The sequence below is a fragment of the Urocitellus parryii genome, chromosome 14 (genome assembly GCF_045843805.1).
Source record: "Urocitellus parryii isolate mUroPar1 chromosome 14, mUroPar1.hap1, whole genome shotgun sequence".
NCBI classification, from domain to species: domain Eukaryota; kingdom Metazoa; phylum Chordata; class Mammalia; order Rodentia; family Sciuridae; genus Urocitellus; species Urocitellus parryii.
This window is the reverse complement of record NC_135544.1, coordinates 29290030-29434208: the sequence shown is the minus strand read 5'-3', so window position 1 is coordinate 29434208 and position 144179 is coordinate 29290030. Positions and strand designations below refer to the sequence as shown.

Here is a 144179-nt window from a genome sequence, read left to right as displayed (position 1 = left end):
CACGACGGTGTGTTCACCCGCACAACCATCATATCCAGTTCCACGGGCTGTTCTTAGGAAATGTGTGTGAGGACAGGGGACACGGGTCTCCATTGTTTTTTCAGGGGGAAATTATTGTTTTTACAGTTGCTGGATAAAGGATGCTTGCTTTTTATTTATTTAATGTGTCTCTTTTCTAATGAAAAACATTACAATCTTAAGACAAAGGTAATGTTTGTTTATTCAGATAAATTTAAAAATACAGACAGTTCCAAACTCCTCAAACTTAGACATCAGTCAAAAGCTAGACTTTGATTCTCAGTCCCTTTATTTTTCATCCCAAGAATGATGAAGAAGTTTTCAGAAAGACAGAATTCCCAGATCTAAATCTCACCTCCCAGTTGGTGTTTCTTCCAGGGACCTGACTTCTGGCTTCGTATCAGCCCCACGTGCCAAGAGGCAGCCAACTTTAAGTACACCTATCCCCTGCCTCCCCTGGCAGGCCCTCATGGTTTCAGGTATCCCCTCTTGACTCCAAGATCTGGATTTTCAATCTTGGCTTTCCATGTCATTAATCTTCTATTAAAAATTTCATGTCTATCTCTACTTTTCACTCTCCATCACACTAAAGCAGATCTTATTACCAAAGGCCAAGCCTCTGACAATATCCTCTTCACTACTCTCCCTGATTCTAATTCCTTCTCCTTCTGATCCAGCCTTCATATGGAGTCCAGTTTAATTTTCTGAAGTACTTTTAACATTGGTCTTCTCCTCTGGTAGCTCTGATGCCCATAGGGTAGTGTGCTAACCCTTTAACCTAAAAGTCAAAATGCTTTGCAGTCTTGACCTTATTTACCTGTTCAGTTTACCTTGGCCACTACTGTCCAGGTATGGCAGAGACATTTGGTGTTCATTAAAAGGCAGGTGCATTTTCCGGCTCACTGACTACTAGGCTGGGCTTTGGTGACTGAGTTCCAACTAAAGGGATATAGGTAGAAAGAAAGTTTGTCCCTTTCAGACATGGCCATGAAAAAAGCTTCTTTGGTCTCTCTGGTCTTTATGTTTCATTTAATCTTAAGAGGTCTCTTAAGAGGTCTCATGTGCAGCAGTTTCAGAAAGTACAGCCACAAAGTGGTGGAGCCTTCATTAGCCTGGGTCCCTGAGTGACCATGTGGAATAGACCCCACCACCACCGTGGACTCATGCTGGATGTGTAATACAAATAAGAAGAAATTTATTTTTTTTTTTAATTAAACATTTGAGATTTTAGGCTTAAATTGTTATAGTAGCCGAGTCTAATGTCTTCTGGAATATACCCATGGCTTATCACCATTTTTGAGTGGAGCAGAATCTAGGAAGAGGACTTTGCCCTAGGCTGGTTCTCTGTGAGGAGATGACCACCTGTGTGGCAAAGACACCTCAGTGACCTTCCTCAGAGCTCCCTGCCACCAGCACTTAGCATGAACTCCTTTGGGCGTTCGCTTTCCTTTCTATGGGCATTCATCTACCATCAGTCAGCATCATCTATCCAGAAAAGGGCGCTGAGGGGCAGAGAGAGGCACGAGAACAACCTAGTGTGTGCTCAGTCTCCCCCTTAAGCCTTTTATGTATTGTAGCTCTTCTTTAGTGGTTGGTACAAGAGGCAGAGAAGATTGGGCCAAGGAAGAACTGGCCAGGCAGCCTAGCACAGGCCTTAGTCCCTGCCTGCAGCTCTGGAGATGTTACTAGAAAGGGGCACAAAGATTCCGTTTACTCAGACCAACACAAGAATGAATCTACTCCCAGCTCATCCCATACCCTAGGGCCCTGTTGTCTTGGCGAAAGTGTCTCAAGAAACCAGTGAAAACAGATCGGTGTTGCATTTAAACACACATCACATAGCATGTCTCTCCTGCTGGGTTTTCAAGACCAGAATGATGGGTCAGTTGAGTCCAGCAAATGGAAATCGCCATCCATTACAGGTGACAGTGTAAGGCCCCCTCTCCCCTCTCATGTCCACTCATAACACACAGTGGTCTAGCTAAACTTTTGCTCTAGAACCCTTGGATTTTCTTGCTGTCAGGGCCCATTAGTGCTCGGCCTGGCCCTCTCCTCTCAATTTATAAGTGAACACAGTAATAACTGAGAAACTCTGCTTGTTCATCAAAGGTCTTACATCACCGAGTGACACAGTCCTGGAAACTCTAGTCCAATCACCTGCCCCACTGAGAGATGTTCAGTTTCAAATACGTTGTCCTTGTCAGACTCCTTTTTAAAAAAAAAAAAAAAAAACTAATAGCTTCTTCCTAACTTTTTCCCCTCCGAGATGAAAATGACTTATTTTATTCAGTCATTTATAGTTTAACAATAAATGCTAAATCAACATCCAGAATTCTGACAATAAAAAATAGTAGAGAAAACCAAAGAATCACATGTATCTTATGATGTTTACTATCATTATTCAATTATTTTATTTTAAAAAATCATGAAATTATTTTATTGTCAATTATATTTGACTGTGGCAAAATTTGCATTGCATAAAGTTCAATGTTTTAAAGTGCACAATTCGGTGGCATTTAATACTTTCACAATGTTGCACAACCATTAGGTCTATCTGGTTCAAATCATTTTCATCACCTTCAAAAGAAAACACAAACCCATCAAGTGGTCCCTCACCATTAATTATTCACCCTCATCTCCCCCAGCCCCTGACAACCACTACTCTTTATATATTTTTTTCTTTTTTGAGGTGCTGGGATTGAACACAATGCCTCCCACATGCTAGACAAGTGCTGTACCACTGAGCTACAGCCCCAGCCCTCACTAATCTTCTTTCTGTCTCCACGGGTATCCCTGTTTTGTGTATTTCATAGAAATGAAATCATACAATGTGTGGTTTTTGTGCCTAGCTTCTTTGTGAATTGTGTTAAAGTACTGTTTTATATATCCAGAAGTAAATGAAGTGAAAAACCTGTAAGCTTGGGAAGAGTATTAGCTTCTGCTCCTTAGCTCCCACGGTCAAGGGTGTGGGGGCACTTCTTTTATTCTTAGCATTTCCCTTTGCCTGGTGTGTGCATTAGTGTTACTGTCTTTGCTGTTAGACTATTTTAGAACAGTTTTAGTAAAACTAAGGAGATCATCCAAGGGATTTCCTCTATCGTGCCCTCATGTCCTTCGCACAATTTCTCTTATTATTAATACTTTATATTGGTATGGTACCCTTGCCATAAGTAATAAGCCGATCCTCATACATTATTATTAATAAAAGTTTGTTCAAATTTCCTTAGTTTTCACCTAATGCACTTCTTTTCTAGAATCCCATCTGGGACACCACGTAGCCTTCATTGGAACTCAATGCTTTTCTCATAATTAGACTGAAATTTTTGAAAGAAAGTTTACAGATACAAAGTGGCTTTCCATCATAGCAACTCAAGAGCACACAATCATGATTTCTGACGGTTGGTGTTTGCCTCGATCATCTGGATAAAGAAGAGTTTGGGTTTCTCCATCTAAAGCTACTCTTGTGGTTTGGGTTTTCTCTATTGCAAATTTACCCTTTTACCCTGATCTTTTCAAATTTTATAAAATCTTATCCCTGTGATTATGTCAAGCTGTTTATGTAACCAGGTGGATGCTTTCCATGGGTACCAGCAGCCTTGATGGCCTTGTCATCAAAACAGCCGTCCAACTATAGGCCAAAGTATCCAGAGGCTGTGTGTACTCACAATCTTCCAGAGCCACAGGGGTGCGTATGAGGCCGACAGTTTATAGGAGAACTAAAGTTTCCACTGGAATGTTAAACACTTTCCCATGCATAGCCAGCAGGTCTTCTCTGCTTGAATTCTTATTTAAAACTCTTTCCATTTTTATCAGTCAGGAAGTCACGTGAACAAGGGCACGAATGCAAAAGCAGGTAGCAGAATCAATCTTCATCACTCCAGAATAATTCAACAAACATTTCTTATAATAGGTCAGGTATTCTGCAAGGATGTCTGGATCATAGAGCATGGGCGATCATTCTGGGTGTCATTCGCAATGCATGACAGTCGGAGAGGATCTCTGCCATACCCAGCGGACAATGGAAGCTTTGAAGATACAGCTACAGAAACTATGAAGATGGTTTCCTTGTTGCTCTCATGACAATTCAGGTAAATGAAGGTCTGACCCTAGGCTCTTGGCACTTGGATTTAGAAATAAATTTTTGCCTGGATGTTTTTCAGGAAAACAGGCAAACTTCTTATCAAATAAGACTGAGAGGGAACTGAATAAAGTTAGCTGGGTAATGGTAGACTTTACACAATTATATGGAAAATAACCTGAGCTGAGAGCTTTGAAAGCTTGGGCTACAGCCGCCAGAGAGGTAGGCAGGTAGCAAAAAGGAAGTATGGTCCTTTCTTTGGATCTCAGAGTGCCAGCCTTTCTCTCTCCCCAATCCTCCAGCAAGAGCCCCAGGCATGAAGACAGAAAGGGAGGGGAGGGCAGGTTTTTGAATGCATTTCTTCCCTGCTCTAACAGGGCTGTCTGATGAGGAGGTGGGTTCCAGGCAACAGTTTCACTGGGAAAAGGCTTACCATACCAATGATCAGATATTTTCCAGAAACCCTAGGTAAAACCTTGAAGGCTACTGCTCACATTGATTGATGCAGTAACACTATTTTCCAGAATGCTGGGGAAAAAATAAGAATTAGGACCAGAAAAATATGGTAGAAAGATCGGAAAGCTCCTGAGCTGTGCCTGTGTTGAAAAATTCCCAAAGTTTCTTGGAGAAACTGAATCACTCAAGGGTCCCATTAATGAGGTGTTGATGCTCAGAAAAGGAAGGAACCCCCTTGAAGGAGGAGTCTGTTTCATTTTCTAGGTGAGTTTCATTTGGGACTATCACTGTTCCAATGTTTCTAAATAGCTTTGATCTTCAGGACAGGCCAAATGGTCCCCTTTGATTTTCTCAAAATCGTCATATTTATTTGTGTGGATATCATATCTGCAAACATGTATTAGATGGGTTTCCTCTACTGTGTTTCCTCAGCTGTAGTTTCATAATTTATACTGCCAGGCTCAGCATGTCCTTGACATACCAAGCCATTAACTTGAAATCAGGAAAGTTCTGTGAGGTCTCTAAATTCTTTCCCCTGATGATCAGACCCTATGCTGGCTGAAAATTAAATCGCTGGCTGGAAGAGAAAAAAAAATAATTGGCCTAAGTGATCATGGAAAAGTCTAAACAGAAGATTTTCTTTCTCTCCCCACTTGCAATGATTTATTTTCATGGTTTTATGAGACTTTAATGAGGAAACCTTATCTGTATGCCTGGTAATTATCAACCAAATTCCCATTTCCTGTCAGAAAATCCACAATAAGTAAAACAAAAATGGCGGAATGAGGAGACTCTTTGACCCCTGACCCACATGTCTGAGGAATAACTCAAAGCCACACAAAGTATGTGATTAGGAAGCATATCCTCATGTATTTCTGCTTAACCTAGATTGCCACATTCAATTTAGGAGAACATTTCCATGGAATAAGATGTTGTGGATCCTCCTGGATGCTATCCTGTGAGGTAGATGATTTGAGCAAGGTAAAGTACAATTTCCTTCTTTATAATTTAATATCATTTCTAGACTGATCCAGTTCCTTCTGTTGGATGAATGAGGCCATACTTGAATCAAGGGCTGAATAAGTATGTTATGAACTGTGTGTTTTAAAACACTGGGATTATTTTTTTTCCCTACCATAAATCAAATCTCTTGCCCATATGAATAAAGATGCTACAACTGGGGTCAGTCAACAAAGTTTCCATGGCCACTGATTTAGGGGGTCAATATGGCTGTCTCTGGAACCTCTAGATCAAAAGGCATCAATAAAAGGAACTAGAATGAGCATACCAGGAAGATGGAGGTTGGTAAGTGTTTTAGTCTTTTTAGAATTTTAGGACACCATAGCACCTAGAGCAGCCAAGAAGTCAGAACACATCTGAATCTTTATTTTCGGTTCTAGCTTAGTTAACAAGGTGAGAATCTTCCTTTCTTACACTTTTCTCTAGGTGTGAAATTTGTCACGCTCCCAAATAACCTACAAACTTCTCTCTCCTAGTTCTGTTATTTAAAAAGAAGTTTGCTAATGTTTTAATTGTATCCTTCTTGTTATCTGGGCCAGTGATAAAAGAACCTGAATAATAAAGAAATGACTTGTTTTAAATTTTAAAAAATACTTCTCATAAATGTTTTTTGAAATCAGTGCAGAGAGGATGAGATAGGTTTGTATCAGGCACCAGTTCTTTTCCAAGAGAAAATGATATGACTCAAATTTGTCCTTGCCCTATCTAGAGTATGAGGCACCAATTTCTTTGCTCTCTGTTGCCTCCTGGTTCTTGCTTTCTCCATTGGGAATAGGAGGGACAAGGACACCAGGAAATAGAGGTTATTATTCGTATAGTAACACAAGCTTTGGACACTATTGAGTTTTTATGATCTTTTCAATTATTAACTTCTACCCTGTGATTTTGTCAATTGTAGGAGTGTTTATATTCGGCAATCTTTCTGGAGTAGTGAGTGAATTGGGCCATGCCTGTCTACTCTTCATTTTTTAGTTAAACTTTCAATGAAGAGGGAGTTCTTGGCACACCAGTATCATCCAGATGGAGCACCCTTTGAGATCAAGGGATTCTATAAATTAAGACCCAGAAAGTATATTGGTATAGAATAGTACTGTCCAACAGACATAGAATGAACATCACATAGTAATTTTGAATTTTCTAGTAGCTACATCTGAAAAAGAAAAAAGAAACAGATGAAGTTTCCATTAATTTATCTTATTTTAACACAATACATTCAAGAATTATCATTTCAACATGTAATCAATATAAAAACACGAGTGAAATATTACATACACACGTATTACCCCAAGTTCTTAAAATTCAATGTGCATTTAAATTTACATTGTCTCAATTTCAACTAGACATATTTTTTAAAAATACATTTTTTAGTTGTAGATGGACACGATATATTTGTTTATTTATGTTTATGTGGTGCTGAGGATCGAACCCAGTGCCTCATGAACGAGAGACATGTGCTCTACCACTGAGCTACAACCCCAGCCCTCAATGAGACATATTTTAAGTGCTCCATAGCCACATGCAGCTGGAGGGTAATATATTAGTGTGAATCAAGAACATTACTCCATGACTATATAGCCTCACATAGTTTCCATTTGTTACTTTGGGTATAAAAGTGACTGTATGTAGTAAGAGTTCAGAGCCTGTTTGGAATCTTTGCTTTCCCTACCCTCTGTTATTATATTTTTCTCCACTATCCATCCTGAAAGAAAAGGTAGAATTAGGGTTGGCCCCAAGTTTTCTCTGCTTTCTGAGAGTAAAAACTTAAGACTCTGAAGTGTAATCTATGGATTCTCAGAGCTTGGTACAAATAAGAATTTGCTTATTAAAGTGCAGATTCCTGGGTAGAACTGCAGACCAAATGAAAATAGTTTCTGGAGGTTAGGCCTGGAGATATGTCTTTATCCACATCACCAGATGATCTCACGCATTGACATTTAAGAACACTCCATGGACCCTCAAATGACTTATGGTGGTATCCGTAGGAACTCCTGTTTTTTTCTCATTCAGGCCTTTGTTCAGTTTTCAAGACAGACAACCCACTTTTACACACATGCAAGGTACTGGATCCTTCTCAGAAGGTTGATCATCCCTGTCCTACATTTTATAATTGCCTCAGAGACCTGTATAACACCCACAACTGAGAAACCACTCCATGCTGTATTTTTAAGACTCACACTCTCCTTTTGAGCTCTTTCCCTCTATTTTTGTGTATGCCAAGATAGCTCTCCATGTGCAACACCTCACACTTATACAACCACTTTTCTCTCAGGGACTTTTAGGATATTTATAAACATCTTCTTATTAATCTTCATTGTGCCCCTAAAAAACAAATAACAAGCGAGATTAGCTTCACTTTGTAGGAGGGAAACTGAGGCATCTGGCAGCTGACTTGTGAGGAAAATGTGAGTCTAAAGTGAAGGGTTGAGTTGCTTCTCTTTCTAGTGGCTGACTTGTGCTCTCACATCTCTAACCCCTGACATCTGTTGTCATGGAAACCGGCTTGGAAATACTTCCAGTAAAAAACATTTACCAAAGACACTGGGCACGACCACCCCCTGCCTCAGGTGAAGGGAAGATTATTCTGTGGTTCTGTGAGGTTATGTTCTGAAATGAATACTGCGTCTTCTAGAAAGGAATTATCTATAGCTCCCAATTCTCTGAAGGCAAATAATAAGCCCTTGAAGTTAAAGCTGGTGTCTCACCCCTTCCGTGGGCCCTTTTTTCCAACAGAGCTGACAGAACATTATTCACTCAGGGCCGCAGCAGGCCCAGGGAGGCCTGGAGTCTCGTGGGGGAGGGGGTGCTGGGCTGTAATATCTTAACTTAGTCCCAAGGCCGTTTCTGCCCACAGACTTGAGGAATCTTTCTGCCGAGAGACAACACATGTACATAGTTACCCCAGGGAAGAATTCCTTTTAAAAAAGATTTCAAATCTCTCTTTTGGCTGTCTGATCATCTCTTTCAAAGGATCCACTTTAATACTTTTATTTTTATGTGTGTGTTTTCATAACATAGTTTTATTGTGTTTTTTAATTTTAAAGTTCTCTCTCCCCCTCTCTCTCTCTTTTTTTTTTATCTTGTAATTCATTGTAGGAAGTTTGTAAAGTAGAGAAAAATATAAAGAAGAACATTTAAATAACTTACAATCCTACCGTCCCCAGAGACAATCACTACTGTTTTGTTATTTTCTTTAGTTTTTTTACTTGCTTTAAAAAAAAAAAAACATATTTGAGATGTCTGATGACTTGAAATCAGCTTTTTCTTCAAGAAGGCCTGGTTTCATTTAGAAGGAAGTGATATTTAAAAAGCCACAACCTGAACCCCAGGAATGCTAATGGACGTGTAATTGTTTCTGCATCTCTTTAGCAGACAAAGCTAGAAAATAGATATTTAAAGGTAAAATCTCAAAGAGATTTTATTGATAGTTCCAATTCAAATTCAGCACATATGGGTTTTATTTATCCTCTTCTATCTTACATCTGCATCTCCTTTCTTCCACACTGAGAATCCTGGTACGTAATGACACCGGGATGATAGAATGAGAATATTCCATATTAACTCCTATGCTTTATTCTGTATTACAGAACAGTCTGAGGATAATAGTACAAATATGCACACAACCACTGTGATTATTGAAAACAGGTTCTTAAATTGCCTATTCTCTCTCCTTTTACCCTTTCCCCATTTTAAAACATTTGTACTATGTCTACATTGTCAGCACAACACATAGACACTGCATGCTACACTCTCTCCTTTGTTCTTTAGTAGTTGTATATTTTATAGTCATCATGAGACTTCATGTCAATGCCTCTCTGATCAGTTTTGTTGTTTGAATTTTGTTCTCTAATACAGATTCATCAGGAAGGACTCATGGGTTTTTGATAAATATATATTGGTACCAGGGATTAAACCCAGGGGTATTCAACCACTGAGCCACATCCCCAGCCCTATTTTGTATTTTATGTAGACACAGGGTCTCCCTGAGCTGCTTAGTTTCTCACCTTTGCTGAGGCTGGCTTTGAACTCGAGATCCTCCTGTCTCAGCCTCCCTAGCCACTGGAATTACAGGTGTGCGCCATTGTGCCTGACTCATGAGAACAATATTATCTAAATTCTTTCATACTGAGAGCAGTTTGTGCCTTGCATATTTGAGAAAGTCATTTTTGCTGGATATAAAATCTTTGGCTTACATTTTCTTTCCATTTTTATTTCAAATATGTTACTCTGTTCTCTTCTGCTATTATTTTTAAAAAATAATTATTGTTTAGTTGTAGTTGGACACAATACCTCTGTTTTGTTTATTTTTATGTGGTGCTGAGGATCGAACTCAGGGCCTTGCATGTGTGAGTCGAACGCTCTACTGCTGAGCCACAACCCCAGCCCCTGCTATAAAGTATTGTTTTTTAAAAGTCTTTTCCTTATAAATCACTTCCTCTTTTTGCTTAGGTACCCTGAGGATTTTTTTTCTTTGTCTTAAAATCCAGTATATTTTGGTCTTGGTATAGTTGTTTGGGTTGATATTCTCAAATACATGGAGTGTTCTTCCAATATATCATTTTGGGTTTTTTTTTTCTAATTTTAGGAAAGTTTCCTTGCTTTATTGACTTTCTAGCTCATCTTCTTGCACTAACAATATTTGATCACAATATTTGATTACACCATGGGGTAAGTGGAGAAAATAAAGTATCCTATGAGGCCAGTAATTTCTCTGGGTTATTGCTACTTACTCTAGTTAACAAGTTGTAAGACACCATTGTCTATCATGAATTTACACAGCCATGGGGGGTGGGGGGGAATGGCATGCTTCTTCATGAAGAGTGGGAGATGTGAATCTATCTATGCCTGCAAGAACCACAAATTAAAAATCACTTTCTGAAAGATACTTATTCCTGTCCCAGTGGGTAGAACTCAGAGGTAAATGATGAGAGTGCCAAAGGATCAATGTGACCACAATAACATCAGAGGTCAGTGTTCCTCCTTAAAGGAATTTCTGCTGCATGACCATCCTTCTCTTCTTGCTCTTAGCAACGGAAGCAATCGGTGGCTACTTGAGGTTGCAAAGTTGGCAACATGATAGCATAAAAAGCATGAAATCTGATAATCCTTACTTGAAGACCACTGAAGAGGACTTCTCAATAGACACAGGTAGACACGGTGCTTCTGATGGACACACATACCCAACAATATTAATTGTAAGCACAGATGATGAGGATCTAGCCTGACTTCTGAGACAAGACCTGACCTTTGAGGTCTAAACCAATAACACCCCAATATTCAATTGTAACCATGCTAGAAACTGAAGTCTGTCTGGAAGAGAATCAAAATTGTGCAGATCAATTTTGTGGACGTAACCATTATTCTATTATTTTTGTAAATATTTTTGTCCACATTCTACTTCAATTTTGTGTGTGATTACCAAGTATCTATAACCCTTGAATTTCTGGATATTATTGCCATCTTTGGCCAAATATGCACTTGTCCTAGAAAGCCCTATTCTAGAGATGAAATTTGTGCTATAGTGTATACTACCTGTAAATACATTGTTAGGCCACCTGTAAATATTCCAGAAAATAATCACTATTCTTCAGCACTTAAAAAATATTTCTCTGTAAATTATTATAAACTGTCTCAGTGGTTGGAAAAATGGCAATGACATAAAACAGGCTACTAAAATAAGATTGCCAAAAGAGTTAAAGGGGATAGTGCTGGGGATTGGAGCAAAGTATGATATATGTATTCATGAATATGTCAAAGTGAATCCCACAATTATGGAAAACTACAGGCCACTAATAAAAACACAAATGAAAACTGCAAACTAATTTTGCACATACGGATGAAATCCTTTACCTTCATGGAGGTTCACAAAAATTGAATATTCAAACCACCGCATAAAGTGTTAAAAAAATCAAGGTAGCACTTGAAACAAAGCTAACCCATTTAAAAATAGCTTATTAGCTATTGATCAAAATAGCTTTAGTATTTGCTCTGTTCCTTTGCTTTGGTTTTCTTCTTAGATTTCTAGTATCTCTGTGTTAGATGTTCTTTGCTTATCTTCTGAATGTGTCATTTACTCTTGACTCTTATCTCTGAATTTGTTTTTATTTTCCAAATTGTCCCCTCCTCACACCTTTTATTTCTACTAAAGCATTGTCTGTTGTGATGATTGATTCTCATTTTCCATTTCTGAAAAATTCATTTCTGAAATTCAATTTCTTTTTTTCCTCTCTTTTTGACATTCAATGTTTTACTGAAAGAAGTAGGGGGAAATCTGTGTACATGATCAGGTGGATATAACACAGAAGCTTTCACACACCTTCCTTTGTGGTATAAAACCTTGCCACCTTTAGAGTAATGGCTTAGCCATTCCAGAAATACCTTTTCAGTTAACTTCGTTCCTTTCCCTCTGGGCTTAAAATAAAATCAAACTCTTCTTGGGTCAGGGACTGGAGTGAGAATCTCTGGCGAAAAAAGAGAGCCATATCTTTTAAGTGGCCACCAGTAGCTTTGTGAGATTGGTGATAGGTTTTAAGATCCACCAGGGAGATGAACCGCTTTATCATCTGAATAAACTGTACATCCACCATATACCATTTTTGGATTGTCTTCTTTGCTAGATGGGTCCTAATGGGGACTGTTTTTCTCAAATTGCGTGTGGTCTGGGTAAGCCTTCTTTACAATCTTCATAAGCCCTACGATGTCTGTTTTTTTGCAGTTGCTATGGTAGAAGAAAGCTTCTTCCTCCAGCTTCATGCCTCTAAGGAAGTTTTGTGCCTGGTAGTTACCAACACCACCCCAGCATGCTATCTGCTTGTGCTGAGCTTCGAGATCCTCAGTGCTGAGCTTCACATCCCCACCTTTCTCTAGTTGGCTCTCTGGCTCTGACTTGGTCAGCCAGGGGTTGCTTAAGCTGAAGTCTTCTGAGGGCTGGAGTTCTCCACTGTAGCTGATACCTCACCCGAGTTCTCAGATTTGGTACATTTTTTTTTCTGATCGCCCCTTCTTTTCTGGGCTAGCAGCCCTCAGTTGGTCTCCTCCGGGGTCTCAGCATGGTCTCTCACTGCAGGGGGCTGAAGTGCAGAGGGTTCTAGAATCAACAGGGAGATACAAAAAGGAACTCACTGCCCTTCAAAACTTGTGCAAAGCGAAGAGCTGATAATTGTGCTTACAGGTCTTAAATCCTTCCCTCGGTTAAATGCACCATTTCCATCTTGAACAGCCTGCCCTTAAACTCTTCCCAGGTCTTCCCCTGAGCCCAGTCTTAGCCACTTGATCATTCTCTCACAACACCAGCCCTGTGCTCCGAAAAATGGACCACCAGGTGCCTAAGGCATCTACAGGGCCTAAATTATTTTTCTTTAGCTCTTACTTTTTCTTGAGTTCAGTCCTTTCTGAGTTTCCATGACTTGACATTTGTTGTTCTTTCACATCTTGTAGAGTATTGCTTTCTTATGTATCTTATCTCTTCTTGAAAAGATAGGGGAGAGTTTTGATCTGCTTAGGTCTTTCCGACAGGTTTTCATTGTCTGTGGGATTGTTTCACTACTCTCCGTTTCATTTTAACTTAGGATGGGATTTGATTTCAGATGCTTTTCACATATTTATTTAAAGTTAGCTTTTCTAAATTTAGAAGATGTGGCTCAAGACAGCATTTCTAATTTTATAATGTATCTCCTCTTATTTTCATGTACTGTTCAAAAACATGGTAGCTTGCTCCTAAAAATTCCCAGTTCTCTTTTCTGATATTCTTTTTTTGGGGGGTAGGGGAGGTTCCAGGGCTTGAACTCAGGGGCACTGGACCACTAAGCCACATCCTCAGCCCTATTTTGTGTTTTATTTAGAGACAGAGTCTCACTGAGTTGCTTGGTATCTTGCTTTTGCTGAGGCTGGCTTTGAACTCGTGATCCTCCTGCCTTAGCCTTCTAAGAGCAGCTGGGATTACAGGCCTGTGCCACCCAAACCGGCTTCTTTTCTGATTCTCCTCTCTGGATTTTCTCCTTCCTTCATCTCTATTATTACTCTCTTACTGTATTTTGATCTACCTATTGGCAAACTCTTCTAAACTGGGAGCCTTGCCCCAGCATTGAGCCATGGCTGGTCAGTGTCAAGAGTTCTGAACAACTAGACTGCCCCACTCCTTCAGATGTAACCGTGGGCCTCAGGGACCCGCTCTACTGGGTTGGCCAAAGCCCCCTCAGTTTCATCTGTTATCTTCAAATACATTCTTTCTGCCTCCTGGTGAGCACATGTTGACTGTTTTGAGACTCCTTTGTCCCTAGGTCCATCAAATGCCCCCTAGCTTTTGTCTGCTTCTGTCTGTCCCTCCTGGACACTGGCATGATGCAGGCCTCAGGACCATTGGTACTTTGTTCTAGTACTCACAGAAGATTCACTTGTATCCTGGAGTTCTTGAGGATACTAGTTTTGTTTAAAGTTATTCATATTTTATTGATTTTGCTGACCATTATTTTAAAGGTAGGATTCAAGGATAATAATAATAATTTAAAAATGTATCTCCTGCCATCATCTTGTCTTCCAAAAATCTCTTTCAATTTTATTTTCTGTAGCACTGGGAATCAAGTACAGTACATGCTATGCAAGTATTTCAGCCCTCTCCAAATCTTTTAAAACTTTATTTTAGGAAGAAATTAAATGAGCATCTGAGTTTGAGACTCCCTCCCAACCAGGTACATCCCTAATCTTGCACATCTCTTGGTTTATGGCCAGTTGCTCTTCCTTCTGGTCTCTGAATTCCACTTTCACCTAAATCTCAGTGCCCGTTCATAAGCCACCATTTCATTTTCATGTCCTTAAAGCAAACTCCACTCATTCTGAGCTACCCACTGGTGTTATCCAGTTAATCTCTGAAGGTACCAATCATTACTTTTGTTATTGCTTTGATTACAAAATTGTACCAGTTTTGAGAGTTCTGCTTCAATATTATTTTTCTATAAACTGTTATATTTTAATGTATAGCTTTACAAAATATAAGGTATATATCTTATAAGGCATATCTCAGATTATTACAGAAATAACTGCACATATTCATGTATGATGCATGTGAAGGAGCACTTGGAAGTAACTAAAGATCAATATATAGAAAACTATGAGAATGAATAAAACAGGACAATTTTTAATTTAGGCAAACACAGGGCTGTTGAGAGGAAATAATCGTAGCAAAGTGAACAATATTGACACAATCATAGTATTTGAAGCACTGATTACCACCCTGCTAAAACTTCTGAAATAATCATAGTGAAAGTAAAAGACTGATACAATGGGCATAGAAGTTGGTGGATTCTAAAAATGTAAGAAATAGTGTCATAAGCATATTGAAATATGGACAGAATTTGGAGATAAATATCAGAAAAAAAAACATTAGAAGATTAAGCCCAGAGAACTGAAAGGAATGGAACATAGAATTGCTATTTTTTATTATAAATTTTTCATTGTTGTTTCACTTTTAAATATGCATATGCACAATTTCTTTGTTAATAGGGGAAAACCATTTTAAAAGCCATGCTGGGTAAAAAGTTATTTATACTTTTCTTGTGTAGATTGCCAAATCGTTTTCAGAAAGGATATGCTAATTTAGTATTTTCAGGGTTAGTATTCTCTGATGAGTCTTTCCAGGTTGGATTTCCCCTAGAGCAACAACTCTAGCTTCTCCTGTTATGACTGCTGAAAAAAAAAAACAAAAAACCTTTGCCAATTTTATAGAGTAGTATCTTGTTTATTTATAAGTTTGATTACTGGTGAGTTCATATTATTTTAAAAAATCTGTTTATTAAATATTTACATATATAGTAAACCTATGTCCTTTACTCATTTATTTACTGGGGTCTTTTTTTATGATTTTCTATGTTGCTTCATCTGAATTTTTAAAAAAGTTAAGGAATTTCACCATTTATCATATTTACTATAATTTATTTTTTTTTCATTTTGTTCTTTTGTTGATTAGGGACCAATTTAGCAATGTTTTTAAATTTTTTCACACACAGATGTTCAAACTTTGTATGTTTCCATCATTGCTCTCAAGCTTTAAGAGTATATCTTCTCCCTCCTACCAAAGTCCAGAGACTTGATAAATAACATTTCATTAGCATTCTTGATTTGGGTGACTGCCTTTTGCTATGATAAGAACCTTCCGTATTTACAGGGAAAGAAATAGACAGTGCTTATGTCCTACCACAGCAGGCAGGTGATTCTGTGATTGAGCTCAAAATCCCCTAAAAATAATTGGTGGAAGGGTCTCCCTGACCCTGTCACATAAGCTCTCCAGGCACGACTGGGAAAAGCCCCTCAGCCGCTGGAGAAGCCCAGCAACGGTGGCTCCCTTGTGCACTATCAGTGTTGAGTGCTTCTTACAAAATGGGGGTCTGAGTCTTTTATCCAGCATTTGCTCAGAAAATTTTATTGACTCCAAGTAGGTCTCCCAACATTAAGTTGTCTGGTCCCCGAAGAATTTACTCTTTGCAATGTTAATTTAATTGCTAGGTTGTTGTGGAGTGGGGCCTGGGAATTGGGCCTAGGGTCTCATGCATGCTCAGCATTACCACTGAGCTACACCCCCTGCTCCTAGATTTTATTTAGTTCAAATTGATGAGTAAATTAGGTGAGATAATTTCTCTCAAAGACAAATTTCAGTTCCCATGTAGCTTCACCCCTTGTAGTCTAGAACAAGGCCTATTGACTTTCTAGATCTACTGTCCCAAATATTTTTTTCTGGCTGCACCCCTGGGGCGGTTTCCTGCTTGTCCAATAGATATTTCTGATTAGGTTTAGCAATCCATAGAAGGATCTCCAAGTGACTATGCCTCGCTCTTCACTGCTGCAAAATGTGAGCTGTGTCCTAGTGATTTCTGTTACTTTGATATTATAAAGCTCTAAAGAATCTCCAGCTACCACATGAGATGAGTTTTTGCAACTCAGAATACAAAGAATATTATAATATATTCAAATTCTAATATTAAAATTACATAAACCATAAAGGTTCCCCTTGGATTCTTAGAAGGGCCTAATTTCTACTACTATTTTTCTTCTTTTATTAGTTTTTCTTTCTCTCGAGTGTTTTTGCTCCTAGTTGGACATTAGAATCACCTGGGGAGATTTGAGGAAAATATCAACATCTGGGCCCCTCCAGACTTTTGAGTTAAAATCTCTAGGACATCAATACTTTTAAATAATTTCCTCAGCTAATTTTAGACAGTCAATTTTGAGAATCAATGACCCAAGTTCAAAATTTTTAATTTGGTAGAGCAATTGCCTGACACATGCAAGGCCTCTGGTCTGATCCCCAGCGTCGAAAAATAAACACAAAAAGAAAGAGAAAATTGAATTTGTTATGATTATTACACAATACCATCGATACTCCTCTTTACACAGTGCCACAGTCCTCCTCTTTAGGACCTTATACAGAAACCATGTGATGGGTGGGTGGGGCCTTTGAGGTACCCCAAAATAATGTAGAGATCCATGGAGTGACAGCTTGGACACAGTATGCTAAGAGTCTGAAGCTGTCTGCAAAGCAAGTCCTCTGCTTTGACTTCTTGTTTTGGCCCATTGGGCTGGATAACTTATAAACAATAGAAATTTATTACTCAGTGTTCTGGAGGCCAGGAAGTTCAGGCTCAGGGTGCAGCAGATTTGGTGCCTGGTGAGGTGCCTCTGTTCCTTAGAGATGGCATCTTCTTTGTACACTCACATGGCAGAATATGTCAAAGGAGTTCTTCTCCTGTACCTCCTTTAAAAGGGCACTAGTCCCACTCATGAGGTGAGTGCTCAACACTGGACCACTTCTGGAAGGCTCCACCTCTTAATTCCATCACGTAGATTATTAGGTTCCAACATGTAAATTGGGGCTGACTGGGAGGCACTACCATTCAGACAGCAGCACTTCTCTTGTGTATTTGGGCAGCAACTTGAGGGAGTGTTGGTGGAGGGTGGAGGGGCTGCAGCAGGTTAGGGACCTGCTGCCATGATTCCCTCCACACCCAGAGCCAACACTGACCTGGGTCTCTCTTTCCTAGCTGTGCAACCTTAGGTAGGTCGCTCACTCTCTGGGCTCCTCAGCTGTTTGTGGTGAACAGGAGAAACTGTGTGTAAAGCACGTTTTTTAACACCAGGCACCAGATTGTTCCTAGTTTTAGCATTTCAGAGCAGCCCAGATCCTGGAATGCCCCAATCTTTCACAAACCATCTACCACTTATGCAAATTCTGAGGTCTTCCTGGGAAATACTGCTTAGGATTCACTGGAGTTTTGTATCCAAATCCCTCGTATTGGGGACTGTGTTGTGATGAGCTTCCAGACTCCCTCTTATCCTTGGGTTTAAAGGTAGTGGAATGGCTTTCTTGTCTTTTTTTTTCCTGGACCCACAGCCCCTCTGCTTCCCACCAATTCTGTCCAACTGGGGGAGAGAAGGAGGAGCTCTGAGACTCTTCCCTCAACCATCCAGTGGAAGCTCAGCTCCCTGCTCCTCTTGCTGACACCACCCTGGGGTCAGACTTTCCTAGCCAGCAGAGCGTCAGGGGAGACAGGGGAGGTGCAGAGGCCATCCCTGCTCCCTCCTGCTGCTGAAAGGCATCCAAGGCAAATCCACCCCTGGGGCCTGGGAAGGAAGGAGGCTGTGATCTCCCTTCTCCCCCTCCATATGCTAAGGCTTGGATGTGCAGGACTCTGGGCTCCTTTCCATGGTCTCTTCCCGGGAATCAGGGAAATGACAGTACAGGCTTGTACGGGAGTCTTGTTGAAAAGTTGAATTAAATATGGTGAAGGCAGAGATCATTTATCATTTTTTTTCCTTTTCTCTTCATTGCTCCATTTCCTTTTACATGACTAATGAGAGGGGTTGCTGAAACACCAGAAAAGAAACCCCTGCCCTGTGGATTCTGTGTCACACAGCTAGTCATTTCTCAAATCCTGCTACTTTCTTCAAAACAGTTTCTGCATCTGGTTCTTCCAACGCATTGCTACTATGAGGAAACTCTGTCCAAACTCAGAAGATCTTCTGACCAGAGCAATCCAACATTTTAACTTTATTCAATCATTCATTCATTTACTCAATGGACAATTACCAACTATTTTACATAAACATAAAAAGTGTGCATATTAGTGGGATACCCTGTGATGTTTTGATACATGTACAAACTGCATAATCTTTTAAATCAGGTTAAACATATCTCCCTCCTCAAACATTTCTCATTTCTTTATGGTGAAAACTCTCAAAATCTTTTCTTCTAGCTTTTTGAAATGTACAGTACATTATGACCATCTATAGTCACCCTCTGATGCAATAGCACACCAGAATTTCTTGTGCTAACTATAACTTAGTATCCATTCATTGGTCCCACCCCCCATCTTCCTTGCCCCTCCTCTCACCAGCTTCTGGTAACTTCCATTCTACTCTCAACTCCTATGAGAATAAAATAAAATGACACTATTCTGACATTCTGTTTTGCATACAGCCTAATTGTAAAAAAAATAAATTAATATACTACAGCGTGGCTTGCTTTGTAATAAACACCACAATGAAAAGAATAAGAAAGCACAACATCTTCCCAGAGAATCGAGGGGATGATGGATGGATAAATGTGCTGGACAGAAAGTGGGAAGGAATATCCAGACCTTGGATTGGACATTGCCAGAGAGTCGAGAATGGCGCATGGGGCTGTGGGAGGTGGGGTGAGCTGTGGAATGGGATACAGAGCATGAAGTCATACAGGGAGAAATCAAACCATAGAAATGGGTCACAGGCAGAATTTGGAATCAAATTCTCTACAAATGAAAGAGGCAAGGATGGTTTTTAAGTAAGTGACCCATATGATCATATTTGCTTTTGCAGAGACAGAATTATCCAGGCAAGGCAAAGAGCAGACTGGAGAGGGCAAAACAGCCAGGAGCAAGATCCTAAAGGAGGCAGAGCATGGGGCATCACTGGGCCCTGTGGCTGAGCTTCCCGCCTCGGCCCCTGGGCTTTCGAGTGGTGCTTTCTTACATTGTGCTCCTTCTGCTTTCTCTCAAGTTCTCTGCAGGCATTTCTCTTAGCAAATGGAACATTTAGTCTCACAGAAATGAGAATTCAAGTCTACCAGTTTTAATCAGCTTTTTTTGCCACTGTGACTAAAAGACCTGATGAGCACAGTTGTAGAGGAGGAAAAGTTTTAGGGGCTACAGTTTCAGACCACACCCCACCTGCCTTCACTACCACTCAATTAATCCCACCAGGGGATTGATTCATGGTTGGTTTAAGGCTCTCACAACACAATCATTTCCCCTCTTAACCTTCTCACATTGTTTCACATGTGATTTTTTGGGGGAACACCTCATATTCAAATCATATCACTACCCAAAAATGGAAGAATGCAATGGTCCTAGTGTCATTTCTATGAGGAAATTATACTAGGACCATTTTCTTAGTTTCCCCCTGTCTGTGTATCCCCAGAAGATAGCATGACACTTGGTAGGAAGTTTGGGAACCTCTATTGAGCTGGATCAACTCAAAAAGCCGTTGGAAGACTATGAATTTTCTCTGGCTACTGGGACCAGTCACCACAACAGAAATTTGTCTTCTCATGACTCTGAGGCCAGAAATCTGAAATCAAAGTATTGGAAGGGCCATGATCCCTTTGGCGTCTCCAGTGAAGACTCCTTCCTCTTTCTTTTGTAACTTCTGGTGGGGGTGCTGTTGGTTCATGGCTTTCCTGGGCTTATGGCTGCATCACTCCTACCTGTCTGGCACCTTCCTGCCCTCTTCTCTGTGACTCTGAGACCAAATTCTCCCCTTGCTATAATTATACCTGTTGCTGAATCAGGGTCCACCCTAATCCAGTATGACCATCTTGAATTGATACATCTATACAAACCCTATTTCCAAATAAACTCACATTCATGGGTTGAAAGGACATTTTGGAGGCGGACATACTTTTCAATACATAATGAAGGCATTGCCTTGTGCTTTTTTGTTTGCTTATTTCTAACATTTTGAATTTCTTCTGGATGGACCATTTCTACATGAAGCAAAAAGAAAGTTGCCTGGTATAACCCCCAAATAACTGGAAGTTACTCCACATCCTTCTATGGATTTTCATTTGAATAATGTACCACAACTAAGGAGGGATTCTTGAGGATCCTGCTTCTACTTACAAAATATAAACACAATGGCTAATGTTATGGATACAATAAAAAAATTTTCATCCAGTTTCTCAACTGTCACCCCATCATATCTTTTAGGACTTTGAGACAGTAACTTGCTGGTAAAGTTTGGTATGCCAAAAGATATGCGCCTATTATCTCTGGTTATTATCCAACATACTATAAGCTGGTGTTTTCTACTTGTACGATGAGTAGACTCCCCACTCCCTTTAATAACTCTTGGTCTGAGGTTGTGCACATCACATAACCTTAAAAAAAAATGACTAGATTTCCCGAAAAAACCATCAAAAGTGGTTTCATATTATCTTGCATCAATCTGTACGAGTCTTACATTCATTTGCCTACCATTTTTTTTTAAAAAAAAAATCCTTAATTCTAAGACTTGAGAATGAATTAAAGAAACCCATGGCCAGTGCATTTAAATTTAGGACTCAGGGCAAAGTTCTACACGTGGTCACCATACACATCTCACCAAAAGGCTACATTGAAGAGATATGTGTGAAGGGACAAAAGTCCCCATGAGATGGTTTACTCTACTTACCTTCAATTACTGTGATGTAAGAAGCAGATAAGCACAGTGAATGCAGAAATAAAATACCATGTTTCAATGATCAAATCCAGGTCCCCAGTGATCCTTCATGCCCAGTTGAAACTTTTGCTTGGTAAAGCCCCGGCTGTTACAGCCTGAGAGCATTATGCCGCATTGTTGTTATCCAGAGTGATCCTGTGGTAAACTCTTGGCATTTTCCACATCCATCAGCTTTCTGTGGCTCTCCAGCCTCGTCTAGACCTTACTGTTGCTAATCTCTCCACAGCATGTCTCACAGTGACAGAAGCTACTCCTTGATCATGTACCATCTAGGCCTTTCAGTTGTGTGCTGAGGACAAAGTCCCAGGCTAAAGATGTTCCATCTTTCATTTACAGGGACAATTACTACAGTTCCAACTCTGCCCTTTCTCTTTACCCATCACTTTGTCTCCCCAGAGGAGAAATGATTGATTTGTTTAGTAAAAGCTCCTTCCTTTTCCCTTCTCTTTGAGGGGCTACCTGGGCACCCAAAGCTTTGCTCCTCTGTGCTCTGGGGAAGGGCCTTGGGACAAGCTTGCGCAATTCAGCAGTGTGGAATTACAATCCATATTTTCCAATATTTATCAGCCATATTGAAATAAAGGTGATATTTCACTTCTCATCTAGTAAACCCTGTGTCTACCTCAATGGGTTCCAAAATTAGGGTGCAGAGATATCAACTTTTAGGGTCCTTCAGTCTCAGCATTCTAAAAAGGGAGGGGAGAGAGGGAGAAAAAAAGAGAGTACTTTGTGCTTCTCCAAGGAAACTATAATCTAATGAAACAGAGAAGAAAAATGTAAACGTTTGCATGTTTAGTATGCCAAACAAACCCATGCAAAATAAAATGTTTATGAATACAAAGAAATAGACATAAAGATAATTGTGAGGTATGACATTTCTCAGTACTAAAGGGAAACAAAAGTGAAGTAATTAAGCAAAAATGAGGTTAGATGAGAAAAACTGGAGATTAGATTAAAATGATGAGGCAGAGACTTTGAAAAGTGGAGATGGGGGGTGAGGTGGAGGAGGGGTGAATAAAAGTGGGAGGAAAATGCAATGAATGCAAGTTGCATAGACATGCCTTCCTTCCGCAGGCAGATGAACCATGGGAGGCCTGGCCAACCATGCTGAAAGTGTTAAGACGATGGATGGTCATTGAAGGGTCTGGAGCAGGGGGATGGCCTATCTGACTTGCATTTTAGAAAGTCCCTTTGGAAGAAAGGAAATTGAGCCTAAAGGATCTCTAGAAAATTCAATCGAATGTCGATGCCTAACGGTAAGACAAATCTTGTGGCTCAGTACTATAGAAAAGAGGCACATGGGCCTGGCATTGATTTCTTCGGTGAAACCATAAGGTTACTCTGGGAGAGACTGGGTAAATTTGAGAGGTGAAGTTGGGTAGAGACTAGACTCTGGCAATCCCAGAGATCATGGCTGAAATGGGGTCTCTGATCCAGGCCCAGCTGGAAGACAGCTCAGGCTCCATCTGGTAGGGTATTTGTAGATGCTTCCAGTTGGTATGAGCTGTTTTCAGGAACAACATTGATGTCCACCTTCTATAGAAGATACTTCTCCTTGAATTGATTGGACATTTATTTATTTAAGAGTTGCATAACCAGTGTTGTATAATCAGAAGTAAAAACATTTAAACATCTGAAGTAATTTGGACCTTTTAAGAAAGTAAGAGTATCAGTTCAACAGAATTACTTAAACATTTTTCTAAGACATAAATACGCTTTGCAACAAAATAATATTGGGAGACTGGATATCCACCTAGAAAAGAAAAAAGTTGGTTCCTCACACCTGACACAAAAATGAACTCAAAGTGGGCCACAGACTGAAATGTGAGAGTTAAAATTAAAGCACTCTTAGAAGAGCTACAGGAGGAAATCTTCATGATCTTGGGTTAGGCAAAGACTTCTTAGTTATGAAAACAAAACAAAACAAAAAAACAACACACACACACACACACACACACGTAACCAAAAAAAAAAAAAAAAGAAGAAGTTCGACTTTATCAAAAATTTAAAGCTTTTGTGTCTCAAAGGATGTCATCAAGAAAGTGAAAAGAAAACCCACAAAGTGGGGGGAAAATCATATACCTGATAAGGGACAGCAGTGTTCAGAGGTGGGGATTTGGGAAGTAATTGGATCGTGAGAGCTCTGACCTCCTCAGTGGATGAATAATTTGATGGCATGATTGGAGGTGGTGGGAACTCTAGGAGGTGGAACCTACTTGAAGGAATGGATCTTTGCCTAGCCTCTTCCCCACCCCACCCCCTCTCTGTTTCCTGACCTCATAAGGTGAACAGATTTGTCCCACCATGCCTCCTCTGCCTTGACAGTCAGCCTGACCACAGGCCCACAGCAGTGAAGCCAGCCTCTGAAACCATGAGCCCAAATAAATCTTTCCCCTTTTAAGTAGTTTTTCTCAAGTGACAAAAAGCTGACTGACACACAGCTCAATCATAAAAAGGCAAATAACCCAAGGATAAAACAGGTAAAGGATTTGAATGGACGTTTCTCCAATGAAGGTGTACCAATGACCAATATGCACATGAAAAAAATGTTCAGCACGATTCATCATCAGGGAAACACACATAAAGAAAACCACAGTGAGATACCACTTCACCCTCATTAGGATGGCTATAATCAAGAATGAAAGAAAGATAAGGGGGTAGGCCTGAGTCCATCCCACCGCAAGCAGACCCCCACTGGAGCTCAGGCCCCAGCCCAGATTCACCTTTACTGACCTGCGCGGGAGCCCAGGCCCAGAGTAGGCCCCGGTCCACCCCCTCACACACCTGGGAGCCCAGGCCTAACCCACTTGCATCTTGGGTCACTGCAACCATTGCCATAGACTTTCCCATGCAGTAGCCTCTACCTTGCACCAACAGACAGGGCCTAGAAGCAGCTGAATCTAGGAGCAGGCATCCCAAAGCCAGTGTAAGGCCTACCCTTTCAGCCCCATCTCTGAAAGACGTGGCGTCCATCTTGGGGCACCTCCACTGCTATCTCGAGTTACCTCTGCTATTGCCACCACCAGCTTTAGTCGCAGTAGCATTCATCATGGGACACTGGCAGGGTCTGGAAGCCCAACACCAAGGTGAGGTACAGATAATCTGCACAGATACTACAAGATTATAGGGTAGAAACTGTAATAAATCGGATCCATTCTGCAAGAAAGGAAGACACATAGACAACATGAAAAAACAAGGGAGGAAAGTGCCCCAAACAAACCAGGACACTGTAATAGCAGAATCCATGGACAAGGAAGTTGGTGAAATGTCAGAGAAAGAGTTCAGAATGTTCATAATTAAAATGATCTGTGAATTAAAAAATGACCTGAATGAGCAAATACAGAAAAAAATTGATCATTCCAACAAAGAGATAAAAAGCAAATTTAGGCAACCATTGATGACACCAACAAAGAGATAAGGGAGCAAATACAAGTAGCAAAAAATTACTTCAAGAAAGAGATAGAAATTCTGGAAAAAAAATCAGAAATCCTTGCAATGATGGAAACAATAAACCAAATAAAAAACTTAATAGAAAGCATCACCAACAGACGATATCACTTAGAAGACAAAATGTCAGATAATGAAGACACAGTATGGAAACTGAAAAATAAAGTTGACCACACAGCAAAGATGGTAAGAAGCCATGATCAGAATATCCAGTATCAAAAGACCAAATCTAAGAGTTATTAGCACAGAGGAAGGCACAGAGTTTCAAACCAAAGGAATTCATAATCTCTTCAATGAGATAATATCAGAAAATTTCCCAAACATGAAGAATTAATTGGAAAATCAAATACACCAAATGTACAAAATTACAACAGATCTACACCAAGGCATATTATAATGAAAATCCCTAGCATACAGAATAAGGATAGAATCTTAAAGGCTACCAGAGAGAGGAATCAGATCACAAAAAGGAGGAGACAAATTTTTATCTCAACAGATTTCACAATCCAGACCCTCAAAGCTAGGAGATCCTGGAACAATGTACACCAAGCTCTGAAAGAAAATGGATGCAAACCAAGAATCTTATATCCAGCAAAATTAAGCTTCAGATTTGATGATGAAATAAAAATCTTCCATGATAAACAAAAGTTAAAAGAATTTACAACTAGAAAGCCTGCACTACAGAACATCCTTGGCAAAATATTCCATGAAGAGGAAATGAAAAACAACAATAAAAATCATCAGAGGGAGGTATTTCACTAAAGGAAAAACTAATCAAAGGAGAAACCAACTCAAGGTAAATACCCAAAATACAGAAAATGGCTGGGAATAAAAATCATAACTCAATAATAATCCTGAATGTTAATGGCCTAAACTCACCTATCAAAAGACATAGGCTGCCATATTGGAATTAAAAAAAAAAACCAACAATATGCTGCCTCTAGGAGACTCATCTCATAGGAAAAGACATCCACAGACTGGAGGTGAAAGGTTGGAAAAAATTCATACCACTCACATGGACTGTAGAAGCAAGCAGGGGTTTCCATCCTCATATCAAATAAAGTAGGCTTCAAGTTAAAGTTAATCAAAAGGGATAAAGAAGGACACTTCATACTGCTAAAGGGAACCATACACCAAAAAGACATAACAATTATAAATATATATGCCCCAAACTATGGAGCATCTACATTCATCAAACAAACTCTTCTCAAGTTCAAGAGTCAAACAGACCACAACACGATAATTCTGGGTGACTTTAACACACCTCTTTCACCACTGGATAGTTCATCCAAACAAAAGCTGAACAAAGAAACTATAGAAATCAATAATACAATCAATAACTTAGACTTAACTGACATAGAATATTTCATCTTTCAACAAGCAAATATACTTTCTTCTCAGCAGCACACAGATCCTTCTCTAAATTGGCCATACATTATGCCACAAAGCAACTCTAAGCAAATACAAAAAAGTAGAGATACTACCCTGCATTCTATCAGATCATAATGGAATGAAATTAGAAATCAATGGTAAAATAAGAAATAAAAGCTACTCAAACACCTGGAGACTAAATAATATGCTACTGAATGAACAATGGATTGCAAAACTTCAAGGAGGAGATTAAAAAATTCTTAGAGGTAAATGAGAGCACTGATAGAACACTGATACAACTGGGATACTATGAAGGCAGTAACTAAGAGGAAAGTTCATTGCATGAAGTTCATTCCTTAAAAGAAGAAAAAGTCAACAAATAAATGACCTAACATTACACCAGAAAGCCCTAGAAAAAGAAGACCAAATCAACACCAAAAGCAGTAGGAGACAGGAAATAATTAAAATCAGAGCTGAAATCAATGAAATTGAAGTAAAAGAATGAATTGAAAAAATTGATAAAACAAAAAGTTTGTTCTTTGAAAAAAGAAATAAAATTGACAAACACTTAGCCAGGCTAATGAAGAGGAGAGAGAAAACTCAAATTACTACCATATGTGGTTAAAAAAAGAAAATATCACAACAGACACTACAGAAATACATAGGATAATTAGAAATTATTTTGAAAACTTGTACTTCAATAAAATAGAAAATATTGAAGGCATCCACAAATTTCTAGAGTCATATGATTTGCCCAAATTGAATCAGGTTGATATACACAATTTAAACAGATCGATTTCAAATGATGAAATAGAAGATGCCATCAGAAGCCTACCAACCAAGAAAAGCCCAGGACCAGATGGATACACGGCTGAGTTCTACAAGACCTTTAAAGAACTAATACCAATACTCCTCAAATTATTTCATGAAATAGAAAAAGAGGGGACACTTCCAAACTCATTCTATGAGACCAATATCACCCTAATTCCAAAACCAGGAAAAGACACCTCAAAGAAAGAAAACTTCATACCAATATCTCTAATAATCATAGATGCAAAAATTCTCAATAAAATTCTGGCAAATTGAATACAAAAACATATCAAAAACATCATGCACCCCAACCAAGTGGAGTTCATCCCAGGGATGCAAGGTTGGTTCAACATACGGAAATCAATTAATGTAATTCATCACATCAATAGACTTAAAGAATCATATGATCATCTAAATAGATGCAGAAAAAGCATTTGACAAAATACAGCACCCCTTCATGTTCAGAAAAACTAGGCATAATAGGAACATATATCAACATTGTAAAAGCTATCTATGCTAAGGCCCAGGCCAACATCATTCTAAATGGAGAAAAATTGAAAACATTCGCTCTAAAACTGGGACAAGACAGGGATGTCCTCTTTCACTATTTCTATTTAATATAGTTCTTGAAACACTGGCCAGAGCAATTAGATGAAAGAAATTAAAGGGATACAGATAGGAAAAGAAGAACTCAAAAATAGCATTAGCTGCTGACGATATGATTCTACTCCTAAAAGACCCAAAAAATTCCACCAGAAAACTTCTAGAACAAGTAAATGAATTCAGCAAAGTAGCAGGATATAAAGTCAACACCCATAAATCAAGGGCATTTCTGTACATCAGTGACAAATCCTCTGAAAGGGAAATGAGGAAAACTACCCCATTTACAATACCCTAAAACAAAACAACAACAAAAAAAAAACCTTAGGGATCAACTTAATGAAAGAGGTGAAAGACCTCCACAATGAAAACTACAGAATGCTAAAGAAAGAAAGACAACCTTAGAAGATGAAAAGATCTATCTTGTTCATGGCAGAATTAATATTGTCTAAATGACCATACTACCAAAAGCACTACACATATTTAATGCAATTCCAATAAAAATCCCAATGACTTTCCTCATAGAAATAGAAAAAGCAGTCATGAAATTCACCTGGAAAAATAAGAGACCCAGAATAGTTAAAGCAATCCTTAGCAAGTGAATCAGGTGGGATAACTATTCAAGAACTTAAACTATACTACAGAGCAATGGTAACAAGAACAGCATTGTATTAGTACCAAAATAGACTTGTAGACCAATGATACAGAATAGAGGACACAGAGACAAGCCCATATAACAACAAGTTATCTTATATTAGACAAAGGCACCAAAAACATACATTGGAGAAAAGATAGCCTCTTCAACAAATGGTGCTGGGAAAACTGGAAATCCATATGCAACAAAATGAAATTAAACCCCAATCTCTCACCATGCACAAAACTCAACTCAAAGTGGATCAAGGACCTAGGAATTAAACAGAGACACTGCACTTACTAGAAGAAAAAGTAGGCCCAAATTTCCATCATGTAGGATTAGGCCCCTACTTCCTTAATAAGGCTCCTATAGTGCAAGAATTAAAATTAAGAATCAATAAATGGGATGGATTAAAACTGAAAAGCTTCTTCTCAGCAAAAGAATCAATCAATATGGTGAATAGAAAACCTACATTTTGGGAGAAAATTTTTACTACATGAACATCAGATAGAGCACTAATCTCTAGGATATATAAAGAACTAAAAAATTAACACCAAAAAAACCAAATAACCCAATCAATAAGTGGGCCAAGGAACTAAACAGACACTTCTTAGATGATATACAGTCAATCAAAAAATATATGAAAAAATGTTTAGCATCTCTAGCAATTAGAGAAATGCAAATCACAACTACTCTAAGATTTCATCTCACTCCAGACAGGTTGGCAATTATTAAGAATACAATCAACAGTAATTATTGGCAAGAATGTGGGGGGAAAAGGCACACCCAAACATTTCTGGTAGGACTGCAAAATGGTGCAGCCAAGATGGAAAGCAGTATGGAGTATCCTTGGAAAATTGGGAATGGAAACACCATTTGACCCTGCTATCTCACTCCTCGGTCTATATCCAAAGGACTTAAAAACAGCATATTACAGGGACACAGCCACATCAATGTTTATAGCAGCACAACTCACAATAGCTAAACTGTGGAACCAAACCTAGATGTCCTTCAGTGATGAATGGATAAAGAAAATGTGGTATATATATACAATGGAATATTATTCATCATTAAAAGAGAATAAAATCATGGCATTTGCAGGTAAATTGATGGAGTTGGAGTATATATTGCTAAGTGAAGTTAGCCAGTCCCCCAAAACCAGATGCCTAATATTTTCTCTGATTTAAGGATGCTAATTGATAATGGGATTGGGGGGGACAAGGGAGGATTAGATGGACTCTAGATAGGGCAGAGGAGAAGGAAGGGGAGAGAGGGGACATGGGGGTAGGAAAGATGGTGGAATGAGATGGACATCATTATCCTAAGTACATGTATAAAGACACGAATACTTTGTGTATAGAGATATGAAAAATTGTGCTCTATATGTGTAATATGAATTATAATGCATTCTGTCACGTATAACAAATTAAAATTTAAAAAAAGAACAAAATATAATCAAAAGTATTGACAAGAATGCAGAGACATTGGAATCTTCATCTATTATTGGTGGAATGCATAACGGGGAAGCCAATTTGGAAAACTGTAGTTCCTCAGAAGTTGAACGTGAAGTTGTCATGACTCAGAAATTCCACACCTAAGTGCATTACCAAGAGAAATGAAAATGTGACATAAACACATGCACATGAGTACTCAGAGAAGCGTTATTTGTAATATATAAAAAGTGAGAAAAAAACAAAATGTTCATCCATGGATGCACAGTTAAATAAATTGCAGCATATCTATACAATAAATATTATTTATAAATAGAAGAACTGAAGTATGGATTCAAGCTATAATCTTGAAAAGGTTATGCTGAGTGAAAGAAGTCCTCCATAAAGGACAATATATTATGTTATTTCATTTTTATGAAATATCCAGAATAGGCAAATCTGTTGAGACAGAAAGTAGTTTAGTGGTTGCTTAAGAGGGTGTGGGGAGTGGATGCTAACATATTAATGATTTTAGAGTTGGGATGATAAAAAGTTTCTAAAAGTGTTTATTTGATAGTTGCACAACAGTAAATATGTGAAAATTCATTGAATTGCTCATGTAAATGGATGCATTGTATAATATATGATTTTAGTCTCAAAACTATCACTTTTTTTGGAACTAGGGGCTGAACTCAGGGGCACTCAACCACTGAGTCACAACCCCAGCCCTATTTTGTAATTTATTTAGAGACATGATCTCACTGAGTTGTTCAGCGCCTCATCATTACTGAGGCTGGCTTTGAACTTGTGATACTCCTGTCTCTGCCTCCCAAGCCACTGGGATCATAGGCCTGCTCCACCATGCCCGGCTCAAAGCTATTACATTTTTGTAAAGTTGAGATACTTGATATCAAATCCCCTCTCTCCTTTTCTTCCTTCCATCTAATTTATAATCCTGGGATAAAATATGTTTGGTCTATGAATTAAGGTATGATTATATGTCAGTTGAGTAATAAGAAAAGAAAGCAAGCTAAAGGTGGAAAATTCATTTAATGAAAGGAGCTACAGAAAAAGAGAGAGGAACAGGTCTCCCTAATGACATTTATTATTTTTTTTCATTCAACACGTATTTATGGGACATTTGTTAAACATTTATGGCACTATACTAGGTGCTGCTTCATGATTTCAAAGCAACATAGTTTATTTTTCAATAGCATATACCTGAGACAAAGTTTCAAATGTTTTAAAACCAGTCTGTCAAGGCTATCACCTCCCTCTTTTTTCTAGCAAGCCGTTTACAGAAGCTGACTTTGGTCTTTCACAAATTGCTTAAAAAGAGAAAACACACAATCACATTTGGAAATCTCTTGATATTTACATAAATGCGAAACACTTTGTTGGAAAACGTGTAAGATACCTGTGTGTCTTGAACAATGTCCAAACTTGTTTGATAGCACCGTCAGGAATCTTAGAGCCACAAGGAGTGGGGTGTGGAGAAGCCGAGGTGGTCTTTTGGTTCTTCCCTCCACCTCAGGGGCTGACACATACATCTACTTTGGTTTAGGGGAGGCTGGACACCTGATCAACTGAGGTAAGTGGCCAATGTCAGCCCAATGGTCCTGGAGAAACTCATGAATTATCAAAGAGCTTTGGGGGGACTCAGGTCTGTCTGGATCAAGTCAGAACTCATCTATCTTCAGAGAAAACCCAACCTTGGATCAATGTGATTGAAAAGTGTTGTCTGAGCCCTATTCCAGGTCTTCCGAGCCTGTAGCTGTTATGGTAGGTCAGATGAACCCTGAAAGGCGAGAAAGTTTGCAAAGTACTGTCTGTCACTGATCTCAGCTCTGATATGGATTTCTAAGGTCCCTCTAAAAGTGAAGAGAACTCAGTTTTTATAATTCCGGATTCCTATGTTAGAAGGAATTCCCTAGGCTCTTCTGGTTTACCAATAGGTCTTTAGAACTTGGAATCTTATGGAACTTTAGAACTTATGGAATCAAGTTCTGGAGATCAGATACATGGGTGGAGAAAGTTTCCCTTGATAGCATCTATAGTTTAAGGAAAATTCCTTTCATTTATCCTTGGTGAGTTAACCCAATTATCTTCCTTCTGGAATTAGCAGAAAAGTTGGGAAATAATCCAGGGAGGGAAGCGTCTACACCTATTCCTAGCAGATTTTATGCCAATGGAACAAAGCATATTTAGAAAGGTGAAATTTTCCTGGGGAAAAATAATGCAAACTTAAAACAAAAATAAAGGAAACAAATTTGAACCGATAATTCAGCCATTCAAATGTACACATTATTAGGCAAAAAAAAGTTTTTTTTTAAAAAATTCAGATTCTGAATTTTTAAAATTATTTACCAGTATTCATGATTCCTTTGGTATCTTATTTTCTTTAATTTGTGCAACATTATTTATTGAGAAATTATACTTTTTCAGAAAAATAGCTGAAATTTTGTTACGTGCCTTGAAGTTTTTAAGGGTGAGTACAGGAAAGAAAGGGAAGAACGGAACAGGAAAGGCAAGACTGTGTCCGTGTTTATCCCCTCTTGATTTTGAGGATGCACTTTTATTTAATTGCTTGGATACCTCTGAGAGATCCTTCCTTCCCAGGGCAGGAAGTGGGCTCCACAGAATTCAGCAGACCACCTTCCTTTACAGAGGGAGCCAATTTTGAACAATAGATGTCTGTCTCCACCACCAGTCCCATGTTCTGAGAGTACTATTTGCTTTCAGCCACACAACAAATGCTGATTTGCCTCCTTTCCGACTGAGTCAATGTTTGCTGGAGCTTTAAAAATACCTTTCATAAATCCTTAGAAATCTTTTGTGAGGAGCAATTCAGTATTTCAAAGTAGTGATCCATTGCTTTCATGATTCATGGCATGGAGAAGCCTCCCCATCTTCCTGAATCAGATGAGGCTTGATATTCCTTCCTCAAGATAAATACCTTATAAGGGCTTCCTTGTCCTGAGGAGCCGTGAGGTGTGGGCCTCCTGACAGAGTCTCACGTGCAGATGTGTTTCATCTCAGGGGGGAACATTTTAAAAGCAATACTGGGATTCATACACAGATTCTCCTCTACTTAAGATGGGTCACACTCTGATAAACCCATCATAAGTTAAAAACATCAGTGAGTTTTAAAAAATGCATTTAATACATCAAACCTGCTGAACCTCATGGTATCAGTTATTGACCCCATGACCTCATGGCTGCCTGGAGCTGCCACTCAGCATCATGAGACAGTCTCATATGGCATCTCACTAGCCTGGAAAAGATTCAAGTTCCACATTCTAAGGGAAATTTCTACAGAATATGTACTGCTTCCACGTCATCATCAGGTCAAAAATCATTAAGCCAAACCATCATATATGGGGGCTACATGAGAGTCTAATCATTTAATAATACAGGTATCCTTTGAAGATCTCCTACAGCAAACTTAGACACTAAACTAAAAATATATCCACTCAGGCTCAGGGGCTGGTGCCAAGCATTTCTAAGGAACTTAGGTCTCTGAGGTGACACTTTGACCTTCAGTTTGATGTTTGTTTCTTACTCAAATGGCTAGTTGGTCAGGGACTGGGATCCAGCTCCGTCAGGCTCTCCCGATTCCTGAACCCCACCATTTCCTTTGGGACTCTATGTAATTCAAGGATTTCCTTTTGCAGCTGCTAAGCAAGTGTTGCTTCAGGGCTACTGGTGCATGGAGCTTATGTTTAATGTGTCACCAGTCCAAGCAATGAAGTAAGATTTCTGCTAGCATGTTCATATTCTCATCAGTAAGGCACCCATCTCTTTGCCTGCTCTGAATTTGCATGCCAGATACTGCTGTTCTACACCCCAAATCAGGAGCTAAAGAGTGGTGGTGTTTGAAGAAGTTGTCATATGGGCAGATGGGTGGGCAGACAATCTAACACTCCTTTAACTCGAAGGTCTGCTATTTCCACGGCTTCATACCATGATATTCTGTGTGATAAATCTCACAGAAGTGCATATCTGTTCCTAGCTTTTCTTCTCTTCAAGGGAAGGGAGAAGGTATTGAACACTAAGACTTTGGGAGGTGACCCAGGTCTTTTCACCTTGTTCTATGAGTTCTCCAGTCCTCAGTGGGGTTTTTTTGTTGGTTCATGGATGATCCCTGCTAGGATATATCCTTCCTGGGACTTTGTATAAGATGGCAAAACTATGAGCTGGGTCAGAAACAGCAGACATTGCTTTCATGTAGAACTTCTCCTTTCTGGAGTGGAAGGGTCAGTACAGGATTGTGGTCACAGACCTCAAGGATGGCTCCTGAGTGTGCACAGGGAACAAATAAGGGCCTGGTCTGAGAAGCAATTTTGTGCAAGGCAGGACAGAGAGGGACCCAGAATGAGCACAGACTATCCACTCCAAGTTTGGTTGCTTCAGGACACACCAGTGCTGAGCTACTCAAGTAGCTCATCTTGAGGAATTATTCAAAAATAAAGGATAAAACTGCATAAATCTAGACAAATGAAAATATAGGATTTGCCTACTTTTGGGAAAAACAAAGTTTAGAACTTTTTTTTTTAAAAAAAAAGTATGGACATTTATGGGTAGAAGTATCCTAGAACAATATATTTACAGTGTACATGGCCTTGATTGTGTTAATGAAGCTATTATTCACACAGAAACTGAGAAACATTCCACTTTGGAGGCACACTTTGCTTACAGCATTTTTGGGACGGACAATATGATCAATATGCAAACAGGAAGAAGAGAATCAAGGCCAGTGCACAGCTGTTTGGCTGGACAGAGGAGGCTGAGCTGGCCAGGTCCTTCAGCATGCATACCACCCTGGACCAGGACCCATTGTTGGGCAGTGGGGTGATGCCAGCCATGCTGCACATGACGTTGTAGATGTCCACGGATCTGATTGGAGCAGCTCTGAAATTGGATTTGAAATCTGGAAGGAAAAGGAAAACAAGCAGGTCGTCATGGTCGGTAACCTAACTGAGAGGAGCTAAATCAAATATGGAAAAAATCTACTCAGACTCCAGGCGATTTAGAGACTGCAAAATCCTCTCCATCAATGGGTGTGGCCAAGTGAATGTGAATGGGAAAAGCTCTAGGTCATGAAAAAAAAAAAAGCCATAGCTTTCGGTGGCTCATAGATGAACTCTTTAAAAGACAAGTCAACAGACTTTCTTTGTGCCTAACTGTGCTTCCTTTGTGACAACAGATCTTTCCTGCAGGGGCAGAAGGCCCAGCTGGGAAGCTGCACTGTTTCTACAGAGCCCTGCAGAGCCACTGTGGCCAGAGAAGATAGATTGTCTTCCTGGGCTCCCCTTAAATTGTTCACGTATGTTCTGGAACATCTTTCTGGCTGGACTGAGAGCCAGGGTGCCGGTATCTGCTGCATAGCAACTCAAGAATGTTTCTCCATTTTCCTGCCACATAAAGGTCCCTCTTGATGGAATGAGAAGCTGTATCATGTCCTTGGTGCTGCCAGCTCACCAGGAATGACAAGATTTTTCTAAGTATGTTTACAAGATCTAATTCTGTGCCTCTACTCAGAACCTACCCCACACTTGGGCTGTAATACTAGAGTGTAAAGAGTAAGACCGGTCATTCATAGCATGGTCACTAAGACACACTTAAGGTGACTTGATAAGCCATAAGCCATTGGAGGGATTTTAATGGAAATCACCTTCTTGTTCTCCTCGGGAGGTAAATGAGGTGCTGAATACAAAGCACTTGTCCATCAAAGGAGAATGAAAGGAAGGGAGCAGGATGGGAATAGGAAAGACAGTAGAATGAATCAGACATATATGTGTTCATATATGAATACATGGCCAGGGAAACTCCACATCATGTACCAGCCAAGAACGGGATCCTAGTTAGAATAAGTTATACTCCATGTATGTATAATATATCGAAATACATTCTACTGTCATGTATCTCTAAAAAGAGCAAATTAAAAATTTTTTTTTACCACTTTTCAATTTGAAGAGTGAAAATAAGAGTGTAGTAATAACAAGCAACTTTGTTTCTAGGTCCCTAACAAAATACCCGAAGCTCCGTTAGGGCTAAATTCACAGAAGAGATTTGATTCATGAATACAAGCCAGTGCTTTCGGTTCAAGATTTTTAAAGGAAATGGGTTGTTTTGGTGGGATTACAAAGTCAAGTTTCTATCTCAGAAAATAACCTTTATAATTACTTTGCTAAAATGATCACATTGGCTACTTAAAAATGAAACAAACAACAATTAGCAACATATTCTTGAAGCACCAACACCAACCTCTGCTCCTGGGATTACAAACCTGAAAGAAAGTTATATACAGAAAACTCTGTCACACAGTGTGTCAGATCCAGGGCAACTTCTGATGTGTTGGGTTTTCCTTACTTTGGAGAATTAAGATTGAATTAAGTGTAAAGAGGTGCAAGGGCTCAACAGGAAGTGGTACCCAGATCCTAGGTCTAGACACATTGCAGGTGCTTAATAAATGGCAGCCATTGTTATCAATCAACATGTGTAATAAATTTCCAGCAAGGGAAAACCTTGGATTGAAAATGTTTGCCTTATAAATTATTTAGAAGGCTGGGCATGGTGGTGCATGCCTGTAATCTCAGCGGCTTGGGAGGCTGAAGCAGGAGGATCATGAGGTCAAAACCAGCCTCAGTAATTTAGTGAGGCCCTCAGCAACTTTGCAAGACACTGTCTCAAACAAATAATAATAAAATAAAAAGAGCTGTGGCTCAGTGGTTAAGTGCCCCTAGGTTCAATTGCTGGTACAAAAAGAAAAAAAAAAAGAGAGAGAGAGAGAGAGAGAGAGAGAGAAAGTTATTTAGAGGGTTCAGTTTTTTTTTTTTTTCTTCTTCTTGTTTGTTTGTTGAGTATTTCTGGAGCAGGAAGGATAAGGGTCAGCACTACTTCAAAGTCAAAACTAGTTTCAAAAAAATTAAGAACCCGCCTGAAGGAGAAATGAAGGGGCTACTTCAGCACCCTCTTTAAATAGATAAGGTTGGTGACTGCACTTCCCCATCAGAAGAATCCACTGCAGCTTGAGAAATCAATGGAACATTTGTCCCAGTGGTATGGAAGCCACTCTTCTCTCTCCTTCTGACTCACCATGTGACCTGGATGTGACAATCACACCCCCTATCACTCATGGTATGTCACATGTGGGAGGTAGGGTATGAGAGCTGTCCTTCCCTAGCCTTTCAAAAATCCACTTTTTTTTTTAACACTTCACAGAAAAAAAAAATCAAGCTCAGCCTCTTCTGACAAAAGTGTTAGATTATCTTTTCTATTTTCCCTTCAAAGTACAAAACTAAATCTTGGGCCCATAAGCAGGAAAGAGAATTGGGTTTTCTTTCCCATCTAGTTTATGGTTTCCTTGTTCTTTGGGGATGGAACTTTGGGGCCCAAATGTAGAGATGATCCAAGCTAGATTGAAAGCTTCTAGAAAATTCTTGAATAGCTGAACAATGTCCAGTCCAGTTTGGGAGAACCCCTATAAACTCCACTGGCTCAAGATGGCGTTCTGAACCTAGAATGGGACTCCATGTTATTCCCATGGGTTTACATACTTCTGGATATAAAAGGTATCTCCCGAAGAGAGAAGGATCTGCAAGCTTATGCTGTGCCTGGCCACCTTGAATGAGGCTCGCTGCTCACGGTGGCTGTCTGAATTGCATTCCTGCTGTCTTATCTTGAATGCAGAGTTCTCTAGGGCAAGATTAGGCTGTTCAAATTAGAAACCGGGATTAACCAGAGAAGCTATCTTCAGAATTGCTTCCCTTTCTCTTTGCTGGGCCAGATTTACTCACTTCTAAGGCTGGTTATCGGGGCAGCCGCAGTAATGCCCAGCTCCCTCCCTAAGCCAGAAGCACAGACAATCAGGAGGGATGCACCTTTATCTCCAAGTGCAGCTAGATAGCTATTAAAGGCCTCACTCTTAAATTTCCTTCTGAGTAAACAGTCCATGTGCAAAGCTGTTTAATCTTTCATGAGACTTGGAGCCAGAAACGTGACAGTTTGTGGGAGGCTCTCAAGGCTGTATCAGCCTAGAAGCCTTTTGCAATTAGCTCAGTCCATTTTCATCAGGGGCTTTCTTTCTGTTGGTAAGATCGAGGACTTTTAGTTTTAAAAGAGCCTATAGTGGAGGTCTTGGTTAATGGACAAAATCTCCCCACTGAATTTAATGCAGCTTTGGGTACTTCACGTAGAAATTTGGGTTTGGGGCTAGATTTGGTTCTGCTTTAAAATATGTGTAAGACTCTTGCTCACATACACTCCTTCAATGGACAAGTGTTTTGCATTCACGATATTACTTGCCTCTTCTAGTGAAGGAGGAGGCAACGCTATTGATTGAAAGCCCTGATTACTGGTGTTTCCCCTATGAAGTCAAAAGCCTTGGACCATCTCCTATGACCCCAGTCTTGGATTCTCCATTCTTAATTGCTTTAACCTCAGAGCTCTGCATGACGATCCAGGGCGTGGTTAACAGGGGGCACCTGATAACTTTCACTGGTCAATGGCAAGGTGCTCAGACAACCTGTGAATTCAAAGGTCAACACCAGGGACGCAGCTAGTGCTCTATGTATGTTTGCTGCTGTGGTTCTCATGCCCACTTTGGGACTTGAGAACTTGGATCACATGAGGTAAAGAATTTGGACCAATGTAAACCCCAGACTCAGACTCTCAGAGGCTTTCCTGGAGGTAGCAGAAACTGACACCTCATTGTTCTTGAGACAGATTTTGTGGCAAGTAGAGTGATCCAAGGCAGACCAAGGGACATGGGGAAGTTGACTTGTCCTTGGTTTTGTGACAGTGAAGAGCAGAGTGTACAGATGGGATATTCAACCTATAATTGGAAAGGGACATGTGGACTTTCTTGCATTGAAAGATTTTTAAAATATTTTTTTAGTTGTAGATGGATACGGTATCTTTATTTTATTTATCTACTTTTATGTGGTGCTGAGAATCCAACCCAGTACCTCATGCATGTGAGGCAAACACTCTACCACTAAGCCACAACCCTAGTCCCTACACTGAAACATTTTGATCAACATCTAGAAAAAGGCATCTGGGACCAGATACCAGTGGTTAATTATATATATATATATATAAATATATATATTTATAAGTATATATATATGTATATATATATAATTTTTTTCTTTTTTGTAAATTTGGAGGCAAGGTCTAAGTTTGTTTAGGGCCTCACTAAGTTGCAGAGGCTGGCTTTGAACTTGTGATCCATCTGCCTCAGCCTCCGAAACTGTTAGGATTTCAGGCACACACCACTGTGCCTGGTCCCAGATGCCTTTTTCTAGATGTTGATAAAAAATGTTTCAGTCCAGGAACTGGGGTTGTGGCTCAGAGGTAGAGTGTTTGCCTCACATGCACGAGGTAGTGGGTTAGATTCTCAGCACCATAAAAGTAAATAAATAAAATAAAGAAATTGTATCCATCTACAACTAAAAAATATTTTTAAATATAAATATATATATACATATTATATATAGCATATAATATATATATGTATGTATGTATGTGTGTATATATATATATATATATATATATATATATATATATATGCTGGTATTTGGCTCAGTGCATCCCTGGGTTCAATCCCTGGGACCAAAAAAAGGCATTTGTGATATAAACATTAGGGTAATTATATTTAGAGAGGAGAGATGGACAGTAGTAAGGAAGAAGAGTAGATTATGAACTAATCAACTGATGGTTGGTGACTAGTGAATGCTTTTTTTCCTTTTTCCTTTTGAAAGAATTAGGTGTTCAACAGTAATGTGTAGTTAGAGTATTTGGTAAACTTTTCCAAAGTGTGAATTTACAGTGTCCTATCAATTAAATCAAATGACCAAATAGGCCCTCTCCATCTCCCCTTTCCTCCAGCACTTTGGAATACAATCTGATCAAAGAAGGTTCAGCAAATTTACTTCCATCCAAGACTTCCTTAGTCATTCTGGCTCATTCTCAGAGTCAATCCCAAGGTCATTTCTGAGCCTGCCCTTGCACACATCCCAGCTTCTGGTTGGGCCCTAAACTGAATTAACCCACAGGGGTGGGTGCTCTAGACAGGGAGGGACCATGTAAAGGTCAGAGCACACGAAGCAATTGCATCAACTTGGAAACACAGCTGTCAGCAACATGGTATCCCGTAAGCTTTCCTGGACTTCAGATAGCTGTGAAGCAACGTTTTGATGAATTAAGTAAAAAATGAATCACAAACATGTGGAATACATTTTCTTCATTGCACTCAGGATTTAAAATTTACAAGGAAAAGTATTTGGCCACCACTGCCAAACCCAAGAAGCATTTGAAAGGAAGCCAGCAAAAGATGTTTCATGGAGACCGGCTGGGTTTGCTCAGCTTGGCTCATAAAGAGGGTCCATAAAGAGATCACTCAGTGAAGAGTCCCTGTTAGAGCACCTCTCTAGGAACAGCTAAGAGGATGGGGTCATGTCCTTGCCTACCAGGTCCAAAGGCCAGGAAGATGCCTCTCATGTCCATGAGCTCGTTGTCATATCCGTGCCATCCGCGCTGCCAGCCTTCCCGCCTGCCTGTGCTGTTCATCCAAAACGGAAGCGCCTCTCGACTCTGAAATCGAGCAAGACATTGACGTTATACGATATACCGTGTCACCACAGTTGTGATGACTGGGCATCAGGCCAGACTGCCCCACAGGGTGGACATTCCCTCCTCGGCACCCCAGCTTGGGTCTTCACCCTCAATGCATCACCCCCGGATCCAGGTAGCTCACACCTTTGGCTGCAGCCTCTTAAACTTCTGCAGAACTTCAGCTGGAAGGTATTTTCTTACATGGAACTGAACTGCACCTTGTAATCAGTTTGAGAACTACTAAATCCAGCATGTTAGGGACAGAAGAGAGGTTAAAGTGTATAATAAAATATATATTTGGTTTTTGTCCTAGGTTCCTGACATAGAGCTCCTAAAACCCTTGGAATTTCCTGAATCGTAAGAGTGCTTTATGTTATTCATAATGAAACCCTTCCTCCTATATCAGAGTCTATGCTAGTAAGATGAGTTGTGGGGTTGGGGGACGCTAAATAGCTTTGGGATGAGAACTGATCACCAGAGGAATGAAACTTGTGATGGGAAGGTCAGGACTCTCAGCCTTGTGCCGTCTCACTGGGGAGGGTAACCGTGCTGGAGTCTGGATTGAATCATGTGATCAATGATTTAGCCACTCACTCATGCCTACACATGGCATCCCATACAAAACCCCGGGGTAACGTGTTCCAGGCAGCCTGCAGGGAATGGAAGCTCCATGATCCCCCACTTTTTATGCTTTATTATGGGCATCTCCTCCATCTGATTCTTCCTTTATAATAATACTGTAATTACAAGTGTAACACGTTCCTGAGTCCTGTAATTTATTCTAGTGAATTATCAAACCTGATAAGTAGGGTTGTGAGAACCCTTGAATTTGTTTCTTTTAAACTTTTTTATCACAATATTATTATTACACATAAGAGTGGAATTCCTTGTTACACATTCACGCATGTGCACATGTAATGGTAGAATTGGGTCACTGGATCCCCAATATCTCCCCTCCCTCCCCCAACTTCCTCCCTTGGCCCCTTTCCTTTATGCTACTGGTCTTTCTTCTGTTTTCATGAGATCTCCCCCACCATTCCCCTGCTTATTTCTCTCTATCTTGCTCATATGAGAGAAAACATATGACTTTCTCCACGTAGTTTATTTCATTTAACATCATGCTTTCAGATTATATCCATTTTCCTGCAAATGACATAATTTCATTCTTCCTTATGGCTAAATAGAATCCTTGAATTTGTAGCCAAATCAGACTCAAGTGCCTGCAGCCAGGGAGCCAGGACTTGTATAGAGTGGCTGAAATCCTGTGGGACTGAGCCTCCTCACCTGTGAGGCCTACTGTAACTCTGGGTATTAGTGACAGCACTGAATTGCATGGTAAGATACCCAGGTGAGGCTGAAGTGTTGTTGGAAAACAGTGTATACATTGCTAGCAAAGCCACTGAAACCTGCAGGGGCTCACTCACTACGGTCCCTTTGCCCCTCCACCCAGTCCTTCTTTCCTTCTGGCTCCACCTCAGGAATAGCACAGAGCCCCTTCTCCTGCATTTATTCAAACATCTGGAAATGACGCCCAAGGTCCTCTGAGGCAGGCCTGTGTCCCTTCACTTCCCTCAGCCATTCTTCATTCGGGATAGGTTCCAGAACCATCACTTCCCTGTCACCTTAAGAACCCGATGTTCTTAGACTGCAGGTCCTTACTGTGAATCCTGAGGAGGTGCAGCCTGTTGAATGCAACCCTGGCCATTTTGTTGCAGAGTAACTAACTATTCATTCCTGGTATTCCAATCGTCTTCCTGCTGAGCAGGGTTTAATATTACAAATATTTCAAATGCAGGAGATTGATCAGTTAGTTTTGATGACAAGTTGAATCCAAACAACAAAACCACTAGCAATTTCTAGGCTGACTTATAAGATTAGTATTAGTAGTATCATGTACTGAGTGAGCCATACAGTTCACCAGGAGCCAACCCCAATGTCCACTTAGTTGTCACAATATCTCAGTGTGGATGATAGTATTATCCCCATTGGCAGGAACTATTTGCAGGAACTATGGCACAGAGAGTTTAAGTGACACTCTTAGAGTCACACAGCTAGTGAAGGGGAGTGCTGGGTTTGAACCAGGCTTGTCTCCCAGTCCTGTGTACCTGCCAGAGTTTACAGATAGAAGCCATTGCCCTGCTCCTGCTGGAACTGGACAGTGAGGTGAAGTGTCCCCCTGTCCCCTGTGGATTCATCCACTGTGTGTGACCAGGTACAAAGTATAGAGATGAGATTTTGGAATTGGATTGGCTGTGGGGTTCAATTCCAGTTTCTTCTCTCTAGCTCTGTGACCCTGACAAGCTACTTAACTTCTCTGAGTTTCACTTTGTTTGCTGGATATAGGGATGATAATACCCACCTTACCCGGGTTTTGGAGTATAGCATGATCATGTGCTAAATGCCCGACACACAGTAGGTGCTCAACAAATGGCTGCAATATGGTCACCAGATGCCACTGGCTGCGGCGAGGCACTCTGGTTGCAAAAGCTGAACTCTCCCTTGCTTATTTAGCTGTCATATCACATTGCACACCCATCCGGTCTCACCCCATAAATCGCTCCTTAGCATTTCTGCTTTCCAAATTGCACTATTTCATTGACTCTCCATTTCCTGAATTTCCATCATCCCTTGTCCCTCCTTCTCCAGCTGTAGCTTGTATTTTTCCATGGACATGCTTTATGAACTTACTGCATTTCTAACTTTATACTGTTCTTTATCTATCTATGGAAAGGATCACAACACATCCCAATTTAGCTTTGTCAGCTAACTTAATGTGTTGCTTCCCTCCTCTCAGCCCACAAGGCCACGGCAGTGACTCCCGAAGCACTAAGTAGAACATTTTTGTTATTGATGACCTTACTAATAATGAACCCCATAATAGGTATGTACCCCATAACACAGGGGTTGGTCAAGGGTATGAGGATCGTTTGCCTGATTTAAAGATTACAGTCTACCTGGATGAGGTGGTGCACACCTATAATCCCAGTGGTTTGGGAAGCTGAGGCAGGAGGATCATGAGTTCAGGGCCAGCCTCAGCAACTTAGTGAGGTACTGAGCAACTCAGTGGGACCCTGTCTGTAAATAAAATACCAAAAAAAAAGGGGGGGCTGGAGATGTGGTTCAGTGATTAAGCACTCCTTAGTTCCATCCCTGGTACCAAAAAAAAAAAATTACAGCCTAAAAATTGCAGTTATTCATTACACAAATAAATGCAAAACAACAATGAAAACCTCAGCCCTGAAGGTGATTGGAGATCTGTCTGTCAGAGGCAAATCCACTCGATTTTACTAAAGTGACAAGTTACCCCAGCAAAACGGCTCTTTTTCCTGATATAGAAAAATAATAATAAACTGGTTCTATGAGAAGGTAATATTTCATCTAAGTGATTGAATGAAGTATATCTCATGTATATGTACATTATATGTTACATTAGGTTCAAAAGAGAGCTCTGATGATTTCCTTCCTTCTCCAAATGGCTCTCATACTCCTTATATTGTTTCCCATGTTATCTTTTCAAGGCACACATATGGTGCTATGCCAGTGAAGTGTGTCACACACCTCTCAGCCTCCAGAGTGGGAACCCCTACCCTGTGGGTCCTCAGGTTGTCCAGACTGTGCCAGACCTTTGGACTGCCACCTAGTGCCACCTAGTGCCACCTAGTGACTTCTGGTGAAAGTGCCCACACCCTTCATCTGGCCAAAGGGATGTGTGTAGAGGGGAAAACGGGAGGTGTCTGTAATCAAATTGGATCACTCAGGCAGCCAGGCTCATGGTCGTGGGGACAACTAATTCCCAGGGTTAGAGGAAACACCCCTCCTTCTAACAGCTTGTCCTAGAAGAGGGTGGTGCTCCACTAATAAACTAATGGGGGAGGAAGGATTGGGGTGCTCTAGCCAGCATTGGGATGTGCACTGAGCTCTGGATCTGTGCCAGGTGCTCTGCTAGGCTTTGAGGGTGGAGGCACGTAGGGTGCAGGCAGGAGGGAGGGGGGCTTGCACTTGGCACTGGTTTTGCTTCCTGAGCCAGCCAGGACAAGACCAGAAATGGGTGCCTTGAGCTGGAGACAATGAGGGGGTTCAGGGATTCAGGAGGCCTTCAGTAGGGTAGAAGCAGGAGGAGCTCTGTGGGGAGAATCTCCCAGTGGGATGGGGGCTCTGCTCATGTATGTGAGCATGTGAGACTGTGTATGTGAGAGCACATACATGTGTGTATGTATGTGTGGGGGGGTGTGAGTACGCGTGTGTGAGTGTGTTTATACATATGAGAGTGTACGGATATGTGTGAACATGAGTGAGTGGAACGTGTATTTGTGTCCACGAGTTTGTGATGAGTGTATGTGAGTGTGTCTATGTGAGTGTGCACGCATGCATGTGTGTGGAGTGGGGTGAGGGAGGGGAAGGGCCACAGGACAGGACACACATGAGGCACTCATGGAGAGGGTGAGGATGTCCTAAGACTCCACAGTGACAGGCCCCTGGGGAGCTCTGTTCTGGGAAGGCCTGTCCCTGAGGAGGTCCTGAGAAGGGAGGGGACCTTGCATAGCTGCACAGGAGAAAAGAAGATCAGAAGAAGGCAGACATTAAGGTGAAGGAAGAGGAACTGGGGGTTTTCTGCTGCTCTCCCCGAGGATGTGCTCATCCAGAAGGGTGACCAGCTGTCCCAGTTGGACACTGAGGGGCTGCAGGGATACAAGACCTTCAGGCAAGCCAGAACAAGTGAGTCGCTCTGCGTGAACCATCTCTTAGGAATTTAAAAAGAGTCCTCACCCAGGTGATCTGTTCTGCACTCCTGAGCACCTCTCAGGATCCCTCGCCATGCATGGTGGATGCAATGCCAAGACCCTCCTTGGTGGGCCACTCAACTCATTTTTGAATGCGAAGGAACCACAAATAGAAAGCTCCCCATGAGAACACCTTGTGAAAGAGGGCGGAGTTGTTATGTTTGGGACCTGGTTTCTTTTGTTTTGGTGCCTTCACGCCATGACCAGGGCACCATGATAATGACTATCATAAGCTTGTTTTAATTTGGAATGGGAGAGGGATCATTATGAGTTAGGAGTTATAGTTTCTAGTACTAGCTCTTTGTTTCAATCACCTTTAGTGTTAAAGAAAAATCAGTAGGTGAAGGAAAGGGGGAGGAAAATGGTGGATCAGAGGAACCCACCCTAGCAGCTCCCTGAGATTGAATTATAACAGTAGTTGAGCAGCAGCACATTGAGGCAGAAGACTATGGGAGAATGCTGATTGGCAACTTGGAGAGCTGGCAGCCAGGTGAAAACCAAAAATACTAGTCTCTAGAATAGAAAGAGATTAGTAAAGGCCTAGATGGCGTCAGTGATGGGCATGCAGTGGCTCAGCGGGAGAGGGGAAGCGCCCTTCCAACAAGCCAAAAGAAATTCTCCCACCAAGTTTAAGATAAACAGATGCTGCTGTCCAACAAATTTGCAATCTGAGCAGAAAATAAACTCAGACATGGCAATCTGAGCCAGAGCAGGAGAAAAATCCCAGCACTCTCTGGGGTGGGGGTGGGGTGGAGTAGTGAAAGTGGGGGAAGCGCTGACAGCTTAAAAAGACTCTTTGTTTTAACTTCCTGAGTGGGAGCCTAGAAAACCCTGCGGTGTTCCTTGGCTTTTCATATTTTGCTATTTTTCTAATTTTTACATTTTTCTTTCTCTTGTTCTTGGTGTGCTTGCTTCTCGAATATCCAAGACCAAACAGCCACTTAGACTTTAATTTTCACTGGCTGAGTGGATAGCCAGGCAGCGCAGCAGGTGAGACTGTAACACGGACTGGGAGAAGCTCAGAGTGGTCACCGGAGTCCTGGCTGCAGGTCTCACAGTCTGCAGAGCAGAGCAAAGAGTGCTTTCATTTCAAATTGGCAGTTTGGTCTCTGGGATCAAGAACATGACTGACAGGAGGTGGAACTGGGATGGATCAGGGTCGGGTGAAAAGTAGGATCCCACTACACCCTACCAAGGGCCCCATACCACCTCTCCTATGCCTGGAAAGACCTGGAAGATATGATACATCCTGCATACCTCCCCCCCCCCCAGCATTTTGGAATGAGGGATGTGACACAATCCAGATGGATCTGGGTGGCCCAAGTAGGAGGGCTGCCTAGCAGACTTCCGCTGCCACCCGAGTCACAATAACAAAGCCATTCTGCAGGTAAAGTCTGCACTGAGCTACACAACACCCCAGGCAAGGAGGAGGTGGAGCTCACCATGCAGACAATCCTAACAAGTCTGGCTGTTTAGGGTCAGAGCTGAAAACCAACAAACAGCACAGTATATGTGTCACACAAATCTCCTAATGGTGGGGAGATTCTAAAATGGAAACCCCAGAAAGAAAGGTCACCATTTCAAGAACCTTAGCAAGAAGAAAGCTGGATCTCTGTGTGACAATTGTTTGTATTAGCTGCTTGACAGAAACTGATTCCCAGTGTCCCTCCAAATTTTGGGTTTTGCTAGTTCTCTAATTTTACGTATTTTGTCAATTAATTGGAACTCTTCTTGAGACCTCGTTTTCTCTCTCCTGTCTACAGCCTGTTCCCCTCTATTTCAACTTTTTTCTTCATTTTATCTTCTGTCTCCCTTTCCCTCCTTGCCCTTTCTTTCTTTCTTTTTTTTGCTTTCTCTTTTATTTTGTTTTAAAATTTTTTCTTCCAATTTAATTTAGTAGCTTATCATTAAAGCTTAAATTTTTCAGCCTATTCTATACTATTTCTCACCCAATTTTCTCTTTAATTAATAAAGTCATAAAAGTTATTATTAGTAATAACTTTTGCAGCACTCGTTGATATATGATTTGCTCTTAAACTACCACTGTTTCTGGCAGTTACTCTTTTCAAATTGGTCCTGGGGGTTGAACTTGACACTTGTTATGCTATCGTATTGTTGAAGCTAAAAATATACCCCAGCCCTGCACTTATGATAAGGCAAGAGCTACTCATTAGAGGACCCCACAATGTAAAAGAGGAAGAGGTAACCATTTCAATAGATGCATAAAAATAGGGTCTCAGCAACCCTGAAGAAATAAGCAAACAAGACACTTCCATATGCTTGTAACCCCTAGTAACCAAACAGATATTGAAATCCCGAACAAAGAATTTTCAAAGTTGATTGTAAAAATGATCAATGACCTAAAAGATTTTGCAGCGTCGCTATTTTAAATTAACCTTCAGAGGGGCTTCTTGTTGTGGGAACCTTTTGAGTCCCTTGGCCGTGGTGGTTAAGAACCTTAGTGCCCCATGCCACTATCAAGAGATGTCCCCCTAACAGTTTTCCTGTCTCTGTCTTTCTAAAACTGAATTTAATTGCTCAGCCTCAGGCCCCTGGCCTGACCCTGGAGAGCCCCTTACCACAAACAGCTTGATCCTTGACATGGAAAATATCAGACAGCAAAATCAGCAGGGACCAAAATCAGCAGAAGTCGTTAGAGTAGAGCAAAGTACTGGAGAGAAGCAGTAAGTGGATGCGGGGGTCCTTTTTTCTTTTCTTCTTTTACAGGATGCATTCATTGACGTGTGCCAAGGGGGAGGAGGGCATGCATGAGCTCCCAGACAGCTTTCACAGGCGACCCTAATCACCACCAGAGACCAAGCTGCCTCCAGCACTCCCCATCTGACTTCCTGACGCTCAATTAGTTGGGCCTGGACAATACCACTCGAGCTGCCACTAAAGCTCAGAAGCCATGCTTTCCAGACTGTCTTGATTTCCCCAAATATTTTGGGCCCAGGCCTAACTGCAGTTCAACCACAGGCTTCAGAATTGAGCCTGGCATTTCATATCCTTTGCCAGTTTTCAAAATAAATCTTTCCTCCGGAGAAAAACATTGGCCTCCTGTAGAAGCATTTCTTTCAACCCAGATAGGAATCCAGAAGATCAACAGTGAAGCACCGTGGTTCACAGTCTCCCACCAGGCTCTGGTCCCATCCTGTGTTTATGAGCTCAGTGGCATGAGATGGACACGGCCCAGGAGAGGCCACACAAGAATTAGCCCTGGAGGAAGGTATTGGGGAATGAGGTTGATCAAATTATGTGCATGTACAAATATGGCATAATGAATCCTACTATTATGTATAATTCTAATGTGCCAATTTAGAAAAAGAAAAGAAAAGAAAGAAATCAGCTCTTGAAAACTGCTAGGAAACCCAGGAGAGCTGATGTGTCCTGCTCTTAGGCTGCAGCATCAGGCCATCTGAAGCTAGAAGAACTACCAATGGTGGTTTCAACACCTTTTCCCTGTTAAAATCTCTTCCAGGGCTATTAATAGCCCAAGTTAAAGACTTAGCTTTCTTCTCTGTATACTCAGTAACCGATTTATAAACCTACAAAGTGAACAACCTGTCAACAGTAACCAAAAATTTACTGTCTTGATATTCATTCATCTCTTCAATCTACTAACATGTACAGAGACTCTACTGTATATGAGGTTCCACGAGGAGAAGCCAAGCTCAAGATCCAAGGCTGTGTCCTCGAGGAACTTGCACCCCTTAAGGGGGGAGTCCAGAAGTAGACAAATAGCACCAGATGGAGTGACTAAGAGTCGAAGGAAAATTCTAAGATGGACTGAATCAGGGACTCAATGGACATTTGGAGGAAGAGATGAAATCTGAGTTGGGCTTTGAAGGACAGGTCAGAGGTAGGGAGAGGGCATCCCGGAATTGCTATTGATTACTCGTTGGGCTGACTGAAGTTATGTCGGCAGAGCAGGGTTACCCTTCTTGACCGTTCAACTCTCAACACTTAAGTCTTGCATGGGAAGAATTATTTTCACAAACATGAGAATGTTGATTTAAGTATGTGCAAATTACCCATGATGATGATAAGAAAGAAGAGACCTGGGACCAGGAAGACAAAGAGGAAGCAAAGTGGGCTGTTAAGCAACTCTAAAGGTTTCTGCAGTGTGACATGAACAGGAATAAATAAATAAATAAAGGGTGGTGTTAGAAGTTCTGTTTCTGTTAGTGTGAACAAGATGAGATGCACTTCTAGACCTCACAGGGAAACAGCAGGGAGAGTCTGATGCAACAGGAGATCAGAAATACATGGACCAGGGCTGGGGATGTGGCTCAAGCGGTAGCGCGCTGGCCTGGCATGCGTGCGGCCCGGGTTCGATCCTCAGCACCACATACCAACAAAGATGTTGTGTCTGCCGAGAACTAAAAAATAAAATATTAAAAATTCTCTCTCTTTCTCTCTTTCTTAAAAAAAAAAAAAAGAAATACATGGACCATTTGGGGGGAATGTTTGCAGGGTCTCTGGAGAACTGGACTGACTGAGTACTTAGTCGTCACTTGTGGACAGTGAGAAAGATAGCAATTATTGTCATTGCTGTTGTTGATGGATATGTTGAAAATGAAAATTTCTCCATTTATTTACTATCTGTGATAGCTTGATGCAGACATCATCGAAAACCTGTTGAGGGAAGTTGAAGGTGCATTCAAGTTTCTAATGGTCCAGGCCTAACAAAGAAAGATGATTTTACAACATCTGGTAGTACTAATTAAAGATATATGAGATAAAATTGATAGACTTTGTTTAATGGGTTAATGTATGAAAACTAAGAATTTTTGTGGAACTACTCACAACTAAAGACTTGGTTCGTTATCTCTGCTTTTCTCATGAGCTATGGTGGTATCCCTTCCTCAGCCTGGAGAGCAACCCCATCCAGGCCATCAACTTCAAATCCTCCATCAAGTTTCAGCTGCAAAGTCTCTTTCTCACAGAAGCCTTCCTGCCCTGTCGCATAAATTAGGTTCCCTCTTCTCGCAGATACTCTCTTTCATGTGCTCTTTTATACACTGAGCACTCAACACATTTTGTAATTGCACACTTCTGTACCGCAATGGCATGCACACTTATTTAATATTTGGCTCCTTTGCTAAGCTGTATCAGGCAGGCAGGGACTCCCAGGAGACACCCCCCCCCCCCGCCCCAGTATGGAATTATACCTTTGCGCTGTGCATTCCAAGCAGTGGACACTCAACACATATTTGTCAAGTTTGATAGACAAATGATTGTTTAGGCACATGGCCTTCATGGAGGAGGATGGAAGAGGATGCTTGAGTTTGTGGAAACTACGGTGGTATTCCTGCACTTTGCATTTTTCTATGCTGTCCCTCACTATCCCCTATGTCCAGGGAATTTGGTCCTCACTGGAACTGCAGAGCCACAGACATTGTGACAACCCACTCCTCTGCCCAGCCCATTTCCAAGGACTTCCTAAGGGAAGAAGTGGCAAGATGGCTCACTGGAAACCTTGGTGAAGCATGAGTGAGTGACAGTGGAGCCAGTCCTCCTGGGAAAAGGTGACTTCCATTCCCTGGAAGGAAGAAGCAAGGAAAAGGCTTTCCAGGGGACAGTGCCAGGTCTTAGGGAGGTCAGGGAGGTGGGGCAGGTGTTAGGAGCCTTATTTCCTATCCTTGAAAGAAAGAGCTGGGCTGGTGGGACAGGTTTGGGCTTGGCTTCCTCGATGGCCTGTTGTTTGCTTCTCCACATTTAGTTCTTCTCCGGGAACACAAACACCTTCAGATTTCTGTCCTTTCAGGAAGGGAGGCCAGAGAAAGGGCTGAGAGCTCAGCAGGCAGTCCAGTCTGCGTATTAGAACACGCAGGCGTAGAAGCCAGCTGGGAGTCGCTGGGCAGGGGGTGTGTTTTCTACAGCAGCCTTGGTAGTCACACTGGATACTGGTACAATTTCAGGTGACAAATTAAATCTGCTTCCCCTCTTCTTATTTATATATTTTTTTAAGCAACCATAGAAAGAAATGAACTTGGTCAGTTCTCCCTGGTTGGCTGCCTTAGGGTCTGCCAAACTTAAATCCGTGGCAGAAAGTTGGTGTATATATGGGATGGGCATTTTTACCAAAGAAGCCAAATCTTACATGTTTATGGGATGGCAGCTGTAGGAGGAAAGAGAAAGGGGGATGGAATTGGCTCCCACCCAGCATTGATTTGTCCTGACTCAGCTGTTTTCTGAATCATGTTGAAAACAGACCCTGCTCTCCAAGCTCAGACCTAGTGAGATTGCTTGCAGGGCTGAGAATGTCTCCCTCCTGCAAACGTAAAGTAGAATCCAGCACAAGAGCATCATCCAGTGCATCGTGGACTGGGATGCAGGATGCAGAGCAAAACACAACATTCTGTACAATTTAGGGACAAATTTTGTAAATAGGAATGTGAGAGATTGACAGCCCTGGCACAGAGAAGGACACAGAATAGTTTTCAATTCACCATAGCCAAGAAAGTATAATAAACACTAGAACTGTGCAGAAGCAAAGTCTAAGCCAAAAAGGCGAAAATGGGCACTGTGTGTGTGTGTGTGTGTGTGTGTGTGTGTGTGTTTTGTTTTTGGGTATTGGGTATTGAACCCTGGGGTTTTCAACCACTGAGCCACATCCCCAGCCCTTTTTAATATTTCATTTAAAGACAGTATCTTGCTAAGTTGCTTAGGGCCTCACTAAGTTGCAGAGACTGAACTTGCAATCCTCTTGCCTCAGCCTCCACAGCTGCTGGGATTACAGGTCTATGCCACTGTGAGCTGGGCATTTAAGAATTTTCAGAAAACAAATAAATATCCCCATTTTTATTTTAATTAGAATCAGAAATTGTAATTTTTGCATATTATGTCTTAAAAATAGAAAGGCATAAATTCAAGAAGAGAAGTTAAATGATTAAGGCTTCAATCTAGGAAGCTAACATAGAAAAAGGAGTGATCAAAAGAGGTCAACCTTGCCCTTGGGACTCAGGGAAAATCATGATTTTGCAGAGAAACCTCTGTGTTCCTATGTTTCAGACCCTGTAAGTGACATTACTGACACTGGTTGTACTTTCTTCTTTGCTGCTAGGAAGCACTGAGCCATGTTTGCGTTCCATTTCATGTTATGTTGTGATATGTTATTAGGGTAACTAGCAATATCCACAATGCAGAGTCACTGAGAGAATTACAGCAAGTAGCCAGGAGGGGGTAGGGATGCGGCTCAGTGGTAGAGTGCTGTCTTGGCACACACAAGGCCCTGAGTTCAATTCCCAGCATTGCAAAGAAAAGTTAGAAAGCAACAAGAAGGTACTAAATTCAAGATGGTGATTATGACAAACTGGCACATGCCTGTAATCCAAGCTGCTTGGGAGGCTGAGGCACGAGGAACACAAGTTCAAAGCCAGCCTCAGCAACTTAGTGAGGTTGTAAGCAACTTAGTGAGTCACAGTCTCAAAATAAAAAGGACTGGTGATGTGGCTCAGAAGTTAAGCACTCTGGGTTCAATCCCTGTTACTAAAAAAAGAAGAAAGAGAAAGGGGGGGGGGAGGGAGAAATAAGTGAGAGATTATCATTCTTATTACTATTGGCCAAAGTTAAGAAAATCAGTGATCTCTATTTTTATCTGCAAAATGTAAAATAGCTTTATTTACATGTCACTGAAACTTTGCACAGAGGGTCAGCTAAAGATTCTACTGACCCAGGCACAGGGGGTACTCATCTTTGCTAATTAAAAGTGTGTGAGTACCATTGAGAGTTTCTGTATTAGCGAGTTGACAATAATCTTTGAGAGCAAATCTGATTTTCTTTTTTTTAATTAATTATACATGACGAATCTTATTTTCTCATATCCTACTTATCTTACTTCTGATTTTTTTTAACTTTCTATTTCACATATCTTTGCAATCACCTCCGATCTCCCTTTTGAAAATAATGATTTAAACGCTGCTCTGGTCATTGCCAGAGGTTCCCCTCTGTGCTATGGGGAGTCCCTGCTGACTGACTCTTAGTTTTTATTTACTCAAATGAATATATGTGTGTGTGTGCAATACATAGAAAAGTAACGTATAATATGTGCAATGACCACATGGCCTCACTCTCAGAGGATTCTAATTTGCTAGTTTCCTGCAGGGGTGAGTCCTGAAAGCAGGGTGTCCTGAGAGGCCTTGGCTGGTCAGGATGTGAGAGATGGTCAGTCGCTACTACTGTTCTCTCCTCTTTGCTCTTCTTTGTTTTGGGGGCCATGTCTGCCTAATCCCCAGCTTCTGCCTCTCTTTTGTTTAGTAACTGTGGCCACCTGGTCTGCAACACAGCACAGTTCCAGAACCCAGAACCAAAGCTGGCCCAGGGCAGAAATTTTCTACCCACACTATCCATTGATGACTGATAAGACCGAGGGGGGAAGTTGCTAGTGGTTTCTGAACTTCTGTTTTGAGTGCAGTTCAAGAAATTTAAGCATTAGAGTCTCTCAGGTGAGTGAGCTTCTTCTAAGTCCCTATATCTAGTTTTGTCTTCATAACTGTGTATACTTTTTCTTGTTTTTATTATTAGTGCATTTTAACTATACATAATATATTCTTAAAGAGAATGTTCTCCTCACACAAATTCCAACATTTTCAAAGACCCACAAAACCTGCTTCTATCCCTGGTTCTGGGGTCTATTATTTTGTTCCCTGATAAAAGTAGGAGACATGCAAAGAGAAGCTACACCCTTTCTTTCCTGCTTTGTGATGTTCTGAGAGAGTGTGATGCTTGGAGCTGCAGCAGCCATTTTGTGGCCTGGAAAGGAAAATCAGAAGAATTATAATGGACCTGACTCGGGTGTCTGAATTAAACAACCTTGGAACGGCCTACCTCTAGACTTTCAGTTAAGCAAAAGAGTGAATCTTTGTTACTGCAGCCATTATTCAAACAGCCTATGACTTACAACCAAGGGCATCTTAATCAATACACTTAGGTCTCCCTCATTGTGGTGCTTTAGTCACTCATTGGAAAGATCTACATCTTCTTGCTGGATGAACTGCTACTGAGATACCATAGTTACTTCCCAGACAGAACCCTTGCCAACCTAGAAGGAACCTCCCTTTTTTCCATGACCAGGTCACTGGACTTCCACTCCTAGCTAGAGCACTCCACCAACCCCTCCCCACTGCTACTAGAGGGATCCAAAGCTGTTCCCGTGGACGTAAGTGGTACCTTGCTGTCGTCCAGCATCTCCATGGGAAGCTCTGGCTTTGCACTCTCCTACCTCATCCAGTTTTCCACCAAACTACCCAAATCACCCTGCTTTCTTCCAGTCTCCCTCTCTACCATAAACTTTCAGGGTATTTGGTTTCAGCTAAATAAGAGAAAGTAAACAATAGATTCACATATTCAGGCTAAGACATGAGTAGAAGCAAACTGTGAACTGATCCTCACGGTTTATTTATTTTTAAAATTCAAAGCAACTCCACTGGAATTTTTATAAAATAAAAGAAGTTGCAAAAGTGAGCTCGGTTGCTTGTTTACCAATCAAGTCACACTCCAGGCATCCACCCAGGTGGCCCGGGGCATGCGTGTTACATGCACAACCCTAGAAACCACCATAAAGGACCGTGTGGGGTCTCCACAGCTTCCCTTCAGGTGAACTCCTAACAGTGAGACAAAGTGAGGAGAACTGCTTTGGGTCTTCGGGAGACAGTGTTAGTGGGCACAGGAACCCTCTTAGAGACCTTCTAAACCACCTGGCATAGGAAGGGACACTCTGGGGCACTGTTGCCTCTGCACTGTGGGGCCAAAGTTTCTATGGAGATCTGCTGTGTTCTCAGTTCCTCCAGGACCGGGGGCTCCTCTTTACCTGCCAGCACAGGAGACAGACTTGGTCCTGAATAACTGAAGTTCATGTCCCAGATCCCCCATTTTTCCACCCGCAGGCCTCTGGACTTCCACTCACTCACCCAGTCCATATTTTTCCCCTGGTCACCCCCTGCTCTGTCTCCCCCTCTTCTGGGTTATTTCCAGTCTCAGGTCTCATCCTCATGGGTCTCAACAGCCACTCTCATGGGATTCTTTTCCACGATGTCATCTCATCTAAATGCAACCCGCCATCAAATTCATATCGAAAATAACCCACGTCCTCTTCGGGAATTGATCCTGAACAGGCTGTGACCTCAGTTTCCCCTGAAGGTCAGGTCCCCACAGCATAAGCTGATGTGAGACCCTGGTGAGCCCGGAGTCGGGCAGATCGGGAAGAGGCTGTTGGAGTCATTCAGGCACCAGGCGACTAGGGTTGGAGCCCAAAATACAAGCTCATCCCTGTGAAATCAAGCTGGCATCTGGGGGACCTGGCTCTGCACAGTCCCGTCTGCCAAACATTTCTCTTCAAGGTGAAAGCAATGAGCTTCTCTCTGCTTTCTACTGCCCCAAAGCGATTGCTTGGGTTCACAGTAATTGTTCCGCTTTAAACAGAACAGGTTACGTGGAAAGCGGCAATAATTGAGTTAAGGGCTGTTTGTTAAACTCCAGCAAGGCTGGAGCCAGGGAGTCTAAACCGTGACCCTGGGTTTGCATCTGCAGTTTGTGTCCACAAAGTCACCTGATGGAGGCTTCTGATTCCCCGAGGAAGGAATGAATGCCAGTAACGATACCTCGGTGGAGACATCTCTTATGTGTCAGAGCAGAATTTGTAGCATGAACAAAGTGTGGTGTGTTTTATAATTACCTCTGCTATGAACCACCCTTCATCGGCCACTAAAGTCAAAGGAGAGACAAACTTCCCTCTCTTGTAATAGAACCTGTTTGGTATGGCTTCCTTCTCATACACGGTCATGTGTTCCACTTGGCTCAGTTTGTCATATATCTGCAAAGCAAACAGAGAACAACCAGTTTTGCATTCTCTTTCTTCAATATATTGAATCTATGGAATGGGGGACTCTTTTAAAGACCAAGCAGAGATATTACCAAACATCTGGTAGATTTGACTGTGTAAAAATGAGAGGGTTTTATATAGCTTTCAAAATAGGCTGACCTTATCTAGTAAGGCTGAAGATCCATGTCCCCTCTGACCTAAGAAGTTCATCCCTAGGGATAGATAAACCCTCATGTGCCTGGACCTATAAACCTACAGAAGAGCCCAGATGCCCAGCCACAGTGGAAGGGATAAAGAAAGACCACTGAGGTTTGTGGTAGAATTCTGCACAGATGAATGGAATACTGCTACAAACAAAAAGGGATCTCAGTTTGAGGAAAATTATGCAAGTTGCAGAAAAATACAGGCAATACCATTCTTACTATATAAAGTTCAAGTAACCTATAAAAACAAACAATACATACGGCAAAACTATAAAGAGAACTGCAAAAAGTGATGTCACCAATAAGGGTAATGTTGTACTTCTTAAATATTCAGTGAATATAAGGAAATGGTTACAATATCATTCTTTGTGTGTTGTACACATTATGATAATCCTTTTGTATACACTCAACAACTAATGAGCCCTTTGCAAAAAATTATTGATGTCAAAATTTTGTACAATAAAATTGAAAGACAAATTAGAAATTATCTTGTTTAATGTTAAATACCCTAAAGATCAAAGAAAAAGCATGTGCTCTTTAACCTGACCTAGGGAGCATGAATCTTAAAAGTACTAGTAGTTAAGCTAAACTGTGGAACCAACCTAGATGCCCTTCAATAGATGAATGGATAAAAAAAGTAGCATATATACACAATAGAATTTTACTCAGCAATAAAAGAGAATAAAATCATGGCATTTGCAGGTAAATGGATGAAGTTAGAGAAAATAAAGCTAAGTGAAATTAGGCAATCCCAAAAAACCAAATGCCGAATGTTTTCTCTGATATAAGGAGGCTGACTCATAGTGGGGTAGGGAGGGAGAGGATGGGAGGAATAGATGAACTCTAGATAGGCAGAGGGGTGGGAGGGAAAGGGAGGGGGCATGGGGTTATTCATGATGGTGGAATGTGATGATCATTATTATCCAAAGTACAGGTATGAAGACACAAATTGGTGTGAATATTCTGTGTATACAACCAGAGATAAGAAAAATTGTGCTCTATATGTGTAATAAGAATTGTGATGCATTCCACTGTCCTATATAAATAAAAAAATAAAAAACACTAGTAATTGTTTGTTAACTACATCAATGATTTCATAACAAAAACATAAACTTGGCACATCTGTTCAATATTTAGCAGCAGCTTAAATATTTATAGTTAACATTAAAATCAACTGGCTGATGTTGACTTGCTGGTCTTTAGCCAAACCGGGCATACATTCCTCTGTATTGCTGAATATAAAATTGAGTTTATCAACTCAAGTGTGAAAAAGAATTAGTCTTTAGGATGTTTAGCAGAGGGTTTCTGATGAGCCCACAAGTTAAGCTATGATACTTAAGAAAACCCAGAGTTCTTCAGGAAAGTAGGATTCACATGCAGAAGGATTTGGAGTAAATGAAAATCTGGAGACACACAAGAGGCCTTGCAAACTCTTGTGCCGGTCACCTGACAAACTGTCACCCAAACACGGCCCCTACTTTTGAGCAATCTACCGACTGCTATAGACTGCTTGCCGGCTAAAGGTCACTTGACTTAAACATCACATTCCACAAAGCTCTTCCCAGCTTGTAGGCTGCTGGTGCTGAGTGCTGTGGAGACGGCACTCTCCTAAGTGCCAATTGGAGACAAAGATGATCTTCCTCACCAAGAAAACAGAACTCCTTCTCTAGAACCTGCCCATGTGAAAAATGCCCTTTTCAATGGCATATTTAGGGAATTCATGACCACAGAGCCTGAGAAGAAAGGAGCACCCCCACACACACCCTGGGGACAGGGAAATGGCATGAGTCTGGGGAGTCCTGACATTGTTGCCAACTGTCTCCTCCAATGAGACTAAGTATTCAGCACTAATAGCCTTGTGCCACAAGATGGATGGAGCCACTGGCCCCAGGGCCTCTTCCTGGCTCCCTACGGTGGTTGACAACCTTAACCAGCAGTGGCCTCACCTTCCCAAAGAAAGACAGCTTCTTCCTGGTCCCGATCAGTTTTATCTGGGCCTGGGCAGAAGCCCCCTAGCCTGTACTGGGAGATACCAGCAGCTGGAGAGTCAAGTGCTAAGTCAAAGGTGACACTTCTCCATTTTCTCTAAATGGCTTCCTACCTACTTCCAGCCACAATTATTGTCTTGAGAAAATGGTACTCAAGGTCTAATCACCTCAAGGTTTTCCAGGAAGGTAGTGGCAGAGCTTTGTCCCCCATCAGCACACAGTGGAGACTCAACCACCCTCTTGAGGACATTCCACTGACAGTGACCATAATAAGAAACCCATGCAGCATCGTTGCAAGGGGCCAGCACACTTCTGTGAGCTCCCGAGCACTCTCAGTAGTAGCGAGGGACAACTGTAATGATGTTGTCACGTCGACATACAGAAAAGTAATAGAGAGCCTGGGTAAGTGTTTTGCCTGGTGCTCAGGTGATGGTAGAGCTGGCATTTGGACCCCAGGGCTGTGGCTCTGAGATAGAGACCTGAGCCTCTGCACACAGGGCCTCCGCTCTGTGGTTCAGCACGTTCATATCTCCAGTTCCCTGCTGAAAACAGCTTCTTTCCAGAGAAAGAACATTCTGTCTACCTCAGAGAATGCCCTTATTTACCTAAGAAATAATGCTTTTTAGCCAATAATAAAATAGCCTTAATCAGGGCTTGCCACGTGTGCTGGTCGCCTGCTGGGTACTGCACAACCTTGAATTTATTTGACTTTTATAAAGTAGATATCATTACAGAGAAACCACTGGGGTAGATACCATTTTAGGAAGGATAGAGTCAGGGAAAATGAACCAGTTGGTCACTTGGTGAGTGAATGGCAAACTAGGTCACCTGCCTTCACAGCCTAAGCACCTAATGCTAAAATATATTTCAACATTAAAACTGTAGGAGAGGACTGGGGACATAGCTCAGTCGGTAGAGTGCTTGCCTCACATACACAAGGCCCTGGGTTCAATCCCCAGCACCACAAAACAACAACAACAACAACAACAAAAAGCAAATTCAATGCCAGTCTCAGCAATTTAGCAAGGACCGAAGCAACTTAGCAAGACCCCATCTCAAAAAAGGGCTTGGGATGAGGCTCAGTGGTTAAGCACTCCTGGGTTAATCCCCTGTACCCCCCCCCAAAAAAAAATTAAATTAAAAAAATTATGGGAGAAGATAAAGCACCTTGGGGCAAATTAGGATGCATCTGCCACCCCTCCCCCCATGACGGTATTGCTTGCCTCAGAGTGCTTCCCAGGGGCGGGCCACAGGCTCACAACAGGCCCCCGGTCCTTCACTTGCTGCAGGTCATTCAGGCTGATGTACTCGCTCAGCTCAATCACTTTGTCCATCCAGAAGATGTCCGTCATTCCATGATCTGAGAAAATGATGACATTCAGGTCGTCCTGCAGGCCCCGCTCCTGTGGGGTGGGCAAAGGCAGTCACCACAGCACCTAGAGAGGCTCTGACACACAAAAGTCTCATGTAGAGGCTTTTAAACTACAAATTAGCTGGGTGCAGTGGCACATGCCTGTAACTGCAGCAACTTAGGAGGCTGAAGCAGGAGGATGACAAGTCTGAGGCCAGCCTCAGGAACTTAGTGAGACCCTGTCTCAAAATTAAAAATGAAAAGGGCTGCTGAGGATGTAGTTCAGTAGTAGAGAGTTCCTATTCCATCTCCAGGACAACAAACAAATAAACAAACTATAATTTGTAGGAAAAGGGATATTTCCTCAATTCCAAATTTACTCATCCACCGGTTTATCCTGATGAGACGCAGTTCAAAATCATGGCAGAACACTTTAGTGGAGAGGATAGGAGAGCACAGCCCCCATCCAAATACATGCTGAAAAATAAGAACAGACTTCTAGCTTTTTAAGGTAGACACTGTTTTTATTTTGACTCACTCTTTCAATGAACTTGTGGGGTAATCTGAGAATAATCATCTGCTCACATTACAGATATTTTAAAAAGTGAAAAGGAAAAAGAAAACCAAAAACAAACAAGAATGAAAACAAAACAGGTGTTTTGAACCCAGGTGTGGCTCCCGTGTCCCCGCCAGGCTGGCTACCCCCCTCGTGCAGGTTCTGAAGAACAGGGCCAGCTCTCTGGCCAAGCCAGCCAGGTGATAATGCTCATCCTGGTCACTCCAACCCCACTGGCCCCCCGTGGAAGGGTCTCTGGGTACCTCAGGGGGAGTGGCGTGAAGAAGGGAGACCTGGGCTGGCCAGGTAAGAAGGAGGATGCTGAGGGGGTGACAGCCACGGAGACTAGAGAGTGACAGGAGAGTGCCAGGCCAGCTGTCCCTGCTTTAAGTCACCTGGATCCACAGGATCATGTACTTCAGGACGGTGTCCACGGCCTTGAGGGCGTCTTTCCTCTGAGGCGATGAGGGACCATAGTGGTGGCCCTCCACATCGATGCGCTCGTGGTATATGGCTGCCAGGTCGGCTCGGCCGCTCCTGGAGAGAACGAGGCAAGAGAGGCACAGGTTAGGGAGGGCAGCCACTGCCGGCTGCCCCCTCATAACACCCCTCTGGGAAGGGGTCGGCACCTCCAAAACCCTGCCCTGTGGGTCAGGCAAAGCCCAGACCTCAAAATGAGCAGAAGAAGAACCAACCAAGAATTTTTTTAATGTAATTTTTTATTTATATATGACAGCAGAATGCATTACAATTCTTATTACACATATAGAGCACCATTTTTCATATCTCTGCTTGTGTACACAGTATATTCACACCAATTCGTGTCTTTATACATGTTCTTTGGATAATAATGATCATCACATTCCACCATCATTAATAACCCCCTGCCCACTCCCTCCCCCTCCCACCCCTCTGCCCTATCTAGAGTTCATCTATTCCTCCCATGCTCCCTCTCCCTATCCCACTATGAATCAGCCTCCTTATATATATATAAAAAAATCAGCATTTGGTTTTTGGGGATTGGCTAACTTCACTTAGCATTATCTTCTCCAACTCCATCCATTTACCTGCAAATGCCATGATTATATTTTCTTTTTCTGCTGAATAAAACTCTATTGTGTATATATACACCACAGTTTCTTTATCCATTCATCTACTGAAGGGCATCTAGGTTGGCTCCACAGTTTAGCTATTGTGAATTGTGCTGCTATAAACATTGATGGGGCTGTGTCCCTGTCGTATAGACCTAGGAGAGGGACAGCTGGGAAGACTTGATAGTCTTGAGACCTTGGTGACAAAAGTCAGAGAGCATGTCTACTGGTCACCTCATGTCCCGGGCATATGACATTGCTCGTCACATCCTAAAGAACTGGAAGATGAGGTAGCAGTCTGAGAACAGTCCTTACAGCTCACCCTCACCACCTGCTGTCATTGGAAGGTCAGAAACACTGGAAGCAATAGTTTAAATAACTACCTTCAATTATTGCGAACCTCTAAAGAAGTCTCCAAATAAAACCCTTGCTTGTGGGTCTAACTGACTGGCAAGCGTAAGAGTGACATTACCACAGCAACCCTGGGGGATGCAGACAGGTGAGTCCTCAGGGTCTGGCATCAGCAGACACCCCCAGGATGCTTGTTCTGTGGGACACATGAAAGGTCAGCTCCAAGGAGGACACAGAGTTTCTAGCAGTAACCACATTTTCATGGTCCCCCAGATTCTTTTCCCTCTTGGCTGGAGCACCAATGGTTAAAATCCAAGATAGTGAACCCTGAGTCAATGGTGGGCCAAGAAGGACTGGAAGTTAGAAATACAAATGGAAGTGGGAGGTGGGGGAGTGAGAAAGAAAGAGGAATACTCCAGGATGGTTGCTCCCTCCTTCCACTGAGACTTTCCACTGAGACTCCAGACCCCAGCCTCTGGCTTTGGTCTATTTCCCACCCCAATACACTGCTTTAAATAGAACAGAGCAATGATGATGATGACTATGATGTGATGATAATGGTGGTAATGAGAACTGACAAAAGATCAGGTGCGGTGGCCCACGCCTGTAATCCCAGCAGCTCGGAGGCTGAGGCAGGAAGATCTGGAGTTCAAAGTCAGCCTCAGCAACAGAGAGACGCTAAGCCACTCAGTGAGACTCTGTCTCTAAATAAAATACAAAATAGGGCTGATGATGTGACTCAGTGGTAGAGTGCCCCTGAGTTCAATCCCTGGTACAAAAAAAAAAAATACTGATAAAAGATGAAGCAATGGGAAAGAAATTAGAGTTGATTTTCTGCTTGTAATTTACAAGAGGTAACAATGAATACTCTTTGCTTATTTCTTGGGAAACTTTTAAACACACACACACGCACACACACACACACACATGCACACACACACACACACACGCACAGGTGTTGTGCTTTCCTTGATTCGCCTTCCCCAACACTAGGAACAGAGGGAGTGACAGAACCTATCCTCAGAGCCTGCTGGGCCTTGGACTCTGCCATTCACAGGTTTGCCTGACCAGAGTCAAACAGCACTGCTTCTCCTTCGGACCTAGAGGACATGTGGCCTCCTCCAGAGGACTTCCCCTAGGGACCTGAGGTGAGGTTGGGGGGCCCTTTCCTGTGTGTTCCCAGGGTACCCTCAATTCACTTTTGGGCTATGAATTCCATACTGTGCTGTACTTGCCCTTTTATGTGTCCTCTTCTCTCTCTAAATTGTCAAGATCCTTCACTCTAAGCATGATGACTCATTCTCCTTTGTGTCTCACCTCTTGCTTAGCATTTGGCAAACAGTAGAAACTCTGGAACTGTCATTCAAATGTGTAACAGTAAGCGCTCAATAAATAGGAGCAACTCTGCTCAGGCACTATGCCGTGGTCCTTGACATACTTTGCCTCGTGGAATCCTCAGAACAACCCTAAAGAGGATTGGAGAGTTCACAATCACCTGCATCCCAAAGCTAGTAAGAGATGGAGCCAGGCATCAAACTCAGATCCCCAGAATACAACCACAGAATGCTCAGAAAGAACTCAACATCCCACACCAATGAGGAAACATTTGCTGAGCTCATGTGGTCTTTTGGAAATGGCTCTTGCCACCAACCCTAGAAAGCTGGGCATGGGATGGGACAAAAGCCTCACAGTGAAATTGTGTCACTTGGCTTCTCAATGCACAGCACTCTTTGTCTATGGGTTGACCATGCCTCCAAAGTCCAGGATGAGGAGAAAACAATCTTACAGAAAGGCATTTACAGATTGTACAGATGAAGAAATGTGCCAAGTAGGTTCTAGAAATTACGGAAGGCCTCACAGATCTCTAAGATGCCTCTAGAACAGGAAATGCAAATCTTCCACCACCAAAGTCAGATGCTTTTAATTCCAGCAAACTGGGCCTTTGGACATCTACCTCTACTCCACCCTCTAAACCCGGGAGCAAATTCCCAAGTATGTCCTGCCTGGTATCTTCCTTCAATAGATCATGCACTCTTTATTGTTGCTGTAATATTCTCCTGGGTACTCTGGGATATATTTTATTAAAGGTTTTGAGGATGCATTGGTTTCAAGTTAAGTAAAATGCCTGGAGAAATGTTCTTTTCTCTTTTTAGAACAAAACAAATGGGGCTCTCATTAATAAACCCCATTACCACCCTCCTCCACAATGGGTGTGGGGTTAGGCTTATTATTTGGGTGTTTCTTGCAAATGGTATTCTCATTATTCATACTTGCCAATGTGTGAATGACTAATCCAAACTCTCTCTGCCTCTGTACGCAGTTGAGTACAAAAAGTCCGTTTAGGGTCCCACCATGCAGCATGTAGGTGGTGGGTAAAAGTTTGTACTGGGGAATGGCATTTTTGTCCATATGCTGAAATTTGTTTGAGGCCCATGTTCATTGGACTGATAGGGCTGAGGTCCCTTCCTCCACCACTATTTGAACGGAGTGGGGTTCTCCATAAAATCTGTCCTGCAGATAAGCCTCAGCATTTGTTTGCTTTCTGCATTTGCATCTTGAGCATTCCACACGTGCTGATTCACCCAGGGAATCATCAGTTAGGTGTCTACATTTCATCCAGTATGGGGCTTATACACAGGAAAATCATATTTAATTCAGTAGTGACTTATTACCATTAGGAACTTTTGCAAACAAGGTTTACTGTGCCATTAAGGTTCAGTGAAAAACTTCTAGTTCTCTTCATTTTAACAATTTGCCTTAGTGTAGCAGTCCCTGGGCTGGCTTCTCAAAGGCTATTTACCATATTCATAAATCTCCATGCCATCAGAAAGCTAGTAAGTATCACAATTTACCTGATGGCTCTGTGTCAGAAAGCTGTCAACCCCAGATGCCAGGAACACTTGATTTGGGATGCTTGCAATTCAGGGATTACACATGTGAAAGGTTTCTATGTTCAAGTTTCATTGATTCATTAGGGACCTCAGTCTCCAAGGGCGGAGAGCTCTTGCCTGTTTGGAGCTGAGCAGATAAATTCTTAGTAGCCAGCTGTTTTCCACATGGGTCTGGTCTCCATCACAGGTCAGCTCATTTGTAACAGATTGGTTGGGTGAAGAGAGATGGGTGGAAACGCCTGCAGGTCTGCTCTGGGCCATTTACAGCTCTAAGGTCCAGGAACTATGCCAGAAGGACATGTGGCCATCAGCCCAGTTCCCTGAAAGCCATGAGGGGCTCTTAGCCCTGGGGTTTCAGGGACACCTATGTTTCCCATCACCTTGGGATTCTGTCCAAATGTGTTTGCAACGTAAAAAGTTCAAAATATCACGTCCATCTTCCTTACTGAAGTGGTTTAGAAATAGAAAAAAAAAATAGGGAGAGAGAAGTGGAAGCAATTTGCAAATGGTTTAGTTATTGACTGTTAAGGAAAATGATTCAAAATTTGGAAATCAGATTTCAAAAATGGCTACCTGCCTCCTTACTATCATGTTAGAGCGCTACCAATGAGCTTGCTTAAGAATCAGATTTAACTACTGATTAGCATTCAGATTGTGTCAATTTAGCCTTGGACTGGTAAGAAACTGATCAGATGAAAGTGATTTTGTTCTGATATAGAAAGCAGTCCCCCCTAATTATAGTTTTATCATCTTCTGCGTTATTAAACATTTCTGCTTCCAACAATAATCATATCCCACCATCCTTTGTCTTCAACTGTGTTTCTCTTGTTCTCTTTCTCACCAGCCTTGTCAGCCACCTGACTCCCTCAGGCAAATTAACTTGAACCCTGGCCTAATTCCCAAAGATGCAGTGAGCCCAGGTGACAATGTTTAATTTTGAAAAATTACTTCTTTTTTTTTTTTTTTGTACTGGGGATTGAACCCAGGGGCACTGAACCACTGAACCACATCCCCAGCCCTTTTTATATTTTATTTAGGGACAGGGTCTTGCTAAGTTGCTTAGAACCTCACTAAATTGCTGAGGCTGGTTTTGAACTTGCCATCCTCCTGCCTCAGACTCCCAAGCCACGGGGATTACAGTATGCACCACTGCACTTGGCAAAAATTACCTTTTGATGGGGGTACTGAAACGGCACACATCTGGGTTCACCAACTAGAAATTCTCAGGTGAATGGTAAAACATCACTAAGCCTCAGTTTCCCCATCTGAAAAGCCTACCCAATACCTCAATTGGGTATTAAATGAGCTGATATTCATCAAGTGGTTGCAGCACTGCAAAAGGGAGGGAAGGGGAAAGAAATGACCCCCATTTCTCTTTCTTCCAGATGTATCGGACTCCTTTTTCTAGGTATGTGGGCTGAACAGGGTGGAGAACAGAGTCTCTGTCCAGCCTGGGCCTCCCTCTGCGTTCTTGCCCCTTCATTCTCAGTCCAGAGAGGAGGGGCCCAGGCCAGGACATTTGAGCCAGCTTCCTTGTGGCCTCAGGGATGAACTCTCTTATCATTCATCTATTTGATTCACACCAGCAGCCACTGAGGTGCTCGGATCCTGGAGGAACTCCTTTGGAGCTCCTGGCAATAGGCTGGAGCCTGCAGGGACATCAGCTGTGGCCGCCATTCCCGTAGCCAGTTGTTTCCTGACCGACCCTTTGGTGAGGCTGTGTGATCAGTGTGCCAGGACCAGCCTGGAAGTGGCTGCCTGGCCCCTACGTGCAGCCAAGGCTCACTGTGGCCATCTCCCCTCACTCCTCTGTCCACCCCATGAGTTATTGAGGGCTTATTTCGACTTTAGCATGGTGCACCTTTTTCTGCCAACTGAACCATGAATATCTTGCCAACAGAACTTCCAGGAGGATGGATTAAAGGATGTGGATCACAAACTGCTTTCTTTTTTTGGCAGGCGAGATGACTGTGTGTGCAGGGGTGCTGCGTGCTGAGTCCCAATGTGTAATGGCAGGGCACCAGTCGCCAGGGCTACATGCTGCTGAGTGCATAGAGTGCTAAACAGACTGCAAAAGGCCCTGCTCCACTTGGGCCTTGCCAGGGCCCAAGGCCCATGATGGCCCCAAAGAGGCAAAGAGGTGACTCTGTTTCAGGGCATCTTACAGGTGCAGGTGTAGACAGGGTTGGAGGATGGAGGGAGAGGCCCCAGGAGACAGTCCTAAGCCCCTGTGGAAAGAGCTGTGTGCTCAGTCACACACCTCAGAGCATGTGAGATCCAAGGCAAGGGGTTCAACCTTCCAAGTGGGTGGCCTCTTTTGTAAGAGGGGAGAACAACATCTATATGATATGATGGATGAGAACAAAACGGGGTAATGGAAGTAAAGCCCTTAGATTCTATGCTAGCAAATGGATATTAAAAATGTCAACTTATTTCCCTTCCCCTTTCCTTTGTGCTAAAAAGTTTTCTAAGTTCAAAGGGAGCATCTCACAAGGATACTACTGGGATAAACACAGCTTCTGAGCATGGAGGGCAAGGCCCAGGTGAAACAGGGTGAAGAGTTGCTGCTTCCTGCACAGACATGGCAGATTCTTAACCCACCTGGACCCTCTGCTGAAATGGCCCTGGGTAGGACTCCATGTTCAAGATCTTAACAGCTTTTCTTTCTTCTCTCAAAGCCTACCTACCTATCCTGTGTCCCATTCTCTCTGCAAAATGGACAGCGACACTTTATGAGCAGGACTGACCTGGAGTAACGTGGGAGTATGTTTGGACACTTAGGTGCGAAAATTCTTAAGTATTCTACAAATTATAGTTAGAAATTTGAGTTATCATTGAACAGACACCAAGAGTTGAGCTGTGGTGGTTTAGACATATTCCTCTACTCAGGGCTTTCTGATGGAAGGATAAATGTTATGGTTTGGATGTGAGGTGTCCCCCAAAAGCTCACATGTAAGACAATGCAAGAAGGTTCAGAGGAGAAATGATTAGGTTATTGGAGCCTTAACCCAATCAGTGCATTAACCTCCTGATGGGATTAATTGATCATTTCAAGTATGGTATAATTTTACTGATGATGTGTCTTCATCTTTCCACCAACTATTCAAAGGGGCTGTTCCTTGTGACCCTGTTAACTTTGCTATTAAACAATTCCATTGGACTGGTCAATCCTTCCAAGTCCTTCATTGTCCAGGGGCATCCTTCCAATTGTAGGCTATGTGAATGACATTCCATGGAGCTCAAGGCTGTGTTTGGAGACTACATCATGAATGCTACAGAGCTCTGAGTGATTATAGTAGCACCAGGCCTCCATCCCAGGTGGAGGCCTAGCCTGGGACAACCTCCCTGCACCTCCAGTTCTTTGTAGCTTTTTCTCTCTAGGGGATCCCAGTAACTTTGCCAAATACACACATACACACTCACACACAAGCACCGGCATCACCACCAATGATATCAAAAACAAAATCCTCCCTACTTCCAAGGTAAAGATGCAATTCCCCAGCATTCTAGAGCTTTGCCATATTGCTTGAAAAAGAAAAGCAAAACAAAATTAAAGACAACACTCCTTTAGAGGAACTAGAGCCCAGAACTTCTTCCTCCACTCTTTCCTTCCTTATTCCTGAGGACAGGGGAGTCTGCTTAGGTTGACCAGCTTGTCAACTGACCCAGGATTCTCCTGGTTGTGCGCTCCCTGCTCTCCTTCCTGTGAACCACTGGGTTGTACACACAGTCCACTCAGCAGCAAAACTAAGATGAATGTGGAAGAGATCACACTGCCAAACAGACTGTTATTTGGAGGTATTTGTATGACAACTATGATCCAAATTTTCATATTTGGCATGGCAATAGGCTGTAGAGATGGCTAGCATTTTGGATATGTTGGAAACAGCACTGGTTAGATAGAGAACTACTCCAAAGTCCCAGCTCAGCTCATCTGCTATGTATACTTGCACAAACTAGGCTGCAGCACAATATTCCAGCTCATTGTATGTGTGATTTTTTTCAGCCCTAGTGGGCAAGAAAAAGAAAATATAGCAGGTAAGAGGCAGGATCATATAAAACACATGATTTATAAACCATATGAAGAACATTTATTGAAAGGTTACTTCCCCCCTACTCTTCCTCCTCCTTCTCCCTGCCAGAAAAAAAAAAAATTTAAAGCCTTTTAAATGTGTTACTTTTCCATTTTTGAGTATTTTAAAACTGTTTCCTCTCCAACCTATCAATCAGAGCATGAAACTTTATGTGCCCTGGAGGCCCCTCTTGATAAGTTTCATGGAAGTGGGATATTCCAAGAATCAGCAAAATCGGAGGTCTTGTTTCCTCCTTTGATAGCTCTGTAGGGGTAACTGCAGCTCACCATGATTGTTCAGGTAGAAGGGACAATGAGAGAATGGGATCCATATTGGGTTACCTCTGTGTCTGAGGCCATCTGAAGTTATGGTCGATGCATGTGGTTAGGGCTAGTGATCTCTATATGCACTTAGTGTATGTGAGCTCTCCTGGTGTCCCCCCGTTGCAAGTCATGCTCTTTCTTTTGGGAGGATGTAGGTCCTGCCCTGTTCCCTACACACTGATTGCTATGAGTCTTCTGCTTTGATCCTACTCAGGAAACCCACTCGGCAGCCTAGGTGACCTCAACTCCAGCTGAAGACATCCTAAGCCTCTTGGTGGGTTGCTGATTTCTAAAGCAGACTCCCAGCTAGCCTAACATCTTGATCACCACTTCCAGTGACATCTGGACTCACTTGAGACTTTGTCCTGACCTATGTTGTTGATCAGTTCATAGACTCGTGTGTAAAACCCTGTGTCATTGTTCCACGTGGGAGCAGGGGAAGAAAGGTTCTGGACTTTCATATGGTAATGTGCTTTGTGCATTTCAAGAAGAAGGTAGAAAAGGCAATTTTTCCCAAACTTATTGGACCACATATGCTCCCCTTTTGTCAAATACTCATTGATACCTTTCAAATACAATTGTTCTCTAAATCATGATTAGAAAAGTGCTGACATTTATATTGCTTCTCTGTTATCTAACAACATAAAAAAGAAGGTCTCAAACCCCTGGGAATTCTTTTGCTCTGAATTCAATGTTTCCAAAGAGTGTCCTTCCTGAAATTCCTAGTTCACCAGTATACCCTGCTAGCAATTAAGAGTCACCTTGTCAAACGTTCACCAACTCTTCAGGACATTATTTCACCTATGCCAGGCTCTCTTCCTTCACTTTGGGATCCATTATTGGTCTTAGAAATGAAGAACAATGGTATGGCTAAGAATTGGGGATACTTACTTGAGTGAGTCAAGAGCATCACTGACTGCATTGGCAAAATTGATATCCGTTGGGACATTTTTATATTCTAGGCAGTAAGTAGGTCTGACACCAAGAATCTCAACCTCACAGCCTAAGAAGGAAAAAGATGGCAAATGGTTACTCTCTTCAATAACTAAAGTGGGGTGTGAGCCTTTTTGGGGAAGCAAACATCATTAGTCAAAATAAAACTGTTGTACATTTTTATGAACTAAAATAACTTATTTTCTGACAGGTGATGCATTTAAATATAATTTTGCTTAATTGGATCAGAGGTTCTTAAATGCCATTCCTATGTAACACTGATGTACCAAAACAGGGACCAGTAAAACCTGGATAATGGAAAGAAAGCACAAATTAATTAATGGACAGAAACTCCTCAATTAAAACTTTATTCCTATAGACCATTATTATGACTATGAGGTCTTCCAGTGTACATTTTTCTATTCCAGAACCAAGTGTTGGGTTGTATCTGATTAGTTGGAGAATTGTAAAATATCAATACGACTATCTTGGGATATTACACAAAGTCTAAGTGGACTTAGAGGCACTCCACTAGATTAGCAAGCAAAAAATAAAGAGTTCAAGCAGGGATTCTGAGTCATGACCTTGCTTCTCCCAAGACCCAAAGGCAATTCAACTATGAGCGGGGTCAGCTTTTCTGCCCCAGACTCTTGGATGAGATTCCCAATCCTCTCATCAGAACACAGAGCAGGAACGGGGTGAGCCAGTCGTAGTTTATATTAGTTGGCTAAATATTTATTTGGCCCCACGACAAACTGGTAACTATGTTCAGACATAGTGGAAACAAAAGGGATCAGCCAGCGTCTCCTTCCTGGACAGTCTAATCTGGTGGGAGAAGGCAGATAGGAAAACAGGGCCACACGTGAAGTCTAAAGTGAGGTGCACATTTTCAGGGTGTTGTGGGAACTCAGGTGAAGGACATTTACTTCAGGGATTTCTCCTCCTGAAAACCTTTCTTGCATCCCTGTGTGGGCCTCCATCTTGCAGAGGTCACCAAGATATGGCAACTGGGAGTGGACTGGGAGGGGCAAGGCAGATAAGGAGAGCACCATGAGCCGAGGTCCAGAGAACCGTTAAACCATAACATGAACATCCTGAAGAATCCCTTCACCGCCATAACCCTGCAAAACCAAACTCCATCCTCTCTGCCTGATATCTTGGGTTCCAGAAGGACAAGGGCCATTTAGGACACCTAATAGAGAACAAGAAGGCAGGATGCTCTCTTTTCCAAGACATGTTTAAATGGGACAAATAGGCTGCATGACCCAGGAATGAATCCTGCTCACAGCTTCCAAGAAAATATTTATTATTTTAAGAAATGCCAGTAGAATCTGGACTGCTTCTATCATCTTAGATACCTGTGTTTCATCTGTCAAAGGTTATTTGTAAACTTTTGACTGCTCTCTCAAAGCTATGTATTCTGTGTCCACCCTGTGCTTGGTGCCAGGGATCCAATAAGACATTGCATATTCTTTAATAGTTTAAGAGTCTCATACAATGTGACCCCAGGTGACCAGGTGTCTGCTTCTGGCATCTCTCATATACAGGCATGGGAATTTTTAAGTAATGGAATTTTGACCATGATTTATAGAAAAAGAAACAGGCTGTTCTTTTGGTATTTGGACATTAATACCAAGCCATAAATGTTTTTGTATAATTAATATTAAATATTTTTGTTACTACATGTTCTCCTAATCCTTTTATCTGGTTAAAATAAATCTGAGCCTGGCACGGTGGTGCACGCCTGTAACCCCAGTGGCTCGGGAGGCTATGACAGGAGGATTGTGAGTTCAAAGCCAGCTTCAGCAATGGTGAGGCACTAAGCAACTCAATGAGATCCTGTCTCTAAATAAAATACAAAATAGGGCTGGGGATGTGGCTCAGTGATCAAGTGCCCCTGAGTTCAATCCCCAGTACCAAAAAAAAAAAAGTATCTGTACTTAGCAATGGCATATTAATACAGTTTACCTGAGAAATGTATTCTTTCCGTGGCTAAAGTAAGATAAAAACTGTTGTTTTTTTTTTTAAATTGATTAATTGTAAGTGAAATTCTGTAGTAAATGTAGAAACAATATGTGGCAAAGTAGAGATGTTGTTACATTGTTATGCAATTCTCTAATTTTAAAAATTATACAGAGATATTACAAATTTGATTCCAGACCACTCCAATAAAGCAACTATCCCAATAAGGCAAGTCACAAGAGTTGTTGTGCATATAAATATTATGTTTATACTATACTGTAAACTGCTATTATGGTTTGGATATTAGGTGTCCCCCAAAAGCTGTGTGAGACAATGCAAGAAGGTTCAGAGGAGAAATGATTGGATTGTGAGAGTCTTAACCCAACCAGTGAATTAATCCCTGATGGGATTAACTGAGTAGGGATTGGAGGCAAGTGGGTGTGGCTGGAGGAGGAGGTTAATTGGGGGCGTGGCTATGGGGTATATATTTTGATCTGGAGAGTGGAGTCTCTCTCTCTGCTTCCTGATCCCAGTGACGTGAGCTGCTTCCCTCTGCCACTCTTTGCCACCACGATGTTCAGCCTCACCTGAGCCCAGAGAAATGGAATCCGCCTTTTATGGACCAAGACCTTTGAAACCATGAGCCCTCAAGTGTACTCTTCCTCCTCTATAATTGTGCTATTCGGGTCCTTTAGTCAAAGCAGTGAAAAAGCTTACTAAAACAGTGTGAGTTCAATGAGACAAATCAATAATGTGTGTTAAATATGATGTCTTAAAAATAAAATGACAAAAATGTTGTGACCAGAAACTTGCAGGACCTAACCCTAATACAACTACAAAGTCCACAGTATAGCATTATGTCTGAAAAAAACCTACATACCTTAATTTAACAATTGTTCATGGCTAAAAAATGGTAGCAATCACTTGAGCTGTTGGAAGAATAGTGCCAATAGACTAGCTCAATGCATGGTTGCCACAAACCTTCAATTGATAAAGAACACAATATCTGCAAAGTGCATTAAGGTGAAGCACAATAAACAAGGTGTCTGCAATTGATTTTAATTTATTCAAGGACCATGCAGCATCCTGCTAACAGCTGAAGGCAGGGTAGGAGAATGTAGAGAAATTTCTCCTAGATACATAAACTCTTCATTGAATGCAAAGCAGCAGCTCAACATAGACTAAGGGCAGAACTTCAGAGTGGCGAGAGATCTTCCAACTTGTAGCATGTTGTGGATAATTCTGGGATCCTCAGTGATCTGAAATATTGGCAGCATAACTTCTCATGTAAGGCATAGACTTCTCCAATGGGAAAATTCTAAGACCTACTATAGGGATAATCCTTATCTTTCTTCCCATGTGAAGCTGATGGCAAAGTGAATGTGCTAAAAGTTTTTAAAAGCCCAGATCCAACTCAATTGCAGATTAGGTTGGCTTAGGTACCACTCTAAAGGGCTAACATAGGAAAGAATATAAAATTTTCTGAGGAAAATATAATTTACCACACTCTCTACTGTCCTATTTTACATGATATCCAGCATAAAATGAAATCATGAGAAATGCTAAGAAGCAGAAAATGTGCCCCATATTTAAAAGGAAAAAATAGTCAACAGAATCAGACCCACAGATAACACAAATATTCATCAGAAAAGTCAAACATAAAAGAAATTTCTTAAATTATTATTGATTCTTTACAGCAGAATTAATAATATAGTAAAGGATTTAAAATATGTGTAACTAAAATATATGATAATAGGAGATTAGGTTTGCTCTTTCTCAGGCTTCATATAAATGGAACAATGCCATATATACTCTTTTTGTGTCTGTATATATACCATATAAGAGTATATATGGTATTTTTCCATATTATCATAAAATATATGATAATATATGATTATAATGTATATGTGTACAACTGACACTAAAAAACTGAAACTATAACATTATTTGTAAAGCAATACACATTATGTCAAGGTAGACTTTGAATAATTTAAGGATGTTGGAATATCTAGAGTAACTATTAAGAATAAAAAGGCTTCAAAATCTAAATTCAACAGAGAGAATATAATCCTATTCTAAAAGTGTTCAATTAGTGGAAAAGAAGACAGGAAATGAGAAACAGGGGAATAAAAACAGTTAAGACACACACATAAAAATAATACAAAATTGGTAGGCTTAAACCAAACCATACTGATAATTACATCAAATGCAAATAAACCAAACACTATTTAAAAGACAGAAATCATAAAACTGGATTAAAAAAATAAGACCCAAATATATACTATCTTCAAGAGAAAAAAATTATAAGATGTAGTCTGGTTTTTAAAGGGGACATTAAAAGGGGACATGGAATACTAAGTACAAACAAGTAAATGTAGTTATATATCAGACAAAGCTGATTTCAATAAATTGAAAAATTGCTTTGAAGATGAGCAATTTTTATAAATTGTTGGTGGGACAGAAAATTGATATAGCTACTTTTTAAAATTATTCAATGGTTTCTTATAAAGTCAAATATACACCTGCTTTTTAAGTCATGAATTTCAACCCTTACTAATTTACACAAGAGAAACAAGAACATTCTATAAAATGGCTTATACAAGAATGCTCATAGGAAAAGAAAAAAGAATGCTAATAGTAACTTTGGTCATAATAGCTCCTAACTGTAATTCTAGCAACTAGGGAGGCTAAAGTAGGAGAACTGCAGCTGGAGGCCAGCCTGGTCAACTTAGTGAGACCCAGTCTAAAAAAAAAAGTGGTGGGGACTGGGAATTTACTCAGTGGTAGAGCACACCTCAATTCAATCTCCAGTCCTGATACATAATAAATATTTAAAAATAGCTTCAAACTAAAAATAGTACAAATATCCTTAAGAAGGAGAATAGAAAGAAAAATTTTGGTATATATATTCATGCCATAAAATACTACTCAATGCTTAAAAAAATAAAAACTTCTGTTACATGCCACAAAATGGTGTATCTCAAAAACATTATATTGAACAGACACAAAAAGAGTCTATGTGGTATTGTTCCATTTATATGAAGCCTGAGAAAGAGCAAACCTTATCTCTGATGGTGGAAAACAGAAAGTATTAGCCTCTGGGAATCAGGAGGGATGAACTGGAAGGAGGAATGATTAAGGAAAAGTTCTATAACTTGATTTGGATGGTAGTTACATAGGTGCATGCAGTTTCTAAAGTGCATCAGACTGTATCCATACAATTTGTCCATTTTATTGCATGTAAGTCATACCTGAAAAATCTTAATTGAGTATCTATAATGTTCATAATATTGTATTAAGATATAAAGAATAATTGAACCAAGATGATAGTATACCAAGATTAATAATAATAATGATCGGTATTGATTGGGAACAATGTACCAGGAAAATGCTGGTGCTTACATACTTTTCTTGGTATAATCTATAGTATAGTTGATATTACCTTCATTTTACATCTAAGGAACTGAGTCAGAGAAGGGAGACAATTTGTTTATTGTTATAGAGAAGCATCAGAAAAAGCCAAGATTTGAATTCAATTCTGACTCCAAAGCTATAGACATTATTGTAAAATAGCCCCTGGTAACTTCAGTCATGCAAAAGAAGAAATTATGCTTTCCATAGCACTAAGATTTACTCAGATAACCAAGAAATAAGTCAAAATTTCAAGCTCCAAGAATGAATAAGGGTGAGACTTTGAGATAAACTATACAATGAAATAGTAAAATAGAGTGAAGCCCATGCAAAAAATATCAAATTAGCTATTTAAAAATATTTATTAAAAATAAGGTACATATTTAACATTGCAAATGAACACTCTAAATCTAAAGTTCCAAATTATTTCAGCAAATATTGGAAGAGAGAATGCCAGGTAAGGAGGATAAGCATTTGATAAAAGGAAAGGATGACCAATATATAATGTCTCATTTCTAGACATTGATTTTAAAGATTTGAATATACAAAAGAAAATTTATTTAAATAACTAAAAATAACTTTAAAGAAAAAAATTAAAGCATAAAATTGATCAAGTATCAAGGTATAATAAAAACAAAAAAGAAAAAAGAAACATTCAGGAAGCACTAATGTTGAAAGCATAAAAAAGGAGGAAACCAAATATATTAGATTTAAAATAACCAAAGTGTACCAATAGCCTGAAAATAGCTACAGTCCACATTAACAGTTATTAATGTATGCAATTGTCTGCATAACACACATCCCCACACCAAGACATCTTAATATCCAAGGTATCAAGTGCAAGACTGCAATCTTGGTGGAAGACTTTAATGACAATTCAAGATATAAAGAATAATTTTGATGAGTCTCAGGTTGTGTATATAGTATGTCTAAATATTTAATGAGATAATATAAGGAATGGGTAAACTAGAAATTATGCACATGTGAATCAAATGTATGATATGTCAAGGTCATTGTAATGTTTTGAGCAACCAGTAAAAAATTAAAAAAATAGAAATTATACACATGTATAATTTCTGTATTATTGTTTTCAATTTATGAAGAAAAAGGTAGTGATATTTGTATCTTTTTTCACTAAATATTCCTATGACCCCAAACTAGTAAATAAACAGATTTTTATCATACTTAAAAAAAAGAATGATTAGAAATAGAGAAGATTTGAATGTTAGTATTGATAGGCTGGATTCGATCAATATGGAAATTTTATCTCATTTAGTATAGATTGTGCATTTTTTTTCAAACATACCTTAAGAAAAACTGATCATATTCTGGTCTGTAAATAAAATCTCAATTTCCCCAAAGCAGAAATTTTAGAGGCTACAATGCATATTATCTGACCATAGGTAATAAAATTCAAAACGTAATCATAACAATTTAGTAAAAAGAAATCCAATGACTCATAAATTAAAAAGAAAACTTTTATGTAAAGTGATGTAAAAGGAAATGTAAACTTCACTTACAGGCTAGTTATTAACAGTAAAAATTCTACATTTCAAAACTTCGAGGGATGCATTTATATTTTGGTCAGAAGTAACTCAGGAATGTCATCTTCGCCATTGTAACTTATTACTGTTACACGATTTTTTTAATCAAAAAAGAAATCAAAATAAGAAATAAATTCTGAAGTCAGGAGGCATGTCTGAGATTTCTTCTGTCAGAGCATTTAAAAATTTTTTTTTGTAACTTGTGGCAAAATATTGATATTGCTCCACGACACAGTACAGAAACACACATACAACAGAAGCAAAAGCTTCAACAGACTATGAGCAATCTGCTCAAATACATTCTTATTCCATTTTAGTCTGTTGAATGCACATTTTTCTAAAAAAAAATTTGCTGATTAGCAATCCATAAATTTATTTTACTCTCCACTATAGATCAAGATGTATGTTTGAAAAAACACCAAAACATTATCTGCTGGTGAGTCATTATCCCCCCTGGGGATATATTCAAGGACCCCCAGTGGATGCCAGAAACCAGGGATAACATGGAACGCCTTATATAATCATACGCCATATTGGTCAACAACAGATGGCATATGTGATGATGGTCTCATAATATTACATTGTCTGGTGATGTATGGTCATCTTAGTTTGTGCCAGTAACTCTATGAGGTTCACATGATGAAGAAATGAACTAACAACACATTTCTCAAGACTTTATTAATTTATTTATCTGTTATTAATTTGTGAATGATTGTGCTATGTTTTCTTCCACACATGTGTTCCTGTGATGAAGTTTAGTTCATAAATTAGGCACAATAAAATAATAGCTAATAATAGAACAACTTTAACAGTATACTACAGTAAAAGTTATGTAAATGTGGTCTTTCTCCCTCTCTCAAAATATGGTATTGCACCTTTTCATTTAAAGAATGCTCCTTATGGTTTCTCTTTGGCATGTCTGAAATTGACAATATCACTATTCTCATACTTTGAGGCCATTATTAAGTGAAATAAGAGTTACTTGAACACAAGCATTTTGATGCCATGTTAGTGGGTCTGATAACCAAGGCAGCTTCTAAATGACTCACCAGCAGGTAATACACACAGTGTGGATACACTAGACAAAGGGATGATTCACATCCTGGGCAGGACAGAACAGGACAATGTGAGATTTTTATCATGCTGTTCAGAATGGTGTACATTGTTTATTTCTGGAATTTTCCATTTGATATTTTCAGACCAAAGCTGATCACATGTCACTCAACTGTGGATAAGTGGGTTTCCTGTATGAAATATACACCTTGAGTCACTCTGCATTGAGAATGAAGTTGTTAGGCAATATTCAGATGAGTTTTATCATATACCCACTTTGCCTAGCAAAATACTAAGACCACTTTTCAGAAACATACTCTAACAAAACAAAGTTGCATATGCAAGCATTTTTACTACAATGTCACTTATAAGATTGAGGACTATATAAACTTTGGTAAGAGAAGTATGTTTAAATTATGGTACATCTGTTTATGTGAAGAAACACCCAATATGCATTTTTTTAAATGTCATTTGTATTTATTAACATATTATTTTAAGTGGAAAAAGACTAAAAATAATATATAAAGAATGAATTTCTTTTTGTAAATAGTTAAAGCATGTTACATATTTAAAAAACGAGGGGAAATAAATGGCAAAATGTAAGAAAGAACAAAATTTGGGTAACTGGTTGTTAGACTCTTTTTAGGAGCGGGTGGTAACTGAAGTAGTGCTGAACTTCCCTTGATCTCTGGACCTGAGGCAGCTATCTTGGAACTATGGAGCTACAGGCCTTTAGCTTCATGCTAAAAAAAACCCTCTGGGTTTAAAAAATAATGTTGTTAAGCACCTGAACCACCATAAAGTACATCTTACATAATACAAATAAATTCTACTCTTAGCACATTCTCTATGATTTGCAACAAGTGATTCTAACTGACACAAAATAATCATAGCTGACTTTTCTATTTTTATCATTACTTGTCCAAATTAACCATACTGTTCCAAAACAATTTAATTCCTTTTGCAACAAGAAACCAAAAACTTTTTAAAAAATTTTTTATTTGTTATCTATGACAGCAGAATACACTACAATTCATATTACACACATAGAGCACAATTTTCATATCTCTGATTGTACACCAAGAACTTATTTTTAGTGATCACTTTCCAACTCCCTTCTAATATATCAATTAGAACATAAAACTCTGATGTATGAATATATTACTACTTGTCTGTTCTATAGTTGCTGGACATATAGGTTGTTGCCAGTTCTTACATGGTACAGATAATGCTGACATAAACACTTTTGTGTGTGTTCTTTGGTGTACCTAGGTACACATTTCTGATGGGATATTTATATAAGTAGACTTGCTAGATTTGGGGTACATGTGTGTTGAGCTTTATTAGATAATGCCAAGGAGATTTTAACTTATATATCAATTTGTTCCCATAAGCCCCTTATGATCCACACTGTTACCAACATTTGAATTTGTTGATTTTTTAAAATTAACCATTTTCTATGTTAGGGGGTGTAGTTAGGGGTCTCTGGAGAAGCAGAACCAATAGGAGACCTATGTATTAGAAGAGATTTATTATGAGGAGTTGGCTTTTACGATTAGGGAGACTTAAGAATCTCTCCATCTGCCATTTGTAAGTTGGACCACCAGGAAAGTTGATGGCTGTCATTTAGTTCCAGTTGAAAGGCCTGAGAACCATGAGCACTGAGAGCAGAAGATTATGTCCTGCTGAAGCAATCAGGCAGGAAGAGGGAGTTCCTCTTTCCGCTGCGTTTTGTTCTGTTTGGGCCCTCAATGGATTAGATGATGCTCCTTTACAGAAATGTGTCTATTTTATTTACATTTTTCAAATACATTGACACAACATATTGATCTTCCCCCTTTTCCATCTTACTATTGATTATTTGTGACTTCTCTCTTTATTTCTTGATGATAAGTTTTCTCAGAGTTTCATTCATTTTACTTTATTTTTTAAAGAATAAACGTGACCCTGGTGCAGTGGCACTAACCTATAAATCCCAGCAACTGGGGAGGCTGAGGCAGGAAGATTGCAAGTTCAAGGCCAGTCTCAGCAACTTAGTGGAGACCTTGTCTCAAAACAAAAAAGGGCTGAGGATGTAGCTCAGTGGTAGAGTGTCCCTGAGTTCGATCCCTAGTACCAAAACAAAAGAAAACAAAATAAAAAGTATAAATATGGCTTTGGGGTTCTCTTTATTGTATGTTTGTTTCTATTTTATTCATTTCTGCTTATATCTTCATTATTTCATTCTTTCTATTTTGGGGGAATTTAATTTGCTTTGAGCTAGAGGCTCAGGTCCCTGTTTTTCAGCCCTCTTATCTAACACATGCATCTATGACTATTAATTCCTGGTAAGCATGACTTGGTTTTATCCCACTTATCCTACTATATCATATGTAGTATTTTCTGTAACCCTCAGCTAGGATGTTTTCTCAATTTCCAAGTTTTTCTTTGAACCGTGGGATATTTAAAAGTTTCTGGTTATTTTCAAAATACACGAAGACTTAAAATTATTTTTATTATTGATTATAGTTAATTGTACTATAATCAGAGACACATTATATATGATATCAGACTTTTCCAATTTGTTGACAAGTGCATGATGGATAGCATGTCATTTTTGATAAATGATCATGGGCATTTGAAAATAATGTGTCTTCAGCAATTGCTGGATGTAGCATTCTAGTAATACCAATTAGCTAAGCTTGTTAATTATGTTGTAAAAATTCTCTATCTTCCAATTTTTCCTCTCTTATTCTACCAGCTAAAAAAAAAATGGGGTAAGATCATCCCCTACTACCATTGTTTGTTTATCTATATCTCCTTTTAGTTTGGCCAGATTTTGCTCTATTTGTTTTTAGAGTGTATGACTAAGAATTTTACAATTTAGAATTGTTACATCTTCTTGGTGGATTGAACTTTTTATCAACATGAAATGTCTTTAACTTAAAAATCTTCTAGATTTAGTGTCTGTATTGTCTGATACTAATATGGCTGTAGCAGCTCTTCTTTGGTGTTTGTATGGGGTATCTTTCAAAGATGCTATTACTTTGTGTGTAGTTAGATTTAATGTTTATCTTTCATGAGCAGCCTGTATTAATTTTTATTTTAATCCCGTGTGTTGATAGTTGTTTTTAATGTAAATTCTATTAAAGTTTAAAACAGCATAAAAGAATGAATAAATCATAATTTTAATGAATTCAGCACTCAGATCAGGAAACAGAATGTTACCCTCAGACACAGGGATCCCTTGACCCCTTATAGTCCTGTTCTCCCCAAGGGTAAAGACTAGTCTAGCACTGGGCATTAGTATTGACTCCTTTGAACTTTATGTAAATGTAATCACTCAGATTAATTGGGATACTTAATAAAAATATTAGTAAAAATTTACATTTAATATATTAACTGATACCTTTACATTTAAATCAACCATTTAGTTATGTCTTATACCTGTCACATATTTAATAACTTTTCTCTAGATTCCTATTGAATTAAACACTATTATTACTCTTGTATCATTTTTTTCCTCCAAGAACTTGCTATTTATACATTTTGATTGATTTCTTTTTTGCAAAGTGCCCTAGAGACTGATAAAAAATTGAAACATTGGTCTATTAAAATCTAACATAAATTTCCGCTTCCATGACTTTCCAGACGATGTAAGGATGATAGAACAATTTAACTTTTGAATAAATTTTATATTTCTCTCATCTTCTGTACTTCTGTTGCCTTGTATTTTAATTCAATAAATCTTTATCATCATTATTCTTAGTGCATGTTTACCCACATATTTACCTTTTCTGTTCTTCCTCATTCCTTCCTCCATTTCTTTGCTTCCACCTGTGACCATTTTCCTTTTGCCTGAAGAATTTTGTTTTTCCATTATTTCAGACATGCAGGCAATAAATCCTCAGTTTTCTATCCCTAGAAAAAGACTTTATTATACCTTCACTTTTGAAGGATGTTTTCATTGGATATAAATTTTAACTTGATAATTGTTTTCTTTTATTGCTTTGAGGATATTATTCCATTGTCCTCCTGGGTTCCAGTATTTCTGCTGGAAATTTGGTTGTCTTTTCTTATCATTTGAACAATTTCCTCTGGTTGCTTTTAAGATTTTCTCATTGTCTTTGGTTTTCAGCAGTTCTGAAATTCATGATATTCTTTCCCTAGTTCCCTAGCACTGCTTCAATTTATGGTTTGATATTACTGGTTAATTTTGGAAAATTCTTATTCTTTATCTCTGAAATGTTACTTCTGTCCCATTCTCTGCTCCTGTGATCTTTTCAGTCTCATACATCTCTTACATTCTTTTTTGCCTTTTGATCTTTTTTCCTTTTCACATTTAAGCTAGATAGCTGTCTTCAGTCTTAGAATTTCTTTTTGTTTTTTAGAAAGAGACTCTAATTTACTAGTTCAAGTCTCCATTTCACCCTTGAGTTCTTTTTTCATACTTTTTCTAAAGTACATGTCTGATATCTGGTCATTTGAGTCTATTGTCTGCTTAATTTCTCTCTTGATGCTTTTGGTAAGGATTCATTTTCTATATTCTGGCTATTTTTTATTGAGTGCTGCATATTGTATATGAAAAAGTGTGGATATTATTTCATACCCCACATATCCCTATCTTCTCCTAGAAAACATATGCTTTTGCTTATGGTGGGCACTTAGGATAGGGGTAGGCAACCTCTAGCCAGAATGGATTTAATCAGAGATTAAGATGATTCAAAACTCAGCCTTGTCTTTATGAAGACTTCCCCACTTATCTACTTCTTGCTCATTCTTGCTCTTAGATGTTGTCCTTTATTGTCCCAGCTGAAAGTGCGGGACATTCAGTGGGTCTCTTCTCCTTGGTGGGCCTGAACTCAAATTTTTGTCCTTTCCTTATCCTAAGACTGCTGAAAGCATGGTTCAGTTTCTTAGCTCTCAACTGCTGCTTTCGATGTCAGGATTTTGCTGTAGGAGAGACATGGTACTAATTCCAAATATAGCTCCTTCTGTAGATCTTCATATATCTGTCATCTATCATATATACACATGCATACACATAGTCCAGAAGCTTTTCTGGTTCGTAGGGAGACAAATTGTTCTAAAGCAACTTAACCTGTCACTGTACCAAGTAGAATCCCAAATTTTAACAAGTAATTTTAAAATATAAAAAATATGTGTTTTGTAAGAAGTTGCCTGTTAATGAAAGAAACAGAGACACTTTTAAAAATTAATCCATTGGGCTGGGCTATAGCTCAGTTGGGAGAGTGCTTGCCTCACATGCACAAGGCCCAGAGTTCAATCCCCAGCACCACATACACACACAAAAAATTAATTCATATATCCATGGATAAATGACTGACTCCAGAATGAAACAAGTTTAGAATCAATTCTATTTCTGTTTGTTAAATGTAAGTGTTAAGAAAGGTGTTCACATAAATAAGTAAATGTAAGAGAAGTATTTGTACCAATGTCATTCAGTTCTTTGAAAGTCAAAATTCACACAGTCATCTATCATAAATTTTAAAATAATATTTCAGATGACAACTAAATTAAATTGTTATTAAATAACTTAAGAACAAACATTAGAAAGTACCTGATATTTGAAAAGTTTTGATATTTTTTCACTAGATTGATTCATTTTTGAAAAATTTACACCAATATTTTGGTGCTAGAGGCTTTTATGTTCTTTTATATCAATGATGGCAGAAATCTCTTTATGAGATTCTTGCGGGGTAAAAGATATTCTTTCTTATGTAAGATAGGAAAAGGACATATTTTCAGTTAGGATAATTTTAGCAATAAATATGATATAAATATGAAAGTTGAAGGTCTTAAAACTATACCCTTTCAATTATTTTTGCTCCTAGAAATCCTTGAGAATTCACTTTGAAGAACTCTGAAGCGGAACAGGAGGCAGTAGTATCTCTGTTCTACAGAAACTGTAAGGTCCAAAAAGCAACAGAGTACAAGGTGTTGTTGGGAATTGGATGTGAGAAATGATATATGACTGACTTTTTGGGGTCATCTCACAACTCAAGTTCTATAAGCAGAGCAGAGAGAAAAAGAACCTTCACAGCAGAACCAATTGGACACTGTAGCTTACTATCTATTTGGAGTGCCAGACAGTGGGGTGAGAAATCGTATCTGAACACATCAGATATTGTCTGAATGCAAATCCTGCAGACACCATTAACTTGGAGGGAAGTTATGGATCTCCCTGCACCCCTGGGAAGGAACTGGATCAGAACCTAATAAAACAAAGACTGGGGTTAAGTGCATCCTTCGCTCTGAGTGTCCAGAATGATCTCTCCTGGGTGAAATCTCAAATGGAAAAGCATTTCACCTTATTGCTAATATTAAAACCCAGCATGAATAAATGGTAAAGGAAAGTCATCAAGAAATGACAGGAGCAGTGTAATGGGATACGGAGCAAATTGAATTGGTGGTTTTAGAACCAAGTTAATTCTTCCTAATAAGTCTGAGTGGGTGCTCTGTTTGGTTTTCTTTAGTTTTTCTGGTAGAAATCAGCCAACTGCAAGGATTGTGTGGGCCCACGAGGCAGCTCTTTTATTAGGAGCCTGTGGGCCCCTTTCCTGGACCTACCACAGTCTCAACCTGTGAATGTGAGCGAGGACCGCCCAACCTCTAGACTGCTGCCCCCAGCCATTTTTGTGGCTTCACAGACAGTGTGGGTTTTGGTCCACTGAGGCCATTACAGGTCCCCCCAGCATGACTGAGGAAAGCACAGGTTTCTGAATCTCTGTCTCAGGGTTGTGAGGACGCGATCAGCCAAAGCAATGGCCAGGGAGTCAGATTTTGGCTTCAGGATACCTTTGAGGACATGTTCTTTCTACACTTCATTTTGTTTCCTCATCATTCCCAGGAAAATTCCAAGAGAATTGCCTTAAGTAGGGTTCCTTTCTCGGGACCTACTCTAGTCTTCGTCTAGAGTCTAGTTTTCTGCTGGGTATTCTGACCTAATGCTGTCTCTTATATATAAATATATCCTGAGCAGTAAATAGAGAGTTGGAGGGAATCAAAAGACAACCAACAAGAGCCGCCATTATGCCCATGTCCTTTGTGCAAAAAAATAAATTTTAAAGGCATTTCTTTTTCAAAACAATTAACTTCTATCCATCAGAAAAAAAATTAAATATACTTATTTTTTCACTGCACTGCCATGGATCCCAAAATTGCCAAAACAAATAGACAAATCTATAATGTCTATGATGTGCACGATGCCCCCATACTTGTGGCATCCTTGTGCAATTAACAATTTCACAGCCATACCCAGCAGCCTATATCAAACCACATTCTTTTGCATTTGAGATTAAAAAAAAGCCACAGATAAGAGAAGTGAATGTCCCAAGGTCTCCCTGTCTGCTAGCCATCAGATCTTCCAGCTCTGGTACTTTCCCATGGTTTACACTCTTTTCCTGAATGTGCCTCGCTTCCTGGCGACATTCTCCAAGGACCACCAAGTTGAGCCCATAAAAATCACGTTTCTCTGAACTTTCCTCGAGCACAGGTCTCGCCTTCCAAGTGTAACTCTTGCTTGCCAACTTTGACACATCTTGGAACAATAACTCCTGTGAGCTGCATTTTATGTGATGTGAGACAGGTGTGCAACTGTTGAATACATGTCTCAAGAGAGCTTATTAAAACAGCTAAGCCAATTAACTCTCATAGAAACACGTAACCTTTTCCAGGAAAATACATCTGAGGAGCAGGAGCTTGTGGGAACAAGTCCTTGGGGAAAAGCACGGCCTTTGATCTCAGAGACCCTTTCCCCAGGGTTGGCCTGGCCCCCTGGGGGGAAGGAGACCTATGGCAGTAGCTCTCTTCTGGAGGAGGGAGGTGGGTTAGTTGGAGCACGGGATCCCCCTGGAGACTGGCCTTGTGTACAGAGGTGAGAGCAAGCTGCAGAAGATAAATTAGATGACAGGCAGCTCATCCATTAGAGCGGATTCTGAAAACTCAACCCAACATGACCCATTGGGCATAAAGTGACTAATAGGAAACCAAGGTGAGAGGGGAAGTATGTGTCCCCCAGGCTGAGTCTCTGCTTAATGAGGCCAAAGGTAGGTTTTAATCTTGGTATTTTCTAGTTAATTTGAAATCAGGAAAAATGTCTGGCCCAGGGTCAGGGACTAGACTCCTCCCATGGGACCAGATGAGGAATGAATGACTACTACTGGAATGGTGGCTCCTGGGGTAGGGAGGGAGTGCTGTGCCTGTGGCTCTGGAAGTCACCTCTCTGCAATCCTTGGGTAAATAACCTGGAAGTCAGCTCTGCTGGACTAGCCATCAGTGGGCATGCTGTTGGGGACAAGAATTTTCACCTCTGCATTGGTCATATACACAGTTCACTTTGACCACTGGTTTCTGCACCCAAACCCTGAGACATCATCCGGTTGTGTTCTCCTCCCTTCTCCATGGACTTGGTACCTTGACTCCCTCTGTCCATCTCTTCCCTGGGAATCCCATTTCCTGTCCTGACTGGCTGTCATGGCCTATCCCAGAATTCTCTTGTCTGGGGTATGGCAAATTGCATCTGTGTCCCATGTATCTGGAATACAGGCCACCACCCCCCCCAAAAAAAAAATGGTCATGGAATAAACAAATCAATGAAAAGCATAGCCAGTTGATTTCCAAATTTCTTTTTTAGAGGAAACCCTTTTGGCAAACCCTTCTGGTCACCCTCTGTCTCTGCAACACAAACGCCCCTGAGACATGACTGAGAAGCTAGGGGAGTTGAATGCAAGTGGAAAACCTCCTGTAGAAGTTCTCCTGTGAAGAGAACTCTTCTTCTTTGTAGACCCCCAGAAAACCAGCTATTTGTCCAAGAATATATGGAGTAATATGCAGTTGAGTTGAAATAAATCAGGAGCAAAGCAATTTGCTGAAAATAGTTTGATTCACACACCAATTTGATCAAAACTGCTTAGTTTCTTTCCATACAGTCAATCCTGGGTATCCTCAAGGGATTGGCTCCAGGGACCCCCTGAGGACACCAAGGCACATGTTTGAGTCCCTCATGTAAAATGGCATAGTATACATGCCATACACCTCTACACACCCTCCCGCATACTTTACATTACATTTAGATTACTTGTAATATCTAATACAATGTAAATGTACATGTTCCCAGAGGTTGACTGGTGATGTCTAGAAAACTTTAGAATGTTTAGAAATTTGAACTTGTCTTTGACTCTTAATGCATAACTTTTTCTTGGACTGTAAATATTCCTAGGAATATGTTCATGTGTTCACTCAATACACTACTAAAATCTATAATAATGTAATTGATATGACACGTGAATTATTATAATATAGACAGACATACATGTATATGTAGTATAATACATAATATATAGATTTATTATACATAAAATTTATTTATTATATAAATATATACATATATATAACCTATAATGTATAGAATCTAATATGATCTATTCTAATGTCTATTATAGCCACATCATGTACCTTGTTGGGTAAATGTCTATTTCTCCTTCCTGAGGAAATGTGCCTTGTTTATAACTGAATATTAAAAACTCCTAAGAAGATTCACTGATTAGAATAAAAAGAGATACTTTTTCACAATTTTTCATGTTTGATTGAAAATTGTCTTTGTACAAAAAAATCATGCACATTTTATTATTTTTACATTGCTTGCTTCAAAACCAGTAATAGATGATACACAATCATCCCTGTCACAATTGAAGTCAAGACTCCACGGCAACAGATTGAAATTAAAGGACATCCTGGGGTTATGATTATGGGTGTTTCTTTCATCTCATTTGGAAAATGGTGGAGAAATTTAACACCTACAATGTTCAGAGTTTGCCAGTAAAGTCTCAGTTGGTAAATCCAATCCTCTCTTTGCAGTCCTCATCATGGTCAGTGACGTTAAACACTGATGAGGACCACTCTCCTCTTGAAATCATATTCTTTTGGTCTCTGTAACAATGAGTGTCAACAGATTTCACCTGGTGAAATGACACTCTCCTCCCCTCTCAGATGAGAGGGATACTGCCTTATGGAGTGACATCAGACGTCACTTTCTTTCACGATACTTTTCAAAACTCTCCTGTTTTTCTCTCCTGCTTGTCAGGAGAAGCAGCCAGAGTACATTTGGAGATGGAATGTGATTCTGTCATTTCTTCTCCTCTCTGAGCCCCAGACCCACTGACACAACACCTCAAGGTCAACTCAGAGGCAAGGTTCTTTTGCTTCCAAACTGAACCTCTTTCAGTTTTCCCAATTTCAGCACAGAACTATCATCCACATAGTTCTGTAAACCAGAAATCAAGTGTCCTACCTTTCACTGCCCAATCCCTTAATCCCCAAACCAATCCATCACCAGGTCCTGGCAAATTAATTCCTAAATATGTCTCCAATCTAGTCTCATATCTGCTAGGACCTTAACACAGGCCAGGCCTAGAAGATCAGCAATTGGAGGCCCATTTCTGCCCCCTTACCTCCGTCTCACCACCCTCTCAGATGTTAACTCACATCATTTTCCAGGGAAACTTATAACAACCTCTCAGATCAAACCAGACCCCTTATTATATGATGTCATAATATAATATGCTTTTGACTATTATCCTTTCCATAATTGTACTTTTACATTTATTTGGGTAAGTGTTAGATTATTATCTGTCTCCATCTCTGTATGGTAAGTTCTCAGGAGGAGGGGTGCAGCGTGAGGGGAGCCTGTATCTGGTTTAGCTCAAGATTATCTTCTGAGAGCTCATGGCCATGGTTTTGAGTCACACCCTTGAAAGATTTTTTTTTTTACACAAATGGAGCACCACTTTTCATTTTTCTGGTTGGGCTTGATGTAGAGTCATACCATTCATGCAATCATATCCATACATAGAGTAATAATATCCATCTCATTCCACTATCTTCCTCCCCCACTGCCTCCTCTCCCTTCCCTCCTCTCTGCCCAATCTAAAGTTCCTCCAAGATGTTTTGAGAATAGATTGGTCATGATTTATAAAGAACAGAAATTCATTCCTGGATTTCTCTCCAAGACTTTCTAGTCAACATAATGGACACTGCTGAGGGACTGTGAGCTCTTTTGACCAAGATACTCTTTTGCAAGAGGAGACTGGATGTGTTGGAGAAATCACTTCTGCAGTCAGCAGTCTAGGGAGGCAGCACCACCTCAATTTCTCTGCAGCAGAATTTGTTGATGCCTAGCAATCCTGCAGAAGGCTTTTGAAGATCCTTTTTGTTTTTTTTTTTAAGATAATCTCACACTTGAAATGTGAATTCATAATCTTTTTCTTGCTGACACAGACAGATAGCATCAGTGATGCAGAACTTGGCAAAGTTACTACCAAAGCAAATGATGCAGTGGGATTTCAACCCCAGGAATCTTACAGAATTTTGACCCAAGCCTGTCCTTGCCAGACAACATTAATTATAGCAGCTTAGGTTTGAAAGTTTGATGGGTTTTTTAAACACATTTTACATCATATAAAAACAAAATTAATCAAATATCATAGGTATATGTGTGCTACTGTGTAAAAAATTACTCGTCAATCCTAATCATGATAGTGTCTTGCATTACATGAGCACAAAATATCAAATGTAGTATACTTTGGTGTATTTTATGGAATGGAGAACTGTAGGTTTTCTTTTTGAGGTGCTGGAGATCTAACATGTGTTAAGCAAGTGCTCTACCATTGAGCTACATCCCCAGCCCTGAGAGTTCCCTATAGAAGTTTTTAATTCACAAGTATTGGAACCAACCAAATATATAGTAAGTTTCCTTCTAGTTCTTACATAAGTCTCAAAGTCTAATGTCAAACTGGTGATACTATTGAGAAATATAATGGCTATTAAGATCTCTTTTTTGTCAAATATCTGCCTTACAAAAAATCCAGTACAGAGGTTTGGTGTCATGTGCACAGAGGCAAAGACCTATAGCTTTGTATGATGGCTTTTGGGCTAAGTTTCCCTGTGCTTGAGAATATGGACCTAAGGTCAGCCTGATAGAAGCATAGCAAGGATCCACTATTGCTGGAAAGAGGAAAAAGCTGTAGATGATCCATAATTCTTGACCAATAGCTAAGATGTGCCTCTTATTTGTCTAGATAAAGTCTCCTTGATTATAACAACCTGATCTTGATAGGAGATGAGTTGGATACCCACCTATTGACTTTCCACCCAGCCCACCTCTGGAAAATGATGGATGGAAGACAGATGGCAATGTGTGTTTCTCTCCATAGAGGGTGTCTTACTGGTCTCAACGCCTGTACAACACAGGGCATATGAGTGGTTGTGTCCAAGTCTTCCTAACTACTTGTCTGTAGGGAGTTAACACTCCAAAATGCATGATGAAAGATATAAAATTGGAAGATCAAAGAATTTAACCACAGACTCTTAAAAGGTGGCTGTTTTTAATCCCCACCCTCTTTTTGTGCTTTGTGAGAGGTGAGACAATAAACTTTAAAACTGCCAGCACTGATGGTCCAAGGTGCTCAAAATCTTTCCAGAGCAATTAATTAATTCACCAATTCCCTGATATCTCCTCCTTCCTCAAGGGCATCTTCTCTCGCTTTAAGTTGCTCTCCAGTTAAGAACTGAATATCTGAAGCTCTTCCTTTTGTCTCTCAAAAAAAAAATTTTTTTTTCCTTCGACATCAAACTGGAAGCGTTGTACTGAAGAATAAAGTTAGTGAACAACACATACTTAGATCTTATCCTTTGGGTCCAAGTTATGCAGTTTAAGGCCTGGGATCATTTCCCAAGGTACATTTTTCCCTGTGTAGCTCAATGGTACCATGGGGTGGGGCTTTGAAGGGTCTGTTGACAATATTAAATGTCTCAAGATTTGAGGTGGGGCAGGCTGAACTCTTCACAACTGATTAATTTTTCAGTCTGCTGCTTTATCTACCTGACAGGACGACTTGAACTACTGCCATTTCTAAATTGCACTTCTAAATATTGACTTAATGGCGAGACTCAGTGTCATAACACAGCTCGCTGGAGCAGCGAAGATTTCCCAGGCCTCATCTAGAGGTCTGTACAATGTCCTGTGGGGAATAGAGAAGGAAGAGGAGGATCGAAGAAAAAAATAACACCAAGTCCTGTTGAGAAAAGATGCAACTGCTCTTGACTTAATCTTACAGAGACAAATGGGAACACTCACCAGGCAGGCTATTGGATGAGGCTGGAGGGGACCAGGGCTGAGAGAGAAAGGACAGCAGTGACCATGGATCCCTCAGCCAATCGCCAATAAGTATGGAAGATTCCAGGGCAATGCTGGCTGGACTGTACAACACTCTCAGAGAGCCTTTACTTCGGTATCCAGTTTGAAGGCCTAGACCATATCCAAGGAACAAAAGGCTCTTTATTCAATTTTTATCAAGACTTCAGCATGGTTAGATCTTTAGCTCATCTTCATTTAGGTCACTGAGGAAATTCTGGGAAGCTATCTTTTTAGCTTCTTTCCTCTTGATTATTTAACACTATAACTGATCTGAAGGCATTTTTTGTCACATCCCATTAGCTGTTGAACTGTAAATCAGAAGAAGTGGTTGGCTCCTTGCCCTTAAGGAGCCATTTTGGAGAAGCAATGAGATTTTTTTACATGCAAATTAGCTTTGAGATTTATTAGCTACTCATTGATATATACATTCAGATTCTCCAAGATGATGGAAAGCATAATGCTCCGCAAGACAGCAGAGAGAAGTCTGGGCTATGGCAACTGCCCTGCCCCTCTTCAGGATTTCCCATCGTCTTGCCGTAGTATTGTCACCTGCGACTATGCAAAAGTCTACCAACAGCAGATCATGTGTGCACGACGCATGTGGGGTATTGGTGGAGGGGGGTTATTGGAAAGGGGATCTTTAGAACATGAAGAACTTAAGTTTCAAGGTAAAGTGAAACTAACCAGATATGGAAGGTGGCCCTTATGGTTTTGTAGAGATATTCATCTCCATGTTCTTAGATTGGTTTTAAGGTGGTCCCTAAGGTCATATGTCCAACCTGTTCTCTCTCCCATGCCTATGCAAGTGGCCTCTTGTATTTGTGAATAATTATGCTTCTGAGAATGATCTCACAGGCGCAGCAAAATCTTTTGGTTCTAGACCTCATCACAATGGGCTTGACCATGAACTTAACCTCTGGTTAAGAGTCATATAAGAATGGCCCATGCATTTATTGGCTTCCTTCATATCCAATTCCTTGAAAAATTGAGTCTCCATTTGAGATAAGAGAGTCCTCCTAAATCTTTCCCTTGCTCAAAAGCTTCTCATGTCCGCCCAGGTGACTGCTATGGGTAGAATCCCAGGTGTCCCCCAGAAACTATCTTCACTGGCAAAGCAAGCCTGTGTTTGTCCTTCTGCCCAGTTTTAGCCTTCCACAGCCGGCTCCAGCTTCATGAGCCCACCTATGGATGCCTGTCATTGTTCTGTGGCAGCTTCAAGATTCCTACCACACCCTGGTGGTGGGGCTGCTCTCTGTGGTCTCCATCTGTCTATGTTCTGTGCTCCTCCCGGAGCTGGCACACCCTTGAGTGTCCTGAGCAGTTCTCGGGCGTCCACCTCCAGACAGCATCCTCCGAACACCTGCTGAAGGCCCACACCCTTAGTGTGGGCCATCTGTGATTCAGCCTGTGCTTACTCATTCTTTGTACCACTCTCTCCTATCCCTGCCAGCTAGCCTTCCCCATAATCAGTCACACTCCACCCTCTCCCATAAAACACCGCACTCCTACAATTCTTTCAGCTGATGCGTCCTCTGACCCAAGCGAGTAAGATGCCATCAGCTATTCTTCCCCTCTCCTATCAGGCTGCTTTTTATTTATGCCTTAATTTCTTCTAGGTCTCCCTTGATAACTTTGCCCATAATGGAAGTATTACAGCATTAAGAATTAGGTAAAAGTGTCCACAGCCATGTGCATGGAAAAGTCCAGTGACCTACCAAAAGAGTGAATCCCACCACTGGGAAGATGACCATGAGTTGATTATTTTGTTAGTGCCAAATCCTCTCATCCTTAATAAAAGGTGAAGGATGAGAGAATCCCAAGAACTTCTCACATTAGTTTTCACGACCACTTATCTCATTGCAGTAAAATAATTTAGAATAACTTAGTCTCTTAATGATTTAAGATGTGCAGGAGGAGTCTTAACACAAAGGGACTTCATTTAATGCACTAACAAAAAGTTGTGAACGGTTTGAATTCTCTTTTCTGGGTTGTAGGGGACTTCAAACATCTTTAGAAATGGTTCACCAAGTTATTTTGTTAAGGTCAATGAGACAATATTATCAATCTCTCCTATATATCCAAAATTTTGCAAGTGAAAAATAGCTATAATATATTGAAGCAGTACTACTGAACCAAAGGAATCAGAAAATAACATTGTGTCTGGTCTAATGTTTCAAAGTACAAAAACAAAATTTAACCAAATGTGCTTATAAGATATATTTAATAAGTACACATCTCATTTTTCAAACCATGGCTTTGTTCTCCAACAAGAAGACTGTAATGCTTTCCTTCAGAGACTCAATGGTGTTTTGATTTGGAAGATAGGTAAGACCTGAAGATCAACACTCACCTGGCCAGTAGTACATGTAGACCTTCCTTTTGGCCTTAATCAGAGTGACCCACAGAGGTTCTGATCCATTCCACCAAAGAGGCATCAGGCTGTCTCTGTTGACACCGATGTCAAATGACTTGTTGGTTTTGGGATCCCACATGTAATTCCCAGTCATCTGATGGACCTCGCAATGGCGCCCTACATTAATGAGAAGGCAAAGCTGTCAGTTTATCATTCTGGGTCTTTTCATTTTTATCGTTGTTTCTTGTTATAAAAGCTACCCCTGCTCATTGAGAAAATACAGAAGAGCATAATAATCAGCTTTGATTTTTTTTTTTTAATTATAGATACTTCTTCTTAGACTATGCCATAAAGGCAAATAATCCCATGACTTTCCCACTAATCGACTGAGGGTGGGGTCACTTTGGGTGAAGCTAACCTGTCAAGTCTGAGCTGTTTGAAGTCACACCTAGGACCATGTGTGTTGAGTTTGGCCTTCTGTTCATGACTAGACTCTAAATCTGAATCAGTATAGAAACAGATTCCTGTGAGACTTGGGTTAGGTTCTCATTCCAGAGCTTTTCCTGTCTCCCTTCCACACCCCTCCCACAAGATCAGCCATCTTTCTCCTTTCTTGGATAAGAGGAGTTATTTCTTCAGTGCCGAACAATCATACAACCTATGACATTTGGAACAGAAGAGTAAAAAATAGATTCAACTTTGGAAAACAAAGCAAGAAAACAGCCCTCCAAATGGAGTGTTCTATAGAAATGAGGGTTGGTCCTGCTGGGCACCCTCAGTCCCAGAAGAGAAGCCAGAAGTGAAAGACGCAAGCACTTGGACTCTTTTGAAACATTAGGCTTAAATTATTTATTTTGGAGCAATCTGTTACATCTTTAAAGTAAAAATAACACAAACATTGGCAAGTGCATCAAAAATTGCTGCAATTTTAGTGAGCGTCATTTGGCACCAGGATGAAACACGCTCCCGAGCTCCCTAACTATGCTTAATCAAAGTGGCTTTTTTTATTTGTTTGCTGTTGTTGTTTCTTCTTGCCCCCCCCCTTTATTTTTAAACAAAAATAACAACCACAAAACTACAATTTTGAAAATCTGTACACCAAAAATAACATAAAGGAAAAACATTTTATTTCATCACAGAAAGCAAGTCATTCCACAAACCATGCTTTGAATGCAAAGCCCAAAGATCCAAACAAAATGGTTTTTACCCAAAAACTGTAGCTGTGGTAGGTAAAGAGATTCAAATCTGAATAAACGGTCCCTCTTTTCAAGTGGCTTGTGACAATCTTCTGCATAAGAGATAGGCCTCCTGAGATCTAGGAAGCAGACCAGGTTGAAGCCTTAACCTGAGAATCAGGGTCATCCTCACCCATGTTGCTGAGGATAACTTCTAGTATGTTCTAATTTACTCATTAAGTGCAGACATAATTCTTACTGGTTCAGCTCTGTTATCATTTTTAGGATTTGAAAGTCTAATAATGTTAAGGAAGCCCCTCTCATGGGTAAATGTTCTTATTGATGTCGTTTATTCACCATAATACACTCCATATCAAAAACTTTTATCATCCTAATGATGCCTCCTCACCTCTCACAGGGCAAGGTAATCAAGATAATATCCATTGGAAAATGTCTCCTTCCAACGTCTTTCCCTGTAGGTGCTCTCTATCATCCTCCCAAGTGCAGGGAGGGTATATCTCACCGGGAGCTGCTGTGCACAGAAACGTAAAGGGTGCAAAGTTGGAAGTGGTGAGAAAAGCATTACAGAGGTCAGTGACCAAAGAAAAGTCCTAAATAAATCAGCAGCAGAAGACTTGAAGGGCAAGACATGGGAACCGTGGGGAGGGAAAACCAGTGGGAGGGGTAGAGCCATCTCTGCTTTCAAGTCTGAACTGTTTGGACCATTTTAGGTGACAGAGATGAAACCCAAATAAAAGTGGGGGCTTTGTGTGATAGAGTTTTCACAAAGTGCTACATTCAAAGAAGGCGAAACCAACCAAAAATAATTGCTAAAGGACTTATAGATCTCCAAAACCCCACACGATATCATTTGGAAAAATGTTCCTCTTCTTTTCAATCTTCTACTCGGCACTCTGAAACCCCAAGTATCCAAATTCTCTCTGCTCTTTAGATAAAAATGAGGAGCCTCCCCTGAATCATAGAACTGTTTATGAATAGATTGCATTTGCATGTGGATTGGGGGTGAAAGGGAGAGAACATTCTCCTGGAGAATTTTTGTAGGGTGGAGTCTTTCTTTCAATAAGAAAGCCACCTCAGACTCCTCTGAGAGAGTTGGTTTCTTCTTGTGGATTGGCCTTGAGTTGAAACAGGAGGGTGCATTCTTCAAAGGCTGAATCACAGATGCTATCCCTGTCCCAGGGGCATCCCTTTGTTCTAGAAGCCAGTAGGAAGCTTCATGCCTCTCATCCCATCTGCCCCCGGTGTCTCTTCCAACTGAACTGACCTTCCTTCCATGAATATAGTGAGGTTGGCGGTTTGTGTCTGTAACAGTCTAAGCCTGCTCTTATGCAGACTGGTTTACACACACACACACACACACACACACACACACACACACCCCGTGTAGAAGTGATGACTGAAAGAACAGAACAGAACAAAACAAAACACAATGTACTCGCTTCTGCAGCCCACAAGTGCTCATCTCCATATTCCTGCCTGACCCATATCTATTTTTGTACAACTGCAACTCTTGATTTTTCTGTGGTTTTTGCTTTCCAAACAGAGCTTTGCTATAGTTTGTTTATTTGGACCCTCGGCTCCAGGCTTTAGTAGACACTTTTCCTGACTTCCTCACAAAGCACAAATTTCAGGTAGGTTTTCAGGTATGATGTAAGGAAAGTCTATTTCTGTTCCTCCTCCAGGACAACTCTGTAGGCCTTTAACATCTGTGCTTGCCTTTCACTAAGGGGTTCACAGAATAACTCCCACACCTAGAACAGGTGTATGAAAAAAATCAGGAAATGATGCTTTCATTTTTTACTCCCTAAAGTCTTATTCGAGTGTGTTCTGATGTAATGCCCCTCACCAGAAGTTTTTAGCAAGTGTGCATAATCCTCTGCACCAGTCTGTCTTTCCATCCCATGAGAAAGCAGAGGATCATTTTATCTATAACTGATGGTCATAAAGACTTCCCTAAGATGAATCAGACTCCTTTGAACCCCCTCCTTGACTAGACCTGACCTTGGGCTTCCCTCCCTGACCTTGTGGAGTTCGGTTTGAGCAAGAATCCTGATAAGTCAGCTTAGGGAAAATCCTCCACCATCAGGTTCTGACCACCCTCAATCTTATTGCCCACCTGCCTCCAGCAAGAAGTCCCCCATCCCCATCATGCTCCTTGGCTATACATCCCCACTCTTCCTTATTTGTTTTTTGGAATCTAGTCCAATTTCTCTTCCCACTACAAGATCCCATTTTGCAGTGGGTTCCTAGAGCTATCACAATGCATTCCCCTTGAGTAGAGTCTGGCTTACCATCTTTAACAAGAATCATAAATAATTTCCCTTTATTTATTTCCTTTTCATGTCTTTCAGCTTTTCTCATTATTTTTATTTAATGTGTTAGTTCCTTTTGTAGTTTATTTCTTCATTTATTTTTTTATTTTTAAATTTCATTCAACATGCATCCTGTGGCTTGGGTAGGGTGTGTCCTCCAAATGTTGATATACTGGAATCTGGGTCCCCAGGGTGGAGGTGTTGGGAGGTAGTGGAACCTTTAAAAAATGAGGTCAAGTGGGAGGTCATTAGGCCATAGGGCACCACCCTTGGAAGGGAATAATGTGGTTCTCCCAGGACCAGTTAGTTCTTGAGAGGACAGATGATTATAAAGCGAGATCACCCCACATGATTGGCCCCTTCCGCATAAGGCTCTTTCACTTTCTGCTTCTCCACCACGTTGTGATGCCATCAGGAGTCTCTTATCAGGATGCTGGTGCCAAGTTAGACCTTGTATCACCATAGAATCATGAGCCAAATAGACCTCTTTATAAGTTCTGCAGCCTTGGGTTATTTTGTTACTGTGACCAAAGAATGAATGAATACAGTGAAGTTATTAAGTCATTCACATGCTAGGCAGATAAAGATCAAAAGATTTGGTCTTTGTGTTTGACTAGCTTGCAGCCTGGTATGGACAACGATATGGCATAGTGGTTTGGGAAACAGACCTTGGAGTCAGACTGCACAGGTTCCAATATAAGCCCTTCTATTTACTATCTGCCTGATCTTGGTCAAGTAGCTTGGACGCTCTAAAACTTCAATTTCCTTATCTGAGTAATGGTCATGATAACAGTTATTGTGAAACATACAGATAAGCAGCCCTCCCTTGCATGGTACTATGGGACCGTAAAAATGACCCTGCAAACCATGCAAAGTTATCTTAATAATCAGTGGGGGAAATTACAATTCTTCCATGACCATTAAAATTTTTTATAAAACGATTTAAAGTTCTCTGTCAGCTACAACTGTATAGGGAGATGAAGAAAACAATAATATAATCATTTACTAGTGTATTGTAATTTAAAATATTAGAAACATTGAGAATTAATGAGTTAGGGTTAGGATTAGGGTTAGGAAAAAAAACTTAGAAAAGATGATTTGAACAGCACTTGCTTGTCCTCCGAGATGGTTAACAGAAGTGGACTTTTTCCCTACACCTTGGTGAATTGAATTGTTCTACCCTTATCTAAACACTTTTTATCCTCTGTGTTCTCCATGTCATAAAATACCCTCAAGAGTTCCTTAATGTGAAGCTTTTGCTGGTGTCACCTCCTCAGGGACATGTTCCTCCTTCATGGCACACCCCCTTTCCTCATTTCTGTGGTTTGAATTTGGTTTGTCCTGAGCTAGAAACTTGATCCTCAGAGCAACTCTGTGCAGATGATGGGAGCTTTAAGTGACAGGGCCTGTGGCGGGTGATTAGGTCACATGGCTCCACCCCCGTGAATGGATCAATGCTCTCATGGAAGTGGGTCAGGTCTGCTGTGACTAGATTAGTTCTCATCAGAACACATTGTTGGGCTGAGGTTGTAGCTCAGCGGTAGAGCACTTGTCTAGCATGTGTGAGAGGCACTGGGTTCGATCCTCAGCAGCAAATAAAAATAAATAAAATAAAGGTATTATGTCCATTTACCATTAACAATATTTAAAAAAAATAAGGAGCAAGTTGTTATAAAATGAGGTTATTCCATCCCTTGGCCTCTTTTACATGCAGTTATATCCCTTTCCATCTCTCTACTGCATTTTGATGCAGCCAGGGAGCCCACCAGAACTAAAAAAAATAAAGGATGATTTTCATGGCAACAATTGGGGTTGCCACCTCCAGCCACCAGATTCAGAAACTAAATAGACCTCTTTACTTTATGAGTTGTCCAGCCTTAGCTATTTTGTTATAGCAGCACAAAAGGGACTAAGACACTCATTTGCATCAATAAGTTCACCTTCACAAGGTTCTTCTGGGTACATGTTTAAAGCTTCTCAGAGGATGCCAATGTCAACATTCACATGGCCAATTATTTCTTCTATGATCCCATTTACATTTTATTCAAACCCTGCAAAGTTATTTTCCAGTGAAGTTAAAGTTTCTTCCCCCTTCACACCTAGCCCTTACTATTACTTTCTGTCATGATGCTTGCTTGAATATTTTCAGTTGGCCTGTTCCATGTCATATTTTTTCCAAAGCTCAATTTAAAAAAAAATTATAACCTTCCATTCTGGATCATTACCCTGTCCAAAAGTACATCTAAAACAATCAGCTTTAAAAAAAAATTAAGATAATTTCTTGGCCCACTTGCTGGATTATTGAAATTGTTTTTATAGTAAAAGGTTAATTTTCACATATTCTTTCAAGTGCCCAAGGGAACCATGGTGACCAGGTGTGTTATCTAACAATAGTAATGCATTCAAGTGAAATTATGTGCTTTTTATGATTGAAAATAAGGAGGCAACACAACTACATGCTTTACTGTCTGTGCAAGAGGAACAATCAATCACCAGCCAACTTTGAAAGAAGGGATGGAACTGGTCACTAATCACGATGCACATTTTTCATGATATAGTTATGGATAGATCAAGGAGCTAGCAGTGAGGTTTACTAATCAGTAGAAGAGGAAGACTGAGAGCAATGCAAAGAACTTTGAATTGAATCATAGACATCCCAGCTCTTTCAGTTACCCCAGCAGAACTTTCTTCTAGGCCCCTCTTTCTACAGCCAACCTTGTGAGTCTCATTCATCTCTTCTCCATCCTCTCCTTCTCAAAGCCATTCAACTTTCCAGAATTCCTACTTAACTCCTAAGTTTACATAGCTTTAAGAAAGCTGAACACCAAACGAAAAGGAAGGAAAGAAGGAAAAAAAAAGAAAGAGAATGTGTTTCCTTAAACAGGAGATATTCACTTAGAAGGACACTATAGTTCCGGTGACACATTTATTTTAAGGAAAAAAGGAATGGAAAGGATTAAGAAAATACACAGAATTCCCAGTTAAATTGGGATTTCAGGTAAACAATGAATTTTTAGACTCTAAGTATATCCCAAATATTCCATGGGATATACTTATGCTACAATTTATTTGTTGCTTACCTGAAATTTAACCAGATTTTAACCAGATGTTAAATTTAACCAGATGTTCAGTATTTACCTGGAAATCCAATTGTTGGCATGAAAATCATCTTTTATGTTTTTCCTAATTCACAATAACACTAAATGTGAGAAGTGGCACAAGGAGCCACATACAAGATATACTGGGATGTGGAAAAAGAGCAGTTGAAACCTCTGGGAGGTAAGGGAGGACTTCTCAGAGGAGCTGGAACTTGACAGGTAAGTGGGGTTTCCCGGGTACTACAGTCAGAGGTAATGGCATGTGCAAAGAGACAGGGGATTCGAGGGTGGGCAAAATATGAGTTTATGTGTGCAAAATATAGTTTCACTCTTCATCATGGATGCTCTTAGCACTATACTGCTCTGGCACAACTCAGGTGAGTCCTAGCTTGACTCTGTCAAGGTCCTGGCAAAGAACAGATGAGCCAGCTTAATTAAGGAGCTATGTACTAAGGTGTAGGCAGGGCTGACAGGAGCCAGTACCACCCACCGCTCCCTTCCCCCCAGGGGTAAGAGCAAGGGGAGGAGTGTGGCCAGCAGGGACCCTCCTCCACCCATCAGGATCCACCTCCTGAGCTCTAGGCAGGCTGCAGAAGGTGGGGAAAGGCCCCGGCAGACAGAGGACACCCAGCACGCAGCCGAAGAAAATCCCAGACATGGATTCTTTACAAAAATCATTAATCACCTGGGTAGGGGTCCTTAACTAAATATCAGAGTACACTTGAACTGAGTGTCCCCTGAATGGGGACTTTTAAATTGTTATGGTATTACACACATCTGAGAAATGGAGGAGACCCCGGGGGCCTCTTGGTTTCATCCTCTACTTTTATATTATCATACTGTAATACAATATTATGATATAACATATGCAAAGAACTTCAAACTGAAATTATATATTTATATCAATGGAGGGTCAATGGAGATGATCTATAGTGGCCTAATTCTACATCACGATTCTTATGCCAATCACTTCACTTGATCTCATCACATAAGCAGTGTATCACCTCACATCATCACAAGAAGAAGAAGGGTCAGAACAGTGCAATAGGTATTTTGAGGAACCCATTCACATAACTTTTATTATAGTAGTCCTTTTTTGTCATAATTGTTCTTATTAATTATTATTATTGTTAATCTCTCACTGCATCTAGATTATAAATTAACTTTTATCATAAGTATATGTTCAGGAAAAATCGTATCATTGTAGTTTTCAATCATTGTTAATGATTATGGGCATCCACTGGGGGTCTTGAACATGTCCTCCAAGGATAATTCTCAGCATTTAAGAAGCTCACGGAAAAAGGGAGCCGTCATAGTTGTTACGTATACTAATGCAGTCTGCAGAGCAGACACTCCCAAAGATAGGAGGAATCAGGGGACAAGGTGGTAATATCCCAAGGGAGGAGCCTACTCAGGAAGCACTTTGGGTAATCCATGCATGGATCAGAGGCTGAATTAGACCCCAAAAGGGTGAAAGAATAGTCATCCGTCCTCAGCCACCTGAACTAGGTACTTCACGTTTGCACTGTAGTCTTAAGCATAACACTGGGATTTGTCCTCTTTGCAGGCAGCAGAAGAAAGGGTCTAAGTGGCTGAGTGATGAGGCCAGGACCATGGAGCTAGTAGAGGGCAGAGCCACCAAGCAGATCTGGGTCTCTCTCTGACTCAGCCTCCATACCCTTGCCAGCACTTGCACCTGCTCCCATCACAGGATCTCGCCAGGCCTAGGTCATTTTAATAGCAATCATATCATAAGTCAGGCCTAATTCTGAGACTCTCAGCAATGTGACCTCATAGAAGTACACAGATCTCCAGAATTCTAGCCATATTCTTAGCTCTTGCTAACAGTGATCATGCATGATATGACCACAGATATCTTGCAGGAGAGATGGCAGTCAGACAAAGGTAACATGTAGCTACCTCTCCTTCTTTTTGGAAAGAGTTCAGCTGTGTAAAGAGAGGCTCTAAGAGTTCTGAAATCTTGGATCTCAAGTTAATGGGTGCATTTTAGAGACCGAACATATGTACATCAACTCAAACTGACATGGCTCCAAGAAATATCTTGGTACACCCAAATCGGAGTCAGGCAGCCTGAGAATGTTAAACAAGTCAGACTTCGACACTACCAGACTCCTCTTAGTACTTTCCCTTGAGCGTTTGAAACATCTGAGGATTAGCTTAACCCCTGTTTTGATAAGTGAACTTCCAAACAATTACTTTCTATTCAAGAGATGTGAAAGAATTAGTAAAACATTGCTCAACGTATCTAACTTACAAATTGGAGTCTGCTTTGCAGATGAACTCTGTTGGGAAATACATTTTATTTTCTTATATTTCTTTTTTTATTTTCTTAACTTGTTCAAATGTGGATTTTGGTGTGTGGAAGAAGTGGTTTCAAATGAAAGATGCAAGATTAAGTTGAAAGAAAAAGCTCACAATTTGCACATCTTTAAAAGCAACTACTGATGTATGTGCCAGACACAGTCATGTTTAGACTCTGAGTCACAAATATTGCAAGACCGAGGTAACAGGCTTTGATTATAGTGTGAAGTGGAGGGAGTGCAGCAAAAATAACCCCAAAATGTTAAAAGGGGACATATTTTTGATTAGAGACTTTAATGCTCATAATTTTGAGGTCATTGGACTTAATATAATTTTTTTTTTAAGTTTTATTTTTCTGCAGCACCTACTAGCCGGGTGCAATTCCTTAACACCTAGAATACAGGAAAAGAAGCAAAAATCACTCCCCTGAATAAGGACAAAAAGGTAAGTTTTGATTTGAGCTACTTTACTTTTGGAAAGCTCACTTCTGTCAAAGCTCAAAGAAGTTTCCAGATAATCTGATCCATCCTCACCTCAATGCAAAGTTGGAGAAGAATTAATGAGTACATGTAAAATGGAATTTCTTTAGAGACACATTCCATCTTACTGAGTTCTTTTGGGGGGCTTTTTGAAAGATGGTAGATGTCTGGAAGGATAAATTTCTTATTCTGAGTGTTTCTCTGTGCACACATGGAATTTAGCTAACACTGGAAGCACCTCGGTCCTCCTGCTGTCATGAGGCTTCCATCTCCCCCCACACACACTCCCTCACAGGGACATCAGGTTGGCTGTGGGCCTCATGCTAATGTAGTTGGTGACTGGCAAAAAAACACATAAACAAACAACCAGGCTCCAACCCTTGCACTACTGGCTGGCTGCAGCTAGGGGGAGCCCCTTTGCCATTCTCTTCCCATAAAGTCACCCAGAACTGGAGTTCTCTTCACACCAAGGGCAGAAGGACTGTTGGAGTCCTCCTCCTTGTGACCAAGGCAAGAGATGGGTAAGGATAGGGAGTTTAATTCTGTAGAAAAGAAGTGCAATTGGGTCTTGGATCCAAGCCACATTCCCCAACCAAGATTTTCAAGTGCTGTAGAATCTGGAATGGCAATGGGTGATCTCACAGAAGGGACCAGATACCAAATGGTAGATCCCACAAATGGCAGAAGTTGGTAGAGAATGACCAACCCCAGCAGTGTAGGAGTGTGGAGAAACAGCAACTTCAGGGCTGCATCCAGTGTGAACCAACCAATGGACCCAAGCTCCCCTCTCCTTTGTTTTGATAAGTGGAAGAAAGCACACAGTGCGTCCCCATTCTCCTTCTCCTTTTCTGTTTTAGCTTGTAAACAGCAGAACTTCACTTCTCCCAGGAAGGTTGGGAAGTCCAAAATCAAGGAACAGCAGATTCACCATCTGATGAGGGTTTGTGTCCTCACAGGCAAATTTGTCACTTCAAGTTCACATGGGGGAAGGGGCAACAGGTCTCTCTCCAGTCTTTTTTGTAAGGACACTGATCCTATTTATGAGGGTTTTGTCCTCCAGACTTCATCTCCAACCAAAGGCTTCACCTCCTGTCACCATGAACTGGGATATGGATATTTTGAAGAGAGATAAATATTCAGACTACAGCACTTGTTCACATTTAATGCCTTTTTAAATTATTATTTTAAGCATCCTAAAATCTCACTGTGAGATTGAGTGTCCCCTCGGGTTGTTGTTGTTGTTGTTGTTTGGTGTTCGTTTGTTTGTTTGTTTGTTTGTGCTTATTTGCCATTGGTATCCAGATTGGCATGACCAGAACGGTGCTTCGTCTTGGTTAGCTAGTTGTTAATTGTTAGTTGATTGTCACTACAGAAGCAAGACACTGCCCAGTTCACTGTGAATCATGAAGCTTTTCAATTTGGCAGAGGTGGGGAGACAACATTCATATATTGGGGGCCTTTTTTGTTGTTTTTCCTTCAGCTGGAAGGGTAATTCTGGGAATCTTAAGGCAAATTTCTTCATCATTGGAAAATCTATGGATTATTTAGTTTTTAATATTTTTTTTCTAACATAAACATGTATATTTTTAAAGAAAACTCATTTTGTCAGTGTGGTTGGTTCTGTTTGTCATTACTAGAATGTGTGATGTAGGTATGATGCTGTCCTGTCTGAGTTCCTAGGCTTGGGCCAGAAGTACCCATAAGGTGAGACCAGCCTCCCAAGGCATGAGAATTAATTATATTACTGTAGATAACATTGTCACTGCGGCCACAGCCACATGCCCCAATCAATGATCAGCAGCAATCAGCACATAAATGGATGTACTTGGAGTAGACACAGCACTTCCCTTAATGATTTGTGTATATCATTCTCCTTGGGTGCTCTCAGCACACGTAAAATGTGTTGGAAGATAATTTGCCTCAGGGATGAAAAAGTAACCCAAATGAGCACTTCATCACTTTGCTAGGTATGAGGAGTATCTTTTTGATGTATTGATAGTTTCCCAGTCGAAGCAGTAGACACCACTGGAAAAGGTAAAGCTTTTTGAGTTAAAAAAATAGAAGCATCAGGTAAAATGAGAACTGGCAGGATTTCAGGACCTGTGAGAAGCATGCGGCCCAGTAGAACAAATATATTTTAAAAATATTTTTTAGTTGTTGATGGACTTTATTGTATTTATTTGTATGTGGTACTGAGAATTGAACCCAGCACCTCACACATGCTAGGTAAGTGCTCTACCACTGAGCCACAACCCCAGCCCCATAGTAAAGCAAATATTGAAGCCCAATATTTGGGCATTGGAATTCTATCCCTGTCATTCACCAGCGCTCAGTTTCCTCATTTGAGAAAGGTTTTTTCTTTTAAATTTTTTTTAGGGTGCTGGGGATCAACCTCAGGCCTCACATATGCTAGGTAAGCACTCTATCACTTAACTACACCTCCAACCCAGTTTTCCCACTTGAAAAATGACTGTCATCCTACCTTCCAGCCGGGTTAAATGATTTCAGGTAGGTGAAACCTTAGCATGGTGTCCGGGGGCATCACAATCCCTTGGAAATACACATCAACGTCTACACCCCCTTTAAAGGACAACCTTATCAAACAGTATGCACTTTTTGATGGTTTCTAGGGAGGATGAGGCTAGGCGGTGTATTTCTCACATGCTATTTACACACCATCTCCTAAGGCAAATTCTCAAATTCCCTTGTAGGAAAAGCAAAGAAGCACTACTCAGAATCTGCCTTGGTCAGGGGCAAGGAAGCTAGAAAGTTTGCAAAGGAGCACATCCTAGACCTAGAAGAAATTGACCATAAGGTTCAGGACCATGGGGAAAGAGCCCTTCCTGAGCCTGGGACATGCCTGGCCTGCACTGCCCTCTACTGGCGATTATTAAAATAATCTCACCACTCGCAGCCTCTCCCTGGAGCGGGGCTGGGTCAACCTTGAGTCCAGGATGCATGTTTCCCCCATTTGAAGACTCCACAGGGATCCCAGAATTCTTAAGGGTGTTTGTGAATACGCTCAATATGTCAAGAATAAATACAGTGGCCGGGCCACGGGCAGGCAGCCACGACATCAGAATGGCCCCCTTTAGTCACAGCAGCAAACTGAACCCTTCCACCTGCAAAATGAGGATCCGTGGTCATGTCTGGACTGTACTCGTTTTGAGTGTCCTGTTGAGCTTGGACATCCTCATTCTCATACTCCACCCACCCCCATCCTAATCCTTGCTTTGTTTCCCATTTTTAGGGCTTTTGCTTCTTATTGGTATTTTATTACCCCTTTCCCCCCACATCCTCATTTCTCTTTGGGTTAACATCAGTGAATTTTTTTTAATACTCTGATTTGTATTTATCCACTGCAGCAGACATTTAACTTCTGGTACCCTTTTGTCCTTCTAAGAGCAGCTATTGCTGTTCCTTGGAAATTCTACTTCCACCCCACACCAGGCCCACTCAGCAACTTAGATGACCCAACTTCTCTGGCTATAGTAAGGAGGCAGAGGATGGGCCCAGGGTGAGGATTGCTCCAGGCTCCAGCCCGTGTGAGTCCAAGCCCCGCCTTTATGTTCCTTACGCTGGAAGACTCCATCCTCCTTGTGGCCAAGCTGGAAAGTAGCATCCCCTGTATAAAGACATGCTCCCTGGAGAGGGGATCTCAGGCAGTAATGAAGGCAACAGGAAGGAAGCAGCAGAGACCGAGGTGCAGAGGGAGTCCTGGGAGTGACGTCCTCAGTTCTGTTCATCGTTAACCAGCCGTGACTTCTGTTCCATTAGCAAGAGCCACCAGAGTCTTCTCACATCCCAAAGCAGCACCTGCTAGAATCCAGTCCCTTGCCTCATTACCTTTTCCTGGCCTCATCTGCCTGCAGCTATCGCAAAGGCTCAGTGACCATCTCTTGCAGTTTTGCCTCTTCTTTCTGAGCTCACAGCACCTGGCCTGGCTTCTGGCTGTTGAGAAGCCATTTAAATCCACTGGAGACCAAGGCCCTGGCCTTCAGCTGGGAACAGCTCTGAGCTCCAGGCCTCCGCAGTCTGGCTTGTTCCTTCCTCCAAAGCCCACTCACCCCAGGCAAATCTCACACCTGAATTTGTGTTAAAAGTGCCATTAACCTGAGTTGACTTCTGCAAAAGAGCTTAGATGCAGCTTTAAAATTCTCTATTACGGAGATTTTCAAGTGTACACAACAGAAGGATAAATATCAACAAAGAACCTGGTACCCTTTGTCCTTCTAGGTAGTTTTCAGATGTCCTTCTCCCCACCCCATCATATTTTTTTTAAAAGCAAATCCCAGACCTCATTTAAATCACAAATACTTCTGTGTCTTATCTCCAACACTGAGGGACTTTTCACAAAAATATAGTCTGTTGTTATCACACTTCACAAGGTGCACCATCATCATTCCTTAGTATTATCTGATTCTGCTCCGTGTTCTCTGTCCCCTCATCCTTTTAAAAATACCCAATAATGGCTCAGGAAGCTAAAGCAGGATTACACATTCAAAGCCAGCCTGAGCAATTTAGCAAGGCTCTAAGCAACTTAGTGACACCCTGTCTCAAAATTAAAAATAACAAATGGATTGGGGAATGTGGCACAGTGATTAAGTGCTCCTGGGCTTAATCCCTGGTACCAAAAAAAAAAAAAATTGCCCAGTAAGATGGGTCAGTAGGTTCAGACCGTGTCACCCTAATCCTTCATAGAAAGTTTCCCACCAGTCTTTACCCAATGGTTTTACAATCCACTGGAGATCATTGCCTACATTTGATCCTTCTAGAAGGGTTGAAGAATTTCTCCCTTGTAAGTGAAACTTTTTTCTGGAAATAGGCAAATTCCTTTGAGGATTTCTATAGCCTGTGTATCCCCCACACCAAAGTAAGGGGGTGCCTCAGTGGTCCATTGCTGTGTGATAAACAACCTCAAACCTTAATGGCTTAAAATAACAACAGTCATTCACTGAGCTCACACATCTGTGATATGGGCAAGGGCTAGAAGGTGAAGCTCTTCTCTACTAATAAGGCACCAATAGGGGCAGCTCAAAGGCTGGGGATGACAGAGGACTGGAAGTGTCTGTAGGCCATTGTCTGGCAGCTGGAGGGGACCTTAGCTGGGCCATCAGCTGCTATACCTGCATGTGGCCTCTCTACCTGGCTGCTCAGTATGGAAGACAGCTTCCAAGGTGAAGCAGCCCAAGAGAACAAGGAGAAAATACCTGGCATCTCTATGATCTAGATCCAAAAATCACAGAGCATCCCTTTTACTATATCTATCATCATAAAGGTCATCTATGTATAAAGGGGGCACACCACATGATGGGTGAGCATCAGTGGTATGCTATAAAAGGAGCACGTAGGGGATTTTTATGGCATCTCTCTTTGGAATGTATCATCTACAGCGATGAAAAAATGAACTCATTAAGGAGTAAGAGTTATAAAACAGACACATCCCAACTGATGTTCATTTACCATAGTTTCATCTAAGTCATTTTAAAAAGAAGAAATTCAGAGTATTTCAACTCTACTGCTTGCCTAGGTAAAATAAATAGACATATTGGTAGAAAGGGTTATTTGAAGACTTGTTCATATAGCTTGTTAAGAAATATCTAATTTTTTTTAGACCTCTCCTATATCAGGAACAGTTTTAGGTGCTAGGATGGAGCAGTGAGCAAGACAGAATTCCTGCCCTCAAGTGGTTTCATTGCTGATGGGAGAAGACAATTAATAAACATGGAAGTTAGTAGAAATATAGAGAATGGTATGAGGAAGGTGAAACAGAGGGCTGGGGTACATGCCTGAGGAGCTGCCTTGGCTCTGGGGACCTAGGAAGGCTGCACAGAGGAATGAGGTGACACTGGAGTTCAGGAAAGATGATGACAAAGAGGCAGACATGTGAGTCCTGGTAGGACAATAGTATTCTTGGCAGACAGAAGAGACATGCAACTGGGCACCTTTGCAGGACAGGAGGGTGGTCTGGCAGAGACGGGAAATGGCAGCTGATATTGGAGAGGTAGGTGGGGGCTGGGGATGTCACCACTATCCAGTGCATTTAGACTATTTAGGGATGCAGGTTTCCATCTCCAAGCTTTCTTGGGCAGTTGGGGCAGAAGTACTTGGAGTAGAAATATAAATTATATGACAAGAAGGCACAAGGTGTTGTCTTCATTATGCATTTTCTGTCTACGCCTAGCTGGGGCTTAGCACTGTACTCTGGGATTCCATCATTCTCCCAAAGGGGTGGCTAAATCTGAAGAGTATGAAAATGTCTAAGGAAGTAGAAAGCAGTTTTCTTGCTTGGGTGTTGGCAAGTGGCAGTGGGAATCTTCTACTCAAATCACAGAGTCAAATTGAAAAGGGCTTTGGAGGCACTCTGGTTTAAACATTCACCGGTTTCTGGGTGTCTTTTGTGGTCAAGACACAATGCTAAGGTTAGCAGGGGGTGATCCCAACCTTCCGGGCTCTTACAGTGTGAGAAATGTCACCCCAGGCTATCTGTGGAAAATTCCAGAAGGACAGGACAAAGAAGGAGTGAGAGCCTGGTTGGTGATCCACTCCATGGAGGACACTTAGTGGATCCAGTCTGGGGATCCTGCAGACTGAGTTAATCATCATAACTCAGATAATCATCATAACTCAGAGGAAAAGAGATGAGAGGGTTCAGACTCTGGTGAAAATTTAACTGAGTTCGAAATTAGGGTGAGTTAGGCAAGAAAGGGAAAAATCTAAAGAACCAGCTCTACTGAATAGTAGAAGCTCTCAGAAGAGGGCCTAATCAGGCACATGCCTGTAATCTGAGCAACTAGGGATGCTGAGACAGGAGGATCACGGTTCAAAGCCAGCCTCAGCAAAAGTGAGGCACTAAGCAACTCAGAGTGAACCCTGTCTCTGAAAAAAATACAAAAATAGGCCTGGGGATGTGGCTCAGTCAAGTGCCCCTCAATTCAATCCCCAGTGCAAAGAAAAGGGCCTAATCATTTTCTTTTTTTAAATAAATAAGAGTATCAATCAATCAATCAACTGATTAACTCCAAAATAGATTGGATCTCCATGGTTTAATTCTATGCCAAGCTAATGAAATACACAAGTATTTGCAAACATGATAATAACCATATAAGAACAGCAACTTTTACTATGTGCCAAGTGCTGTGCTGAGAGATTTCCAGAATGACTTCATTATATGCTCACATTATTAGCTGTTTGTAGCAGTCATTTTATATATTAAAGAACCAAGGCTCAGGTGAAGTAAGTTTTTCTAAGTTTCTCTAACAGTAATTGATAGAGCCAGGATTAGAGCCAATTTACATTTAACTTGCACCCCAAAAGTATCTTAAAATATTATTCTATTGAATAATAGACCCTGGATTGAATGCAGGTTCTTTCACATGCTAGGCAAGTGCTCTACCACTGAGTTAAATCCCCATCCCTAAAATATTATTTTAAAAATAGAGCCTATATGCTTGCGTTTACTGCTGTATGTGTTCTGAGATCTAACCAGGGGACACCCAAGGGGAAATGTTTGGATCACAGAGCACTTTGGACCATTTAGCAAAGTATATAAATGCAGAGGCCTTGAATCAATTTGGAGGTCCATATCGAACCCCAGTGCCACCAATCACCTTGAGGGACTCCCAGTTTCTTCATCGTAAGCCATGCACTTGCTAACTCTGCTTGCTGTCTCGTTCCCCCCATGATGACTTTGAAGCAGAAAGCATCACTTCAGTGCACTCACTGGTAGTGACTGACTCGCACAAAAGCACCAGTGAGCGATGTCCTCTTTACTGAAGATTTCCTAAGAATCCACTGGAAACAGCAGTGACTCCAAATCCCCCATTACATATAGTTTCCCAATCTCTTCTCTTGGCCTCGCGGTTCCTAGGACCCTTCACCCTACAATTCTCACCTGTGGTTGCTGGCTCCTTCCCCTCTAGATCATTCCCCAAGTCCCCGAGGTCCCCCAAACCTCGCAGCTTCTCTTTTCTTTGGCAGAGGCCTTCAGCGCTGTCCCAATTCCACTTTCCAAATCTGCAAACCCACACCCATCTCCCTGCCTCAGCAAACTAGAATCCACTCCCCCTTAAAAATCAGTGAGGAAAACATGTCACATGCTATTTTTTCCTCTCACAGGGATGATTGGAGAGCTAATCTATGTAAATTAATTGCATAATAATTAGTGAATTGAAGGAAGCTATTATTTCCATTAATGGAGAAATCACACCTTCCCTGCTGTCTTCCTTCTAAAGCTCTATTGAGTTGATGTCAGGGGTTCTGTCAGATGGCAGAAAAGCCTTCTTTGGGGGCCACCATTGCAGAGGAGGGCAATCAACCACATCATTGAGAGAAAAGCAAAGCCGTCACTAGGATGGGAATCTGTAAGTTGTCAATATGTGGTGAAGAAACTAGACACTCTCTCTCAACGGAAGCCCTACTCACGACTGGAAAACTCGAGATGAGCTCTTGTGCCGGAGTGTTGACAAGAAGGAGTCCCTCTTATAGCAAGGATGGTCTAAATTCCACCCCAAAAGTTGTAAAGAAGCAGGGTAGCAAATGAAAAAAGAGCATGGGATTAGAAGACCTGGACCAAATCTGCTGTCACCCATCACCCCACACTCATGTCATCTTGTCCCTCAGTGGCACAGAATCAGATGTCCACTAAAGAAGGAGGTGTATATGCAGGAGTCGGGGGTAAGAGATGAAGGAGGAGAAAGATAGTGGGGAAAACCAGTCCATACAAAACAGTCTTATGAAGCCACATGCCGCTATTGTCTCCATTGAACAGAGACTTGAGACCTTGAGTCGATCCTAAGGTCACGCAGTTGGTAAGTGGTGGAGCTAGGAATCTGCCTGTAGCAGCAGCCTTGGCCATCAGACCAAGGCCTTTCCAAGCATCATCTTCACCATCACAGCTAACAGCTTTCAAATACTAAGTCTACACCAAGTAGGATACAGAGTGTGTTCTCAGCATTATTTGTTGAATTCTCTCATCGTGTATAATAAGTACATCATTTATCCTTATTTTTTTATGGGTGAGCAGATGGAAGCCCAGAGAAGTTAAAAGCCCTGCTCAAGGCCATTAGTGGAGCAGGAGATGTGGGGTAGGGCTTTTAAGCAGTTTCCATGCAGCCTCTTTATGGGGCCATGGAGATCACATCTCCCTGTGCACTGAGCTGCGGGAAGCAGAAGACTTTGCCAAGTATCAGAGCTCTGAGTACCTACAGGATAGGGCCTCGAGCTAGGCGTGATGTGTGCTGTTACCCTGGGCACTCATTCTCAGGTTGATGGGGTCCGTAGAAAAAAACTGCTAGAGTTCACCGAACCTTTTTCAAAGTGACTTAATGAGAATTTTGAGTCATGAGGATGAGCACAGGCCTATGAAAACATCAAATCCTAGGATAGAATTATCAGCACATCCTCTTTTCTGCCCAAACCCTGAAAGCAGTTGCCACAGGAGAAACAAGAGGGCAAAAAGGAAGAATGTGGGCCTCGGCCTTGTGAGACACGTGCAGGACACTGGTTGCACCTGCTGCAGATAAAGAGGAGGAAGCAGGAGCAGGCAGGAAAATCTCATTTGTAGAGAGCTGACATTTGTGAAACGAGTTGGGGAAGGAAGAGAATGTCTAGAGAGGGCATCTGCAATTCTAAGGAAATTTCAGTCTGACTGATGGAGATCCTCGAGCCAAAGTCGCTCATTAGAGGAGTGGGTCTGCACTAGACCCCCACATTCTTCAGTCGCTGCTCAGTTAAGCCTGGGAGAAGTGAGGCTTTGGCACCAACACGGTGGACTCAGAGGGGCAACAGAGGGGACTGTCCATTAACTCTCTTTCCTGTAGCAGAAGATCTGGGAAGCACATTGTCATGGCCACCATACTGCTTGTTATCTCTAGGACCTCATCGGCCACTCTCCTTTTTTTCTGTAGCTATGCTGGCTCCTGGCTGTTCTTCCAACAATCCCAAGCATGTGACTTTACCATTTCTGCTCCCCTCCTCGTGGCATGCTTTGTTCTCAGATATCCAGTTCTCTTACTCTCTTCAGGTCTCTGCTCAAAGAACATCTTAACAGAAAGACATTTCCAGACCACCCTTTATAAAGCGGCACTTTCTGATCACTCTTTGTGCCCTTTACTTTCTCCAACTTTTTCTATGGAATGTAAAATCACCTGGGCTGGGCATGGTGGCTCACGCCTACTATCTAGCTACTTGGGAGGCTGAGGCAGGAGGATTGTAAATTCAAGGCCAACCTAGGAAACTTAGTAAGACCTGTCTTTCACAAAAAAGAATGAGAAGGTAGCTCAATGGTAGAATGCTACCTGAGTCCCTGGGTTCAACCTCCAAGTACAGCAAAAAAGAGAAAATAGATCCTGGGACTGTATAACCACCTGACATTAGTTATCTGTGCCTATTTATCTGTCTGTAGCATTGGGTAAGAATTAAGTTTCACGAGAGTAAAAACTTTGCTTTGTTCATTTGAATCTCCAGGATTTAGAAGACAGTAGGTATTTTTTGAATCAATGAATGAATGATGAACACCGATATGCCTATTATGTCCACACAGAAAACACTCTGAAAACATTGTTTCATGAATGCACAAGCTAGGACTCATCCAGGAGCTGGGATACAACTTGGGACAAGACAAAGTCCCTCCTCTCATGGAACATCCATTCTTTAATGAAAATAAGATTGGTTATTGGGTGCTAGAATTAAGATCATTTATGGAAGCAAAAATATCTTGTTACAAGTCCCTTTATGCTAACTTTAAAGGGGTATACTCTTCTAGAAGACCAACTCAGGAGAGAATGTAACATGACCATCAGTTGAACAAACCCATGGGTCTTTTGCTCATCTTCTTGTGTTTATGTTTCAATTCTAGAAGTCGAGTCTTGGTTTACATTGTGTCTGAAGTCTTTCCTAGTGGTGTCTCCTTAAGAAAATATTACCTGAGATTGGCTTCTGTGGGGTAAATTCCAAGACTTAGAAAGCAAATATTTTTTAAAAAAAAAACACCAAATCCACTCTATTTATCAAAATCAAACTTTGTCCTAGGTTTGTGTTCCAAGCAAAGAAGGTAATTTCTTCACCAGCTGCTGTTTCATGACCCCCTTCCCCAGTATTATCTAAAGTTCTGGGAACCGTGCGCTACTTGCATTGCGGGTGGGCACTTGACACTCTGCGTTAGCTGGAGGTTACTAGGAATAGCCTCCATGGATCCACGGAAGGGTGTCTCAATGGAAGACGTAAAGTGAGTTCAGAAGAAGCCACGTGTGAGAACTGATGTCAAAGTGTCCCCAAGCTCTGAAAATTTAGGATCTGTTTAGTTTGAAGGAGAAGTTCCCAGGAGAAGGAAAACTTATTGACAATAAAACAGGGGAAGATTATTTCAAATTGAGACCTCATAAACCCACAAATGTGAGGTGCATTGTTAAGTTGTTTTAAGCCTTCAGAGTGCTGAACTGCTACTCACAGCTACTTTTGCATTTCATCTGTTGTTATGAACCAGAAGAGGGACCAGTTTCCAGGTAGAAGTTAAACTCTGGCCTTATTAACACTGAGACTTGAAATTAAATAGATCTAAAAAGATGGTTAGGAGGTAAAATGACAGAAAAGGTCATTAGGCAAGCAAATATATTTGCTCTTCTCTTAAAATTTAATTTCCTGAACTTTCCATTTGTGACCCACCAGGGTGGCCCCGCGGCCCTGGTCTGTCAGTCTGTGTCAGGGCTGAGTCACAGAACTGAGAGGCTCTCAGCTGCCGAGAGAGCAGGGCTAAGCTGGTGAAATGGATGGGAGTTCATGTCATAAACTGTTCCTCGTGTTTACACCAGGGGATTTCTTCTCTCAGCAGCTCTCCTTGGCTGCCATGACTCTAGGTAGGGGTTACTCTTTTGTGGACCAGAGAGGGATGGAGTCCAATAGCTATTTCCCCAAAAGAATTAAACTTCGTCCCTCAGGGAAATTGGTAGTGAAGGAGGTGATTCTAAATAGAAATTTCTGGACTAGGTTGCTAACCCTCCCCTCCAAAATCCTACATCAAACCAGGTCATTTTCCCTCTTTTTAAATCATAACTTTGAGTCTTAAGAAGAACTGAATTTGTGCTTTAAAAATAAATGTAGAAACACGAGACTTCCTTTGCTACCCTACGCTGAGTTCTGGTTCAGTTCAGTGGCAATGGCTGGACGAAGGGCATAGGAGCAAGCAGCAGCCCTGCCTTTCTGTGCTCAGAGCAAAAGTTAGAAGGATGCAAGAGAAAACAGACAGGAGTGATCCAAAGAGTCCAACCAAAAGAGGGTTCTGCAGTACCATTTGAATTCACTCCTTGGAGTCCTCAGTCCCCTCATTAGTTTAGAAAAAAAGCTTGAGTCCAAAATGCTTTTTTCTGAGAAAACAAAATTCAGCTCTCTCTTTAGCCCAGACTCGAACCAGAGCCCCCTACGTTCAGATGCCACAGCTTTCCTCATAGGAAGATCTTCAAGAGACAGAAGAGGTGAGCAGCCCGGGATCTGCATGGGAATGTAGATAGGAAGGCAGTTCCAGAGACGGGTTGAAGGGTTGGATTTGCCAATGAACTAAGAGCCTATAAAACATGGCTAAGTCAAATACAAAGTAATCTTGTTTTGGCCGAAGCATTGCCTTTTTATTTCACGTTATTAAAAAATTCATATTCTCCTGCTGACCACGAAACCACCTGGAAGTAGCTGAGCTCACACAGGATACCTTCTACCTCACACCAAGTCGCCTGGGGGAACTGCTCTTTCTGAGGATTTTTCCAGACTCTGGGTTATAATTGGCTTAAACTCCCAAACCTAAAATCTCTTGGGCAATACAGAAGAAGTTGTTTTAAGCCTTCAGAGTGCTGAACTACTCACCAATCTGGAATTTCCTGAAAAGGTAAACTGTAAGAATTCATTCAGTGTCTACTTGCCTCTTGTAACATTTGATAGTATTTGTAAAAGACTTAATGACACCCATTCCTGCTTTGGGATCCTATTACCTATCCTTGGTTGGGTGTGGTCTGGCACTGGGAAGAAGAAGGTGAAGAGAACTGTAAAGCCAGCTCTAAGGTGACCTTTGTCACTTTCATTTGGATTTTTCATCTGCTGTAAAGACTAAAATCATCACCCTTGATAGATTGGCAGCAGGAATTCTCTTTCTCTTAGGGGATGGGGTGGGGAAGGTCACGGTTAACCATTTAGTATAAAGCATGTACAAGTAATTTTAAAGCAAAAGCAAAAAAAAAAAAAAAAAGACATTTACTGAGTTCCTACAAAAGTGTCAGAGAGCAAGAGGCAGGTTGGGAGGGATGTAGGGACCACCCTTGCATCCAGCCCCCATAACCAAGTACAATCAGGAGCAACCACACCAGAGCTGCCTCTTGGTGGTCTGGGTCAGCATCCCAGATGTGGCTTATCAAAAGAGCCCTGTTCAAACCATCTCTCACAACTGTGTAGCCTTGGCGATGTGATATAAGTAGCTAAGTGTCTGAGGTTGAATCCTCTCTTTTATATTCAACCCCAGAAGCGCTTATTGTTCACATTGTCCATTGAAACATACAAAGGAGGGTTTAAAAAATAGTTAGCCATGAGGTTGCTCAGTCTGGAGGAAGCCTGGAAAGGCCGACACTCACGCACCAGGGATGCGCGTGTGGCAGGATCACCGCCCAAGGCACAGACGGCTGCCCAGGACAGCGCTGCCCTGAGCAGCCCTTCCTTGGAGGGAGGAGGGAGGAGGAAGCACAGTGTCATGAAAGGAGCCCCAGGTTTTTCAGTTCTTCCATTGATGAGTTCTGTGATCTTGAACAAGTAATTTAAGTTCTCATCTGTAAACTGAGAACAATTGTGAATGCCTTGCAGGGTTTTTGAGGATCACATTTGAAGGTGGGTAGCACGGAGCACAGCACAAAAATACAGGAGATGTTTGGGAAATGTACATTCTGCTCCCTGGCTTCTTGTAACCAAGGAAGACAATAGGAGCACTGCAGGAATATAGGCCCTCCATTGTCTCCCAGATTCAGCCTCCACCACAAGGAGGTAGCCTGGTAAACATGCAGAGGGGTGGGGCTGGAGGCAGGACCTCTGCTCTGGTCCTGGAGTACTCACTTCTTGGCTAAGGGATCTCAGACAACAAAGATAACCTCATAACCAACAAAGCCCTCATCTGTATAATGTTCTTATCTAACTCTGGAGATCAGCATTAAAGATGAATTAGCGACATTAAGATTAGAAAGGAAAAGTAATTGCATTCTTTTGCAGAAAACAGGATCTTGTATGTTCTTCTTGTATGCAGGAAATTCATAAAAATTAATAGAATTACTTAGACTATTAGAATTAGCTGGTAGATTTTAAATTAAATTTCAACAGTCAGCAAAGTATCAGGATAGAAAGTGAACAATTTTTAAAAGTTGTATTTTATATACTGTAAAAATAAAATTAGGACCAGTGACAGTGGTGCATGCCTATAATCCTGGAGGCTGAGGCAGAAGGAGCTCAAGTTTAAGGTTAGCCTCAGCAACTTAGCAAGATACAATCTCAAAATTTAAAAAAGAAAAAAAATTTAAAAGGACTCGGATTTAGCTCAGTGGTATGGCACCCTGCATTCAATATCCACTATGAAAATAAATGAATAAATATTATGACAATAATTTCATTCACAACTTCAAAAGGAAAAAAAGTACTTAGAAATATTGAACAAAAATGTGCAAGACTGATACATTGGAAATTACAAAGCATTGTTGATATAAACTGGAATGAAAATAAAAATAATTGGAAAGATATATATCCTATGTTCATGAATCAAAAGACAATAGTATTAAAATGTTAATACTCTCCCAATTGATCTGTAGATTCAATACAATCCTTATCAAAATCTCGGCTGACTTTTCTGTATAAATTGGCAAGCTGGTCCTAAATTTTATATGAAGAGACAAATGACTTAAAATAGTCAGAAAAATCTTCAAAAAGAAAAAAGTTGGAAAATTTATACATCCCAATCTCAAAACTTACCGAAAAGCTATGGTATTCATGGCAATATGATCCTGCATAAGGATGGAGGGATAGATAGATAGATAGATAGATAGATAGATAGATATAGATATAGATATATCAATGTCAGTGAAATAAAATTGAAAACCCCCAAAATTTCAAAAAATTCACTGGGGAAATAATAGACTTTTCCATAAATGGTACTGGGGCAAATACCTCACACTATACACACAAAAAAAAAATAACTCAAAATGAGTCACAAACCTAAACATAGCTAAAAGTATAAAACTCTTAGAAGAAAACATAGGTATAAATCTTTCTGATATTGGCTTAGGCGATTATTTCTTAGATATGACAGAAGAACTGCAACTGATAATAGGAAAATTGATAAATAGGATTTCATTATCATTAAATGCTTTTGTACTTCAAGCACTCCATCAAGAAAGTGAAAATACAACCCACATCCTGGGTTGCAAATCGTATATCTCATAAAGAATTTATATCCAGAATATATAAAGAATGCCTAGTACCAAAATTAAAAAGCCAACCCACTTTTACAAATGGTTAAAAGGATTTGAAGAGACATAACTTCTTTGGGGAAAGTTTTCAAATATCACATGAAAAGATGCCCCCAGCATTGTTAGTCATTAGGGAAATTCAAATCAAAACCACAATTAAATGACACTGGATACCCCACCAGAGTAGTTATAATAAAAAAATAAAGTAAGTGTTGAGGCAAATGGTGGAAAAATCAGAACCCTTACACATTGCTAGTGAGAATGTAAAATGGTGCAGCCATTTTGAAACAGTTTGGCAATTTCTCAAAATGCTGAACAGAGAATTACTGTATGACCCAGGAATTCCATCCCATCTCCCCAGAAGAAATGAGAATATATGTCCACACAAAGACCCTGGACACAAATGTGCACCACAGCATTATTGGCAAGAGCCCAAAAGTGGAAGCAACTCAAATGCTGAACAACTGGTGTATGGATAAAGGGTGGTCTATTCACACAATGAGAGACTTCTTGGAATAAAACAGAATGACATACTGATTTAACTTGGACAAATCTCAAAAGTATTGTGCTTAGTGAAAGAAACCAGACACAAAAGAATAGATAGATAGATAGATAGATAGATAGATAGATAGATAGATAGATAGACAGATAATAGATAGATTTTGTTTTTAGGAAATATCCAGCTAACGAGGGCAATGGCTGGCATCTCATTGAGAGGTTCTTCTTGCCAAGGAGGGTGTAAAGGACCTGGAAATGTAAAGTCTAATATAATTAGTGAAGAACAAAAGATTAAGAGTCAGAAATATATTTACAAAAGCGAAGTCCATACAAGAGCTAGAACTAGACAAAAGAAAGATGGTTCCAGTGGTTTATTCAAGGGGGTAGGTATAAGGAATCAGGAATAAGCTTTCAAGGGCGGAGTCTTGCTTCCATGTCTTGCAGTCAGCAAGTTGATTGGCATCTTGGCAGGTCACACCCATCTCAGGTACTGTCTGAGACATGGCAGAGCGGGATAGAAATTCACAATGTCCCTGGGCAATTGACCAGGGAAAATGTCCACTGGTCATTCCCAGAAACCATATGTTTTATCCACTAGGCTTTGATGCGCGGTGACCCACACACAAGCCATGGAGTCTCGTGACATTCAGCAAAGGCAAATCTATAGCAATAGAATTAGTTGTTGCTTAAGGTTGGGAATAGGAATGGGAGGTAACTATTGGATATGAGGTGTCCCTTGTGGAAGATGAAGACATTTTAAGCTTTTATCCTGAGGATGGTTGCACAGCTCTGAAAATATACTAAAATCATTGAATTATACACTTTGAATTGATAAATCTTGTGTTATGTGCATTATACCGCAATAAAGCTATTAATCAATTTTTTAAAGATCAACTGAGATCACAACTATGTAGATCCATATATAAGACCTAATTAGCATATTAATACCTAAGATCCACCAGATTCCCAGCTACACAGGCAAATAGCAACCCCCAGCTTCTCCTGATGCAGAATTTACCTCCAAATCACTGTCTCTCCTTTCTAGTGCCCCAGTGATCTCACAAACCCTGCTGCTAATAAAAAGTCTATAACCTAATGACTTTCTTTTTCATTTCTTATTTTCTTTAATTTTTTATTTAATAATACTGACCTTCTACTGGAAACTTTAATTTTTTTCCTTGATCACTTTGACACTGCTAGAATCCTAAGTTTCATTTTAGGCCTTTAGTAGAATGATCTTTGATAAGTCTTCACATCTTCCTTGTCTCCTTTGACATCTCTTCTTCCATATATTACTCCCTAAATGTCAGCACTGTCCTCATGTTTCCATATTGACCTCTTTCTCTTCTCTCACTGTTGTCTGCACAATGGGGCTCATCTACTCACATAACTCCCCACTTCTATGAGCATGACTCCTAAATCTATCTATAAGACTTCATGGCTGATAGAGAAATCACCATCTGAATTGCAAGTGCCAAAGATACAAGAATATGAAGTACTGAATTAGATGCTATATTGAGATATTATACTGAAATATTAGATAGCATATTTTCTCCCTGTATATGCCCCTTGGTCATGGGTCAGGCAGATATCCAGTTCCTTTGGTCTTTGAAGATGTTATCATTTCTCAAACAATAGCTAATGTTTGAGCTCATTTGAGCACATCGGGTGGTGGTTTTTCTGAAGGAAAGGGGAGAAAAGTATATGCCAGGGTTTAATTGTCCATTGAAAACTTCAAAATGGTGGCAGCAGAGCATGAAACCAAGCACAGTATCCTTGTAAGCACAGTAGCCTGTGTTCCTGCATAGGTACACACCCATGAAGCTGACCCTGATGGGGAGTTTCCTTCCCAGACCAGTGGGAAAAAAGAAAGAACTGGCTGGTACAGCCAGAGTGGGAAATGATGAATTGGTTGGTGGAAGAACTCCATGAGGAGGATTGAGTCTGTGAGCTAAAATGGGGACACACAGGGTTTTCTAGCCCAAAGCAAGAGAGCCCATTTTGGGGAACCACATGACCACCAATGTGGATCAATGACCAGGGCCATTGCCCTAAGTATTTGGAACAGCATACAACCCAAGGACCTTTGCTTAACCTTCGGGGAAGAAGAGAAGCCCCCCTGTACAACCCAAAAGAAACTAAAACTGAATTTCCACTCACACCATTGGGATGGGGGTCAGTCCACTTTAGGTTTATTTATTTTTTTATTGTACAAATATATATATATATATATATATATATATATATATATATATAACATATTCCATTTGCACCATTTTTTAAAATATTTTTTAGTTGTCTATCAATGGACATTTATTTATTTATGTGGTGCTAAGGATCGAACCCAGTGCCTCATACATGCTAGGCAAGTGTTCCACCATGAAGCCCCAGCCCCAGCCCCACTCACACCATTTTAACTGTACACTTCACACCATTTTAACTGTACATTTTTATATTCACATTTTTGTATGACCATCACCACTACCGACCTCCAGAACTTTTTTTTTTCATCCCAAACTGAAAACTCTGGATCCAGTAAACAGTAACTCTCCATCCCTTCCCTGACCCAGGCCCTAGTAACCACACTTTTTCTTTAGTTCTCTGTGAATTTGACTGTTCTAGGTAATTTCCTGTAAGTAGAGTCACACAGTATTTGTTGTTGAAGTTTTTTAAAAAGAATAGCATTACCTTAGATTAGGTAGAGGGAAGTGAAAGGAAGGGAAGGCAGGGCATGTGGGGATAAGAAAGATGGTAGAATGAAACAGACATTATTACTTTAAGTATATATGTGACTGTATGACCAATAAGATTCTTCAATAAAAATAAATTAATTAATTAAAAAAGAACGATTCATAGATTGAGGCTTATTTAAAGATAGAGAAATGCAATGTTTCTTATACACCCAAGTTTGTGAACTTGGATCACTTTACATACAAATTAATAATCTTACCCTAAGGCTATCTTAAATTCTTGTCTGATCCTGAGATGATTTTCTCTCTAATCCTCCCAATCCAATCAGCCCTACTAGTTCTCTCTCTATAGGGCCTGTTAAATTCTTGACCTCACATTCAAATTCTAACTCTGGAGACTTGACTCCCAGACTATCAGTCTCATCCTAGACTTGAGTGGTCTCCCTTAAGCCTCAAACCCACACTGCTCAGAAACATCTGAGTAATCATCTCAGCCCACCTGTGGTCCCCAAACTCTCCCAATCATTCCCATCTCCCACTTTGACTTGAGTTTTCTTGTTAATTTGTGAGAACTTTCCTCCTGGTTTCAACCTGCCTTAATCCTCAGCTTTACTCAAATAACTATCGCCTCAGAAAACTTACCTCTTTACCACACACGATAAACCATCTCCATTTTCCCCATGTCTGTTCTAGTCTGTCCTATGATTTTGATTATTAAAACACATATTAAGCCACGCATGGTGGCGCACACCTGTAATCCCAGTGGCTTGGGAGGCTGAGGCAGGAGGATCACAAGTTCAAAGACAGCAAAAGCAAGATGCTAAGCAACTCAGTGAGACCCTATCTCTAAATAAAATAGTGCTGGGGATGTGGCTCAGTGGTCAAGTACCCCTGAGTTCAATCCCTGGTACTACCCCCACAAAAAAAAACTACATATTTATTGCTCCAACTTAATTGCAAGTTTGTCCAAGAACACAGGCCATTTTGAGAACAGCACTTCTTACATAGTAGATGGTCAATACATTCTTAAATGGATAATATTCCTACATGAATGCACCATTTGAACATATGTGAACACTATATGGGGATACAGTTACCAAAACCCAGGGTTCAGCCAGAAAGCAGAAAAGGAGTTAGTCAATGGATGAAAATAATATTTCAATGCCCTATCCAGCTCTGAAATGTTACTAGCTCTTGGTAGTACTTAGGCTTAAAAGAGAAAGTTAGGTGGAGGAAAGCTGGGTCTTGGGTTTGGGAAGGAGATCTACAGAGGTGATAGGTAGTGCTAGCAAAGGAAAGGACTGAGAGTTGCAGGGAGGCCTGGAACAGAATCAGGGGAGTCAAATGGAGAGGGGAGAGGTCATACTTGAAAGGCCCAATGATCCCAGGTGATCCCCCTGTTGGAAGGTTAGGCATCAATCTAATGTCCACTAAGGGAATGTCCTGGAGTGCATTTCCAAAATACCTACACAATTGGTTAATGAGTTCAAAAGAACAAACAGGTGGTTGAGAATTGGGTAACCGAGGTCACTCTTGTTTTCTTTGACTCTTAGTTTTTAGCTAGCTGCTATAACACATCTCAATACAGACTGAGAGCAAATTCTCTGGAATGTTGTTGTCTTATCTGTTCTATCAGAACTTGGTGAGATTATGTAAGGAGCTTAAGGAACTGCAGCCAGCCTTCAATGACCATCCATGGCATGAGGAAGTCGGGAGGAAGGCTGAGTCCACACTCCATATACAGCCTTCTGGGTGACTCCACCTCCTCCTTGACCAGGTTTTTTTTTTATGAAATCTACACACACACACACACACACACACACACACACACACATACACACAGTGCTTGGAATCACACTTCCATTTTGGCTTGTGCATTTTGGTATATGTTAATGGGGATTAGGAAAGAAGCAAGAGCAACCTGGAGAAGCCCAGGCACAAAAGATCAGAGGGAAGGAAGGAAGGAAGGAAGGAAGGAAGGAAGGAAGGAAGGAAGGAAGGAAGGAAGGAAGGAAGGAAGGTCAGAGTGCTCAGAACAAAGTTGAAAGCTTACGCAAAGAAGTCAATCCACGAAAGTAGGCTGTAGGTACTGGGAAAGAGTGCCTGGGCCTCCGGCCCCAGTCATGGAGGGTAGCCAGCCAACTGCTGGCCCCAACTCAGAGATCTGCACTGGTGTGGTCCTACTCTTAGCTGGCTCTTGGACTGGAATCTCAGGCCTCGGTGTCCTGTTCTGCACAATAAAACACAAGCACTGGTAGTATTTCTCAGGCGTCTTCTGCTTTTTACATTTTGTTAATTTCTCGAAGCCTCTCGGGAAACTTGGGGCTGCGATAGAGTGGATTTTGTTACACATTCCCAAGCTCATTCACATAGTTTTAGCGTTATATTTTACATACACGAAGGCATGCTAAAATGGACTATGAAAGTCGGACTCAGAAATGTACAGCAAAGGGTATCGTGGTTTGGGGTGAGGCCAGCTGGCTCTGCTGCAGGGGAATGGGCCAGTCTGGGGATAACTGGAAGCTCAAATTAGATCTACCCACAGAGCCCAGCAAAAGCCACGGACAGTCCAGTGTGCTGAGAAGTCCAGGATAACAGGCTGAACATGGCCATGGTGTCACTTTGGGCCCAGGAGAAGCTTGCCCAGTGTGGAGATGAGGGGAAGAAGCCTAGAGGCCTGAGGACTCCAACAATGCAGGATCCACAGACCAAATTGGGTCTATGGATACAACAAGGGAGTTTTCTGGAAGAGTGGAACTTCAGTCAACTAATGGGGCTCAGCAGCAAAATCCCCCCTAGCCCAGCCTAAGCTTCCACCTGGGGCCTGGACAGATGTCCAGTTACTGGAACTGAGCCAAGAAAGTCCAACAAACATGAAGCAAGTCTCTTCTGAGCAAGGGAAAGATGTGGAGATTGCCTGCCCTCTACTGATGCCCTTGAGGGACAGTAGACCAACAGCAAGCAGAGTGCTGTGTGGACCAGCCAGGCTTGCTCAAGGGACCCCTCTAGAGGATGTAAGCCCTTCAGAGGCTGCAGACAAAGTGGAGCCTCAGGCTTTCTTTGGTCCTGCTCTTCAGAGGGGCAGTGCTATGATGGTGATGTTCAAAGGAGGATGAGGATGACAGCCTTCGCCATGGTCTCCTGAGCCTGCACTACAGACTGAGAAAAACACACACCAAACCACAAACCTTTGCCTTGTGTCCACGAGGCTGGGAAACGTCTCTCAGAGGACCACCAATGAGAAACCATCTCCCCTAAGTCCACAAGTGGGGGTGCTCCATCAGTGTTGAATAAAAATATCTGCTTAACTAGAGATGAGCAAGTTCCATGGGAGACAGATACATCTTCAATGTACGATTTCAAAAATAAATAATTCATAGTGTTCAAAAAGATAATGTGACATCTCTGTCCCATCTTTGTCTCTCATCCGTACAGTTGCCACCTCAATAGATGACCATAACTGCTGGTTTCTTTAAAGGTATGGATTTCCCTCCAACGGGCAAAATCTTCTTAGGGCCCCGACAGATCACTGCCTCCCCGACCTCCTAGTGGAGGCTGGTTGGACAAAAGGAGGTAGAGAGGCTGCCTCCACACCGTGGAGCATTTGTGACCAAAGACCAAAGGACAGGTGTGAAAAGTTTTCACCATGACTGATCACGTGCTCATCACTGCTGGGGCATCTCAGGCCTAGTGATGTGGCAGCCTTTTCTAGGGGCTGCTGAAGTCAAGGGTGTAGACCTTGGTATATTCTCTGAGGCTCTCACACCTTCACCAGCTCCAACCCCAGTGTCAAGGGTTGCCAGCCTCCACCACAGGCTCAGGGACGGGGTGTCTTCTAGGCCATGTACTTTACAAAAGAGAAAAACAGTGCCCAGAGAGGGAAGGACAGTGCTCAAGTTCACAAAGTCAAGGCCGGGTGAACCTGATGTTTTCATTAGTCTGGGTTACAAGGGGGAGGTTGGAGGGGGCTGGGGAGCCTATTCCGAGGTAGACCTGAGGTCTGCTAGTGAGTGACTAAAGAGTACATTACAGTATTTGAGGTTTTCTCCCAAAAAAACTATGTTTGTTTAAGTTCTCTTTTTTTTTGCCCTCAACCATAGAGCAGAATGTTTTCTCAAGTTCACCTGTGAAAGCCAAATCTTTACACATATAGATAATTTTTCAGGGAAAGCCAGACATGAGCTGCAGAACCCGCAAGCTAATTTGTTTGATTTGTGTGCCGAATCTGGAGGAAGAGACTAAGGCACAGGGGCCGCTCTGGCAAACTCTGTGGGTGTCAAATCCACTGCACCTATAGACATGAGGACTTCCCGCTGCCGTCCCCCAACCTTCCTCAGGCCAGTCCTGGTCATAGACCATCATCATCCCATGGAATTTACTGCAGACAACTGCCTTCCTATGTATCAAACAGGTCAAATTGGAGTTGCTGTGATCGCCTGAGGGCCAAAGCTTTCAGAGTCTCACAGAGAGTCCCTTCCAGACTTCCTTTCCCTCCGCTCCTGCTCCTACTGTGGCCCCCCAAAATCTCCTTGGGGGGATGGGGTTGTGGCTCAGCGGTAGAGCACTTGCCTTGTACATGCGAAACCCTGGGTTGGATCCTCAACACCACATACAAATACATGAATAAAATAAAGGTATTTTTTTAAAAAAGCTTTTAAAAAATGTCCTTGGAACCTCACTACTATATTCTCAGCACCTAGAATATCCCCAGCACACCTCTGGTCCTCACTAATGCATAATGAACTCTAGGGCTTCACCTGCCCAATAGTCTAATTTTAAAGCAACAAGATCTTCAGATGAGGAAGATGATGTGATTTATCCAAAGACCCAGCTGACAGCAGCGGAGTTGAGAGAAGGAACCCGGTCCTTGGACTCTCATTCCTAGACCCTCTGTGCTCTACCAGTGCTCCTCAACTGGATTCACCAGACCCTTCGGTTGAACACCATGGGATGAATGCACAAGGCCACTCATAGCAGAAGGTGATTGGCCCAACCCATTCATGACCAGCGCCCAGGCTGGGGCGCTCTGCTGCAGACATTCTCGTACATTCTCACAACGACCTCTCTGATGGGGCCTCCAAAGAGCAGCCCTGAAGCGCTTATTCTTGACAATACCTGGGAGGAGTTACTTTCCTCTAGGAGTTAAAGTATCTGCAGTATTCCAAAACAAAGGTCCCTTAACGACTTCGGCTCTTGGTCACCCTGAGTCTACACACACGTGGCTTCTAGACCTGTCTGTTGGATCTCTTCTCCTTGTTAAGCAAAAGGGCTGGAAATAGGAGTTGGTTAAGATCAAGCCAAGTATCCACCCAGAGCCAAATGCTACACACAGGACCTGCAGGAGCCCCAGACCTGCACCGGGTCCTCCCTGGTTAGTCTGTGAACACAAAGGCCCTATTCACAAAAGGGGAGTCTGAAATGTGAGTAGGTGTTGTTTAAAAAGTCTCTGAAAGAACCATTAACATGCTGAGTCAGGCTCCCTGTGAATTAATTTTAAATGGCTTTAACTCATTTGGGGCGTAGTGTTCATGATGAAGCAGTCCAGAGTACAGCGCGGTTCAACCAAACTCCTGGAAGCTTTGGCAGGAGGCCTGAGGTCCTATCCATCAGTGGTTGGGTAGGACCAGGAGGATCAGGGAGTGCTGGGCCAGGGTCTGTAAACCACAAAGGCCCCATGTGGAGGGACCTTCTTCAAAAGAGTTGGCTGCTATTCGAATCAGAGATTTTCACCACATTTTAAAGCTTTACCCACTACCCTAACCACTAAGAACGCCCTCTTGTCACCCGGGAGGCCAAGAGAAACACACTTTTTGAAAAGTGGCACTTCAGTGCAGAGAGGTCTGTTGATAGGAGCCGAAATAATGATGTGCCGAGAGACATGATTTTTGTAAATGCTGACGACACATCTTTTTCTCGGGGCCTGATCTGGTTAGAGCTCTTTATAGCTTCTGTTCCCGGATACCTCCCCTCCCCAGCCGGCTCCCCTAGGCAGCTAATTCAGGGCTCATTAGAGAGACTGTGGTTTTCAGTAGGGAAATGGAAAGCTGTCTAGGTGTCTCTGGGAAGTCAGTGCAAAAATTTAGACAAAAGTTCATGCAGATGAGAAGGCACATTTTAATTGTGTATCTGTGAGAAATATTCTCTACCAGCTGTGTGACAAACAGAGAGGTAGGAAGGGCATAGGCTGTGGTCCTTTGGGACCTGAGGATCAATTTCACTCCTTTTCTGCCATGGTTATTCGACATGTTTCTGGAATTCTCCTTTAAGAGACTCTCTCTTCTCCTAAAGGGCTAACTCCTGATGAATATCTTACTCCACTTGAAATATATTCTGATGAAAATTTATTTTCTCAAATAAATCTTACTGAGGCTGGGCCTGGTGGTGCACACTTGGAATCCCAGCAGCTATGGAAGCTGACGCAAGAGGATCACGAACTCAAAGCCAGCCTCAGCAACTTAGTGAGGCCCTGAGCAACTCAGCAAGACCCTGTCTCTAAAGAAAATATTAAAAAGGGCTGGGGATGTGGTCCAGTAGTTAAGCGCCCCTGGGTTCAATCCCAGTACGAAAATAAATAAAAATTAAAAATAAATCTCACTGAAACAAATAACCCTTCAAACTTTCCCATTTCTTCAAGCTTCTGCATATCTTGCAGTCTGGGGAAGGTTTCAAGCCCCCTTTCATTTCTTTCATATTCACTCCTCAGTCAATCAGCAAGTCCTAACTCAAAAGTGCTCTTCAAATTCAACTCTTCCTCTTCCCTCCAAAAACATGCTGGAGTGTTTGAAGTGGAAGAGGAGGGCAGGAGGAACTTGAACTGTCCTTGGTTCAGCTTTCAAAGTCTTCCATCATGTTTATTTTTTTTTCATTCTTTTTGTTGCTGTCGTTATTGTTGTTGATGTTTTATAAACTCATCTCTCCGTAGCTCTCCAGCCCACACCCAAATGGTGAATGGATTTAACACCTCTTCTGTCTTGTTAAGATACACTTCTCTTACTTTGCTTGTGCTACATCCCCAATATCATCACAGTCTGTATTGATTTCTTTTCTTTTAATATCTGACTCAAAATGCATCTACTAAAAAATCTTTCCAATCATTTTCAAGAGTTAATTCAAGATCTACTTCCCCCATCAAAATGGTCAATACCCTTAAAACTCACCTCATTTCTCAGTTGCAGATTCTCTCTCTGCGCCATTCATTTAAATTATATAATATCCAGCTTCGAAATGTTTCTTCTATTGATCTATTATCACTTCACCCTTAAATTGTTATTTGATATTTCAAGTGTTTTGAAAATCTTTTTGCCTCCCATCTAATTTTTTTAAGGACAACAAGACCTACAAGTTTCTTACAAAATGCAACTAATATCAGTTTAGTGTCTGTGACACTATTACACTCTAGTTAAAAATAAATAAACCTTGGCCCTCTCTCTGGGAGGAATTGTACATGCCTGAATTTTTGGCATCAAGCTTGGCAAAGTGATTTGCTTTGGCCAATGAAATGTGAGCAGGTGTGATTTGAACCAACTGGGAGCAGAAGTTTTTAAACTCTAGTCTAGTGTTCTGCCATTACCCTTTTGCTTCTTCATGTGGACTGTGTTTCTCATTTGAAGTTACTTATTTTCAGCCTGGGTCCCAGAATGAAGAGGAAGTGATACAGAGTTAATTACCAAGGGCCAATTATGCTAAGTCTCAGATATAGTCTCAAATTGCTTATCTAATCTTACTGATTACATGTGTAACAGGCATAGTATTAGGAATCATAATTTCATTTTATTTTTTTACTACTTAAATAAATTCTAAAAATATATATTTTTAGTTGTAGATGGATACAATACCTTTATTTTGCTTATTTATTTTTATGTGGTGCTAAAGATCTAATCCAGTGCTTCACATGTGCCAGGCAAGCATGGAGCCCTTTGAACCACAACCCCAGCCCCTGAGTAATAATTTTATACAAGTCTATTGGGTGAGTTCGGCTTTCTCCATCGTACTAATAAAAAAATATTAACACTTGAAAGAAGCTGTTCAAGTCCTGAAAGTTAAAAAGTGACAAAATAGATTAAAACTGGGCCTTCTGTAGCTAATCCATAACTCTTTCCACTACACCACGTGTTCTGGGTTGAACTGCTTTGTCCCAAAAAGGTATGTTCAAGTTCTAGTCCTTGGTAGCTACCAATGTGACCCCATTCAGAAATAAGGTCTTTGCAGACATAATTAAGATGAGTCATTAGAGTGGAACCAAATCAATATGGCTGGAGTCCTCGATGAAGAGGGGAAGATGTACAGATAGAGGCACACAGGAAGAAAGCCACGTGACAATGAAAGCAGAGATTGCGGTGACACATCTTATAAGCCCAGGAACACCAAAGATTGGCAACAACCTAGAAGCTAAGAGAAAAGCATGAACCACATTCATCCTGGAGCCTTCCAAAAGAGCATGGTGCTGCTGGCTCCCTGATTTCAGACTTGTAGCCCGCAGAACAATCAGAATACATTTCTCTTGTCATAAGCCACCCAATTGGTAGTCCTTTGTCACGGCAGCCTTGGGAAACTGAAATACCACGATTGCCTGGATTTCAGGGCAGGGATCACCAGGCACTCTAGGTAAGTCTCTGTATGGGGATGGAAATGGCCCATCTGAAGCCCTTCGTTCCTCCATGGGCAGCCTAGTGTCACATGGTCTGTGTCCTATCTCTTTTTCTTATAAAGATACTAATGATATTGAGTTACAGCCCACCCAAATGACCTCATTTTACTTCATTAGAGACCCTCTCTCCTAATCCAGTCACATTCTGAGATATTAGGGTTAGCAGGCTAATGGGAATTCCAGGGTGCACGGAAGTCAGACCATAACAGCCCCTCATGTTTTCAAATAGGAGCGTCTCATGGTGCCTGTCTGCACAGACGGCCACATAGGCAACCTGGGATGGAGGCTGAGAACCCAAAAGTGCCTCTGCAGGACCTTTAATGAGTCAGTCCCATTCCTACGTCTGACAGCCAGGAACACATAACACTAGGCCTTTGCTCCCCTCTCAAAGTGCTGAATTATCTGCCTCCTTCCTTGCTTTGCTGTTGTCTGCTCTCTTGGCTGAGGCCACCTTGCCTATAGTTAGGTTCTCCTAACCCTCTTGCTGCCTCCTTAGAATCAAAACTTAAAGCAAAATTGAAAGATATTTTGAGATATATACGATTATTTGAACCCAGGGCCTCTCTACAACTAAAAAATAAATATTAAAAAAAAGTGGCGCCGGGGGAGGGGGAGGTGGTGCTGGTTGTAGCTCAGGGGTGGAGCGCTCGCCTAGCACGTGTGAGGCCCCGGGTTCGATCCTCAGCACCACATAAAAAGAAATAAATAAAGTGAAGATATTGTGCCCAACTACAACTAAAAAATAAATAAATATTTTTTTAAAAAAAGACTATTTGACATAAAAGGCAATCACTGGTCTGGGATTATAGCTCAGTTGGTAGAGTCCTTGCCTCGCATGCACACAGGCCCTGGGTTCAACCCCAAGCACCACAAAAAAAAAAAAAAAAAAAAAAAAGGCAACCGCTTTACCTAAGTGGTTCTTAATTGCTTTCACATGAGCAAAGCATAATTTTAGCTTTTTTTCTTCTTCCTTCTTAGTTTCGGAGTAGCTAAAATCAAAGTGATAACCACTTCTCTGAAATTCTGAATGCATGAATTATTATTATAATGCTTCTTTACAATAATAAGTGTTTTGGTTTTCTGTTTGTTTTTTGCGGTACTGGGGATCCAACTCAGGGTTGCTCTACCACTGTCCACATCCCCAGTTCTTTTTATTTCTTCATTTGAGACAGGGTCTTGCTAAGTTGAACAGGCTGGCCTTGAGTTTGTGATCCTCCTGCCTCAGCCTCCCAAGTAGCGGAGAGGAGAGACATGCCCCATCATGCCTGGCTTACTGCAATAAATTTGATTTGGAAAAGATAGGAAATAAGCAAACAAATTGGTGTCATACACAAAACAGGGAAAGTAAGACAATAGAGAATGATGTCGTGATAAGAGGCTATTTTAGTTAGTGTGGTCAGGAAAGCACATCTTGGATCTTTCTGGGGAAAAAGCATTTCAGCTAGAGGAAGCAGAGAGCTCAGTGTCCTCAAGTGGGGGACACTCCCTGGCCCAGCAGGACACCAAATTGTGTAATGTGAGGCAGCCTGGGGAAGAGTGGTCGAGAATAAGGTCAGAAAGGAGCTGGTGAGTATGTGGGGAGAGTTCTGTAAAGACTTTCAAATTTACTTGTCGTGAGAACAGAATCCCTTGGAGGTTTTGAACAGAGGACGGACATGGAAAGACACAGGTTTTATAAGGATGGTTCTAGTACTTCCATGGGGAACAGACTGTAGAGCACAGAAGGTAGAAGAGCCAGAGCAGGGAGAAGCTCCAGGCTTCTGGGGAGGTTTGGGACAAGTGCTAGCCATGGAGGTGGGAGAAGTAGAGGCTTTGGAATTGACCTTGACTAGGGCTGTAAGAGAAAGAAAGGTTAGAAAAGATGAGGTGGAACCCACAGACGGGACCAAGGAGGAATCAGTGAAATAAGAAGAAACAGAGAGAGGGGAGGGTGTCCTGGAACTGAGGTGGGCTCTCAGGAAAGAGGAGCATGCCCTGTGCCCAATGCTGGTCCTGGAGAAGGAAATCGAATCAGAGGATGGACCCTGTCTTACTAGGAGGACACCATAAAAACAGAAGCCTGGCTGGCTTTGGAACAAGAGGGAAGGGGAGGCGAGGAAGAGAGCACACCTCTAAGGGCACATCAAATATAGATCATTTATTTGAGGAGGAATCTAAATCTAAAGAAGCTAATGCACAGTGGTGAAGGTCCCCGTGTCAATGCTGATCTTGGGTTTGGAGAAGAGATGGAGCCAGAGAGGCCATCTCTCTAGCCCCTGGTCCTGTGGGTGGGTTTACAGGCACCTCTCCCTGAAACTGAATTCTGCAGAAGGCTGGGGATGTAGACTTCTTTCACAGAGTGATTGGTCCAGTACTTTCTACGTGGATTTCCTTTGGTCCAAGTGATGACTGATTTTAATTTAAATCAGATATTTTCTTCAAAGTAGGGGGAAAGCATACCATACTTATACCTGGTAGTCTCTTACTCTAGAAAGTTAGGTCCTTGATATCTGCTAAGATTTTACATCCCAAGTAATTTCTAGGAGCATGATAGGAAATGTACTTGCACAAATATTAAGTCTGAGCCATTAACATCCTGGTTTTGGCTTTGATGCCCATGCAGAATTTAATAAAGTACCATAATTCAGGCTGGGGTCATGGCTCAATGGTAGAATGTTTGCCTAGCATGCATTAGGCCCTGGGTGTGATTCCCAGCATAGCAAAAGAGGAAGAAAGAAAGAAAAACAGAAAGCATCATTATTCAGGCTCTCCCTGCCCCCTGGACTGGTCCTGGGGAGACCTCTGTCTTGGGGAGACCTCTGTCCTGGGTCTTAGGTCACAGGCACAACGTTCTGGCCACCCTAGGCAGGCACAGGTCACGGCTCAAAGCCTGCCAGAGAACCAGGCTCCAGATACCTACCCTCCCATCTCAGCTCTGAACTGACATTCTGGGGTGTCTCAAAACACTCCACCTCCATGTCTTTTATTTATTAGTTTTAAAATGTTGAGATGAGAATTATTTTATACCAAATTTATTTCAGCATATGTTCATGTCCTGGTGGATTGTTTGCGGTAAAGATAAAATTCTCCCTGCTATTCAGGACACTTATGGGCCACTTTCTCCAACTTCTTAAACAGAAGTGTTTCAGAATGTCAAACAAATGCTGCCGTCAGCCTTAGCAAAACAATACTAAGCTGTGCTGCCTCCAAATATATGCAGCCTTTTCTCTTCCCCATGACTGGATCCTCCACCAATTTTATGTTAAACTTCACTAAATCAAATATGAATTTACCCCCCAAAGAGAGAATAACTTTACAAAAAGATCTACAGTTAAAACAGAAAGCATTCCAATGGCATATAAATTGTGGTTTCTCTTTTTTCATACCAAGGATGAAACCCAGGGGTACTTAACCACTGAGCCACACCTCCAGCCCTTTTTGTATGCTTTTAGAGAAAAAGTCTCACTTAGTTGCTTAAGGCCTTGCTCAATTGCCCAAGGTTGGCTTTGAACTCACCATCCTCCTGCCACGGCCTCCCAAGCCACTGGGATACAGGCGTGCACCATCATGCCTGGCTAAACTGTGGTTTTATTTTTGCTAAAACTAAGTTGATCCACCCACAGCTCATCAGAAAGAGACCATATGCATAAAATTAAGACCTAATGATTTACACCATATTTGTGCTTGTTTATCCCAGCACAAATCCCACATCCAAAATGCTTCCTCATGCTACATTGATATCCAAAGACATTCTCCTCTTCTCCGTTCTCTACAGCATTTGGAGAAACTACTCCTTGATCCTTCATGCTCGAGTTTGCACAGGCTGCCACACCATAGACTGAGTGGCTTCAACAACAGAAATTTATTTTTCACCATGTCATTCTATATTTAGAGTCTTGGTAGGTATCTATTTCTTCTCCCTCCTCAATTTGAAGGGTGGAAGGCCTTGTTTGATGATTCGATGTCCCCAGCAATCAATTGTTTGATGGATCTTCTTGATCACTATTGGAGATTTTGTTCACATTAGTCTTAATATAAACATATTTTGAGGAAAACAACTAGTGGTTTCATGTCAGTGACTAAGATGGATGTTTTCCAAGGTTCCTTACAAGTACGATTGCTGGTTTCCCATCCCCATCCACATAACTTCCCTATGAAATTCTCCCTCTCAAGGAAGTTTCAGCCATTTGATAAACTTATACACAAAGGCCTCTGGCCTCCCAAGAATCATGGATTAGTCTGATGGTTTTGTTTTTGTTTTTTGTTATAGAAAAATACCTGAGATTAGATAACTGTATAAAGAAAAGATATTTATTTACCTTATAGTTCTGGAGACTAGAAGTCCCAGATTGGGTGGCTCTATTGGTTTGGTCTCTAGGGAGGGCCTAATGGCAAATGGCATCATGGCACCCTGTGGGAGGAAGAGATCACATCTCCAAACAGGAAGCCAGGGAACAGTCAGGGGTCAGGTTCAGGCTTTTGTAAACAACTTGCTCTCACCAGAACTCACAGATCCCAACAGAGCTACTTTCCTTCCTTCTGAGGGCTGGTCTCCCAATAACTTAGAGACCTCCCATGAGGCTCCACCTCTTCAAGGTTCCACACAATTTCCCAGCATCACCACACAAAGGACTAAGCCTCCAACACATGCACCCTTGGAAAATAAATCACATCCAAAGCACAGAAAGGGACCAGCCCTAACTTTTTAAAGTTCCCTATGCATTTCTTACTTTTAATGTCTGCATCCAGTAGCATCTGGAATTCTGGCCTGATTAGGACCTGAGCAGTTCATTCCATTTTATTTTATAGCTATGGAAACAGAGGCCCAGAGCGGTGTAATGTCCTACCAAAGTCTTCCTTGCAAAGACTCCAAGCAAGTTCTCCTAGCTCCAAAGCCAGCATTTCCCCACCCTAGTAACCCATCACTCCTCATCCTGTAGCAAAGAGAACGCACAGTGGTTCATGTAATGAAGTGTGACCATAACCTCTCTTGTGAATTCTGGAGAACCCTAAAACAGCATATCTTTTGGTACCAAAAAGATCTAGTATAACAATTTGGTTGGTTCATAAAATGCTCAAATGCTCAAACCATATGTTTAAGTACAATTCCCAAAGGATATATTCTTCCTTATATTTTATTTTATTTTTTTTAAAAAAAGGGAGTTTTTCAACATCAGGTAGAAAAATAAGTATGGTTATTGGGGGGAAAGAATTTAAAATTGATTCCCGAGTCTGTTCCAGGATGGTGGAGATGATTTTAGTTTCAGGCCCTGCCATCTTCTTGCCTGTAAATTCTGCCTCAAAACTGTGAGTTTGCTCAGCAGATATACCAGACAAATCACACCCAAAGACGTTTGTACATAGTAAACACGAGCCGGCTAGACAAATCTGTGTACAGTATTACTTCTACAAAAAGTGGACAAGTCAATTTATATACCAAGCCGACTTTCAAATCAGATTATGCATATTTTCCATTTAAAAAAATATGTAGACAAAACATGCACAGAGAGCTTGTGGCCTCCTCAAGTCAGCCTCTTTTTGAAAGTGAAGGGGTAGATCTTTGTCAGACACTCATGGAAACTGTCCCAATCAAGGGCTCTTCTCTCCTGAATAGACAATGGAAAATATCCAAAGCCTGAGAAGAAGGTGTCTCAGTGTGACAGAGACTTTGTGCAAATTATTCCTTGTGCCAATATCAGGAACGTAGATCTGAATCACAAAAGGCCGTGTCACGGGCTTGGTTTCTCTGAGGCGTTGTGATGGTCTTTTCTTTCTTACTGGAGTCTGCCTGTCTCAACTGTATTCTGTTCATTTTCCACTGCAATTGAGAAAAGCTGCACGTGGCAGTTTATGAATCCCGCCTCCCAGCGAGGCTCTGATGGACAACTGGAGTGGGGGCGTTCTGGGTGTGTGAAACTCCCTGCACGGAACTGAAGTCGGGTTGGGACATACAATTACATCTATGTGTGACCCAGCAGCCTGCAAACTGCTTCCCCACAAGGGGAGAAGCTTGCCAAGTGAGGACCAGAGAGGCTTTTGTTAATTATGTTTATCTTAGAGACTCGTTGTTTGTCTATTGGGAGAAATTAAAAAAAAAAAAAACAATAAATAAATTCTTTCCTTGGTGCACAGTCTGATCTCTTTCTCGTTTCCCATGTCTTCATCTCTAATTCTCCATAGGATCGCTCCCCTTTAATTTGGGGCATGAGTGTATATCATTTTTATGCAAACGTGTATATAATACCTACACGCAAAGTCAGAAATTCCAGAATTGCCATCCCCTTTCTGTTAACATCATTTTTTAGGTTCTCCTTGAGTTCTGAGTACCTAGCTCAGGGTATCAATCCATGTTTCCAGACTCCTTTGGCTTTGGTGTTCTGTTGAAAGCGATAAAGACATTTCAGCCTTCTCCTCCGCTTTCTGTTAACATAATTTACAAAGTTCTCCCTGGGTTCCAAGCACATAGTTAAGTTCTGCATAACCAGTAATAACAGTGCATTCTTAAAAACCTCCCTGGATAGTTTGCTGAATTCTTTCTGAGAACCTCTTGCTGGCCCTTAAAAAGATTAGCTGAAAAACAAACCAGAAGCTGGGGGTCCCACTACATGAGCAGAAAGAGGGCTACACATACTTTTGCACAGACAGAGGTTCGGTTCATTGACACATTTGGAGCTCAGGCAATTCCAGACAGAGGCCACCTAAACATGACCCAAGGCAAATCCACCTTCCCCAGCCCAGGCAGTCTGGGTTAGCTGGACTTTTGTTTGTTTTCTCAAGGTTGCATTTGTTGGCTGGCTTGCTTTTTATAGATGCTGGAGGTTGAAAGGGAGGAATCTCAACTCTACAATTCTTTTGGTCTCTATGTCATTTCACCTGACCCAAAAAGGCAAAAGAGGAAGAAATGGCATTGCTAAGCAATACCAAAGGGTGTGACCTAAAAAATGCTTCCAAGTCGCCCAGGAAGTCTAGGACTTTCCTCTGAGGAGTCTCAAAGGGTCATTTTCACAGTCTAACCTGTTGGTAAACCAGCTAACATAACTCAAGGATGACAGGCACATAGCAAAGGACAGAAGGAATTTGGCACTGGCACCTAGAGACCTGCCCATTTCTTGCACTTGAACTTAGAAACCCAGGGTTAGCTAGAACTTGGATTTGTGTTAACAAATAATCACTTTTTAAATCGCCCCCATATGGTTGATTGCTATAGTTCTCTTTTCCATCCTGAGGATCCCAAACAGGTCCTTGGGAGAATTTGGGAGGGGAAATACAACCGTGGGGGGGGGGTATCTTAACCAAGAACAGATTCTTGTCTATCTTTGGTGTCCTGCTTGCCTCTAGACCTCCCCTCCCTCCAAGAGGGTGACTCAGTACTCACCAGTCATTAGGGTGTAGTAATTGGGATAGGAGAGGGTAGGAAAGTCAGGAGTCAGGTAATCCACTTTTACTCCTCTGCTCACAATCTCTTGGAAACCAGGCAATGATTCCAGAGCCTCATCGCTGATGTAGTCCCAGCGAAAACCATCCAGGAGAAACACCAGGAGCTTCCGGCGGGCAGAGGCTGGCTGAGCCAGGCTGAGCCCAAGGACCAGCAGAAGGGACCCCAGCTTCACTGCCATGCTGCCAGGAGCCTGCCAGAGCCCAGCACAGACACAGCCGTCCCCTTGCAAAGATTGAGGATGGAGAATCTGTAGCTATTCTCTCTTCTAGGGGCTGGACCTTGAGCTAGCTGCTGGCCTTCCTGAGCCAAGTTCACTTTCAAAATTTAAAGGGACAGCAACCCCTTTTAAAAACATCTCTGCTCACCCAACAAAGTCTAGAGACCCAACTCCCATCAGATAAGCTGGGTTCCCAAACAACCCAGAATTAGCACCAGAGGAGGGAATGCAGTCATTGTTTTTGGTGAATGTTCCAGAAATACATACGGGCACCGAGAGGAAGAATTTTAGAAGAAGACAAAGTGAACACTACACAGTTGTGCTAACCAAAGGGAGGAGCCAAGAAAAGGACAATCTTTTAATTTGCTGTCCTCCCACCATCTCTGCCTGATTTAAACGTTCTGTCTGCTTCACTTACAATTTAGGAACCCAAGCCTCTTAACTTAGCACATCAAGGAGAGACAATAGATTTAGGTGGACCTCTTTGTGAACTTTCCAGCATTGTTGCCGGAGCTGTGGCATTTAAAAACAAATTATTTGTTAAGGTCTCGACCACTTATTTTCTCTTCATATACATCTATAGGCAGTGTTATTGTTATTTTTTTTTCAATTACAAATAAATTGCTGGCGCCTGAACCCATTTGTAGAAGGAAGTGTTTCACACAAGAGCAGTAGAGCAAGAGAAGGTTACAGAGCTGAACAATAGGAGTTCCTTCCTGGCAGTTTGGTCTAGGCAGCGTTGTCCTAAAAGGGTAAAAATGAGATAATGAGCTGGAGGACAGGAGCTTGAAATGGAAAAGCAGAGGTAGAAATAACCCAGCAGGGTTCAGGTAGGAATACCAGGCAGAGGAGAAAATGGGTCCCAGCCAAGGAGGTCAGCGCAAGTGGGCAAGGGCCAGAGTTAGCACCAGTATCCAGATTTAGGGGGTTCTTAGAGTGTTCCATTTTCTGGTATAAAATTAAATGAGATAATTCATGTAAAGGCTGATAAGATATGTAAAGACATAATAAGGACTTAATATATGTTAGAAATTATTATTAGTGTTAAAATGCTGCTTGGGTCCTAATGAAATGTGTCAGGGTTCAGGCAAAGCTTTACAAGGACTCAAGACAATCAGACGTGGGCCACTCTCATTATGATCAATTCTATAGTGCCTCTTCCACTTCTGCCCTCTGCCTGTGCCTTTCCTCCTCCTCTTCTTTTGCCATGTTTAAAGTCAAGCCCCTATATGGCACCATGTCACTTTCTAAGTCATGCTGCAAAAAAGCAAACATCGGAGCCAGATTACCGTTTCCATCTCAGCTGACTTGAACAAAATTAGACTTTGTTTTGCCAATAAAAGTTAATGCTTTTTACAATTTAAATTTTTTTAAAAAAATTCCTTATTAAAAAAATAATTGGGGATGGTGGTACATGCCTGTAATCCCAGGAACTATAATCTCAGGAACTGGGGAGGCTGAAGCAGAAGGCTCACAAGTTTGAGGCTACCTGGGCAACCAAAAGAGACCCTGTCCCAAAATAAACATAGAAAGGGCTGGGGAGTTAGCTCAGTGGTTAAGCACCCCTGGGTTCATTCCCAGTACCAAGAAAAAAAAAGAATTTATTCTAAATGCTTATTAGTTTGAAAACATGCTATCATGCTATTTACTTGAAATTTAGGATATTATTGTTGTTCTATACCGAAAAAGAAGGAAAGGAAAGATGTACTAATGAACTGATGAGCTATCTAGACACCAAGCCTCCCACACATTAAAAGAAGAATTTTAGCCAGCAGCGGTGGTGCCTGCCTATAATCTGGGGGCTGAGGCAGAAGGATCACAAACTTGAGACCAGCCCAGGCAACTTCCTAAGACCCTGTCTCAAAATAAAATTAATTAATTAATCAATTAATTAAAAGAGCTGAGGATATTGTTCAGTGTTAGAAGTTCCCTGGGTTCAACCCATACTGAAAAAAAGAAAAAGAGGGTTAGGGATATAGCTCAGTTGGTAGAGTGCTTGCATACACAAGGCTCTAGATTCAATCCCCAACACTAAGAAGAAGGAGAAGGAGAAGGAGAAGGAGAAGGAGAAGAAGAAAAACTAAAAGAGTAGCTTATTTCCATAGTGAGCAAGACTCAAGGAAGCACAGGTCTAGCTACACATACTCCACCGGTTCTGAGTAGTTCAGGCATTTTCTGGAACCTGAACCAAGAGCTATAATCATATTGCAAATCCAGATGATTTGCTTTTGGGGTGACTCTTGGGCTAACTTCAGGAGAGATAAATGCTCCAAATTTTAAAGATGAACCTAAAAGTTCAACAAGGGCTTAGACTCCTCCTTTACAAATTATTGCCTGTAAATGTCTAGGGGTAACTAAAAGCAGGATTAAAGACAGAGCATCTCTGCCTCCATTTCACAGCTGTCTCCCTTCCTCAGAATCACCTTGGATTCCACCAGTAAGTCTGATTGATAAACATCTTCTGAAGAGTGGAAGCTCCCCCTCCCCCGCACCAGACAACAGCAACTTTCTTCTTGCCCACAAGGCCCAGTCCAACTAATCCTGAGCTAATGAAGGACAGGCCACACCCAATCAAGATCACCTGCTTTGGTAACTGTGGAAAGTCTTCAGCCTTTCAAACCCCCAATCCTTGCCTTCATCCCCTTGTCTATGAAACCTCAAAGTCGGTGTCAGCGCCTCAAAGGCAGAGCTAAGGTCTCCGGTCCCTTTGTCTTTCCCAGTGTAGTTACACTGATTAAAGTTCCTTTCATGCTTTTCACCATTATCCTTTCTGTTTGTTTTTTGAGATGAGTAGCTGGATCTGATTGTTGAATCCTCAAAGTCAGGCCTCTGGCTTAGAACTCCAGTAACAAAGGACCATTCTCTTTGCTCTGACACTAGCAGGGGTACATCCAAAATACGGCTCTCTGAATGCTCCACCGAGTATTGAAGATGACAAGTCTGAACAAACACGTTCCAATTTAGAATGTCGCAGACCACTCCCCACCCAGGTTGCCAAGTCCCCATTAATGTTGCTGCTACGTGAAGCCATTGCTTGTGTGAACTATATTGTTTTATGTTGATATTCATGATCAATTTTTTTTATGATCATGGTTAGTTTCTCTAAAGTTTTAGATCAACAAATTATTGCTAAGCGTTCGTGCGGCCCGGGTTCGATCCTCAGCACCACATACCAACAAAGATGTTGTGTCTGCCGAGAACTAAAAAATAAAATATTAAAAATTCTCTCTCTCTCTCTCTTTCTCTCCTCTCTCACTCTCTCTAAAAAAAAAAATAAATAAAAAAATAAAAAAAACATCTCTAATATACATACATATAGAAAAAAGAGATGTGAGATGGAATTCAAACCAAGTAAATCCTAGTATTGCTTAGTCAGACACCTGGTTTGTACCTTGTGATTTAGAAGAGGTTAGAAATAAAAGTTAAAAGACAATAGGTAAGAGCAATTGATCAAAATAAGTGGTTAATATTAATTGCTTGAGGTCTTATTGTTTTGATTTCCTCACTTGGAAATGTTTATCAGCATCTATTATTTTGAGTGCTTATTGCTAAATAATTTTCACGGGTTGACAATACTCTTTAGGTCATTGACCACAGGGGTTTCACTCAGTGCAAATATAACAATATTCTCTTATAGTCAGAATCACCTTTGTCCTGAAAGCTATTTCAGGTCTTGCTAGGGACATACATAATCTCTCAGGAATGCACTGATGCAAATCCGGACACAGGAATGTGTGTAAGTTAGGTTTCTCCAGAGACAGAACCAATGTGATAGAAATAGATAGGTACATGTACAAGAAGAGACTCAAGAAATTGGCTCATAGGATTACCGAGGCTTAGAAGTTCCAGACTGTCTTGCAAGCTGGAGATCTGTATGTTCATATATATATATAGCTTCCAGTTTTGTACTTCAGGGTTTGAACTGGAATATTATGGAATGGGAATGGTGAAATGGAAGGCACAGGGATTAACTCTGTCCCTGATCAAGTGGAGAACATATGGTTCTTCTCCCCACACCAGGTAGAGGGCACAGGGATCTACACTCATCACTACGTGAAGGACACAGGGACCTGCTCCCTCCACAAGGATCTACTACCATCATGAGGTGAAGGTGTGGAGATCTACTCCCCACGTCTAGCAGAGGGCAAAGTGACCCAATCCCCATACTGAGTAGAGGGTACTGGGGACTATATATATATATATATATATATATATATATATATATATATATATATATATCTTCTCCAGTTTCATGTTTCAGGTGTTGAACTTGAATTTTCTGGATTGGGAACTCATCAGATGAAGGGTACAGGGATTAACTTTCTTGAATAGGTACAGAATACATAATTTTAGACATCTCACCATATGGAGGACATGGATATCTACTCCCCTCATGGAGTGAAGGACCCAGGTACCTGCTACCACAAGGGGAACCTACTTCCATAAAGGGGCCGAAGGCATGCAGATCTACACCCCTCCTCTAGCAGAGAGCCTGGTGATCCATTCCCCATACTGAGCAGAGGAAATTGGAAAATACATATTTATATTCATATATTTATTTATATGTGTATTTATATATATTGGTATTCATATTTATATTCATATTCATATATAAATATTCATAGTCATTCATATTTATGTATATTCACATATATTCATATACATCATATGATTCACATTTATGTACATATTCATGCACATATTTGCATATATTCATAATCATATATTTATGTGTTTTCATATATAATCATATATACATATATGTATGTGCCAAGAGCCATCCGTGAACTGTGAGTGAACTAGAATGATGTAGAAGCCACTGGGCAGGAAAACCTGGTACGGAGAACCCTCAGGGGCAACCCTGCTTGTTTGAGACTGCCCAATACATGTTCTTCCTACCCAACTCCATCAACCTGTGTACTGCCAGACCTCTGCCACGCTGAGAAGTGAGAATCCTCCCGCTGGAACTTTATCCCTGCCTTTGATGTACTCTCCCTTAAATAAAGAACTAGAGCCTTTTTTTTTTTGTCATTCTGTTCCAGCTCCTATCAGGACTGGAAGACCTGTCAGGCGCTTTTCTTAATCTAATTTCTGGCTCTGTCTCTATTTTTTAGTAGTTATTTCAGACTTTCTTTTTCTCAGGTGACTTGCACCTTCTGAGCAGGAAACTACCCTGGCGGGTGCTGGCTACCCATCTTTATAAAGACATATATGTATATTCTTTATAAAGATAAATATAGGGGCAGGGGTTATGACTCAGCAGTAGAGCACTCACCTCACACGTACAAGGCCCTGGGTTAGAGCCTCAACACCACGTAAAAAATAAATAAATAAAATTATATATTTATTTTAAACACACACACACACACACACACACACACACATATATGTCTTTTCCAGTTTCATACTTCTGGGGTTCAGCTGGAATGTTCGGGAATGAGTACTCATCAGATGGAGGGTACAGGAATTAACACCCTGATCAGGTAGAGGATACACGGTTCTACTACCCTTATGTGGTGAAGGGCATGGGAACCTACTCCCCCAACATGTTCTACTTCCTTCAAAGTGTAGAGGGCATGGAAATCTACTCCTGCATCTAGTGGAGAGCCCTGTGACCTATTCCCCATATTGAGCCAAAGGCACTGAGATATATTTCACATATGTATTTATATATATTCATACATGTACTCATGTATATTTGTACATTCACATATATACATTCACTAATATATATCAGATATTCATTAGCATACATATACATATTCATATATTCATTTATATATTCACATATATTGATGTTTATATTCATATTTGTATTCATGTAAGTATTCATATATGTTAATATAATCATTCATATATGTACTCACTTAGGTATTTACATGTTTATTCATATTATTCATATGTCCATTCAAATATATTAATATATTTATATGGTCATATGTTTATTCTGTATTCATATATATGCATTCATATATATTCATGTATATTCTTATATATTAATAGAATTTCAATCTCTATATATTTCTATATATTCATATATTTGTTTATATATTCATATTCATATTTACTATATATTCATCTTCCTATTCATATATGTGTTACATGCATATATGTCTTTTCCAGTTTTATATTTTGGGAGTTGACTGGAATATTCTGGAATGGGGATCATCAGATGGAGAGTATTGGGATAAACTTCCTTTATCGTGTGAAAGATCCATTGTTGTACTACCTTCACCAGGTGAAGGGCATGGGGATCTGCTCCCCTCACATGGGACCTACTCCTCACAAAGGGACCTACTCCCATAACAGGAGGAAAGGTGAAGAGATCTAATCCCCTCATCTAGCACAGGGCATAGTGATCCATTCCTCATACTTTGCAGAAGGCACTGGTATTTGATTCATTTATATATTCATATACATATTTGTATGATGTACAATATATATTCATACCCATATTCAAATTTGTATTCATATACATATGCACATTCCTGTATATATTCACATTCACATTTATATACAATCTGTATTCATATTCATATAATACTCATCTACATACTCATATTCATTTTCATATATATTCACATTCATATTCATATATACATTCATATTATGGTCATGTATATATCATATTCATATATACATGCATATATAAATTCATATATATATATATATATATATATATATATATCTTCTCCAGTTTTACATTTTGGGGGTTTAA

At 41.0% G+C, this 144179-nt stretch overlaps 1 protein-coding gene and 1 pseudogene across 1 annotated transcript; both read right to left on the bottom strand.

Moving 5' to 3' along the window:
• Positions 1-11955: 11955 nt before the first annotated feature.
• On the bottom strand, positions 11956-24142 carry LOC113190997 (thymocyte nuclear protein 1 pseudogene; annotated as a pseudogene).
• A 10181-nt stretch (positions 24143-34323) lies between these two features.
• Positions 34324-137431, bottom strand: Enpp6 (ectonucleotide pyrophosphatase/phosphodiesterase 6). Its single transcript, XM_026400609.2, has 8 exons — positions 137182-137431; positions 93101-93280; positions 69544-69655; positions 60319-60460; positions 59240-59419; positions 55679-55816; positions 40075-40198; positions 34324-34532 (listed from the first exon to the last, which is right to left on the bottom strand). The coding sequence occupies exons 1-8, from the start codon at positions 137420-137422 to the stop codon at positions 34324-34326; spliced, it is 1326 nt and encodes a 441-aa protein (XP_026256394.2). The 5' UTR covers positions 137423-137431.
• Between the last annotated feature and the right edge of the window lie 6748 nt (positions 137432-144179).

Bases quoted from the DNA above. Each gene is read 5' to 3' on its own strand.
- Enpp6 (XM_026400609.2), bottom strand. From the start codon at position 137,422: ATGGCAGTGAAGCTGGGGTCCCTTCTGCTGGTCCTTGGGCTCAGCCTG. The intron at 59,420-60,318 runs GTGACTTAAAGC...CCCACCCCACAG, and splicing joins ACATGATCCTGTGGATCCAG to GAGCGGGGCCTGCAGGACGA. The intron at 40,199-55,678 runs GTAATTATAAAA...GCTCGATTTCAG, and splicing joins AAGGGTGGTTCATAGCAGAG to AGTCGAGAGGCGCTTCCGTT.